The sequence below is a fragment of the Cryptomeria japonica genome, chromosome 9, assembly GCF_030272615.1.
Source record: "Cryptomeria japonica chromosome 9, Sugi_1.0, whole genome shotgun sequence".
Taxonomy (NCBI): domain Eukaryota; kingdom Viridiplantae; phylum Streptophyta; class Pinopsida; order Cupressales; family Cupressaceae; genus Cryptomeria; species Cryptomeria japonica.
The window spans coordinates 641961079-642105257 of NC_081413.1; the positions used below are offsets into that span (position 1 = coordinate 641961079).

General features: G+C 36.3%; 1 protein-coding gene across 1 annotated transcript; it reads left to right on the forward strand.

The window, feature by feature from the left end:
• Positions 1 to 99570: 99570 nt before the first annotated feature.
• Positions 99571 to 100158, forward strand: LOC131858577 (uncharacterized). The gene has a single exon (XM_059211863.1). It carries the CDS (start codon positions 99571 to 99573, stop codon positions 100156 to 100158), a length of 588 nt encoding a protein of 195 aa, XP_059067846.1.
• The last annotated feature ends 44021 nt before the right edge of the window (positions 100159 to 144179 follow it).

The window sequence follows — 144179 nt, forward strand, 5'->3', positions numbered from 1 at the left end:
CTATGAAAGTCTGGGAATAGGTGAAACATTTGGTACAATACAATCTTAAGGAATGTAAATAGGGACAGTTCACTAGTGATAGATCTATCTGGTGGAATCTAATTTATCATGGAAAACCATTGGCAGCCCTTCAAGGTTGCTCTGCTCTTAAATGGAACAATATGGGAATTAGGCACTTTGAACAGATTCTGGAGAATGGCCAACTAAGAACATGGGAGGATCTGCAACTTGCCTTCGCTATTCCGGTATCCCAAAGCAGAACCTATAACATGCTTAGGTCTGCCTTATCCAACGCTCTTCCCCAACCGCTCCTTTCTCATTCCCTCTTCTCCTCCTCTGCAATCAGCTGGGTTGATGGCACACCTCTTTCCTCTCTAAAAGCCAAAAACATTTATGCATCACTCACTGAGGCATATACCATTTTTCTTCACCTAAATAATTGCTGGGAGCTAAATTGGGAACCTAGGGTATGGAAAGACAGATTAGGTAGATTTTGGATGACTCCAAATGAACCAAAAAAATAGTTCTTTGGCTGGGGACTGCTGTTAAATAAGCCCCCTCTTAAGTATAAGGAAGGCAACCAACTAAACTGCAAAATTTGTAGAACTCCTGAGATTGTGAAACATATCTTTTTTGACTGTCATTTTGCAAAGGAGATCTGGAACTTGTTCGGTCTAAATCTGGATGCTAATTGTGTTGAAATCATTAATGTTGTTTTAGGTTACATTAAGGGCTATAGGAAAACTGCAAATATCTTCTGGTTTTGTTTATCTTTAGAAGTTCTTTGGGTCATTTGAAAATACCGTAATGATGATGTCTTTAATAACAACACTAGGCACCTCACTGAGTCTCTTAGGAGACTCATTTTTCATACTGTCTCATTGCAGGTCACTATGGTCATAAAGCTAGACTTAAGTTTGACAAATGCATCAAGGAAGGAGCTACCACTGCATACATCAGAGAGCTATCCCACGGCTTCACATGGGAGAGAGATGAACCAGGAAAGGCAGCATTTGAGCAAGCACTCATGGCCTTCATGAGACAGATTGACCGTAGATACCTACATATGGAAATTTCTCGGGAGGAAGCTAACCAGATTCACCAGAGCACCTTACACCCTCACAGGCAGGACATTCTTGATGGCCGTATGGAAGTATGGCAAGATGGAGAGATGGGCTGGGTGGCTTGGATACCACCAGTGGGAGTCAACTCTTCTCCAGACTCTGAAATTTCTTTCATATAGGCTATTACTACTTTTTAGTTTATCTGTTCTGTTCATATAATATGATGTAATTGTGGTTATCATCTCCCCATATGTGGTGATATTCGTAGAATATTAATTTTTTTGATGACTGCACCTTCCTATGGTGCCTTGATGTGGTTATACCCAGATAGTTCTGGTGATTTGTAATGACTTTTTCATATATAATCCAAAAAAAAATTAAAATTACAAATAAAAATCGGATATCTGATTTGCATAGGTAATTACCATGCCAAGGTGTACTGACACCCAGGCCAAGCAAAAAGTCAACGCGGATTTTTCGCATTTTTAGGCGAGTGGAGAAGGCTATTTTTTTTTTCACATCGCCACTTTTTGGCCCCCCATGATCCTGCACTAACTCGTAATAACAAGATAAAACCACAAAAGGTGGAATTTCTCCTACATGCATCATCCCTATGTGCACACTTCCCTAAGTGTCTCATATCCAAACTACTATGAGATGCATTATCCTAATTCAACTTAAGTAAAGTGTAATTATGAGACATAATTTACACCAACAAATACTGATATTAATAATTAATCATACAATTAATATATTAATGATTTCCTATTAATCATTAGTTAACAATCATTTAGCTAGCTACTATTTTAAACAATCAATCACCCAATTTTTTTATCGATTAGTGATATATTAGCCCAACTATTACTTAATACAATTAATATGTTCCATTCATATCAGATCGAGCTTACATATAGATAGAATATTATTATTACAGTATGGGAAATTCACTATACTTAGTCAAAAGGGGGCATAGGGCATGACAATCTGCCCTTGCTGAATTTTCTTTTCCTCAAGCAACTTGACAAATTCTTGTCTTTACCATGTATTGTCTTCCTCTGGTAGATTTCTCCATTTGATCAAGAACTTCAAAATAGTTATATTCCTTAACTTTCTTTTTCGCATATCTAAGATGGTTTTTAGCTCCAAAACTAGTTTACCCTCGTCATCGACAAGTGGTAATTTCATACATGGGACAACTTGTTGTCCGATAACCTTCTTGAGTCTAGATACATTGAAGATGTTGTTGATTCTACTACTCTCCGACAACTCCAACTCATAGGCCACTTCTCCTATCTGCCAGAGGACTTTGTATGGCCCATAGAAATGAGGCTTAAGCTTTTCCACTCTACTTGTTTTGATGGAAGATTGTTTGTAAGGTTGTAGTCTTAAGAAGACCAAATCTCCAATTTCAAATGTTCTCTCTACATGATTTCTGTTAGCATAGATCTTCTATTGGTTTTGGGCTTGGTGAAGATTATTATTGAGTATTCATGATGTCTATGCTTTGTTGTGTGAAATCCCTGGCCTGTAGTACTTTAATATCTTGTATGGCTAAGCTCCCAAAGGAGGTGACATCATATCCATATAAATCCTTAAATGGGCTCATTTCAATTGACATACAATGAGTAGTATCATAGAAATACTCCCCTAGGTGCAACCATTTGAGCTATGCATTTTATTGGCTTGTAACATAGTTCCTTAAATAACCTTCAATCCATTTGTTGACTATTTTTCTTTGCACGTTGTCTATGTGTGGTAGCTTGTGTTGGGTGGTAGTCCAATCCCTTTTAACTAGAAAAGCTCTTGCGAGAATTGGCTAAGGAAACAAATATCTCTGTTGTTGACTATGTTCTTTGGTAAACTGTGTAACTTGAATACTTCCTTAAAGAATGCTTTGGCTATCTTATGTGCCTTATACTATGTAGATATTGCAAATTGTAGATCAGGAAATTGAAAATCATCAAAACAATAGCAATTAGGACAACCACAAAACCTAAAGCTGCTATGAAAGCAATCCTAATCCAATCAATGAAGACATAAAGACAAGATATTCAAATCAAATGAAATCGAAGCAAACTGACATAGATATCTCCTTCATGTGGCTCCATTGTTCTTCTTTCACCTTCAAATTTGATGTGGATCTCACCTACAAGTGCAAAATGCAAGTGGAAAGCAAGTTGTTGAGAGATGAAATTCACAGCATAAGGTTACTCGAAAATGTGATTGATTCCCCCTTTCATTGAAGAAAATCATCCAATTTATAGACAAATTGGAGAGAGGACAAGATTATCATGAAGAGATTTGAAAGGAAATTCAAATCAAGAATGGCAAAATTATGACAAATGTGTGACACTTTCTATGCAAGGTGTAGGACAAATTATGCACAAATTGTGACAAGTTGCTATGCAAGATGTATGACAAATTATGACAAGATTGAAATGCCATTCCCATGACAAAAGGGAAGAGAGAAAATAGCCTCCATGATTGCAACAAATGGAAGCATAAACATAGGAGAAAATGAGTGAATGAAATTAGGGGAAATATTAGAAAAATTAAAGAAAATAGGAGAAATAGAAATTAGGAATTAGGAGAAATTAGCAAATTAGAAAATTGAGGAAAAAGATGAAATAGAAATTAGGTGAATTAATTAATATGTTTTCATCCATTAATTAATTCATGAAAGAGACCTAGGACTAAATAAATAGATTTATTTAACCCACAAAGAAGAAGAAAAGGATTAAATGAACAAATCATAAAACCCTAGAAATAAGAGGACAAGGAATTAGGTCAAGACAACAAGAAATTAATGTAGGTTCGATCATGATTCTAATTGAAAAAGGACCAATGTTGATAAATGATTGAGATTGATTGACAAAAATCAATGACAAATTAACCAAGATTGACAAGGAGATCAAATTGATAGGCGCCAATTGACGAGGAACAATGACTAATCGATCCAAATTGACATGATTGAAAAGGACAAGGATCGATGATGAATCGATCGCAAAATGACGAGATTTACAAGGACAAGGATCGATGACGAATCGATCGCAAAATGACAAGGCTGACAAGGACAAGGATCGATGACGAATCGATCGCAAAATGACGAGATTGACAAGTTGATAATCACAAATGATTACTAACAAGCTAAAGATGATTGAAAGATTGACAAGAGGAAAAAACCCTAATTATATCATCGATTAGGATTGACGATGTCCAAAATGATGATAAATGGGCACGCACCATGATGCGACAGGATAAGATCGACCAAAATCATGACTGAAGATTGCTATCGACAAGACCTAATTCGAAAGCAATAAAAATGAGGAATGCAGAAGAAGGACTCGATGCTCGCAAATGATAAAGACCAAGTGCGCAACATAGAAGAAATGTTAATGTGACGAAAGAACCCTAAAATAAGGCAATGCACAAATGTTAAAGTATGACTCCACAAGCATTGACCATTTTTAGACGTCTACACAAATAACTGAGCATACTTGGTAATTTGGTTTACTACCACATAGATACAATCCTTCCCTTGTACTTTGGGTAATCCAGTTATGAAATTCATGGATACGCTTTCCCACTTTTGGTTAGGGATGGGTAATGGCTGAAGGAGGCTTGTAGGGTGGCTTTGTTCTACTTTGTTCTTTTGGCAAGTCAAGCATTCTTGTACATACTTTAGGGCATCCTTTTTGAGGCATTTCCATGAATACTTTTCCTGTATCTATTTATATGTTTTGAACTATCCTTGGTGATCTCCTAATGGGTTATCATGGTACTCCTTCAAGATTTTATTCTTCATCTTTGAGTTAGGTATGAGGAATATCCTTCCCTTATATAGAATGATTTCTTCAACAACTTTGTATTCATCATTTGGTATGTTTCCCTCTAGGATTTCATTGGCTTCGGGGTCTTTTGCATATTTGGCAGTGATGTAACTTTTCCAATCCCCTGTGAATCTTGTTATGGTGTTCAAGTGAGGCCATCTAGACAAGGCATCGACTACTACATTATTAGTCCTTTTCATATATTAGATATTAAAATGGCAAGCTTGGATCTTGCTTACCCATTTTTGTAGGGGGTCATTCAATTCATTCTAGTTCATGAAGAATCTTAGGCTATTGTGATCTATTTTGACATGGAATTTTTTGCAAACTAAGTATTGCCTGAATTTGGCCAAGGCATGCACAATGACCAACATTTCCTTATCATAGATGGAATAGTGTTTCTTAGTTTTTGTAAGCTTGCGGCTCTCAAATGCTATGGGGTGTTTACTTTGCATGAGGACTACCCCAATCCCTTCTCCGAAAGCATCACACTATAACTCAAAAGGTAGTGTAAAGTCGGGGATGGCTAAGACTCTAGGCATGAACTCATTACCTCTTTTAGTCTTTCAAAGGGTTGTTGTGCTATTTCACTCCATAAAAAGGCTCCTTTTTTGGTGAAGTGTGTGAGAGGAGTGACTATCTTGGAAAAGCCTTTTACAAAGTGTCTGTAATAGCTATATAGTCCCACAAAGCCTCTAAGTTGGGTTAAAGTTTTAGGTTTTGACCATTCTTGGATGGCTTTAATCTTTTCCTCATCTACACTCACCCCCTTTGCATTGATTTTATGGCCTAAGTAAAGAATTTCCTCTAGGCCAAACTCACATTTTGAAGCTTTAGCAAACAATAATTCTATTTCCAAGATACTTAAGGCTTCTTCAATATGCCAAAGGTGGTCCTCCCAGGTTCTGCTATAGATAAGAATATCATCAAAGAATATAAGTATAAAATTTCCTAGTTGCTTGTAAAAGACATGATTCATGTAATACTGAAAGGTGGTCGGGGCATTGGTGAGACCAAATGGTAGGACCAAGAACTCAAAATGCCCATAGTGACATCTAAATGCAGTTTTTGGTACATCTTCCTCTCTCATCTAGATTTGGTGGTATCTTTATCATAGATCAATCTTGGAAAAATACTTGGCTTCATGAAGCTCATCAATCCTTGGTATGGGGTATTGATTTTTTATCATCTTCTTGTTTAGGGCTCTATAGTCTATATGTATATTCACATATTGCCATCTTTCTTTTTGACAAGTACTATCGAAGATGCAAAAGGAATAGAACTTGGCTAAAGATGTTTGTACCTAGGAAAGTGCGGTGATCAAAACGAATAAATCAAGATCAAAAGACCCACATACCAATGAGACTCTTGGTGCAAGTATATAAACTAATTGAACTAGTTTAACTTCCCAAGGGGTGTCCCATTGTTCTCTATCTCACAGGATCCCTAAAGCCATTGTTTTGCTCTCAGATCATTGAGCAAGTGACTTAGGAATGACAAATCCAAGAATGAGTGATATTTGATCTACATGCATGAATGCATCCTAAGATCTATATGTTGTGTTAAAACTATGATGATTAAGTTAAGATGAAGATAGTGATATGACAAAGATATTGCTAAATTATCCTAATCATGATATATACTAGTGTACTAAGGCAATAAATAGGCATAAATTGCATAATTAGATTATCAAAGAACAAATCACAACTCTAAATCTAATTAGTATTACTCTTAAATAACATTAGAATAAAGCTAATATCAATTGAATTGAAATGAAACTAATTAAAAGATCCCTCAATTGAAACAACAAGGCTTCCATTTCTCTTCTCCATTGTTGTTGATGTAGGTGGCTCTCAGGTATTGCACTTGATTTCCTGCATAAAATAGCCAACAATATTGAAGACTGTGATTCTCAAAAAGCTAGATTGAAATGATTAAAAGAGGTTGAATTTATAGTTTTTCAACACAAAGGGGGCGAGAAATAGAACTCAAGTGTTGATTGATAGATAACTGATTTAGATTGATCAGTGAACTCAATTGATTGATTTGTTAACTCATTTGATTGAGTGTTTAACTGGATTGATTGAAGAGTGAACTCCATTGATTGATTAGTAGACTGAATAGATGGATTAGTTGACTGGATTGATTGGAGAGATAAGTGGATTGATTTTGAGTTAAAAAGGATGATTGATGAGTTAACCGAGTTAACTGATTAGACAACTGATTTGATCATTCAATTCTGATTTTAGCATGTGTTGTAGGAGTTTGAAATTGAATTTGATTCTCATTTTCAATTCGGATTTGAATTTGGTCATTCGAATGCTGAAATGCACATGAAATTAATTGAAATTCAGATTTGGTGAAATGTGAATTTAGAAATATGAAATTAGATGAAATGATATGAAATTCAAATTTGGGGAAATATGAGATGAAATTAGATGGAATTACAATATGGGGAATTGGAGGAATAAGTTAATTAATTTAAATAATTTAAATGAAATTATTTAAACTTAGGAAATAGAATTAATTAAATAATAAAGATTATTTAACTAAGGAATAAATTGTAATTAATTAAATAATTAATATTTAATTAATAATTGAGATATGGTTAACTGATTAAAATGATTTGAGAATAGAAATAGAATAATTAGAAGTGTTGAAGGGCGATGATTAAAAGAAATAGTTAATTTAATCAAATAATTAAAGAATTACTTAATTAAAAATAGATGAATAATTAGTGTAGAATTAATGAGACATTTTTAGGTGTGTACATTTTCCCCTCTTTGAGACAATGTCAGAACGACGTTGTTTCACAGAAAACAAAAAAAATTATGCCCCAGTATGCCCTGGTGACACTAGGGTATAATGCCCCTTTGAGAGATTGTTTGTGCATTGAAGACATGAATGATCTCTCAAAAGAAGAAGAATGTTAGATGAGAGATGGAAGAATGGTTAACTTGATGACAAAAATGAGTTTGATTATAGAAAAGAAATGGTTGAAGTGATTTATAGATTGATTGATAGGATTGATAAGATAAAGATAAAGAGAAAGTCTAGTTTCAGGAAGGACACATCCTGTGTAAGACAAAAAATGATCAAAACGTTTGGTTTCAGGAAGGATACATCCTGTATAAGACTGATCTATTTGGTTTTAGGAAGGATACATCCTGTATAAGACAAAGATAGATCAAAATGATGAAAGTGCAAAATAATTGATCCATAGATAGAATAGTTGATATGAGAAAATGATAGAATTATAGATGAAAATATTGAAATTAAGTGATGAGAGAGATCATGTTAGATGAAAGAATGATTAGAAAGAATGATCAAGTAGAAAAATACTTGATGAGAGAATGATATGAAGAGACAATAAACATGATGAGATTAGAAAAATGAAATGATATGATTGATGATGAATAGTCTTCTTGTATTTATTCATAGCACAATACATTTTCATCATTGAGCCTTATTATGTAACAATGAAGCTCTATACACTAGGGTATAAGGAACCAAGATGCATAGATATCTCATTGCAAAGAAACAAACACATAGCAGACAAGGAATGAACCCTCCATTTTGGGAATTATGCTAGGGGTCGAGGTATGTGTGGCATTCACAAGCTGAATGCTCCTATCACAGACACCCACTAGAGCAAATGCCCCAGAACTTCATTGGTTCAAACCACAAACAACAAACAAAGAAAAGGATAATGCCCATCATGGCTCCTCTAGTCACTTTTTGGACATCCTTGAGTAGCTAGAAATATGATCTTTGCCAATTTGATAAAAGATAAAACCAACTAGAACAAAATGCAACAACCATACTGATTTCTGTCTTCGTGTGATTGCTTGATGTGATTTTGATAATGTTTGGTTTTAGAAGTTTTGGACCTCGTTTAAGACTGGCCTGTTTGGTTTTGAGTGTACCGATTTTGTTTAAGACAAGATGTTGATCACGTTGATAGTTTGATAGTGTTTCGATAGATTAGACAATTGATTGGCTTGATTGTAGTTGTTTTGACAAGATACTTGTATCCTTTGTTTAACTTTGTGCGAAGTGTTTGCTAGATAGCTACTAGGATATTCAATTCTTGCGAGACATGTTTATTGTAAGTTTTTGATGGTTTTGGATTTTTAGTTTGTTTTTTATTGATTTTTTTGATATTTGATGTTTTTTGTGTTGATTTTTTCAGGACTTTTTCTGAATGTTTTTGGTATTTTTATGGTTTTCAAATGTTTTTGTTATTGATGAAATATGACCTGCCATTAATTGATAAAGATAAGACCAACTTGGATAAAATCCAACAGTCATACTAATCTATGTCATTATTTTGATTTGTGTGATCATTGATAGGAATGTCTGGTTTCAAAGAATGTGTACCCCGTATAAGACCAATCTGTCTGGTTTCGAGTATACCCTTCCTTGTATAAGACATGTTGATGTTTGATAAAGTTTGATCGATAGATTGATTAACAAGATATGTGATCAGTTTGATTGTAGACTTTGAGAGTTTTCTTGTTGTTGATTTGATTTGATGGATGGCCCATGCTTTCTTGCTTTGATTTTTTTAAAATTTTTTTTTTTCATGACATTTTGTAAATGTTTTTTATTTTTTCATGACATTTTGTGAATGTTTTTGATTGTTTTTTTCATGACTTTATCTGATTTTTTTAATTATTTTTTCCAGGACTTTATCTGAATGTTTTTGATTGATTTTTTTAGGACTTTTTATGATTTTTAGAATTTCTTCACTTATGCCCCCAAGTATGCAGACCTATGGTGATAACATGATGATGCATAATATGGTGGAGACAATGAATTTTTGATATGAGTTATGTTAATGCAGGATGCATGACAAAAATGCAGTTCCTATTCGAACAAGGATGACTGTGTGTGTCTTTCATTTTGAAATGCATTAATTGGATTGAAGGTGCGAAACATTTCAGAGATAGGAGTTCAATCCATTCTCAAAAGACTTAGACAATCCAACCTAACACACCATGTAACCAAGATTTATGAATGGAGGAACGAAAAACTTCTACATCAATTCTTGAAATTTTGATCTTCTTTTGCCTATGTGTGTGCATTTGAGTTTATTCTGACTCTTATAACCATCAAATACCCTTGGAATCCTATGTGGATGGCTACATGAGTTATTTTGACTTCAAAAGAAACTTGGATAGAGCCTCGCTACCAGCAAGCTTTTAGGGCTCCGATGAGGTTATGCACTATAATCTCTCAAATATTGCTCCATTGCCAACAAGCGTCCATAGCCCCGATGGAGGTACTTGCATGTTCCCATAGTCAAGCTTTTATTGCACATGATGATTTAGTTATATATCATTTCTTTTTTTCTTTGAGATGAATATTGACATAACACTTTTTTTTATTTTCTTGCTTTGAATTGTAAGTAATGAAACCTACTTGGGTATGACAATTACAGTGACACTGAAGAAGAATATTGGATTTTTCACTAGCCACATGATCAACTAGGTATGTGTAATGACTTAGATATTTTGATTAATGTGTGAGATATATAAATTGATAGATTTTTGGTAACAAGACTTGGTAAGGAAACTTCTACCCAACCAAGGATAAAGCTTAATCACAATGTGACGTTGAAGATGAATGACTAAAGACCTCCTAAAGACTTCAAGAATAGGTATCTAGGAAATGAGACAACCTTCGTTCTTTTTTAGTGCATATAGGTGAATAACTCAGACAATCATTAGGTTTTATTGATGCAACTATATGATATGTAGCTATATGCTGTGCAATGGTGATATGCAAGCAACTATGATGCACTCTAAAATGGGGTTATGTAATGCAGTAAAGAAATATGCAAATACAGTACTGAAAAATTGAAATGAACCCACCCTTAGATGTAATATCTTTTTAGGTGCATGTTGTTATTGAGTTGGTATGAACTTTATGTAGATAATTCATTGGTCTTTGTTTGAAGAGTTGGATGAACCTATCTTTTTCAATAGGATATGTGGCTAGGAGTCTTTCATGTACAGTGTCTGCTATAGCCTCCTTATTTTCAAACCAATTCAGCCGTGATAAATCTTCTTGCCCCCAATATTTCAAGTGTGGGTGTATGAATAAAATGGATTTTGGCTTCAAAGTTATGACATGAGTGGGTGCTATACCTGTTTTTATTGATGCACTTGAAGAGTATGATGAAGCCAACCAGGTGTTGATCTCATTAGTTGGTGTTATGCTTGATTTCCTCACTACATTTGCATTTGATAATGGCACACATACAATTGTTGACAAGTTGCTTCATGTAGTATGATGCCCTCCTAAATGGTACAAGGTTAGTAAATGATCAACAACACAAATTGACACAAAACCGTTAGATTGTTAGTGTTGGTCAATCAAAAACCAATCTAAAAAGGCATACCAAGAGAGATACTAAAAACATGCTAATATATCTAACTAAAGAAGCAAAGATAATGAGGCATCTCCAAATGCCTCTTAGCATGCTTTTGGTTCCTTTCTCCCTTGTTCCTCTCCTCTCCAAGTTCCAAAATAGTGTAGCTCTTAGCAGCTTTTTGCACTATGGATGCTTATGGAGGATTGAGATTGTAGTATTGAGCTTTGAATGTGAAATAAAAAGCTAATGCTATGCTATTGATGCTAAACTGATAAATTTTAACCAAAATAACAAGATATTAGATGATTATGCTAAAATGCTCTCTAAAAATGACTATAGCTTAAATGCATGCAAGTTTTCAGGATCTGGATTATGAAGAAATGGGCTCTATTTATAGGGAAAATGGAGCAATGGATGGTTGAGATTGAGTAATCTCAACAAAGGTCAGAATTGAATAATTTCAAATCCATGTGAGGGCTTTCAACCCAATCCCAGGATGACAAGTGTCAATGTGAGATAGGTTGAGAGGGGAGGGAATAAACATTAAATGCCTGATATGACTTTGGGAGTTAGAGTCAAGGTTGGTTGAATGAATAAACTCTTTATTCAAAGAATAAAGCTTTTATCCAATGGATAAACTCTTGTGCAAATGTGAAATGGATAAATATGGTCAAGACAATAAATGTTTGGGGGGACAAGTTTGAAATAACCATAAATGGTTATGTAAGAGCCATAAATGGTCATGTAAAAACCTTTAGTGGTCTTTGAAGACTTTGAGGGTTAATTTGTTGAACACACAAAGCATTAAATGCTTTTCAAAGACTTTGGAGTCTTTGAGAAGTGACTCCATTTTGCTTAGGAATGTGACAATAATTAGGGGATGGATTAGGCTAATTAGGAAGGGGTTAGAAGAATCTAGAAGGGGATTAGATTTTTGCAAGTGGATTTGGTGGGTGAGGGAAAATAGGATTTTATTAAAAATAAATTCATTTATTTCAATAAATGTGTGCAAGTTGCATTTGTAGGAAAATGCAAGTGGGGGGGAGATAATGATTTAAATAAATGTTTTATTTTAATTTATTTAAAAGAGGAAAAGGGGATTTAATTAAATAAATAGATTTTATTTATTTAATTGATTTGTGAATTTGATTCAATGAATTAATTAAAATAAATTGAATAATTTATTTAATTAATAGAAGAATATTTGGGGATGAATTAATTAAATATTAATTTAATTAATTGATGGCTAGTGGATTTTTAATCAAATAAATAGCGAATATTTATTTAATTAAGCTGGACAGATTTGTGTGACTACATTTGCCCCTCTTTGAGATGGTGCGGTTTATCGCATCGTTTCAAAGAAAGAAAAATAGGTGTGAAGAAATGCCCCATAAAATGTGAATTTAATGGGTGGTATGCCCCCTCGAGAGATGGGCCGAAAAATTTTGAAAAATCGGGCGATCTCTCGAAAAAGAACGAAAATTGGCAGGGTGGTAGAAGAGAAGAAGTTATTCATACGGTTGAAAAATAGAAGAAAACGGGGGAAACATGGAGAAATAGGGGGGCTCGGGAAGTTCATGGGGACCACGGCGATGAGTAGGGGGAAGTTACGGTGACCAGGAAGGGTATAAATGGGGTGAAAGGGGTGAAACCAGGATCATTTGTGACCGCGACCAGTTGAAAACGAGAGCTCTGATAGTGACGTTTGGAGGAGCAAGTAGGAGCTACGATGCCGATTCCGATCACTGAGCATAGATTCGAGCGAGTTCGACGGTTCCAGCGCCCAGATGACTACGGACCAACGGTATGCAAATTTGAAAACTCAATTTTTGTGCATTTTTGATAGGGTTTTAGCCGAGTCAAAGTCAAGTCGGAGCAAGAGCGCTGGAACTATTGTTTTGGCGCTTTTGCTCCATAAAATAGCGTTATTGTGCCGTAATGGCGCTATTGGCCCCTTGTTTGAGCGCTGTTGCCATGCATTAGCGCTATTGTGTGTAAGTTTTAGCGCTATTGGTTAAGTAGCACTATTGCGGGGTTAATTGAGCGCTATTGAGTTAAAATAGCGCTATTGTAGTGGGGTTTTAGCGGCGTTGTAGTTGTAGCGCTTTGGTATAGCTGATTGAGCGCCTTTGCTATAGTTGTAGCGCTATTGTTGAAATCTAGCGCTTTTGTTGGTGAAATAGCGCTTTTGTCTTAATATAAAAAGATGCCCCAGTTTGGGTGAAGAAAATCTCCTGATGCCAATGATTGATGGATGGCGAGGTGAAGTGGGAGTTGTTTCGAACCATAGCAGCCTGATGAGACTTAGGTCATTTGTTAGAATAAATGCCCGTTGAAGTCTAGGTGACCATGATTGCTTACCTGTTGAGACCCGAAGATACTTGATCAAAGTATCTGATGATAGTCTAGGTTTAAACTTAAGAAAGTTTGAAAACAAAACAACTGATGGTGATTGATGAATGTCTATGTGCAGGAGGATCTGCGCGTGTTGCAGTTACATGAGCGCCATTCAGCGACACAGGGGTTGCGGGACCGATTGTCACAGGAGGAGATTGATTATATTGCAGCGACGGGTCTTTATGAGGTGATGCATATGCCCGTGATTCGTATGAATCACGGTTTTATCCTAGCACTGGCAAAGCGGTGGCACAGCGAGACGTGCACCTTTCATTTGGCACAGGGGGAGATGACCGTGACATTGGAGGATGTGTAGCGCATCCTACGGATTCCGATTCGAGGAGAGCTGGTCACGTATGATAGATCCTGGGGGACTGTGGCAGTGCAGAGGATTTTTGATGAGGATGTATTTATTGATGATGGCTCCATTGCTTGGGAGGATATAAGGGCACTATATGAGCCTCTTCTAGTAGTTTTGTCAAGGATTGTGGGAGGACTGCTGTGTCCAGACAGGCGGTCACATGGGTTGGCGGTGGGATGGGGACAGGTTATCGAGATGATGATGACCGAGGGGACCCGATTTGCATGGGGGCCGTGCGTGCTGGCGCACATGTATCAGGAGCTCCATGAGGTATTGTACCAAGGGAGGGGTTCCTTAGCAGTGGGCATGACGCTGCTACATATTTGGGCTTGGGAGCACCTACCAGTGACTCGACCGGTGAGTTTGAGATTCTGTGCGGTGGATCAGTCGTACATGTTTATGTACAGTGGTATGATGAGTCAGCCCCACTTAGGGAAGTTAGAGTGGTGGCGGCGGGCATTGGATGACTTGGATGCAGTGATATGGCGGCCATACTTGGAGTGTGAGCCATGGGATGATGACGCAAAGACACTGCCCTATGTTTTCATGACCCGATTCCTCATTGGGAGGACCTCCTACCATGTGGAGAGACAGGTGCCTGGGAGAGTGATGAGGCAGTTTGGACGGCAGTAGGGACTGCCTAGTGGATCCGGAGAGTATGCACGGGTGATTCGGGAGAGGTATGCATGGGGTCCAGTGCTACCTTATGATCAGGCACTGGTAGAGTTTCAGACACTGCAGGCGAGGCCATGGAACCTACGACAGAGGGCCGTTGATGCAGGGGTTACAGATGATTACACGCAGTATCGAGCAGCGCACCCGATCCTACGGATATCGGATCCTGTAGAGCCGATCCCAGCGTTTGAGGATGAGAGGGGACGGAGATGGAGGAGGGCAGGAGTTCGAGGAGATGGAGGAGGTGGTGGAGGAGGAGATAGAGGAGGTGGAGGAGGTGGAGGATTGGGGATGCGGAGCCAACGGAGAGGGAGAGGTGGACTGCCTCTACAGATCTCACAGGGACCATTGACTCCGAGAGTAGTGCAGCTGAGTGGGAGGGGGATGGAGAGGGAGATCCCGATGGACAGAGGGGAGGGGACTTCTAGAGAGGGAGGTGTAGGGGAGGTAGCTATGGACACCGGGGAGGGAGCCACTGGAGATCTGTGGGACCACATTATAGTACGCTTGCAGACGCGGATAGAGGATTTGGAGGCAGAGGTGGCAGCTAGGGATGTGCAGCTATTTGCACGGGAGTCAGAGCTGACGGTGGTGCTGCGGGAGAGAGATACTACAGTGGAGAGATTGGCGGAGCTGCAGGAGAGAGTGCGGATTGGAGCACAAGGGCCTTCAGGGGAGGTGATGAGGGAGATGCGGCGAGCTCAGGCTGAGATAGAGTACTGGCGGGGGTTATATGAGCAGGTGGTGCCAGTGAGTCAGCGAGCTCTCAGCTATTCACAGATGCGGCAGGCGAGATCAGAGCGATCGCAGAGGGTGCAGAGCAGTGGGGGAGTGATGGGTCCTTTGAGGAGGGAGAGATCAGGGGATGCAGGAGGGAGTGGTGGTTCGATGAGGCCTCCACGGAGAGATGGATCAGGTGGTGCAGGCACCAGTGGTGGAGCAGGGGGAGGTGTTAGGACAACATCTGGCCAGAGCGGCATTTGAGAGAGCATTCATGCATATATGTATTTGTATCATTGTTTATTTTTTGGACTGTATCTTGGATGGCTCTTGGTAGCCGATTTTGTAGACTTCATTGTACTCTGATATATGAGATGAGATATATGAGGAGATCCCATATTTTGATGATATGCATTTGATTATGTATGGATGTTTATGCAGGATGATGAGTTTATTGCTTAGATAGATATATGAATATGTATGCATTGATGAGATGTTCCTTATATGCATGTTTTGATGATGATATTGACATATGAATGCAGGTTTATATATGTATGATTTGTTTGATTTTGGGATGTAATGCGTTTATGTATGTAATGTCATGATGATGATGTATGCTTATGATGATTTATGTGATGGTGTTAATGCAATGGTCGAATGAATGATGTTATGCATCTAGATGTTTTTAGATGAATGTAAGATGGATAAACAAAATGTAAAGTACAAATGTTTATATGATAATGTTTTAAATGAATGTATTTGGAAAAGGGATATATAAAATGGTATGGTACTAATGTTTATAGGATAATGTGTTAAATGAATGCATTTGGAAAATGGATATATAAAATGGTGTGGTACTAATGTTTATAGGATAATGTGTTAAATGAATGCAATATGGATAAACAAAATGTAAAGTACAAATGTTTATATGATAATGCCTAAATGAATGCGTATGTAAAGTGAATATATATATATATATATATATATATATATATATATATATATATATATATATATATATATATATATATATTGTATGAACCAATGTTTAATAAACAAATGGATTTTATGATTTCTAAATGCTTTAAATATGATTTAAATACAAATGATAATGTGATGATACGATAACTAATGTTTTAATAACTGCACCTTAATGCAATTAAAAAAGAGGATAAATGAATGCAATGCGAATGAATCCTAAAATGAGCATAATAAGATACTTATTAATGAAGGAATGAATGCACTTTTTAACTATAAATGAATGTGTGCAATAATAAATGATAAAAGTTGATAAGATGATAATGGATAATTGACACTAAATGAATTCCTAATAAGTGATTTAAAACAATCAAAGACAATTTGATCCCATGAATGAATCGAATTATTGATGATTGATGTAATGATGCAAATGGTTTAATGAAAACTAAATGTCAAGAAAATGAACTATATGTTAAGTTTTTTTTTTAAAAAATGACATGAATTTTTAATGCAAAATGCAACTAAATGTTTAATGCAAGATGCAACTAAATGTGAGGATGATATGATCATGAAGAATGCAAGGTTCGTAAGACTTTGCATGATGCATTGATGATGTATCAGAGTACTCGATCGTGATTGTTATCCAAGACCAGCTTAACTTTCACAGTTTTGCATATAAAACCTACATATGAATGAATGAATGGGTGATATGTAACGGAATGCAAGATATAAACGGATGAGATGAAATGACGATCCATAGTGCTCTATTTTCATCATTGAGCTTTAAAATGTTGGAAGAGAATACAAGCATCTTGACATAATGATTCAAGATGACCTAAGTATTTCTTACATGGATTTTAATATAGCAAGTTAATATAAGCAACTTGATATAATGGATCAAGTCGACCAGAGTATTGCTTGTGGAATAGACAAGGATTATCTCCTTTCATGCATGACTTGGATCGTCCTCCTTGATCTTAGGCTGATCATATCCTGAGACAAGTGCATACCGTACTAAGAGATAAAACCTTTATCCAGTTTGGATGAGGTAGGAGGAACCAAAGGAAGAGCATTGTACCTGCAAACAAATAGTATATACATAAAGAATAAAGAATAAGGATCCTTGGTAATGGTTCATGCTCATATGGTCGAGGGATACGCTGTAGTTAGCAAGCCGTAATGATCTATGACTGCATTTGGCATAAGATCATAGAGCTTAGTGAACTTCCCACGTAGACACCATTAGTACATGCCCCAGAACTTCATCGGAAATAATGCACAAACAAAACAAAACAATGCTGAAAGATCCCGATACAGATAAACAAATGATTGTACTCACAAATCAACCAAGTATTTGATAGCTTAACCTAATTTTCTTGTCAAAGAAAACATCATTTTGTCTTTGTTTTGGTAAGGAAGGATGCATCCTTGTTGAAGACAATTTTTTTGAGTGTTGATGTTGATTGTGTGGTTTGATTGGTAAATGGTCATTGTGTGAGTATTTTGTCAATGTTTGTCTTGGTATCTGCACGAATGAGTATGTACAAGGTGTTGCCATGTTTTTGTGTGATTTTCGATGTTTTTCAATGTTTTTGGATTTTTGTGAGATATTTTCCAATGTTTTTGGTATTTTTGATGATTGCTTGAATGAAGAATTTAATGAATCATAAGACAATGTAGAATCCACTTCCATCAATAGGTTAAGGGCATTGCCCCCAGTTTTTAGACATGACTATGAACAAGCGGGATGCTTTAGATGCATGAAGTATGTATCATATTTGCAGAAAAATAACAAGCCATGGTTTTGGACGGATGGATGTATATATGAAGTAGACGTGATTGCAACAAGTCTGAAAGACAATGGAGCCATAGCCTTTACGAGTGGTGCCTGTTTGCCAGGTTTTCACCATCGCACTTACCCAAGGTGCCATCGGAGTGGTTGTTCACCGTTTGGATGCATGATTTTTCTTTACTTTTTTTGAATGTTTTTGTATTTCTTCAAGACATTTTTCTGAATGTTTTTGGTATTTTCTAGTATGCAGGGGAGCCTGATGCTCTGTACAGCTTAGGTATAAAACCGTTTTAGGTGCATGCTGTTGATTGGATCTGCAAGCAGTTCTCCTTCTGATGTAGCCAACTAATATGCCCCAGACCCAAATACAGCAGTGACAACATATGGGCCCAGCCAGTTTGATTCAAACTTGCCCTGATGTTCTCTATTTGGTTGATTACGAGGATTCTCTCGTAGAACAAGATCACCTACCTCAAATGTACGAGGTCTAACTCGGTGATTGTAGCTTCTGCTCATGCACTGCTGATAGGCTTTGAGATGGTTGTATGCAGCTTGTCGCTTCTCATCAAGTAACTCTAAGTCCTGAAGATGTGAGACTCTGTAAGCTTCATCATCAATGAGATTGTGCAAGGAAACCCGTAGTGATGGTATCTCGACCTCAATAGGCAAGATAGCTTCTGCACCATAGACCAATGAATAAGGAGTTGCACCTGTAGGGGTTCGAATGCTAGTTCAATATGCCCATAGCGCTAGATTCAATTGAACGTGCCAATCACGACCGACATCATTGACTGTCTTCTTGAGGATTCTTAATATGTTTTTATTTGATGCTTCGGCCTGACCATTGCCTTGTGGGTAATAGGGGGTGGAAAAGCGGTGTTGGATATGAAATTTCTCACAAAGTTCACGGACATCCTGATTTTTGAAAGGAAGACCGTTATCTGTGACGATGGACATGGGCACACCATACCAGCAGATGATGTAGTTGAGGATGAATGAGGCGATCTGCTTGCCAGTGACTTGGGTAAGTGGAACAGCTTCGATCCACTTTGTGAAATATTCGGTGGCGGTAATAATGAATTTATGGCCATTGGATGAAGATGGATGAATCTTACCCACAAGGTCAAGGCCCCATTGACAGAAAGGCCACGGTGTCGTGATTGGTTGTAGTTCCTGGGTGGGTGCATGTATCAGGTCGCCATGAACTTGGCATTTCTTGCACTTCCTGACAAAGTAGTAGGAATCTTTTTCCATAGATGGCCAATAATATCTAGCTCGTAGGAGTTTCTTGGCTAGTGATGGACCACTTGAATGAGTCCCGCAAATTCCTTCATGTACCTCTTCCAAAGCCTTTGTTATCTCATCTTGTTCCAGACATCGAAAGAGAGTACCATCAAGACCACGTTGGTATAGGGTTTCGGCAATAATGGTATATCGAGCAGTTTGGCGAATGGAGGTTTTTCGTTGGTTATTCGATTGGTTGGGAGGAAGGGTGTGATTGTGGAGATAGGTGTAGAACTCCCCATACCATGGGGATTCAAAACTGACAAGATGACATATCATCTCGGATTCAAGGATATCATAAGCAGGAATCCATAGCTGTTTGACCAAGAACTCATAGCGTGTTGAATTCTATGGAAGATCTAGGAGAGATGCGATGGTAGCCATAGCGTCAGGAGCTCGATTCTGATCTCTCGGTATCTGCTCAAAAGTGATAGTAGTAAATGATGTCTTTAGTTTGTCCACCATTTGCTTATATGGCATGAGTTTATCATCCTTGGTCTGATACTCATCTGTTGCTTGTCGAATGACTAGTTGGGAATCGCCATATACTTGCAGTTCTTGTAATTTCCATTGTATGGCTAACCTGAGTCCTGTGATCAAGGCCTCATACTCGGCTATATTGTTTGTGCATGGAAATGTGAGCCTGTAAGACTTCGGGATGCTATCACCTTGAGATGTGATAAACAGAATGCCTGCCCCCGAGCCGTGCCTAGTGTATGAACCATCAAAATATAGTTTCCACGGTTGTGCTGTTGTGATCATGAATATCTCCTCATCTGGAAAATTGGAAATAAGAGGATGATTTCCTGTGAGTGGTGCATCGGCCAACTGATCTGCAATAACTTGAACTTTTATAGCTTTACGGTCTACGTACTCGATGTCAGATTCACTTAGAATCATCACCCATTTGTCCAAGCGACCTGTCAATGCTGCTTTGCTGAGTAAATACTTGAGTGGATCAATCTTTGCAATGAGCTGTACCTTATGTGTCAACAAATAGTGCCTCAATTTGGTAGCTGCTAGGATTACTGCTAGGCAAGCTCACTCAATAGGTGTGTAATTGAGTTCATAGCCCACTAGTGTGCGAGAGATGTAGTATACAACACACTCTTTGCCTTCTGCATTATGTTGTGCCAGTAGTACACCCAATGTTGTACTTGTTGCTGAGATATAAAGTAACAACGGTCTACTTGGATCTGGTGGCATTAGCAATGGTGGATTCATGAGATAGTCTTTAAGCATCTGAAATGCTTGTTGGCATCGGGCATCCCACTGAAAGCGGATGTTCTTGTGTAGAAGATGTGTGAATGGGTGACACTTATCAGCCAATTGTGCAATGAATCTTCGGATGGATTGAAGGCGTCCTTGTAATGTCCTTAGCTGACTGATATTATTTGGTGGTGGCATATCCATGATTGCTATAACCTTTGCTGGATCGACCTCAATGCCTTTGCTTGAGACAATGTATCCTAGAAGTTTCCCAAAGGTTACTCCAAAGACACATTTCTTTGGGTTGAGTCGAACATGGTATTGTTCCATTCTATCAAAGATTTTATCTAAGATGTGGAGATGTTCTTCTCTGGTGAGTGATTTTGCTAGTAAGTCATCCACATAATCTTCCATCATGGTATGCATCATGTCATGAAAGATAGTAGTCATTGCTCGTTGATAGGTCGCTCCTGCATTCTTTAGACCAAAAGGCATTGCATTCCAACAGTATGTGCCCCATGGACATGTGAAGGCTGTCTTATGTTGATCTTTTGGTGCGATCTTTATCTGATTGTATCCTGAAAAGCCATCCATGAGTGAAAGCATGGCATGTCCTGCTGTCAGATCCACTATGATGTCGATATTTGGAAGGGGGAAGTCATCCTTAGGACATGCCTTATTCAGATCTCTAAAGTCAGTACAAATGCGGATGCCCCCTTTTGGTTTGCCAACAGGCACAATATTGGAGATCCATTCTGCATAATCAATTGGTCTAATGAAACCAACGTCTAGGAGTTTCTTGACTTCTGTTTTGACTAGCACTGCAATCTGAGGATGCATCTTATGAAGCTTTTGCTTGACAGGTTTGGCTCCTTCTGCTACGGTGAGGTGATGCATGACTAAATCAGGATCAAGCCCAGGCATGTCTGCATATGACCATGCAAAGTTGATCTGATGCTTCTGGAAGAACTTTATAAATTTAGGCTGTTCCTCTGGAGTGAGAAGAGATGCCAGATGTATGATATGAGGATTTTTAGGAGTCCCCACATTGTATTCTTTGGTTTCCTCTATGAGAATCGTTGATCGTTCCTGTTGTGTACTAGCAGGGAGAATGTCAAACCCTTCATCCTCAGGCGCCTCAGAGAGGTTTTCACCGTTGGATACGCTCTTTCTTTTTACTTTTGTCGGATCAAACAGTGCCACAGTGTGGTTTTCACTGGAAGATCCATGTTTTATTGTTATATTTTTGCAGCTGAAAGGTTTGGCATCCGCCCCGAAGTATGCTACGCTATTAAGTTCAATGGCGAATCCAACTTTGTGATCCCCGCTTGGTAGGTTATCCCTTAATTCCAAAAAGTCAATGATAGCCTCATCATTTTGGAAGAAGTCAAGACATGGGGGATTTGGTTGGTTCCATTCAATGAGTTCAGGGTGGACAATGGGCATTACTTCATCGACTAGGTTAAGTTCGTTAGAGGTATCAGTGAGGGTTAAGACATTATGGTGAAGGTCGTTGATGGTACTCTCCCTATCAGAATCAGGCGTAGGATGAGACGTAGGGTCTGTGGAAGATGTTTCCAGTTTAGGAACCCAAGTGGTTTTTATCTGTGCTTCTCTGTAAACAGGGATGTCTTTGCGTGGTGGAGGTGGTGATGTGTCTTCCTCATCTAAAGTGTTAAGCTGTACAGAATCAAATTCCCACTCATGTGAGTCGGTCTCTGAATCACTTTCTAGCATCCGATGGCTATACCATACTGGGATGTCTTTTGAGTTAAACACTGCAGGTGTGATTGGTTGATGTACCTTTGTAGTGATTGGTGCTATAGGAAGTTTGATGGGGATAAAAGAATCTGGCATAGGAAGTATCAGCAGTGTTGACTCAGTGGCTTCTGCGGGAACTGCTGGTGCCATAGATGCTGCTGCAGGTTTTGATACAGTTGTTGCTGCTAATGGTGTTGCTGATGGGATTACTGGTTCGTTTGGTGGGATGAGTGGCATTGGTGATGGTTGTGTTGGGGTTTTGAGCCTCAGTGGGGCAGTTGGGATGGTGCTTGAGGCTGCTTTAATGATAAAAGGCATCTTTTTTGCTGTAGGTGGACAAAATTATTTGCTGAGTTTTCCTTTGAATCTGAGTTTAGGAAAGATCTCTTTTTCAAAGTCTAGGTCTGTATTACCTTTGGGCTTGAATTCCGGCAACAGGGGTTCATGTTGTCCTTGTTTGTAATATCCCAAAGCACTCTGACCATCATACCCCATTCGTTGCATAATGAGGAGACCTTTGCCATACTGTTCCGTAGGAAGTGTAACTCGCGGTATATCAGTGGTGATGGGATCTTTATAGATCCATTCCGCTAGGTCCTCATCTTGTGTTTCTTCCTCTTGACTCTTTCCAAGAACGAAGGGCGTCAAAGCACATGCTGGTATGTTTAGTGGTTGCTGGAGTACCTGTTGTGGTTTACCATGTGTTCTAGGAGAAGTGGGCTCTTGTCCTACACAAAAGAGTTGACTCAAGTTGTACTCTCCAGGACCCTCCTCTGCGATCTTCATCTTAAGCTTTTCTTGCTTGGGTATAGTGGTGTTTGAATGGGCAAGAGAGGCAGGACTGATATATGATGTGGAAGAAATGGCTTCTCTATTATTAGGAACGGTAATCTCTGGTTGATGGCTGATATTATGGCAATATGCAAAGGGATTTGCATCACCCAGAATTGTGATCTCTACACCATTATGTGGGAACTTGATACATTGATGGTAGGTAGATGGAACGGCTTGCATGGCATGTATCCAAGGTCTTCCTAACAATAGATTATATGGCAGAGGAAGGTCCAGAACTTGACAAATGATGTGTTTTACCACGGGGCCCACTCGGATTGGTAATACCACAGCTCCTTTGGATGAATGCTCTGCATCGTCATAGGCTTTGATTATGATCTTCTGACAAGGATCCACTAATTCTACTGCATATCCCAGTGCTGTGACCAACTGTAGTGTGCAAATATTTAGGCCTGCTCCATTATCGATCAAGACTCGCTTGATCCTATGCTGGTTAATAAATCCTTCGATGTGGAGTGAGGCATTATGTGGTTGTTGGAAGGAAGAGTTATCACTTTCAGAAAAAGTGAGACAAGGTGATGACTTTAGACTTCCAACCATGGCTTGAAATTGGTCCGTATTCAGATTTGTAGGGACTGACGCCTCTTGGAGTGCTTGATCCAAGATAGTTTTATGAGATGGCGATAGACGCAAAAGTTCTAAAATGGATATAAGCGCAGGGGTTTTGTCTAATTGTTCCACAAGGTTATACTGCTTTGGGATGGAGGTGATGCCTTGTGGAGCTGCCTTTATGGTGACCTTGCCATGATGTGTAACAACATTGCAATTTGAGTTGGGATTTTTGAAGGTTATGGTTGCAACTTGTTCATTGGCATCATACAGATGATTTACAGTGTAATTATATGCAGCCTGTGTATAATCAGTGGTATCAGTGCCTCGTCTAGAAGTGGAAGGATCCCTTTGATCTTGTGATGGAAGTGTATTTTTGAACATCAAATGATCATTATTGGTTGTTTTTGGGTTATGTCCTTCAATTTCAATTTCTCCTCTATCAATAAGATCCTGAATAAGATCTTTCAATCGGTGACAATTACTTCTCTTGTGCCCTCTTCCTTGATGGAATTCACAGTGTTCAGTATCTCTCCACCATGCTGGTTTGACCTAAGGATCATAGTTTGATAGTTTAGGTAGAGTGACCAAATTTTGAGAGAGGAGTTGTCGCAACACTGTTTCAATGGGTTCCCCTAAGGGAGTGTATGTTCGTTTTTGTTTTTGCTGATGAGGTCTTGGTTCATCGTGAGATGTGATGCGATTTTAATTGGAAGGAATGTTTGTGTTATTCTGAGGTGGAGGATTTTGTCCTGCAAACCGAACCACAGGTTGTGCGTTTTGGATAGTCTTGGCATCCACAACCCCATCATTGACAATATTCTTGTTTTTATTCCAGAAGTTTGGTTTATCGCTGTTGAAGCGTGGGCGAGGAACATCTTTTGGTTCATTAAAGATTTTGATAAGTCCTTTCTTGATAAGTGCCCTTTCACACTTCAAAGCCTTGGTGATCATATCATTAAAAGAGTCTGTGTCTTTGACATCCAGGTGAAATACCATTTCTTCGTTTAAGTTGGAAATGAATATTTCCACTAGTTCTCGTTCAGGTAACTGAAGAGAACGTCTGCTAGACATTTGACACCATCGTTGCAGGAATACTGAGAATTGTTCACCTGGTTTTTGTTTGGTGTTGCACAGATCAACCATGGTGATGTCGCGTTCAATGTTATGAGAGTAATGAGCTAGGAACTTCTGGATGAGTTCCTCAAATGTTCTAATGCCACCTGGTAGTCGGGAAAACCATGATGTGGTTGTTCCTCCCAAGCTTTGGGGAAAAAGGCACATTAGGTAGGTGTCTTCATATGCCACTTCAAGACAAGCGGAATGAAATTCTCTGACATGATCACGAGGATCTCCCTTTCCTCTATATTTTTCAAATTTGGGTGTTTCGAATCCGCGTGGAAATGGTGGCATGTAAAGATTCCTATCAAAAGGATAGGGACAGATGTCATTGAGTGAGAATTGGTTAATCTTGACACCATTATGAAGTTGTTGGGCGAGATTCTCGACTTGTTGCCGCAACATCTCCATTTCATTTGGAGGAGGAGGTGGTGGGTTACCTCGAGGAATGTTATATCTGATGGGATCTCTACCTCTTTCCTCTTCATGGTGACTTTGTCTTTCTGATGCTTGTCTTAATTGGGCAAGATCAAAGTCTCAGGGGAGTTTGGCTCCTTCTTGAGCAGGTTTTAAGAAGTGAGCATCCGCATTGCTCCTGAGTATTTCGTCAAACAATATGTTAAAGAGAGGGTTATGCTGAGCCCTTTCTATTGTTGCAGGAGTAGGAGTACTTGGGTTTTCGTCATTCGCATTTCCTCCAAGTGCCTCTTGGAATTCATTGAGATTTTCCTCTTCTTCTTCTTCTATTTCTATTTCTCGTTGCCGTGACTGTGATCGGGTTTGAGCCATTTTGTTTATGAGTCTTTGTTGAAATTGCATGAAAATGATGATGAGTGTTTGATGAAATGAGAGATTGATGATTGGTGATTTGTGTTGCATGTGGATCTCTAGCACTTTTAAGGTAGATGTAACTGAAATTCCTTCTTTGAATTGCTTGCTTGTTTGATAAGATTTGATGTGATAAGGTGTAGAGAAATCTGAGATGTGTTACAGATTTAACTACCTAGTAATGAGAGGATTCACTCATGAACTAGTTTTAACCTGCGTAGATGTGTCTCTTAGGATGAGCTTATCCTAGATGTAGAAACAATCTAAAAAGTGATGTGTTTGATTTCAAGCAATATCTAAAAGAGAACTTGGGAGAAGAACCTCTTAATGTTTTGAGAGTTGGGACGGATTGATGATGAAGTGATGATGTATGAGTGAGATGATGGATGAAAATGTTTTCAACTTCAATAAAAACTCTATGTCACAAATGGGACAAACTCTACCTCTTCCCTTTCAGGTGTTGGAGGTATTTCTCGAGCTGTGTTGTAGGTGATGCAGACGTTTGGGAAGAAATTGGGATTAATCTTTCCTCCTTGATTTTTGTGATAACTTAGAGCTCTATATTGCATAAAAGCTCTGCGGTTCAATGATTCAGAATCAAATTCGTTTGTTTTGCCTTGAAGGTATAGGCACATGCGATGTAGAAAGACTCTATGGGAGACAAAGATTTGTCGATTGAGATAGAAGAATTTCCTCTTTTTGATCAAAGCCTTTGAGCTCAATGGTCTTCTTTTCAAGTTGATATTCTAATGACACTTCTTCTTTCGCAAGATGTGAAGAATGGTCATAAAGTTTTTGCCCCTTTGTTTGCACTTTGTTTTTGATGTTTTTGGTTGTGTTGACAGATGTTTGGTTGGATGAATACTTTGTTTTGGGAAGTGATTTTCGGATTTTTCTTTGACAAGAAAACAAAGCGAGCACACAAACACAAGAATGTTGCCTAAAAGGCACAAATGAGTATGGGTCTACATCAACCCAATCCTTGGACTTGTATATGACCCTTCCTTTAGATGTATTTTAAGGTGTATTTCCAAAGCCTGAAGTTGGCTCAATTTGCACTTGGTCTTTAAAACGAACACACTTCAAACACTTTTTATCCCTAAGGTCAAATGGCCAGTTGTGATAAATTTAGCCCACATCTTGATATTTCTTCGACTTTGGTACTACATACCTTATGAATCCTGCCGTGGCAGGTAAGGATGTGATATACTAAGTCTTGCGTGAGCATAACAAATAGATGATCCCTATGATGGGGGAGTCACCACTTTTATCAAGCCACAAGTGACTTTTCAAAAAGCTATGTTTCTACTCAAGGAAATATGTATGGTGAGTATCTTGGGAGCAAAACCATCTATGCTCTTGCACTAAATTATATCGCAAATATCCTTAATCAATAGAACGGGTGGGCTATTACTTAAAGGTGTTTAGTCATGTTCGATGTTTTTGGACATAAGTTCATTCTGCAGTGACTCACTTAAGAGCCTTGTAACTGGTGGTGGGGCCCATTTGTCCTTTCGGCCAGTTACACTATAGGAACAGCTATACCCAAGGCTACAGCTTTCGCTCTCACCTGATTTCTATAGCAGCTCGAAGGATTTACTACTCGAGGTCGTTCCCAAGAGTATCGATCCCTTGGCAGGCCTCTCTTAAAAAGATAAAAATTTTGAGTGTTACTAACACTTTTCTCTTGCACCTAGGACCACGAAAGCCAAGGGAGAGGATAGTGTGTGTTAGAGGTAGGACCACTCGACTAAATTTTTGCACAAACGTGCCAAACACGTAAAACACTTATTCTTTTTAATCCATCATTTCAAAATGTGGTCTAACTATTTGGAGATGTTGCTCCAACAGCCATGGTGTTCTTTTTAATCTTTCAAAGGCAATGTGTTTTGTAATCTAGAATTTGGAAATCCTAGTCAACTTAATGAAATACACGTTTGCTTGAAGTAAAATTTGTTTTGCAAAATTGAGACAAGTTGATTGTTCTTTTTATTTTCTCAAAAATTGAAGTGTGGCTTGTGATTTTTAAGTTTGATGCAATAAAAACAAATTTGTGTGTTGATTTTAAGCACCAAAATGAAGATGAATCCTAACTTGCAATGGAAGTAAATGTTTGTTTTAAAGTGTTTTAAGAGCACCAAAGGAAAATTTGTGATTTTAGTGATGAGTTTTTAAACCTGCAAAAACAATGAATAGTTAATAAAATCTACGTCCAAGGGAGGGCTTCCACAAGCCTAAGATTTTCAATTTTTCGGTTACAAGGTGAGTTTTACAACATTCTGTTGCAATAGCGCTAGTCTGCATTTAAACAGAAGCGCTATTTCACACAGAAGCGCTGAAAGAAGGATAAAGCCCGAGAGGCAAAAGCGCTGAAAGAGTTTCAATAGCGCCAAAAGAACATCAAAAGTGCCAAAACAAATACAACAGTGCTGAAAGTTTAACAATAGCGCTATTGTAGTGACAATAGCGCTAAAATGGAAACTGTCGGTAGCGCTAGAATGTGTTCAATAGCGCTATAACGTGTTCAATAGTGCTGAAGCGCAACCTGTGTGACAATTTCAACAATCAGACATGTTAGTTTGCAAAAAAAAATGGTATTTTTGGGTGTTCGATTCACGTCGGGTTCACCAAATGATGCCCTCCTAAATGGCACAAGGTTAGTAAATGATCAACAACACAAAAAGACACAAAACCGTTAGATTGTTAGTGTTGGTCAATCAATAACCAATCTAAAAAGGCATACCAAGAGAGATACTAAAAACATGCTAATATATCTAACTAAAGAAGCAAAGATAATGAGGCATCTCCAAATGCCTCTTAGCATGCTTTTGGTTCCTTTCTCCCTTGTTCCTCTCCTCTCCAAGTTCCAAAATAGTGTAGCTCTTAGCAGCTTTTTGCACTATGGATGCTTATGGAGGATTGAGATTGTAGTATTGAGCTTTGAATGTGAAATAAAAAGCTAATGCTATGCTATTGATGCTAAACTGATAAATTTTAACCAAAATAACAAGATATTAGATGATTATGCTAAAATGCTCTCTAAAAATGACTATAGCTTAAATGCATGCAAGTTTTCAGGATCTGGATTATGAAGAAATGGGCTCTATTTATAGGGAAAATGGAGCAATGGATGGTTGAGATTGAGTAATCTCAACAAGGGTCAGGATTGAATGATTTCAAATCCATGTGAGGGCTTTCAACCCAATCCCAGGATGACAAGTGTCAATGTGAGATAGGTTGAGAGGGGAGGGAATAAGCATTAAATGCCTGATATGACTTTGGGAGTTAGAGTCAAGGTTAGTTGAATGAATAAACTCTTTATTCAAAGAATAAAGCTTTTATCCAATGGATAAACTCTTGTGCAAATGTGAAATGGATAAATATGGTCAAGACAATAAATGTTTGGGGGGACAAGTTTGAAATAACCATAAATGGTTATGTAAGAGCCATAAATGGTCATGTAAGAGCCTTTAGTGGTCTTTGAAGACTTTGAGGGTTAATTTGTTGAACACACAAAACATTAAATGCTTTTCAAAGACTTTGGAGTCTTTGAGAAGTGACTTCATTTTGCTTAGGAATGTGACAATAATTAGGGGATGGATTAGGCTAATTAGGAAGGGATTAGAAGAATCTAGAAGGGGATTAGATTTTTGCAAGTGGATTTGGTGGGTGAGGGAAAATAGGATTTTATTAAAAATAAATTCATTTATTTCAATAAATGTGTGCAAGTTGCATTTGTAGGAAAATGCAAGTGGGGGGGGAGATAATGATTTAAATAAATGTTTTATTTTAATTTATTTAAAAGAGGAAAAGGGGATTTAATTAAATAAATAGATTTTATTTATTTAATTGATTTGTGAATTTGATTTAATGAATTAATTAAAATAAATTGAATAATTTATTTAATTAATAGAAGAATGTTTGGGGATGAATTAATTAAATATTAATTTAATTAATTGATGGCTAGTGGATTTTTAATCAAATAAATAGCGAATATTTATTTAATTAAGCTGGACAGATTTGTGTGACTACATAGTATTATTTCGATTGTTGATTTTATTGATAAGGGGTTCATGAACAACTTGTGTATTGGAATCATGAGATAGACTAGGAGAAATGATAATGGGATCTTGTTTAGGAGGTGGATGTTGGATGGTACTTGAAAGAACATCTTTCTCTTGAGAAACAAGGGTTTTATTATGAGTGGAATAGAAAAGAATTAGGGGATAATCATAAGATTCTTGATAGGTGGAGTCTTCATAAAAAACTGGGTAGGATGAAAAGGTTTGTTCTTGATCTTGATTTATTTCATGACTGATTTCTTCTAATTTTGGATTGTCCTCCTGACATAGGGAAGGAGTTTGGATATTCATGGGATATTCTTGGAAGGTTTCAACCTTTTGACTTGATGAGAAAGGATCTTGAACGAGACTCTTTGAATCATGACTTGGATTAGATTGGATTTGTGCTATGGATAACCCTTGGGAGATTGTGCTATTGGATGAAGAAAGCGAGGATTGGTCTTGTGTAACCTTAGAGGATGATGAAATGGTGGATAGATGTGGTTGATTTGGACTTTGGTTGAAAGGGATTTGATTTTGGTTGAAAGGAGTATGATTTTGGTTGAAAGAGGTTTGATTTTGGTTGAAAGAGGTACTTTGAATGCTAGGTTGATATGATTGGTATGATAGATATGTTTGGTTGAAAGAAGGTTGACATGACTCTAATGTTGTTTGAACTGAGGTAGGAATGATTTTTTTGAAGAATGAAGTTTGGCATGTTTGAATGGTCTCACAAGAAGAAGAAGGTTGGCTTGATAATGATTCCCTCGTGGTTATCACCTCCCTCATCATATTTTCTAACCAACCCCTATGATTGCTAGGACTAGTCATGTTTCTCATTTGTTGTTGCAAAGTATTGATTTGTTGAGCTAATGTTTCTATGGATGGTGATGGAATAGGAATGGAAGAGATGAATTCTTCACCTTCCCCACGAACTGCATAACACTAATCCATGATGTTTGTTTGCTTGGTTTGAACCTATGATCACAACATGTAAGATGTTTTCTTCATTTCTAGAATGTTGCAAAAGTTTGATTTGATTTGATTTCATGTCGGGTTCACATTATTGAAGACTGTGAATCTCAAAAAGCTAGATTGAAATGATGAAAAGAGGTTGAATTTATAGATTTTCAACACAAAGGGGGTGAGAAATAGAACTAAAGTGTTGATTGATAGATAACTGATTTAGATTGATCAGTGAACTCAATTGATTGATTTGTTAACTCAATTGATTGATTTGTTAACTCATTTGATTGAGTAGTCAACTGGATCGATTGAAGAGTGAACTCCATTGATTGATCAATAGACTAAATAGATGGATTAGTTGACTAGATTGATTGGAGAGATAAGTGGATTGATTTTGAGTTAAAAAAGACGATTGATGAGTTAACTGATTAGACAACTGATTTGATCATTCAGTTATGATTTTAGCATGTGTTGTAGGAATTGTAGGACTAGTCATGTCTCTCATTTGTTGTTGCAAAGTATTGATTTGTTGAGCTAATGTTTCTATGGATGGTGATGGAATAGGAATGGAAGAGATGAATTCTTCACCTTCCTTACAAATGCATAACACCAATCCATGATGTTTGTTTGATTGGTTTGAACCTAAGATCACAACATGTAAGATGTTTTCTTCATTTCTAGAATGTTGCAAAAGTTTGACTTGATTTGATTTCACGTCGGGTTCACAATATTGAAGACTGTGATTCTCAAAAAGCTAGATTGAAATGATGAAAAGAGGTTGAATTTATAGATTTTCAACACAAAGGGGGTGAGAAATAGAACTCAAGTGTTGATTGATAGATAACTGATTTAGATTGATCAGTGAACTCAATTGATTGATTTGTTAACTCATTTGATTGAGTAGTCAACTAGATCGATTGAAGAGTGAACTCCATTGATTGATCAATAGATTGAATAGATGGATTAGTTGACTAGATTGATTGGAGAGATAAGTGGATTGATTTTGAGTTAACTGATTAGACAACTGATTTGATCATTCAGTTCTGATTTTAGCATGTGTTGTAGGAATTTGAAATTGAATTTGATTCTCATTTTCAATTCGGATTTGAATTTGGTCATTTGAATGCTGAAATGCACATGAAATTAATTGAAATTCAGATTTGGTGAAATGTGAAGTTAGAAATATGAAATTAAATGAAATGATATGAAATTCAAATTTGGGGAAATATGAGATGAAATTAGGTGGAATTAAAATTTGGGGAATTTGAGGATTAAGTTAATTAATTTAAATAATTTAAATGAAATCATTTAAACATAGGAAATAGAATTAATTAAATAATAAAGATTATTTAACTAAGGAATAAATTGTAATTAATTAAATAGCTGGCATTTAATTAATAATTGAGATATGGTTAACTGATTAAAATGATTTGAGAATAGAAATAGAATATTTAGAAGTGTTGAAGGGCGGTGATTAGAAGAAATAGTTAATTTAATCAAATAATTAAAAGAATTACTTAATTAAAAATAGATGAATAATTAGTGTAAAATTAATGAGACATTTTTAGGTGTCTACAATGAGCATGGATATATTATTGATATGAAATGAAATGCTTCTAAATGTTTATGATGATATTTTAACAAAGAGAGGCTAAAATGCTTAGTAAATTAGACTATAATGTAGATGCATGAAACTTGGATATCTGGAGAATGAAGAATGAGAGCTCTATTTATAGGAAAAATAGGGCAATGGATGGTTAAGATTTAATAATCTTAGCAAGGTCTAGGATTGAAAGTTAATCAATCCATGTTTACAATTCTCACCAATGAAATGGTAACAATCGTCAATAAGAGGTTGCTTGAGAGGAGATGCAAGAAGCATTAAATGCCTGAGAAGACATGAAGGTTACCTTAGGAGGCAAGGGTTAAGGTTAGGTTAGGGTTATCTAATGGATAAAGCTTTTATCCAAGGGGTAAACTCTTGTGCAAGGGTTAAATGGATAAATATGGTCAAAGTCATAAGTGTTTGATGAGACCCTTGAGTCAAAAGGATGGTTAAGTTAGAGAGAAAGTCTCTAACCAAAGGTCAAAGGTGAGTTAACAATAAATGGTTATGTAAGAGCCTTTAATGGTTTGGAAGACTTTAGAGGTTAACCATTTGAAGACACAAAGACTTTAATGGTTATTGAAGACTTTGGAGGCTTTGAGAAGTGACTTCCTTTTACTTAGGAATGTGATAATAATTAGGAGCTGAATTAGGCTAAATTGGAAGTGATTAGAAGAATCTATAAGGGGTTTAGGAGGCAAGTGGGAGATGTAGGAAAATACAAGTGGGGGGATTTTATAAATAAATTAGACTTATTTATTTACAAGGATCAATTTAATTAAATGTAAATTTAATTAAAAAGGGAGAAAGGAGGAATTAATTAAATAAAGTGATTTATTTAATTGAAGGCTAGAAAAGGTTTATATGAATTTAATTAAATAAATTGAGTAATTTATTTAATCAAATAGATGAATGTGAAGAAATCAATTAAATAGATTTAACTAATAGGAGGAATGGGGTTAAAATAAATATTAAATATTTATTTAGGAAGGTGGTCAAATTTATACGTCTACAATGCCCATTTCTAGCAACTCCTTAATAGTCTTTTCAATTTATTTCTTAAATCTGAGGGGATTTTTGTAGGGGGAGATGATCACAGGCTTGACCCCTTCTTCTAGTTCTATAGTGTGCTCAAATGCTCTTTTTAGTGGAATACCTGGGGGAATATCTTCAAAGATTTCTTGTGTATCCTTAAAAAAGGATGGATATCTATGTGGAAGGCTTGGTCTTGGGGGGTAGATTTGTTTATTTTCATAGAACGTGAAATCCATTCTCCTCGACCATGCCTAAGGATTTTCTCTACTCTTTTACATGAAACCATCTTTGTAGAACCATTTGGTAGTCCCTTTTGTTGGTATTTTGGTTATGTTGATATGGTTTTGTCATTGATGTCAACATCTATTAACACTTATCAACTCTGGCACTTTGGAGAATTGGCAATGTTCACTGGCAAGCAAGTGACTTTATGCACAGTCACCGGTATTTGGTTCACCGACAAGATATATTGTTCACTGGCACTTGGAATGACATGGAAAACACTTGGTTATGTCGAAGACATCGTTTGGACACCTTGTCTTGGAGATTTGTTCATTGGTATATTCGTATTTGCATATTTGTTGTTACCAACAAATAGGTCCAGAATAAGCACCAACATGCTTATCTATTCCAGATCAACATGGCATGCTTTGGAGATGATTTATTATTGTTGTAAATGCATTAAGCTGACATGTTGTATCAGTTATTGCATTGGTCATTGATTTATTTGTAAAATGTTTTATTGTAATATCTTTTAGAGCTGACCTACTAAAATTGGTCTTAGGTTATGGTATATATGTAAGATCTTATTTGTAAGATCGATATGCGATTGGGAAAAGAAATCATAATAAGGTATATGCGAGAATAAGTAGAGCTATACACACAGACATCATTTGAAGGTTGAAGGAAGGTTTTGTAAAGGCATATCAGAACTACACCGATACTGAATCTAGCATATGAAGATGCTATTTTGAGTAGTACATCATTATTGGATTTAACCATCCAATTGTAGTCAGTGTAACTCCTATTTGTGTTTGAGCAGTGAGCTCTAGGCACTTGGCCTTTCTGCATGTGCATACCCCATTTGTATACACATACTATCTGCAGTAGTATCATCTAATTGTGGGTAAGGTTTCCCACCATGGTTTTTTTCCCTTACAGGGTTTCCACATACAAATATTGGTGTTATGTGTTGTGGATGTTATTGTCTTTCTGTTTCATGCATTAATCTTTACCAGTACTGCAATTAACTGATAAACTGTCTACCGCTATAAAGTTTGGTTTACCGGTATTAAGCATTAAGATTGGTTAAGTTATTTTGGTTTGAATTTATTTGACAACTGATTCACCCCCCCTCTCAGTTGTCTCCGGGACCTAACAATTGGTATTAGAGCCTAGTCCTCTTTTTGCAGAAGTTTAACAACTTAAGGAGATCCAATGTCTACTAACTATTTTAGGAAGGACAGTCCTAAACTTGATGGAACCAACTATGGGATATGGAAGATTAGAATGGAGACACATTTGAATTGTATTGGAAAGGACATCTGGGATGTTACAAAGAATGGCTATATTGCTCCTACTCAAAGTCAGCCTAATCCACCTAATCTGATCAAAGATGAAGAAAATGATTGCAAGGCAAGAGAAGGACTTTTGAGCGCATTATCAGATCAACAAATCATGGGATTATCAGATAGATCTACTACTAAAGCTATTTAGGATCATTTGGAAACACTGAATGAAGGAGATTCCACAGTCAAAATTGCAAAACTTGAAAGCTTCTGAGTTAGGTATGAAAATCTGAAAATGGAAGAAGATGAAAGGATTTATGCTTTTATGGAAAGAGTAAATGAAATTGTTTTGGGTATTAAATGTTGTGGAGGAACCTTAAATGAAGATGTAATTGTTTCAAAAGTTTTAAGAGGATTGCCACCGACATACAAAATGAAAGTTACTACTATAAACGAGTTAAGAACAATGCCTAATACATTAGTAACTAGGGATACATTGATTGGAAAACTTTCAGCTTTTGAAATTGAGGAATTTGGCCTTGTTGCTACTATAAAGACAAATTTAGCTTTTAAGGCATCAACATCATCTACACCATCATTTGAAAAATCTGATTGGAAAGCCTTTTATGCAAGAGAACTTGAAGAAAGCAGGAGAGAAAATGAAGAACTTGAAGAACTTGAAGCACTATTTGCAAGGAAAATGCCTAAAGGTCCAGTTGGAAGTAAGTATGAAGGTAAAGCACCCTTTAAATGTTTTAATTGTAATAAGATTGGTCATATGGCTTCAAGATGCCCTGATAGACATGCTAGATTAAGAGAAGAAGCTAGAAGAACATACAAGCCTAACCTTGAATATCAGAGATACATATTTAAGAAGAATAAAGATAAATCTTGTTATCCATCTGATGAAGGAGTCATTGATGATTCTGATGAGGATCCGACAGAAAATGGATGGGTTTTTGTTGCTATAACAGAAGATCAACTGACACCTACTATTCAACCAGTAGAGCAGGCCTTGGTAGCTAAAGTGGAAGTTAAGGATGAATGGATCATTGATTCAGGATGTTCACATCATATGACTGGTGATAAAGGTAAATTCTTGAACTTTTAGGAATATAATGGAGGTCTAGTAAGATTTGGAGATGATAAAGCTTGTTTGGTAAAAGGAAAAGGAACTATATCTCTTGATGGTAAGCATAATACTGACAATGTTTACCATGTAGAAGGTTTGAAGAATTATCTTTTGAGTGATGGTCAATTAGTTGAGAAAGGATTCCGGTTACAATTCAAGAATGGTAAATGCAAAATTATGAACAAAACTGGTTTGGAAATAGCAACCGGTAATCAAACTAGAGGTAATATCTTTCATTTGAATAACAATGAAAAGACATGCTTGATTGCACATATTGATGAAAGTTGGCTATGGCATAAGAGACTCTGTCATGTAAATTTTGATTGCATGGTAAAAATTAGTACTACTAAGGTATTTAGAGATTTACCTAAGATTGTTAAACCTCACAATTTCGGTATGTAAGGAATGTCGATTTGGAAAACAAGTTAGAGCATTTTAAAAAAGTATTCCAGAAAAATACAATAATGCTCTTGACTTAATTCACACTGATTTATGTGGTCCAGCTAGAACTAAAAGCTTACAAGGTGATAGATAATTCATGCTAATCATTGATGACTATTCTAGAATGTGTTGGGTTACTTTTCTCAGAGAAAAATCAGAAGCACTTGGGAAGTTCAAACTATTCAAAGCAATGGTAGAAAACGAAACTGGTAAGAAAATCAAATGTCTAAGATCAAATCAAGGAGGTGAATTTACATCTAAGGAATTTAATGCATTTTGTGAAGTAAATGGAATCAGAAGACAATTATCAACACCCCGTACACCACAACAGAATGGAGTTGTAGAAAGGAAAAATAGAACTATCTTGGATGTAGCTAGAAGTATGTTATTTGAAGAAAATCTATCACATGTATATTGGAGAGAGGCAGTAAACACAATGATCTATACATTCAATAAAGTTCACATCAAAGGTGAAACTGGTAAGACCCCTCATGAACTATGGTTTGGCATCACTCCTACTCTTAAATATTTCAGAATATTTGGAAGTAAATGCTATATTAGAAGAGATGCGTATATTGACAAATTTGATCCTAGAAGTGATGAAGGAATATTTCTTGGTTATTCATCTAAGAGCAAAGCATATAGATGTTTTAACAAAAGATTGCAGAAAATTGTTGAGAGTACAAATGTGAAGATTGATGAACAGTTTAGAGGAACTTCAAGGTATATAGACTTTGAACCGGCAACAGAGATACTGACAAATGAACCTACATTGAACCCACCGGTACAAAATGAAGATCCAATTACACTGGTATCATCTGAAAATTCCACTTTAATTGAGGAACCACATCAAACGAAGACACCCCGATATGTAAGATTGAACCACTCTGAGAATCAGATAATTGGGAACAAGTATCAAGGAGTTATGACAAGAGGAAGATTGACAAATGAAGAGGTATGTCTTATTTCTGAAATTGGACCATCATCAATTAATGAGGCATGTGAAGATAAGCACTAGATTAAAGCTATGGAAGAAGAATTAGAACAAATTGAAAAGAATAACACATGGACATTAGTTCCCCGACCTAAAGACAAAAATGTAATTGGAAAAAAATGGGTATTCAGAAACAAAATTAATGAAGATAGTAAGGTAATAAAAAATAAAGCAAGACTAGTGTGTAAGGGATATTCTTAGAAAGAAGGAATTGATTATAATGAAACCTTTGCACTGGTAGCTAGAATTGAGGCAGTTAGATTATTCTTGGCTTTTGCAGCACACAAGAACTACAAAATATATCAAATGAATATTAAATGTGCATTTCTGAATGGAGATCTTGAAGAAGAAGTTTACATTGAGCAACCTGATGGATTTTCTTTGACAGATAATAAGGATATGGTTTGCAGGTTAAGGAAAGCTTTGTATGGGTTGAAGCAAGCTCCAAGAGCTTGGTATGCAAGATTGGATAAGTATCTTTTGAAGATTGGTTTTTCTAAAGGTAATGCTGACAACAACTTATACTATAAAGTGACTAATGATGACATCTTTGTTATAGAAGTTTTTGTTGATGATATAATCTTTGGAGGAGAAGATGGATTATGTAAAGACTTTTCTATTGAAATACAACAAGAATTTGAAATGTCTATGATTAGAGAGATAAAATTCTTTTTAGGATTGCAGATTTCACAAACTGATAAAGGTATATTCTTGAGTCAATCCAAGTATTTGAAGGAGTTACTAAAGAAATCTGGGATGGAAAAATCTAAACCGGTAAGCACCTGTTAATCCGACTAGGTACAAATCTATGATAGGAGGTTTACTGTATTTGACATAAACAAGACCTGATATTATGAATGCAGTATGTATTGTTTCAAGATTTCAGAGTAATCCTAGAGAAAATCATGAATCAACAATAAAAAGGATTTTCTGGTACTTACAAGGCACTACTAATCTTGGCTTATGGTATCCTAGAGATGAAAACTTTGAATTATGTGCATACACAAATGCAAATTGGGCAGGAGATGTGGATGACAGAAAAAGCACCACCAGTGGAGCATTTTTTCTTGGAAGCATGTTAATTTCTTGGTTGAGTAAGAAACAAAGTTGCACATCTTTATCAACAACAGAATCAAAATATGTTGCATCAACAACTAATTGTACACAGGTATTATGGCTTAAGCAAATGTTGAAGGACATAAAGGTAAAATGCAAGGAACCTATAACCATCTATTGTGATAACACTGCATCAATTGATATATCTAAGAATCCGGTACTACATTCTAAAACTAAACATGTTTCTATTAAATTGAATTTTCTAAAGGAGAATGTTGAAGCAAATGAAGTAAAACTGGTTTATGTGAATACTAAAGAGCAGATTGCAGATATTTTCACTAAGCCTTTGCCTAAGGAAACTTTTGAATATCTCAGAGATCAGCTTGGGGCCATACCCCTACCGGTAGAGACTTAGACAGTTGATGTTTGTCATCAACCAACAGAATTAACAGAGGAATCTTTTACTCCGGCTTTTGATGATGAGAGCTACTTCTCAAGGGGAGTAGTTGGTATACTGAATTGGTTGGTATTTTGTACTTGAACCTGGTTTTGTAGTAACTTTGGCATTTGATGTCAAAGGGGGAGATATTGATATGGAAAAACACAAGGAAAACACATGTTACTCTCAGGGGGAGAGATTGTTATTTTGGGAGAGATTAATTATTCTCTGTATCTGAATTTTGATTTCTGGTTATAATCTCTTTTGGGAGATTGTTGGTTTTTGGTATTTGGCATTTCTGTTTTGGCACTTTGATGGTTTTTCCATCTTGTGTTGCCATCAATGCCAAAGGGGGAGATTGTTTGTATTTTGGTTATGTTGATATGGTTTTGTCATTGATGTCAACACCTATTAACACTTATCAACTCTGGCACTATGGAGAACTGACAATGTTCACCGGCAAGCAAGTGACTTTATGCACAATCACTAGTATCTGGTTCACCGACAAGATATATTGTTCATTGGCACTTGGAATGACATGGAAAACACTTGGTTATGTCAAAGACATCATTTGGACACTTTGTCTTGGAGATTTGTTCATTGGTATATTCGTATTTGCATATTTGCTGTTACTGGCAAATAGGTCCAGAATAAGCACCGACATGCTTATCTATTCTAGATCAGCATGACACACTTTGGAGATGATTTATTATTGTTGTAAATACATTAAGCTGACATGGTGTATCAGTTATTGCATCGGTCATTGATTTATTTGTAAAATGTTTTATTGTAATATCTTTAAGAGCCTACCTACTAAAATTGGCCTTAGGTTATGGTATATATGTAAGATCTTATTTGTAAGATCGATATGCGATTGGGAAAAGAAATCATAATAAGGTATATGCGAGAATAAGAAGAGCTATACACGCATACATCATTTGAAGGTTGAAGGAAGGTTTTGTAAAGGAATATCAAAACTACATTGGTACTGAATCCAACATATGAAGATGCTATTTTGAGCAGTACAACATTATTGGATTTAACCATCCAATTGTAGTCAGTGTGACTCCTATTTGTGTTTGAGCAGTGAGCTCTAGGCGCTTGGCCTTTCTGCATGTGCAGACCCCATTTGTATACACATACTATCTGTAGTAATATCATTTGATTGTGGGTAAGGTTTCCAACCATGGTTTTTCCCCTTATAGGGTTTCCATGTACAAATATTGGTGTTATGTGTTGTGGATGTTATTGTCTTTCTGTTTCATGCATTAATCTTTACCGGTACTGCAATTAATTGATAAATTATCTACCGGCATAAAGTTTGGTTTACCGGTATTAAGAATTAAGATTGGTTAAGTTGTTTTGGTTTGAATTTATTTGACAACTGATTCACCCCCCTCTCTTAGTTGTCTCTGGGACCTAACACCTTTAATGCAACTCTTGCCCATTGTGTTGAATCAAATTTCTAAATTTGGGAAGTCCAAGGTGAAACGGCCTAAAGAGTGGATCTAAGGTGGTTCCAATATTATATCATATTCTAATGCAATTACATAGAAGTCCCCCTTGATGGTGTGATCTCCCACCTTGATCTCTAGTTGAGGAATGATTTTGGTGTATTGATCAATGGATACATTGGCTAAGGCTACTTTTAACCCTTTAAACTCTTTGGCTTCTAATTTTCTTTTTGACACTAGGTTTTTGTTGATGAAATTGTGGGAAGCCCTACTATCAACTAAAGTAATTACTTTATACCCTTTTAGAGCACATTTAAGTATAAGAGGTCTATGTTCAAAGATTTGAGAAATGACTGCTAAATTTTTGGGTTCATCATTATCCAATCTTGTCCTTTTTCTAGGGTTCTTATTTGTTTCCTCATTAGGTGTTTCTTCTATTTTGTGCACTTGTCCTCTTTTGTATTGGTGATCTCGTCGCCATGGTTCTTTACACTTAAGCATAAATTCTTCCTTCTTAAATCATTACATTGTTTTTTGAGTTCCACTTCTTTGCACATATGACCATGCTCTCATGTTTCATTGCAATGATAGCATGGTTTTTCTCTTTGGGATTCTCTCTTATACTTGTCTTCCTTATGGGTATTTTGGAGTGTGTATTTGATTTAAGTTTTTCAAACTTATCTTTGGATGGGTGAGTATCAAATTTCATTTCCTAAGGATTGCTTCTTCTAAGTTTGTGGGTTCCATGGTATTTACTACATTGAAGACTGATTCCTTTAATCCTTCCAATTAGAGGTAAGTGAGACTTTCTTGAGAGATCTTTAGTACCATGACGACCAATTTTGGAAGTCTATGGAAAACTCTTCTAATAACCCTTGTTGCTTTAGTTGAATTAATTCTTTAAATTACCATTATGGATGCTTTTGATCAAATATCTTGATGATTTTTTATGTAATCTCATCATAAGTGGTTATATATTGATGGCCTTGGGTGATAAGACCATGGTGCCACCATTTGTGGGTTATTCTTGTGAAGTGCAACACTAAAATTTTGATTGTATTTTCCTCTATCACGTGACTTAGTGATATGTGAGTGTCTATCTTTTGAACCCATGAACATGCTAAAAATTTTCCAGATCCATCAAATCTAGGAAGAGTTATCTTACTTACTCTTTCTTTAAGGTCTTTGTGAAATTGTCTCTTTCTTTTCATATTCAAGATAGCCTTTATTTAAGCATCACAGTAATCTCTGAAAAATACTTTTCTCTTGAATTTGGGGTCTAGTCTAGAATATGCTTCTAGGATTTCATCTATATTATCCAAAGGTGGGGTGTTCTCTTCTTCTCCTTCTTCCCCATGGTCCTCTCTAGGTAGGAAAGAGGGTCTTGTTGGTCTAGGGTTAGATTTTATTAGGGAGATGTTATCATTATTATTCTTAGAATGATTGGAATTTATATCCCTTCCATTGAATTGGTTGGATCTAGAATGACTATTACTTATGTTTTAAGTGTCTTGAAGGAGGATTTGGTTGGTTCTCTCATTTTATTGCATGAGGGCTTGGGTGGTTTTATTAGTTTTCTCCATGAAGGCCCTCAAATCATTGCTCAATTGTTCACTCATTTTGTTTCCCTTCCTTTGGTAGGTTTGGATTAACTATATTTCATAGGATGGTAGGAAAGACGATCTAATACCAATTCCAATGTCCCCTTCTATATTTTCCCTAGATGAAACCCTACATTCATAATTACAATAAATTAGGGTAAGAGAAATGACTTACACATACTTATTTCTTCATCATGTTCTTGAATATATCCTTGCAACCATCAAATGTAAAACACAAGTGCATACTTACATACATATAAAACTAATGATATTTTTAGAGTTAATAAATATATCTTATATTATTATCATTATCAAACACAATGTGAGCATAGAGATGGGGACATGATAGGTTTGACCAAGCTAACCCATAATAAGCGAAAGAGAAAATATTTGGCCCTCTTGGCTCGGGTGGCAGGAATTAGACATCTACTCGAGATATCCTACTTATTAGGTTACTTGTCTTGCTTCCCTATCCTTGCATCATCCCTTATAGTTAATATCTCATCATGGTAGGAATGGCATGGAGACCATAGTGGGGTTCTCAACTTGTCCAATCTAAGCCCAGGAGCGAGACTTTGACCCTCTTGGCCTTGGTGGCAAGAATTTCATATCCACCCAAGGTATCCTACTTAGATGGAAACCTTCTACCCTCTTACCTACCTCTCCCCCTTTCATCCATGATGAGGCTTAACATTGGCCTACATCTAAAATGTACTAAAGATTATTGTTCTATCTAACATTTTCATTCATACAAATAATAGGTTATTAATAATGCAAAGAAAGGTATTTAATACATTAACATCATTATAAGAACTAGGTTAACTTGTATATATATGTGAGAAATACTAATATTTCATCTCTCTCTCTCTCTCTGTGTGTCTATATATATATATATAACTTATAAGAATGAGAGGACCATGTATCAATGTTATGCATCTATATATGATAAACACTATGACAACCTTTACATCTGTTTAAGGGATAGGACAATTATCTATATCTGATAAGAGTTTTGATGATATCTTTATTTGATGGGAATTAGGATGAAATCTTATGATCTTTTATAAACATTAATAGCTTATTTCTTGTAACAGTAAATAAAAGTTTGATACAACATACCCAACACAACTCTAGGATGAAATTTTCTTCTTTGCTCTTCCAATGTTCTTCTTGGATTCAATTATTTATTCATGTATAATTATTTCCTTTTTTCGGCTTCCCACCTCGAAGAAGGTCGTCTGATCTACTTATAACCATGTTCTTGAGTGAGAGGTCACTTGTGATGGGACATGACTTAGTGCCTCTTTGTCTATCCATCCTTGGTATGCACGCTTTCAGATCACACTAACTAATCATGAGGTTTATTACTAGAAATCATAGTCATATTAACAATTAATGTATTATTAATTTCCTATTAATATTTAGTTAACAATCATTTAATAGGTTACTATTTCAAATAATCAATCAATCAATTTTGTTACTGATTAGGGATCTATTAGCCCAACTATTACTTAATACAATTAATATATTCCATTCATAGTAGATCGAGGTTGCATAGAGATAGCTTATTATTATTATGCTATTCAAAAGAGGGCATGGGGCATGACATGTAAATATGTATTGGATCCTCTTCTTGGATTTAATAGCTTGACTATTAGATGTTATTGTTTAGATGTTAAACCTGTCATGTGAGTATGGGCATTTGCAAAATGGTGCCCTTGCTTCAATTTTGCTACTACTATTATGAATGCTCCTTCTAATTCTGTTCCTATGGCGAATAAAGGGAATGCTCCTATGTCTAAAGAGGCTATAGACAAGGAAGGTTTTATTTCTATGAAGACTTGTAACAAGGGGAGAGGCTAGCAGAGAACTTTGAAGGACAAACAAAATGATGAGACTTTTAATTAGTTTGATGCTCTAGATGGCTTACTTAAGGAAGAAGGAATTCTAATTGATCTCCCCTCTATTTTTGAGTCATTAGGTGTGGCCTTACCTAGAGGGAATGATAATTAAAATTTTCCCTTGGAGGATCAACAAGATGGGCAGATGGATATAGATTTACTTTCTTGGATTCCAGACATGTTTGAAACAAGTGGGGCTTTAATCTTGAAGGAGGTTGAAGCCTTGGCAACTCTAGTTTCTACTTCAGTGAAAAAAGTTATAGTCTGGGAAAAATAGTGGGGCTTCTCATTCTTTGGACATGTAGAAAAAACCCTTAAAAAGGGACCTTCAAAGAAGCCTTTGAGGGTGGGCCACAAGGAAGACTAGGAGAAGGTGAAGGTAATCGGTGAACTTTAGTCGATCTGGGTTAGTGAAGATCATTGAATTACATTTCTCCCAGTCTTAGAATTGATTGTTTTATCATGGAATGTGAGGGGTATGAATAGAATCCCTAGACAAAAGGTTATTCATATTTGATTAATTCCCATTTTCCTAGTCTTGTGTTTATTCAAGGAACTAAATTGACAATGGATGGTTTGTTAAATAAGACTCCTAGGATCTAGTCTTATGTCTCTTGTTAGTGTGTGGGAGCCCATGGCAATTTAGGTGGAGTGACTTGTTTTTGGGACCCAAAGAAGGTTACCCCTCTCTAGTGGATTTTGAGATGTTTTTCTATCTCTATGGCTGCCTCTATCTTGGACTTAGGTGAAATCTCTCTATTTACTAATGTCTAATCTCCTATAGATCTCTTAGGAAAATTGCAGCTATGAGACCACGTTAGATTTGTCAAATCTTTTGTGCCCTTTCTCCCTTGGATTATGGCTAGTGACTTTAATGTAGTGTGTAGATTGGAGGAGAAAACAAAGGGCATATTTAGGATTTATCCAGTTGCTAACCTCTTTCAGAATAGTATTGATTGCTTGAATGTAACGTTAGAAATAATGTACCACTGAGAGGGGGAGGGGGTGAATCAATGGTTCTCATCTTTTTTACCTTAGCTCTCCTTTATGAGCACAATGGTTGAAGGGTCCAACTTAATGCAGACTTACCGATTATACAAGAGACTAACTTAAATGCAAAACATACTCATAAGAGAATATCACATAACACCAGTATATACGAGGAAAATCAAATATGGGAAAAACCTCAGTGAGCAATGTTGTTAGAGTCTAATGCTCCAATCCAACCCCACAATAAAACACAGTTACAAAGTTTAGGGCACCAACCAAAGCCGCAACAACCCTTGACTTTAGGGAACCAACCCAAGGAGCTACAAACCCTATCATATTTATGGGCTACAACCCAAAGGAGCACCAACCCCTGCCCCTCGCTACAACTTAGTGTTCACAATGTAAATTTCAAATACATAAATTGTTATCATGTTACAAGTGAATCTTGCAACCTTATCAAATGTCTTACTCTGTCGGTGAAGTACCTTCTCTCCTTGACCAACTCATCTTCTTCCTACTCTGCACCTACTTCTTCTCTGTTGGATCTACACCTCACTTTTTGCACATCATCGGTATCCCACCCTGCTGGTATAAGAACTACTGGTTCTTCTCTCCAACCGGTTGAAAGCTTCAACTGGGTTCACTCTCACTCCCACTCTCTTCTTAGATGCTCCTTGAGCACTTGGTTGATCTTGTTCTTATTTGCTGAAGTCTTCCACTTTGCAAAAACACAATATTCTCCTATTCAGCAACATCAAACAATCTCTTTGGCATTTTTACTTATAGCTTAGATTTCCTGCCAAAAGCCAATTCAAAATCTAGGTGGTTAGGGTTTTCACACCATCCTCAAGGGAAATAAAATCCAATAAGATTTTGCACGATCTTATCTTTCTGACATCTGAATCCACATCTTTGCCATAGTCACATCTCCTCGATCATGCCTTTCATTCCTGGCGAATTCTTTTTACCCTCATAGCTAATCCTTTGGTCAATCATGAAAGATCTATCGGGTTGTTTCCTTCATTGCCTCGATCTTCTCAATTTCTCTTAGATGGCTCGTAGTTGTCTTCCAGACCTTGAGCCTTAAACCCCTGCAATCTCTCTACAGCAAGTCCCATGATTTGTATGATCTTTTATTAAAGCTGACCAACCCTGCAGCAACCCTATCGATGTACATTCTATATTTATCCAAACTTAGGTTTTCCATGTTGACTCCATGTTGACTGTCTGCCAGCTTGGCACTTCAAGTCGGTCCAAGTAGGATCACCGACCAACCACCCTAATGGTTTCTTACTTCTTTCAGTTTGCTAACCCTACCGGTCTCAACCGTTCTACCAGTTACCTTGTCATATCTGCTCTCATCTTGAAGTATCGATGGAACTCTCAAACCGGTCGCCAAACTGGTAAGTCCTAAGTATACTCATTCCCACAATGGGGATGTCTTCTACAACTGCACCTTGCTTATATAACCGGTAGACTTACATACCAGTTACCACTCTTGATGTCACCATGTCATCATTATTCTCAAGGCTCCATCTTCTTTCAGTCAGGTCAGATTCCTCTGTTTGCATGTAGTCAGCCTTGCCTTTTCCCTGATTAGCTTTGACCACATCACAATTGGTTTGTCAAGATGACAAACACTTCATACTTCCTCTATACTGGCATCATGCCTTCTCTTTTGTTTTGGTGCATAACCCTGATCTCATGCACTTAGGGCATTCCTTCAATTCATCGGTAGATTCAGTGTAATCCTTCAAGTGTTTGCCTTTACCTCTTCACTCTTATCTATCCAAACTATGATGCACTCAATGTATAATAGGAGATAAGATCCACTTACTTGATGAAGTAACACCTTGTCTTCTGCATCCTGGAATGCTCTTCATGTGGTCTGATGTGATCACATTTACCGTCAGTCATTTATTCTCATGATGAATGCTTCTTCATCACATGGGAGTCCTATTGTTCTACAACCTTACAACGTACCGGTTCATTCTTCTCTTCCAGTGTTGATGTGATTGAGGTAACATTCTGCTTCTTCATCACAAACAATCGCTCAAAACACCTCTTTATCTCAACACACAAGTCAGGTACTAACTTGTGTACTGATGACCTCTAAGATCATCTTCTTTACCTTTACCGGTGTTCTGCAACACAAGGTGATGTCCAAGATATCACATCCTGTACTCCTTCATAACATTGTTTCACCTACATCTCATCTACCGGTGGTCATCCCATACCGGTTGACATCAATGACAACACAATGCCAACAATCTCCCCCTTTGGGATTGATGTCAACACATGTAGTATCTGACATACTACAAAATTCTTCTCCCCCTTTGAGACAATGACAAAGGGCACTATCAAGATATTATTTCTCTTGGTATGTACCGGTCACTGACATAATACTTTCTCCCCCTTTGTCTTTATTGAATGTAACACTTCCTTTGATGCCACTTATTATCTTATCACCGGTTGTTACATCTTCTTAATTCATAGCACTTGAGGTGGGGAACATAACCATCATCTAACACCAGTATGCAAGTCTGATGCTATTGGAACTCAATTTGCAAAAAGACTGATACCAATTGTTGATGTGTAAGTGAATGCTACTCACCTGTCAGTCAACCTGCAACACTTCTATAATTTCGATCTCCTGCAGTTTAGGTAGTCAGTATCCTTCCAAGTTCAAACAAATCAGCTCTTCATGATGAGAACTTGAACTCCCCCTGAGTCATACATCTCAGGTCCTCATCTCTAGTTAGGTACAATACCAGAACTCCATTCTTCACCATATACAAGTTGAGATGTGTATGTGTGATCATTAGATGATCCTTCAACTACATTGTATCTACCACAACTTATGACATGATCCTGGAATTACACAATGCCAGAGAATGTTATCATCATGCCAAGAATAAAAAATGGTTAGCCCAAAAGCATGCAAGCCTACATGATCAACCACGGGGCAAACATATGTCATTTCGGATGTTTCCAATACCTCTCGAGACATAAACTCAACATTCCCTACTACTGGGGTTATTGCAACAATTTCCAACTTCATTGTCTTACATAGCCTATTTTGTATTCATGTCGGTAACATCCTACACATACCAGTTAACACCTGATACCAGTTGTTAACCTTTACTCATTGATTCATGCAGTGGTGATCCAACACTGATCAGTAGGTGTGTAGACAGGGCAACTTCGACACACACTTATCATCTTCTTCCTTCATACTGGCAACACCATGGTTTTCCATGTTGCCTTCATTTCAGAGGGGGTGAGTGATAAATTTGATGTGATACTCCCCCTATGATCTTGCATCTCCTTTATACCTTAGGAGATATCACCTCTGCATTAACTGCACAAAGCTGGTCCATTGCCTTCTTCCTCCATACCTTCTTAATCTCATACTCCTCTCCATTTTCGGACTTGGGAGTAGGATTTGCCATCTTCTACTGATGGGCCCTTTCTCTTCTGGTCTCTGCATTACAACCAGAAATAGTGTTGTACTAGCACATAACATCCATCCCAACTTCATGTTTGGGGAAACTCTTGACATAACGGTTTGACCATCTTCTCCTGGTCATGCTGCTTTGACTAACAACAGGAACCGGTGAACCTCTTACTCCTGCAGGGACATATCTCTTTTGGTTCCATGCAGGCATCTGCCTTCCATATGCTATGTTTTCACTTTTTTGCAGAGCATGGCCATTTTGTCAATGTCTATGTGATAATAGGTTCCTCTTTCTGCATTCAAACTTTCCATGACCAGATCCATTGTAGTTATGACAAACAATCTTTGCATAATTGGGAAAAGGAACATGCATGTATCTACTTCTGGATACATCCTTCCCATAAGCATAATTTCTATGAGATCCTACATTATCCTTTCTAGATCTCATTCTACACTCCCTTTCCTTGTGCCCATAAACATTACATGTAATTAGTAACTGGTAAAAGATGACATATGACTCACATATTTGTTTTCCCATGCATGAGAGGATCTTGCCAATTTTGCATCCCCATCTTTTCTTTTTTGAGAATGGACCCTTGGTTGTCCATTCTAAGCAGCTCTTCCATCTGATCTCTTTTTTTTCTCCCATACTTTCTTCCCCTAGTGGGTGGTAGCATTTCTTTGCCCTCTGCCAGTGGAGGGTCTCCTTTGCTGCTTCCTCATCTTTCTGCTTTTGGTGAGGTTTTCTTCTCCCATCTTCCCCTTACATTTGGGATCTCTATGAAGATACCTTCTTGCAACATTGATCTTCACTTTTGTTTGCAAGTCCACACCGGTTGTGGTAAGGTCAATCTCTTTTAGAGGATCACTCCTAACTGGAGAGGTCCAACCTTTGTTTTCTTTAAGCAGCCATTCAATTTTTTTGTCCTTTATCTCTAGCTGAGAGGCTAGATCATCACACCGGCGTTTCTTGGTGTCTTTTGCCTGAGTCTTCAACTCTGAGATGCATTTCTCCGATTCTTCAAGGCATTTGACTAACTGGTTTTATTCCACAATAGAAGCATTCTTGAATATCTTGTATTCTCTTTTAACTCTATTGAGTTCTTCAATTGTATTGACAAGCTCTCCTTCAAGGTCAACCTCTCCTGCTTCTTCATCATCAGAGGGATCTTGATGGATAGAACTATCTACCATGTCTTCCTCTTCATCATCATCACTGCTCAACACATCTTGTTGAGGAGAGGTGATTTCCCAACCATTTTTAGATTCTTGGGCCACAAGAAGTTGAGCTCCTTCTTCTTCACTGCGGTGGCTGCTGGAAGATCTATCTTCCTTGTCTAGATAAATATGAGATGTATTTCTCATATTTCCTTCAAATGTAGGATCTACTATTGAGGGTTCATTTCCATAGAGCTTATTCAATCTATCCCATAAGCTCTTTGCTGTTTTACACCTGTCCACCTATGAAGAGACATCACCGGTGAGTCCATTGAAAATAGGCTTCATGGCTTCTTTATTGCACTGGTTTCTTCTTTCTTCTACAAATCAGGTAGGAAGACTAACCTTTATAGGGAGACCATCAACTACTGACATCCATACATAAAATCCTAAAGAGGATAGGAAAAATTCCATTCTGTGACTCCAAATAGAAAAATTTGAGGCATCAAAAACTGGAGTAGAGATAGATGCTAAACAAACCATTGTGTCCTTAGGCCGGAATCTACCCAAGTTGGAGAACACTCTTCCAACTGGGAAACTAGGCTCTGATACCAATTGTTAGACACAATGTACCACTGAGAGGGGGAGGGGGTGAATAAGTGGTTCTCATCTTTTTTCCCTTATCTCTCCTTTATGAGCACAATGGTTGAAGGGTCTAAATTAATGTAGACTTACCGATTATACAAGAGACTAACTTAAATGCAAAACATACTCATAAGAGAATATCACATAACACTAGTGTATACGAGGAAAACTCGATATGGGAAGAACCTCGGTGAGCAATGTTGCTGGAGTCTACTGCTCCAATCCAACCCCATAATAAAACACAGTTACAAAGTTTAGGGCACCAACCCAAGGAGCACCAACCCTTGACTTTGGGGCACCAACCCAAGGAGCTACGACCCCTATCAGATTTATGGGCTACAACCCAAAGTAGCACCAACCCTTGCACCGAGCTACAACTCCTTGTTCATAATGTAAAATTCAAATACATAAGTTGTTATAATGTTACAAGTGAATCTTGCAACCTTATCAAATGTCTTACTCTATCGGTGAAGTACCTTCTCTCCTTTATCGACTCACTCTTCTTCCTACTCTGCACCTGCTACTTCTTTGTTGGATCTACACCTCACTTTCTGCACATCACCAGTATTACACCCTGTCGGTATAAGAACTACCAGTTCTTCTCTCCAACCGGTTGAAAGCTTCAACTAGGTTCACTCTCATTCCCACTCTCTTCTTAGATGCTCATTGAGAACTTGGCTAATCTTGTTCTTATTTTTAGAAGTCTTCCACTTCGCAACAACACAATATTCTCCTATTTAGCAGCATCAAACAATCTCTTTGGCATTTTTACTTATAGCCCAGATTTCCTGCCAAAAGCCAATTCAAAATCCCGGCGGTTAGGGTTTTCACATCATCCTCGAGGCAAATCAAATCCAATCAGATCTTGCATGATCTGATCTTTCTAACATCTGAATGCACATCTCTGCCATAGTCACATCTCCTTGATGATGCCTTTCATTCCTGCCGACTTGCTTTTTACCCTCATAGCTAATCCTTCGGCCAATCATGAAGGATATGTCAGGTTGTTTCCTTCATTGCCTCGATCTTCTCAATTTCTCTTAGCTGGCTCTTAGTTGTCTTCCATACCTCAAGCCTCAAATCCCTGCAATCGCTCTGCAACAAGTCTCGTGATTTGTGTGATCTCTAATTAAAGCTGACCAACCCTGCAGCAACCCTGTCGATGTACATTCTATCTTTATCCAAACTTGGGTTTTCCATGTCGACTCGATGTCGACTATCTGCCAGCTTGGCACTTCAAGTCGGTCCAAGTAGGATCGCCGACCAACCACCCTAACAGTTTCTTACTTCTTCCAGTTTGCTAACCCTTCCGGTCTCAACCATTCTATCAATTACCTTGTCATATCTGCTCTCATCTTGAACTGTCAATGGAACTCTCAAACCAGTCTCCAGACTGGTAAGTCCTAAGTATGGTCATTCCCACAACAGGGAGGTCTTCTACAACTGCACCTTGCTTATATAACTGATAGAGTTACATACTTTTACCACTCTTGATGACATCATGTCATCATTCTTCTCAAGGCTCCATATTTTTTCAGTCAGGTCAGATTCCTCTGTTTTCTTCTACTTAGCCTTGCCTTTTCCCTGATTAGCTTTGACCATATCACAACTGGTATGTCAAGATGACAAACACTTCATACTTCCTCTATACTGGCATCATGCCTTCTCTTCTGGTCTGGTGCATAACCCTAATCTCATGCACTTAGGTCATTCCTTCAATTCACAGGTAGATTCGGTGTAATACTTCAAGTGTTTGCCTTTACCTCTTCACTCTTATCTCTCCAAACTATGATGCACTCAATGTATAATAGGAGATAAGCTCCACTTACTTGATGAAGTAACACCTTATCTTCTGCATCCTGCAATGCTCTTCATGTGGTCTGATGTGAGCACATTTACTATTAGTCATTGCTTCTCATGATGACTGCTTCTTCATCCGGTGGGAGTCCTACTATTCTGCAACCTTATAGCATACCGGTTCATTATGCTCTTCCAGTGTTGATGTGATTCAGGTAACATTCTGCTTCTTCATCACAAACAATTGCTCAAAACACCTCTTTATCTCAACACACAAGTCAAGTACTAACTTGTGTACTGATGACCTCTGAGATCATCTTCTTTACCTTTACCAGTGTTCTGCAACACAAGGTGATGTCCAAGATATCACATCATGTATTCCTTCATAACAGTGTTGCACCTACATCTCATCTACCAGTGGTCATCCCATACTGGTTGACATCAATGACAACACAATGCTGACATGTTATTGATGTGAAATCCTAGTAATGGTATCTTCACTTGGAACAATAGGAGATGTAGAGAAAATTCTATTTCAGAGTGGCTTGATAGATTTCTTGTCTGATGTTGTTGCATAGGGGATATATGAACTACTAGTTTAGAGATATTGGATTGCAAAGGGTTTTATTATATGTCAATCAAACTCTTAGTGGTTACTTTTAGAGCTTCAAAAAAACCCTCTTTTAAGTTTCAACTTATGTGGTTGTGGGACCTTTCTCTCCAAGACTTAATGGCTAACTGGTGATATGAAGTGAAGCCTACTCATGGTAGGGCTATGCATTCCTTTGTTAAAAGATAGCAATATGTAAAATATAAGCTCAAGAAGTAGAATAAGAAATTATTTGGAAACCTTCACTTTAACAAAATGAAGGCTCAAGATTGATTAAATATTATCATTCACTTGATTCGAGACCGAGGTTTTACTTTAGATCTGAGTAGAGAGGAGGCTCTGGCTATTAAGGATTTGAAGGAATGGGAGCTTCATGAGGATTTTTTTGGAAGTAGAAGTCTTGTATTGATTAGCTTCAGGAAGGGGATACGCCTACATATACCCAACAACAAGATGATACCTGAGGTCCTAATCATGACAATGCATATGCTAGATGTGCATTAGATTTGATGAACATGCCCAAGAACATACTTCCAATACCGATTATACACATGGTCATGATACTTATACTCATCCAAGGCCTAGTGCACCCCATCAAAATCACATGCAAGGTGGCTCATATAAAAATTACATACCTCCACCCCCACCACCTGAAGATACATATGATCAATATCACTCTTACATGCAATATATTCCTCCTCCTCCTGATGGCTTAAGTAGAAGGATAACTCAAATAAATAGGGTACCACCTAGTGGTGATTTGCAACAACAAATTAAGGAATTGCAACAAAAAATGGCAAGTATGTGAACGCATGTGAATAGTTACATGACTCGGGACATTTGTCCTTATCCTTTTGATAGAAGCATACCCATGACACCTTTTCCTCCACATTTGTGGTACCTAAAGTTGACAAATATAAAGGAAAGGGAGATTCTAAAGCACATATTAGAGAATTCTTCATGGCTTGCATAAAGTTTTCTCAAGAGGACTCTTAATGTGTTTATTTCCACAAAGTTTAGGTGGACAAGCCATGGAATGGTTTTCATAGTTACTACTTGGATTTAAGTCATGGGGTGAATTGGAAGAAGCATTTATCCAACTTTTTTTATAAAAAAATGAATTTGATGTTTCTATGAGAACATTATGCAATACCAAACAATGAAATGGGGGATCTGTTGCGTCATTTTTGCTAAGATGGATAAGTTTATCTAGTCGATGCCCTTGCCACATTCCACAAAATAAAATGGTTGAAATGTTCACACAAAATATAAATCTAGATATTGGATATGACCTTTGTAAAGAATGTTTATCTACAGTTCAAGAAGTCATTGAAAATGGTTTGTCTATTGAAAAAGTTCTCATTGAGCAAGGCACTATCAAGATCTTTAAAGAAAACAAAGATGAAACTAATGCAAAAGAAAAATGCCAATTTTGGAACAAGAATAAGAAAATAGCGATTGATGGGGTTGATGATGCAAACATGGTTAAACCTATGGTAAATTTATTTGGTGGTAGCTCATCTAATAATCAAGTTAATACACAAAGGGCACCAAGGCCCCAAAGGAAGTACACACCTTTGGGAGAACCAATCGAATTGGTATTGAAGAAACTCATTGCTAATAAGCTCATTATATTACTCAATAATCGATCATTTGAACCAAGAGTAAAATCTTTATGGTGAAATGATAATGGATTTTGTGAATATCATAAGAGCAAGGGTCATAATACTAGTAATTGCCATAAATTGGAAAATCTCTTTCAAGACATCATTGATAATGGAGCAATTGAAGTTGAATGTCATTCTTCCAATGAAGAATAAGCGATGTTTAATGATCCATTTCTAGAACATGATAAGGGAAAATCCCCTAAAACATATAATAAATTCTAATTATACCAATGTAGCTTATGACTACACCATGAATCACATCATTGAAGTGGACCATCACGTGTCTATCATAACAATAAAAGAAAAATCTCCTTATCGTAATGCCACTACTAGGTGGGGTAAAGTCACTCTATAAGGTGATACATCCAAAAAAAATTCAACATCCAATAACCAGTATGACCTTTTAGACCAATTGGGAAAGACACCCACCCTCGTATCAATTCTTTAACTCTTGCGCATTTCACCTTCACGCAAAGCAGATCTAGACAAGACCTTTCAAGAGACAATCATGCCTACTGATCTAAAATTTGACTAGTTTCAAGACATGGTGGGACACCTCTCTACCCCTCATAGTCTTATGTTCACTAAAGAAGATAATGTATTTCCACAAAAACCACACAATGCACCACTTCATATTGAATATTTTCTCTATAACCGAATAAAGTGAGTCTTGATAGATGGAGGAGAAGGTCTCAATATTTGTACCTTAAAAGTTGTCTTAGCACTAGAATTCTCTACAAAGGCTATGGATTATAGAAAGAAGATCACCATAAAAGAATATGATGATAAATAATGCTCTTCTAAAGGAACAATCAACTTACCACTTAGAGTGGGGCCAATAGTGATAGATGTGGTTTGCCAAGTTCTTGACCTTGATCTTACATATAACATACTTTTGGGGAAAACATGGATACATGCTATGAAAGTAGTTCCTTCAACCTACCATCAATGCATAAAATTCTCCAACAATGGAACATAAGTCATAGTTCAAGGTGATCCAAATCCATACTTGTATTGCAAAAATATTTGCCCCTAGACTTGAAGCGACAATCCCTATTAATCAGGAAGATAATTCATCTTCAACATATATTGACCCCATCACTAAAGGCTTTCACTTCGAAACAAGCTGAGTTCAAGAACAAGTTTAAATACAAAGGATTGGGTGAGTATAACTTAAATCAAACTATGTATCTTCATCAATTAATGTATTCTCCTAAATCTTAAGGCATACGACAATCATCAAAGTAGATATTAGAAATAATCATTAAATGAGATCCCATTACTTTCACTAAATGGGGTGAAATGGAAGAAGAATACCTTTACAAGATTATATACAAATACCCAAAAGAATATCTTAATCAGGATCATATTATAATACCAGTTGAAACTTATTTTTGTATCTTTCCCCAAGGGAAAAATACCAGTTTTCTTGGTAATCTCTCCTGATTCTCGACCCCCATACAAGATTCATGTTGAACCAACATACTTTTCATGAAGACAAGGTAGTTGATCTTGCCATTCCAGGTCTTCCCATCTCATCTCAAGCCTAAAAAAACACCCAATCAATGAGTGGGGAATTACCATTATCTTCATTAATGTGAAATGATACCCAACCCCCTATGTTCATTAATTGAGGTTATCACTTATTAAAACAACTCTCCCGATGGGTTGTCTTGGCAATCACTTAGGATCCCGATCTCCATCGAGAGCCACTCTCCCTTATGACACTACCTACTTAAATCCAATTCAAAGCATAAGATGAAAAATATAACATTATCAAATATACATCATAACATTATTCAATTAAGTCTCATAATAGAAATATGAAACAACGTTGCTTCCATAAAGCATCAATATCAATATCTCAACAATAGAGCACATAGGCCTCAATCGAATAGAGGAATACCATGAGATAACACCAAAAGATAGTAAAGAAACCATAAAACTCCAAAAAAAAAAAGGCAATATAAACCATCTAATTATAATTTTATTATTAATTAGAACAAAAACCCATTACCCAACCTCTAGGAGACCCCAAAAATCACTGAAATGACTCAAACCCCAACACCTGCGCACTTGCAGGCTTGACTTTCGCTATTTTAGGAATTATTTTCACCCTAATAATAATTTAATTTGCCCTTATAAGCCTGACTTGCACCCGTGTAGGCCTGTTTTGTGCCCTTGTGCAAAAACCAGGGTTTCCAGAAAACCTAAACTTTGACCAATCAATAGGCATAAAAGATGACTCAATTTTCAAAATCTAATCAAGACCCATTTGATAAGTTTGAGTCTAATTTCCAAAAAATAATATAATATATAAAATAAAAAACATTTTTTAAGTACAACCTGAGTTGGCCTAGTGGTGAACTTGTGCTCTTGAAATAGAGGTTACAAGTTCAAATCCCACAAAGGGGGCAGGGTATGTACACCTTATCATCTTCGGCCCATTACCTATCAAAAAAAAATAATAATAAAATAGATTTTTTTTGACAATACAAGAATCTAATTCCTAAAAATAGGTTGTTTAAAACTATGCAATGGTGAGGGGAAAATCACTTTTTCAAACAACCAAACACACAGTCATAAAACCTCATTTCCAGAATTGAACATAGAATTATTTAACACATCAATTTTTTTTATTGAAATTATTTCTTTCATTTTCATTTCAAATAAACAAGAGAGACGTATAAAAAAAACCTTACCTAAAAATGAAAGAAATTAGGAATGAAATTGAAGAAGACAAAGTTGCAGAAAACTCGAGCCAAAGCAATCCAATTTCCAATAAATTCTAGCATTTCAAAAGCCTTCCAAAATCCAATCCAAGCCATTTTCTCAATGCTCAAATTATCCCTCACAAATACCCTAAAAAAATCTAATTCAAATCCTTCACAAAACTCTCCAAAATTTCCAACCAAATCCTCTGAAATTTACAACCAATTTCCTTTTCAAAAAAAAAAACTCCCTAAAATAAAACACAATGAAAAACAAATAAACCTCTCAACCATCTCATAGGAAAAACCAACTCCCAACTCTCAAAAAGATTAATTAAAAATCATTAAACCTGAATACCCACTTCAACCAATCAAAACACAAGAAAATAACATTCATAAAATACTAAATCAAATTTTGGTTTGTGGGATTAGGGTTTCCCACCAAACATAACTCAAAATATAAAAATATAAATGGAAATATAATTATACTTTCCTTAAAAACAACCACCACAAGAAATGCATTCTAAAATATTAATAAAAAGGGAATAATACATTATACATATAAATATAAGCACCTGTAATAAATATATTATTAATACTCATTAATAAAAATACAAACCATAGGATTAATAATAAATAACAATTAATACCAAGGACAATGATAAATAATCACTTGCACATATACATACATACACAACTACGGTGACCAGATATTGCCTTAATGACATTCCGATAAGGTAAATACATGACTAGGATTATTTCCCTTGTGTAGAGAAAAGGTTATAGGTTAGGTCAATTGAGCCAATATGTTGTCTCCCACAACCACCATCGAGATTATTGAGGTACACTCAGACTTGTGGGACTAGGTGGAATCGATGCCCTATACCTGCAACCCTGCATCACAAATATAATATATGCAGTATGTACACCCACATCAGTGAAGGGGAATCATGACATCATATGTCTCTCCTAAAAGAATGATAAGACATCATCCCCTCTCACCACAATTAGGAACATACACATAATACATGAATCAAATCTCAATACATTTCAGCTATCATAATCAATCATATCTTATTAACTAAATCCATTAGTACATGGGTTAGTAATTATATAATAATACGTATCACCTAACAAAATTTGTTCATAGAAACATAATCACAATTCATTATAATATGAATATTAACATGGCATATATCTAACTCTATCATCATAACAGAGTTCCATAAAGATAATCCATCATAAAATGTAGCATCATCAAAACCACATATAAAACCAAGAAGTCACCATCAATCCATCCGAATAGATTTAATGTCTAATCATGGAAAGGGTATCAAACAGAAACCTAACTTCAACAATTATTTCAGAACTTAGAATCAACATCATCAACGTAATCATAATGAATCTACCAATATCAAAGAGAATATTAATATAAAGAATAAAACAAGAGCACAAACAAACCCATAAATTCCATCACAAAGGATGGATCATGGAGGGGCACTACATGATTTAGTTGTGTGGATGAAAGAGTGTGTGGTGTGGACATGGACAACGGAGTCTAGTGAAGAACAGCGAGGAAGAGTTGTGTTCAAATGATATGCAAGCTATTTGAGGCTATGGAAGAAATATGAGATAGTGTGTTGACAAATGATGTCTGAATTGTGTGTGTTGATCTTGGTCACTTCAAGTTGAGTTTAAGGACAACTTCATGATTAGGAGATCCTTATTTTCAAATCAATTTTTTGTATCTTGCCTTGTTGTAGTTAGCATCAAGTTTGCAAGTCATTTTTGTATCTTGCCCCAAGAGCAGATAGCCTTGGCCAACAAATCCGGAGTAGTGAGCTCTTTCATTATAATCTAATATACATAGCAGATATATTTTTGTAAGTTGGTGCTCACCATGGTTTTTCCCAGTTTGGGTTTTCCATGTACACAATTTTGGTGTTGATGTGTTGATTATGTTTTTTGTTTTGTTATATTACTGCATTAATTTTGATTTGAACTGATTCACCCCCGTCTCAGTCCTGCTTTGGGTTCAAAAATTGGTATCAGAGAAAGGTTCCTCTTGAGTAAGCTTAACCACTTGAGGTAGATATGATATGGCACATGACTTGCATTTCAAAGCTTCAATATTTGATGACACAAACTTTCTGTATTGGAAGGAGAAAATGGAAGCATATTTGGAGACATTACAAAATGGAATATGGGACATCGTCTAAACTAGATATACACCCTTGCAGGTTGGTCCCTAGGCTTGAGATGAGATAAAGTTACATGAGACTAATGCAAAAGATAGAGCTATAATTTTCAGTTGTTTAAGTGATTTAGTGTTTGGAAGAATATGAGGATTAAAAGAAGTTGAAGATGTATGGAAAAATATGTGTTTGACATTTGAAGGAGATTCAGAGACAAATTAGGCTAGGCTGGTGAATCTAAAGAAAAAATATGAATATTTGAGAATGCTTGAAGATGGTGTTAAGAGCTATATACATAGAGTGGCCGAACTTGTTGATGGCATTAGATTAACCAATGGATATTTGGAAGAAGGTGATGTTGTTAAAAAGATCTTGTTGACCCTGCCCAAATCCTACAAAGAAAAGAGTTGTGCTATAGAGGAAAGAAATGATTTCAGCAAATATACTATCGACCAACTTATCGGTACCTTGTCAGCTTCTGATATTTTAAAAATAGAAAATGATAAAAGAGAAAAGAAAGAGGAATCATTTAATGTTTCAAGACATGATGGTATGAAATGTAGTGGAGACATGGATAAAGTTGAGGCAAACTTTGTGTGAAGATTGGAGCAAGGCACTGGAAAATACAAAGCTAAGTTACCTCTAAAATGTTTTTCTTGTGGTAGAATTGGAAATTATGCTTCTCATTACACTTACAGAAAGGACTATAAGAAACCATATGATAATGAGAAGAAAATTAATCCTAGAAGACAAAAATTTAACATAAGAGAGAAAAAGAGCTTATGTTCAATAGAGGAACACTCATTTGGAGATGAACTTGATGATGACTCAAATGAAGAATCCTTGTTTTTGACAATTGAAGAAAAGATGAATGCATCATATAAACCAGAAGAAGAGGAAATAGTCAAGACTGCATTGCATGCAAAAAGTAGAATTAAATACATGGATTATTGATTTTGGATGTTCAAATCATGACTGATGACAAAGACAGGTTTTTTAATCTCAAGAGATACGATGGTGGATCAATGAAATTTTCCAAAGAAGATGGTGCAACTATTTGAGATATTGGAAGTATTTCTATTGATGGTAAGCATAAAACTAGTGATGTTTATTATGTTGAAGGATTAAGAAATAGTATGTTAAATTTTTGTTAGATGTGTAGAAAAGGTTATGAAGTTTTGTTTAGTAGTAGCAGATGTGTGATCAGAAAAGAAAAGACTGGTAAAAGGCTTGCAGAAGGGGTTAAAACAAGTAGAAAATTGTAAGGAAACTTGTAACCAACTTTATGACAGTTTCCACATAACCCAATTTATATTTCAATGAAATAAACACATGGAATCCACCTGCAAAGAATAGAAAACATACCGATCAAAGATGACACAAGATATATCCTAGGTAAACCCTAATGAGGGAAAAACCTAGCCTCCAAAAGCATTCATCACCATGTATTATTTAATAATGCAACATTACAATACAAATGTGAAAGCTTCTAAAACCTAGCCATCAACAAGCCATCAACAAGCACTCCATGTAGAAAAGCATGTAACCACACATCTCATGCCATGCTTCCAACCTCCACAAATGCTAACCTATCTAACTGAACAACCCAAACAACTACCCTTGTGGTTTCTTTTATAGACATAAGCTCCCACAAAACTATCAAGTGGTATTACATCAAAACCATGTGATAATAAAATATAATATTTTTCCTACCTACCCTTGACCCACATTTAATATTTGGTACTTCATCACAATTAAATTCCCCAATATTAAATAAATATAATATAATAATACCAATGTGTAAATACAACCCATCAAGTGGTTATAAGAATATTCCAAGGGAATCTCTACATGTTGGAAGCCCATCTAGGTGCTCTTAGGTGCAATAATACAATATAATATTACAATATAATTCCATGTCCACCTCACACAATAATAAAATAATACAATAATGAAATATTATTATGCAAGGTGTACAAAACCATTTTCCCAACAAAAAGTGCACTATATCAAGGATAAAAGAGAGAAAATATTTTCTAACATAGAGTAATGAATGTTGGTTATGGCACAAAAGGATGGGGCCTACCAATTTTGATAATATGATTAAGATTTATAGATCTGAAGCAGTTCGAGAGTTACCTAGACTTGTGAAGCCTATTGATACAGTTTGCGAAGAATGGAATCAAATTGAACCTAACATTGAAACCAAGGTTGAGATTGTTCCAACAATTACAAAGAAGACAAGTGATTCAGAAGAGAACAAGGAGAAGGAAAAAAAATGAAGAAGAAGAAAAGGAAGACACAACAAAAATTCTTACTAAGTATGTCCGGAAGCATCATTCAAAAAACTAGATGATTATAGATAAGGCAAAAGGTGTTCAGACAAGAAGGAAAATTGCAGAAGCACAAGAACAAGACAACTACTATTTTCTATTGATTATTGAGACAAAGGCTTATGAGGAAGCAAGTAAAGATAAAAGTTGGGTAAAAGCAATGGAAGAAGAACTAAACTAGATACATAAGAACAAGACTTGGGAGATGGTACCCAGATCAGTGGACAAGAATGTGATAGGAAGTAAATGGGTATTTAGGAACAAACTAAATGAGAAAGGACAAATCACAAGAAGAAATAAATATTAGTATGTAAAGGATATTCACAAGTGGAAGACACATATTTTGAAGAAACGTTTTCTCTGGTAGCAAGAATAGAAACTATATGTATGTTTCTTGATTTTCTACCAACAAGAACTTTAAAGTTTATTAGATGGATGTTAAGTCAACATTTTTTAATGAAGACCTAGAAGAAGAAGTATACATTGGGCAACCACATGGGTTTAGAATGTCAAAAGATCTGGCTGTGGTGTGCAAATTGAAGAAAGCATTGTATGGGCTCAAATAGGCACCCAAGGCCTAGTATGTAAGATGAGACAAATATTTGCTACAACAAAATTTTAAGAAAGTTACGACAGATAGTAATCTTTATTTCAAGATTGATAGAGATAAATTACTAATTGTTATAGTTTATGTTGATGACATTATATTCAGAGGAAATGATAAATTATGTAAGGAATTTTCTAAAGAGATGCAAAAAGAATTTGAAATATCAAGGATTGCTGATTTATCTTTCTTTATTGGATTGCAAGTTATTCAATCTGAAAATGGAATTTTTATCTCACAAAGAAAACATTTGAAAAAAATGTTGAAGAAACATGAGTTGGATGGTTGTAAACTTGTTACAACTTTGACTGTTGGATGCAAGATGAGAAAATATGACGAGTCTTCGAAGGTTGATCAGAAGAAGTACATATCAATGGTTAGTTGGTTGTTGTATTTGACCATGTATAGACTAGATGTCATGCACATTTTTTGTTTGGTGGTTGGGTTTCAGGCTAATCTGAAGGTGAGACATGAGTAGGTTGTGAAAAGAATTTTCAGATATCACTTCTTAAGGGAGACGGTTGCTAAGAAGGGAGTTCAGTTGGAATATATTTCTACAAAAGAACAAGTTGCTGATATTTTCACTAAGGCATCGAGAAAGGATATATTTGAATTTCTTTGGGAGAAACTTGGGATTATTGCCCCTCCTTCTTCTAACTAGGTGCATTATGAAGGTGTGTCTTTCCAGGGGGAACTTTCATGACTATTTCTTTTTCTAGATTGAAGTTGTGGCTGCTCTTAGGGAGAGAAGTGGTGTGTGTGATGGTATTGTGGCCTTTGTCTTTGATGGAAAAGTGGGAGAGAAAGAGAAAAATACTTTGGAGTGAAAGTGAAAGCAATTTTTGATAGAGCAATATGTTTTGTAGTTTGGTTATATTTTGTAGTTTGGTCAAGTGCTGCCATCAATGACAAAGGGGGGGATTGTTGGAAGTATGTGTTGCTATTGTTGTCATTGATATCAAACTTGCTGTTCTAGATAGATGTTGGTCCACAAGTCTATGGTGCAGAGATATCTTTTTGTATTGGTGTTGCAATTATTCTATTTTTTGTTCTAGAATTGTTCGGGTCCGTTAATTGTCATTGATGTTGTTTGGTGTTGTTATCTTCATTGGCTATGTTTGTGTTCTTCAGATGTTGTGGTATGTTTGATATGTAGATGTGATATTGTGTGTTAATCCTACCTTTTGGTTCAGATATGATTTGTAGAAGGCAATTCAATGTGCTATGGGTCTCACCATAGCTTGTGAAGATCCGAATAAGAGTAATTTGCATTGGAGAATATGCTTTGGCCCATTGATTGTCTATATGGACACGTTATGATGTGGGTAATGTTCTAATGTTTGTGGATTGATGGATTGGACTTAGGAAGACGTGTTTTGGTCCCCTCTCTCTCTTGGAGTGGATCAACGTGTGTACTTTTGGTCTAGAAGATTTATTTTTGCTTTTGACTGACGTGGTTTAAGCCTTGATGATCTATCTTGTATATGAAGAATGTATGTGTTTGAGTTGTGTGGATGATAGAGTGTGTAGTGTAGACATAAATAGCGAAATTCAGTGAAAAACATAGAGGAAGAGTTGTGTTCGAATGATATGCACTGTTGGATTTGGTTGTTCATTGATGCTGCTAGGATATGTCATTTTCATTGATGATAACATTGTGAGTTGAACAAGGGCGAGCATGAAGAGAGCTGCTATGGCCTTTTCTTAGGAAATCCCTAAACTTAGGTATAATATTAAAGAATTGCATGGGATTAGCGGAAATATGGCTGATGCCTCGAAAAACATTAAGTAGTTCCTTTTCTGTGTTTTTTGTCTGTTTTGGCTGGTCGTTGCTGGTTCTGTGGGGCTTTTTTGTTGGATTTTGCTAGTATCTATGCTGGTTTTTTAGCTGTTTGTTCCTTCTTGTTTCTTAATGCTCTATTTTATTAAGGATCATTTGTAAAGGGTTTCAGGGCCCCTTCAAAACCCGTAATCAAAAACATATTCTTGTGAGTTATTCTAGTGAGTTTGGAAAAAGGTTTTTGGTCCGGTTTTGTAGTTTGGTTTTGCTGATCACTGTTTTGTAGAATATGGTATTCTCTCTACTATATTTCAGTGTGATCAGATCTTGTAGTGAGATTTTGGATTATTGTTTGGAATGATCTTGGGTATCTTTATTTTAGATGGTTCGTGATTTGGTGCTTCACAAGTTATCTTTCTTCATGATAGTTGTTGATTGGTTGTGTTCTTAAGCTTTGAGACGTTGACAGATGAAGATTTGAAAAGAGATGTTGGTGTAACTATTTTGGATGATTCTAACATGCTTTCTAGTGTTTCCTAGTCACGTCCCACTTGTTTTGGCAATTTGCATTGATTGTTGAGCGATTTTTTGGTGATTTCTTTGAACCGGTGATAATTTGTGTGTTATGCAGTATTTCTGGTGGTGTAGCATGTTGCGGTTGATCTTGGTGGGATTTCCGATGGATGTAATCATTTGGGAATTTGAATTAGGTCCATCCTATGTAATGTAATTCATAATATTGGTCTGGTGGTCAATCCATGTATCACGTAATGCAATTATGAGTTGAGGGTTGAGGGTTTAGTTGACCTTGTTATCACGGTTGATGATTTGTAGATATAGTTGATATACTTATGTAATTCAAGTGTCAGTACTATGTCTACATTATCAGAGAGAGGTAAATGTGAGAACAAAGGATATATCATTCAGTAAAGTGTTTTGGTGAGTTTTGTGTTGCAGGGCAGACAACTGTGCTTAACCAGAATTGTCATTAGGCATTTGTAGATGCTATTAATGCAGTTCATTCCTTCCGGATTGTAGTCTGAATCATATTGCAAGTCAGTGAGACTTTCCTGAGGGTTGTAGCCTTCCAAACATATATATTTTGAGTAGTGAGCTCTAGGCAGTGTGCCTGAATGCATGTGCATTTCCCATTGTAATATTTTTACATACTACTACAAAATATCATCTTATTGTGGGTAGGTTCCCACCGTGGTTTTTCCTTAATCGGGTTTTCCACGTCAAAATATTGGTGTTGTGTGTAGTGCTATTAATTTTCTTATCTGTTATTGTTGTGGTTTATCAGTTTATATTTTGGTAGTTTAATTTGATATGAGATCTGGTGAAGACTAACTCACCCCCCCTCTCAGTCTTCCCTCTTGATTGCTGCTAACAATGCCTATTGTTTGAGACTATGGCAAAAATATAAGATAGTGTGTTGATAGATGAGGTCTGAATTGTGTGTGTTGATGTTGGTTGCTTGATGCCAATTTCAAGGACAACTTCATGATCAAGAGATCCTTCTTTTCAAATCAATTTGTTGTATCTTGCCCTATTGTAGTTAGCATTAGGTTTGCAAGTTATTTTTTGTATCTTGGCCCAAGGACAGTTAGCCTTGGTCAACAAGTCCAGAGCAGTGAGCTCTTTCATTGTAACCTGATATACATAATGGATATATTTTCATGAGTTGGTGCTCATAGTTTTTTTTCCCAGTTTGGGTTTTCCACGTACAAAATTTTGGTGTTGACGTGTTGATTGTGTTTTTCTATTGTGTTACTACATTAATTTTGAATTGAACTAATTCACCCCCCCTCTTAGTCTTGCCTTAGGTTCAACAAAATTTTCTTATAAAAAGGTAGCATTATGTCATAGTGGGAATTAAATTTTGAGCTATGCTAATAGTAATTTTGTTGTAGGAAAGACATTGTTGGGCAAAGTTGTTCTTTTAGTTAGTTGTATAGTATTTTTATAGAAGTAGGTAGTATTCACATAATATATAGTCATTAGCCTAGCTTCTCAAATGATTATTTTTGTGGTAGATCAAGTGGATGATAAGTGTTTGGAATAAATTGATTCAAAGATAGGTGAAGCAAGGTGAACTCACAATATTGGTTCCCACTTTTTGGCCAACTTTGACACTTAGATGAACATTTTGAATTTTTTTTTCACTTTTCGACACCTATAACTTTTAAACTATTAAGAATTTGAAGATGATGTAAACTAGTGATTTGTAACATCTTGTCTGTAGATTCTAAATATAATTTTTTCAATTTTTTGAATAAAATTGTATTGATTTTTCCATCTCCCTTGAAAAGTAGTTTTTTACAGCAAACATCATTTTTTAAGAGTGATTTGTATCCTGAGACACATAACTTTTTTTTTTTATATAAATGATAAAAACTCAATTCTTTTGAATTTTGGTTTGTAACATCAATACCCAGTACATGCAATTGGTTTGATAGTGATATATTGAATATTTTTCATTTTATTAAGTTTTGAAGTCGAACTAATTATAATTTAAACATAGGTGTACATTTGAACACATAACTTGTTCTATATAATCAAAATTCTTTTTTTTTTGTTAGAAAGAAGACATCAATGCCTAGTGCATATATATTTTTTAATTTTTTTTTGAATTAGCTTACTATTTTTCCCAATGCGTTGAACAGAGAAGTTCATGTTCAATGAAAAACCTATATTTGGTAAAATTTAAAAACCAAGATCATAATAAACTCACAATGTAATAAAATTATAGTCATTAGAAACCATCCTACAATTTGGGTTATCAAGATCGTTCCAAAATTCTACATAAATTTGTAGAAAGTTTTGAAGAAGTGCAAAAAAGGGGGTTCAAACTAACCCCCTAAATACCTTCAAACGAAGGGGGGTTCGAATAAAGGGAGTTTGAGTGAACCCCCCCAAAATAACTAAAAATCAACAAAAAATGGTTAAAGGGGGTTCACTCGAAGGGGGTGGGGGGCTTTGAGTGAAGTGAGGGTTCGATCGAACCCCAAAGGGTAGTTCATTCGAACACCCTTCAAATTTTTTTTCCACCACCGCATTTTTCCTTTGTGGGTGAAAGTGAAAACTATTATTTTGATCTCACCTAGTATAATAATTCATTATTATTATTTTAGAGTAGAAAACATATATTGCAACTAGCCATGTTATAATATAATTTTATGCTTGATTATTGTGTTAATATAGCACTTGTACATAATTCTCTTACTATTCTTATATTCTAATACTATTGCTTTGGATATTTATTCTCACGCGTGCATTAAGTGTGTAAGGATGTATATAGGCCAATGGGAGAATGAGAGAACAACTAAGAACATTGATCATCCCTTGAACCTTTCACTTTATGAAAAATAAAAAAATTGAACCTTATCTAACTAGCCATGACTCATCCAATGTAATTTTATTCCCTTATATGTGGTTTAAATTATATTTAATTTCAATATCTTTAAGTTGTAAGGCACACCATTTTAAATAGAAACTTGAAATTAAATTTTGTAGATGATTTTGAAGAATGATAAGATAATATTTTCATATTTATTAATGAGAAAATGACCCCTCAACAATGTAGCTATGAGATAGGTAACTTTTCAGAAAAAAATTATTGTATTGGAGGGAAAAACCTTCCCAAATTTGTCTTAATTCTTTAATATATTTGAGAAGGGATTTTAAAAAAAATGGAAACAAACAAAAGATATTATTTTTAACTTGGGGAGCCAACTATGAGTTAGGTGCCTCCAACATTACAACAAATATACAAATTATTATAATTGAGGAAAATAATCTGATTTAGAGGATGAAACCTTAGATTCCATGACCATTTGTGTATATAGTTGTTCCATTTGAATCCTATTTTATGAGCTACAAGTATGAATGTTCATGTTGTGATAGGAATATTCACTATTTTTTCCTTGTTTTTCTCTCTTTAATTGTATTAAAATCTATGGTTTCTTAGTGAATGTGAGCTTGATAGTCTTGGATTTACTTGTGAGTGCATATCTAATCCTTGGTTGGTCTCTTGGCTTGAGGGAACGATAAAATTTATCATGAGTTGATGATCACACTTCCTTTAGTTGATTGGTTAACATAAAATAAAAGGGTTAAAAGGGTTATAGTTGAAAGCTTCTTACTTAATTATTCCTTATAGGTTTGGCATTTTGTAGTTCTATAAAGAATATAACAAAGAAAGAAATTATTTCTTCTTATTATACAATAAATATGTAAGATATGTTTGGTAAAAGGTTAAATGTGTATGTAAAAGTGTTTGTCCATTATTAATAGGTTTAGAACATTTGAAGTTATTCCTTGTGAGATGGTGGATTCAATTATAATTTTGGAAACTCCTTCATCAAGTAATTTTGTATAATTTAATTCTATAAATAAGAAAAGATCTTGTGGTGTTTTTTTATTTGTCACTGCATTTGAATAAATAAATGAAAATAAATATAAATTGAGATTATGACATTTGTGATAATAATGATTACAAGTTAATTCCAGAGTATTAGGACATGTAGTCTTAATCATTAAGCATGCAAATCTTCTATGATTCTTTGCATGCAAGTAATTTCTTTAAAATAAGGTTCCTTAACTGATTTGATATGTTTCATTGGAACAAACAAAAGTTATGGTAAGCTTAGAACCTAGAAAATAGAAGGGGATTTGATCTAGCACACATATCAATGAATCCTCTTTCTTGTAAGATGATCAATTTTTTTTACTTAGAAAATGTACTTTCTTTTAATTGTTGTTATCTTTACCACTGTGAGATATTGACCATAACTTTAGAGAGAAAAAAGCCAAATGTCTACCAATAAACCCCAATGTCACCCCTGTATTTATATGTATACCAAATATGAACAACAAAATCATATGACTTTGCACAAATTTTATACCATTGGCAAAAAGTCACCCAGATGCATACAAGCATGGTGGCCCATTCCTAATACTAGCTTTTTCTACATCAAATTCTTCATGAGATGATATTGAAAATTGAAATGTAATGAAACAAACCCTAAGTACATTAGGGAAGAATAAAAGTAAAGGTATGTTTTATCTTCTTTCAATTTCCCTAGGCATCCGTTTTGGTTTTAAGTTTTGGATGACTCCTTATTTATTTAGGACCAATTAATACTTTGTTTTGTACATATTACATTGAAATTACTAAGATTTGTTTACACATACACATATGCATAGATATACATACATATATACATATATACATATATACATATATACATATAAACACACACACACACATGTATGTGTGTAATCTAGAACATTCAAAGCAAGTTCCAACATGATAGAATATTTATTTATATATATTGAATGGTGTAAGAAAATGTATTTGATATAATATTACTATTTTTCGATGTGTGTGATCTCAAAGTAAATAATAAAATTGACAAGTTAGTAAAAAATATTAGAAATGGACGAGTTTAATAATTTTTGATCAATTGTTTTTCTAGACACCTAAAATTGTCCTAGCCTAATTAAACAAATATTATTATTTATTTAATTATCCCTTTTCCTTCTATTAATTAAATGAATCTTAATTTATTTAATTAATTCACTAAACCTATTCTAAGCCCTTTTTCTATCCTATTTTAAATAAATATTTTTATTTATTTAAATTCCCTTTTCCCAAATTAAATAAATAAAATTTAATTTATGTGGTCCCACCTCTTCTATAAATTAAAATAATCTTACTCATTTAATTAATTCATTATATTTTTCCCACCATGACACTTGTCATTCATCTCTTAATTTACCTTTAACCACCTCTCTAATATTTTTCAATTTCCTATACCTACTCTCTAATTTGTGCCGACGATTTATCCCTCCACCTCTTAATCCTATCCATCCATTTTTAGGGTGCTGTCTGTAAAAGAGACCTCTTCCTCTCTCTTTTCATATAGAATTCAAGAATAAGCACCTACACTCTACCGAATTACATACACAACCACAATCCATTCTCTATTGAGTGTTAGACTTGTGTGAATATTGTTGTCATTGATGTCAAACTAGTAATCTGATCTAGACGAGACAACATATGTAGTTCATTATTGTCAATCCTATTATCCAAATTGGTTCAGATGTTGTATGTAGTAAGTATGTGTAGTTTTTGTTATGAGTAGGTGTTATGCATTTTTCGTATGGCTATGTGTTGTGATGCAGTAAGATGGAGTTGATATAATGGAGTGATTTTCAAAAGATCCCTTCCTTTGGAATCCTATGTTGTGTTTACACTGGTCCTAATATTAGTTATGTGTTCTGATATCAACTATTTTGGTATGTCTCATGGTTTGGAAATCTTGGTATGTTTGGAATCTGTATTTTGGAGTTTGGAGATGTTATGGGTGAGTATCTATGGGTCTGGATGACCCTGTCCCATTTTGATAATTAAGGTATATGCATTGGTGAATGAATTATGTGAAAGCAATCATGTAGATCTTGTGGAGGCCGACTTGTTTATGTTCAAGGATTTGTTTGATAACATGTTGAGCTTGGTCGACACACTATCCCATGTATGTGTCCTCAAATATATATATATATGTGTGTGTGTGTGTGTGTGTGTGTGTGTGTGTGTGTGTGTGTGTGTGTGTGTGTGTGTGTGTGTGTGTGTGTGTGTGTGTGTGTGCGTGCGCGTGCGTGTGTGTGTATACATACATACATAATATATATATACATACATACATATATATACATACATACATACATATATATATATATACATACATATATATATATCTATATATATATACATACATACATAATATATATATATATATATATATTATGTATGTATGTGTATATATATATATATATTATGTATATATATATACATACATAATATACATACATACATACACACACACATATATATATACACACACACACACATACATATACATATACATATACATTTACACATACATACATACATACATACATACATATGTATGTATGTATGTATGTATGTATGCATATGTATATGCATGTATATACATGTCTAGATATGTATATATATGTATATATACATATGTATATGTGATGTGGAAAAAAGTGATGAGGGGAGATCAAGTGGAAAGCTTTACTCCCCTCAAGCGAGGGATGAAAAGTTTCACAAAGGATTCCCTTCAAATTATCACACAAATTACAATTAAAAGGGGGGGTTTGAATTCATTAGATCCAATCTCAAATGAAAAGAGTTTGAATGCTAAATGAATTGACAATGATTTGGAAAGTAAAGTAATCCTCTTTTTAAATAGACAAGTTGAATTAAGTGAATTGAAGCTAAGCATGAAGATGACAAAGAAATGATTATAACTTGAGATAGAGATGCGGGATGAAGTTGTGCAAATGGAATTAGCAGTAAAATGTCGAGACAAAGATACCCTATAAATTTGAGCGAAAGTTACTAGGACCGGGTTGAAAGTGTACTTGGTCCTCTAAAAAATCCGTGCGTCGAAAAAGGGTTTTTCCATCTCTGAAATTGAAGCCCAAACCCGCAATTACAACTGCGCACCTACAATCTACACACAGAAAAGAGAGGAAATATTGTTGGGATTGGGGGATTTCCTTCAGGTGAAACCCCATTTTGGAATTAACCAAATGATGAAAAATACTTGCAAGTAAATGAAAGGAAGTTCCTGAAGTATAATTAACCTCAAGAGAGGATGCAATTGAAATGTAGATAGAGTTGTTTGAAAGGATATGTGGAATTGAATGTCTTGAATGTGGGTAGGGATCTCCTCTTCAATGGTTTAATCCTTGACTTGAATGAAACACCTAGCCTTGAAAGGAGACTTGAGATTCTCAATGGATGCTTGAATGCTTGAATGATTTATGATCAACTTGTTGTCTCTTATAGTCGCTTATTGAACTTATTGAACTCATGCCAATAGGAGGGGAAAACACTCCTTATATACTTGCCAATTAGGTTTTAACTGATTTTTTGTCTTAGGCTGACATCTAGGAAAACCTTTTCCTACTCGCAATTGACAAGCCCAATGCAAGATAGGACCAAGGGGGGCCCAAAATAGGGCATGGAAAAGGGCGCCACACCCATGTCCAGCCCTGATTCAAGACAGGTAGTGAGAACAGGCAGTGCAAGGTGCAAGAAAATGCAAGTTTATGATGGTATGAGCATGTCTCGGGTGCAAGAAAATGAAAGTTTTTGATGGTATGAGCATGTATCGGGTCTCCAGTCAGGCTCAGGGATTCATCCACCAATGTGAAGACCCAAATGCGGTCGAAATTTGCAGGGTCACAATTTTATGATGCTACATTTATCCCCCACTTTAGTGGGACTATAATCGTTCACCAATACTATCGGTAAAGTACAAGGAAACAAGATTGAAAGACTTTCACCACATCAAGGAGGAAAGATACACCAAGCCCCTAGTGGATTAAGGATCTCACGACTTCGATTGACAAAGTAAAAGGGAAGATCAAGAGGGGGAGAACCATGACTGCAAGTAGTAAAGTTCCCCTCACTATGAGTCATGAAAAGAAAGGATACCGAAAATTACAAAGAAAAGACAAGTTCACTAAGTACCTCAAACTATCAAGAAGGAAAATATGAGTAGAGTGTATTCCCCCACATTAAAGTGATCGTGCACGCCTTATCGAGAGTGATTGATTTAAGGTAGGATACACCAAAGAGAGAGAAAGAGAGGGAGCACGTTATTGCAAGGATTTAGCCCCCAATTGATGAATAAACCCAAGGATAATGAACACAAAACACAAAGCATGAGGTGGCTTCACTTTCCTCGAGGTCAGTTTGTTGTATGATAGCTCATGTATATCATGTATATATGCATAGAATAGTCCTGATTCCCCAAAGAAAGGAAACCAACTTGGAAGAAAGGGAACACATGTGTCTTTTTGAGTCAACATGAAAGAGATCAAAAGAGATCTCAATGCTTTACATCATCCTCAAGTAGACATCACTAGGGACATCAAATAGAAGAATAGGGATGCATATAGAAGAATGGGCCCAAAAGAGTGAGAAATGAGAGAGGTAGAGGATGTACGGTGCTAATGCAGCTAGTCTAGCACGACATCCACTTCCCAATCTTGTTGATCACTATTTTGGGAAGGCAGGAAACACAATAGATGAGCGACATTGAGCACAACAGATGGAGCTATCACAAGATCCAAATAAGGACTATGCTCATGTGCTAAGTTACTTTTTTATTTCTAGGAGCTAGGATCAAGGATTTTGAAAATTCTATAGATAAATGTTTGTCAACATCAACATATCCGTATTCACTATCATAAGCATTATGAGTTGTATTTCCATCATGAATAACATTTTCACCTATTTATTCATCAATATTTATAGAAAGAGGATCTCGAACATGAATATAAGTAAAACCATCACATGTTTTTTGCAACTTATGATTTGGAGATTTAGGTTCAACATCTTGCTTATGAGAAAATGGAATCATGTCAATTGTTGGTGTTTTGGGAGATTGAGTAGTCTGAGAAACAACTTCATGAGCTCTAGCATGACGTTTTCATTGGCGATCTCTCGCACAATGATTCCGTCGAGTCTTAGCTGAAGGCTGAGAAGGAGGAGGAATATTTGTTGAAGGAGAAATATTCTCATCTTTGGTAGTCGAAGGCTTAGGTTGAACAAGAGGAGAGGCATGCCTCTTCTCTTTATAAGAGCAAGGAGGTGGAACTGCACCTTATAAAGGAGGAATGTTCGGTGTAGAAAGGAGACCAAGTCCATCATGAGGAGGAGGTATAGGTCTAACCTTAGAATGAATATTATTGTTCTTCTTAGGAAAAGACATAGTTTCATCCACAGGAATAAGCTAGGAATATTCCTGAGGAGGAAGATTAGTTCTATCCGTTAGAGGAAGAACTTCATCTTCAAGAATAGTGAGGATATCAAGTGTTGGAGTTCTAGGTTTTCTTAAGGAGAAGATCATATCTTTCTTCCATTTTTGATAAAATTGAAAGAGAGCATCACTTCTTGTTGGAAGAGATTGAAATTGTTGAGGCCAAAAGTAATCAATAGGAACACTAGGGATTTTTCAATTGGTCAAAATAGGTTGTGGTTAACAGTTATGATTTCTCCATTGTGGGAAAATTTCAAACACTTATGGATTGGAGAGGCAATATCCTTCATGGAAGATAGCCAAGGGTAACCTAACTTCATATGGAATTGTTCAGATGAAGGAATGACAACAAAGTTGACATCTATAGATTTAGTGTGAACCTCAATAGGGAGTGTGATAGAACCAATGGTAGGTGAAGAAAATCCATCAAATAACTTAATGGCCACATTAGTATCATCATAGATTGCTTTATGCAAATATAAAGTATAAAGATATTCTTCAGTGATGACATTAACCATGCAAGAGGGATCAATAAGCACACCACGACAAGGTTTGTCTTGGATTTTCACAACTATGTATAAAGGGCCATCGAGTGCTCTAATGGTCTCTCTTGGGTCAAATGTGATACATGTATTCTTAGGTGTTTCTTGTTTCTTTACCATATTCACTAAATTTGGAGCTGTGGTAGTGAGATCAGAAGGAGAGAAAGAGGTATGTTCAGTTTCAATCACGTTAGAGGTATGAGAGGGTAAAGGATCAGTAAAAATATTAAGATTTTGATTAGGAGGAGCTACTGATTTGTTTCCCTTATCATTCACACCTGCCATAGATATAGTATTATTATCAATCAGGTCTTGAATCTTACTTTTTAATGCAATTTTTTTTTTAGTATCATGACCAGGTTGACGATGAAATTGACAATTGTTATCAAAGTAAGGTGAGGCTGCCTTAGAAGGGTCAACTGATTTTATTAGAGGGAGTTTGATAACATTTATTTGTAACAACTGAGACTTGATGTTATGCAAAGATTCATTCAAAGGAGTAAATTGTCTTTCTCTTCTGAAAAATTTAGGAATAGAAGGCACACTTGTTGTAGCATTCACATTATTTTTGTTGAAGGTTTCATTGAATTTGATGAAGCCTTTATTCGGTTTGAACTTTGCAAATAGTTGTTGAGCACTCTCACCCTTATCACTCAGAGCCATAGGAGTAGAATTATCCAGTTGACTCACAGTCAGTTGATAATTGTGAAGTGTTGTGCACAACTGCATAAAGGAAGTAAACTCAGAAAGGAGAAGTTTGTCCCTAATGTCTTTTTGTAAACAAGAAATGAAAATTCTTTGAATATCATTATCAGGCACTGGAATAGAAATTTCATAACACAAATGCTTATATCTACCAATGAAATCAGTCACTTTTTCTTTAACACATTGTTTACAATGCATTAATTTAGTCAGAGTGATTTTATGACCTATGTTGTTTTGAGATTGTTGAAAAAAAGTAATAGAATAAGAAGGCAAAGAGCAATACCATTGTAAAGCCTTATCTCTTAATGTTCTAGTAAACAATTTGGCAAGCAATCTTTGATCATAAGCAAAGTCAGTACATAAAGTTTGGAATGTTTTGACATGTGTTAAAGGATCACCTTTTCCATTATAGAGTTCCAATTGAGGTAATTCAACATGTTTAGGAGGGACAACTCTAACAATATCAAGAGAAAGTGGGCTCGTGACATCAAATGTGGGCACACTAAACTTGGATTGACTCATAGAAGCAATTTGTTGTTGCAATGATGACACAGTTTGGGCAAGGCTATTAATGGTTGCTTTGGTTGAAGAATTTATGTTAGACATGTTTGAGTGAGAAGGTGGTTTGATGTTATTAAAAGAAGGCACTATTTGAGAATAAGGTGGTTGAACACTATGGTAAGTAGGCATAGGTGGTGATTGAGTAGGAAATGGGACACTAAAAGGAGGAATAGAATGATTGGATGAATTGCCCCCTCGTGTCACATTAATTGGTTGAGATATAATAGAAATACTCTTTGAAGGCATATATAAAGATGGAGGATTGATTGAGGAAGAGGGATTTCCCCCATGAATAATAGTTGTAGGTATGGCATTTTGAGTTGATGTAGCCATGATGTTTGAAGTGAAAGTAGGAATTCTAGTCATTGAAATGGTCAAAGGAATAGAATGATTAATTTGTGTAGAAGGTTGTGAATAACCTATTTTCAGCACAATTCTTTATAGGCATGCCATTAGATTCAACAATGTGACCAATACCATGCAATTTATCAATTCCATTCTTATCACTTTGAATCATGTGTTTTAGACCTTCAATTAATGGAAGAGCTTCACTATTAAGATATTCTTGGGACATCCATTGTTGAAAGTTGTCAAATTGATTGTCCACTTTTAAAAGTTGATCTATAGAAACTCTAGACAAAGCTTCTTCTTCATCATTGGAATCATCAATTGGGTAGATAGGAATGTTATTAGGATGAGAAGAATTAGCATTATCCTCATTAAAAAGTCACCCAAATTAGGCTCCATCTCCTCGACAGTTAAACCTTGGGAAGACTTAATTCTAATGCTTTGTCTAACAGGGATAGTATAGCTAGGACTACTAGTTGTAGAACTCATGAACTATAGGGGAAATTTTAATATTGAATTTGAATTTTGTATTTTGGGAAGAAAGTTTGCAAAATTGAATAATGCAATATTCAAGAAAATGATGATTATACAATTTGAACTTTGTGGAAAGAGGAAATGAAACAATTTCCAAAATAATTTATGATGAATGAATTGAAATTGAAAATTAGGGCCAGTGAGATACCACTTAATTTTGACAAAATTAGGATTTTTGAAATCAGGGCAAATTATAATCAACCACTGAATTTTAAATGTTTTCTTGAAATTTGTAATGTTGAAATTGGGAAGTATTTTTTATTCTAGAGTGATCAAAATTCGACAAAATCAGCCAATTTTCTAGATGTAAGCAATTAAATACAGTCATAACAGTCTCCCGAAATTTCGGGAAAAAAGTCAAGGACCTGGTTGAAAGTGCACCTAGTTTGCCCAACTTTGAAATTTTTAGGGATGAAAGCTACGATGATTTGAGAGTGAACCCCAAAAAATTGGTTGATTTTATGAAGTTTAGATAGATGAAATTGAGGTTTGAATGTCAAAATAGGACCCTATTAGGGTTTTGAAAAAGGTGAGAAATTGAATTGCAAATTTGAAAAATGTCAAACCTAATGGATAGGGCCACCTTGAATAATATTTAAAAAACTAAAATTGACCGAAATTTGCACAAAATCCTAGTATATTTGAAAATTAGGGTTTTAGGACCTAACCACTGAATTTTGAAAATTTGAATTTTGGAAAAAGGAGGGAAACTGAAAAATTTGAATTTAAGGTAAGAAAACAAGTCTAAAAATAGTCCTAAATCTGAAAATTCAATGTTAATCCTTGCACAAATTCAAGTTGATTTTCAAAAATTAAGGTTTTGATAATTAACCTCTTAATTTTGTAAATTTAAATTGAAGAAGACAATGAAAGAATTGAATTTGACAAGCAAAGTAATTTTTAGATCTAAGACAATAAACAAATTTTGTGAAACACAAGCTCAATTTCAATTTAACGACTAGGGTTTGACTGAATTAACCACTAAGTTTTGCAACAAAATTAAACTTGTAAATGAAAAATATGCAATGATTTTTAATGTAAAGCATGTAAGACGTTGGGTTCACCAAAATGTGATGGGATAAAAAGTGATGAGGGGAGATCAAGTGGAAAGCTTTAATCCCCTCAAGTGAGGGATGAAAAGTTTCACAAAGGATTCCCTTCAACTTCTCATGCACATTACATTTAAAAGAGGGGGGTTGAATTTATTAGATCCAATCTCAAATGAAAAGAGTTTGAATGCTAAATGAATTGACAAGGATTTGCAAAAGTAAAGTAACCCTCTTTTAAAATAGACAAGTTGAATTAAGTGAATTGAAGCTAAGCATGGAGATGACAAAGAAATGATTATTACTTGAGATAGATATGCAGGATGAAGCTGTGCAACTGGAATTAGTAGTAAAATGTCAAGACGAAGCTCCCTTGTAAATTTGAATGAAAGTTGTCAGAACCGGGTTGAAAGTGTACTTGGTCCTTCAAAAAATCCTCACACCCAAAAGGGTTTTTCCATCTCTAAAAATGAATCCCAAACTTGATATTACAGCTACACACCTGCAACCTACACACAAAAAAGAGAGGAAATGTTGTTGGGATTGGGGGTTTGTCTTCAGGTCAAACCCCATTTTGGAATTAACCAAATGATGAAAAATACTTGCAAGTATATGGAAGGAAATGTCTGAAGTAGAATTAACCTTAAGAGGGGATGCAATTGAAATGTAGATAGAGTTATTTGAAAAGATATGTGGAATTGAGTGTCTTGAATGTGGGTAGGGATCTCCTCTTCAATGGTTTAATCCTTGACTTGAATGAAACACCTATCCTTGAAAGGAGAATTGAGATGCTCAATGGATGCTTGAATGCTTTATGATCAACTTGTTGTCTCTTATCGTCGCTTATTGAACTTATTGAGCTCATGCCAATAGGAGGGGAAAACGCTCCTTATATACTTGCCAATTAGGGTTTTTAACTGATTTTTTGTCTTAGGCCGACATAGGAAAGCCTTTTCCCACTCGCAATTGACAAGCCCAATGAAAGATGGGACCAAGGGGGGCCCAAAACAGGGTAGGGACAAGGGGGCCGCACCTTTTTCTAGCCCTAATTCAGGATAGTAAGTGAGAATAGGCAGTGCAAGGTGCAAGAAAATGCAAGTTTCTGATGGTATGAGCATGTCTTGAGTCTCCAATCAGGCTTAGGGATTCATCCACAAATGCAAAGATGTAAATGCGGTCGAAAAAATTGTAGGGTTGCAATATTATGACGCTACAATATATATATGTATATATGTGTATATATGTGTATTTATGTGTGTATATATGTGTATATATGTGTTTATATATGTATAATGTGTATATATGTGTATATATGTGAATATATGTATATATGTGTATGTATATATATAGAAGAATGATGAATGTGTGTATGAAGTATGAAGGTGCGCGTGTATGAAAAAGAGTCATAGAAGCAAAGATAGTAGAGAAGTAGAGTGTGAAATGTGAGTTGCAAATAGTGAAGGCAATTGGTGCAGAGTCAAAGTGTAGTTAGTGTTGCAGTAGTCCTTCAGCAGACCTGTTGCAGGATAGTTGTATAGAGATCTTTCACTGGATCTACTATAGAGTTTGTGAATTGCGATTTGAGCTTAATCTTGGAACTAATGTCATGAATTTGGAGATGCAATCCTCTTCAGTTCAATTCTACCTATTGTAGTGAGGATTTTGATAGTAAGCCATCTTTTGTATCTTTGCAATGAGTAGTCAGACAATGAGCCATTCTTGTAATTTGGCAGTGAGCCACCCTTTTGTAAAACACCATATAACTAGTTACATTCTATTGAGAGTTAATACTCTCTGTATTTTTTCCCATATTGGGTTTTTCCATGTATAAAATCCAGTGTTTCTCTTGTGGCTATGTTTTTCATGTTTATTCTACATTTGGTGTTTTATATAGATGTTAAGCATAATTGATGAAGTTTGATATTTCAACAAAAGAGTAAAGTTTGGTAAAAGTTTTAATATCTGTGGGAATACTGATTGACCCCCCCTCTCAGTATTCTAGTCCTTTCAAACAAGTCAACAATTGGTATCAGAGCTTTGGTCCCTTGTCTGAAAGCTTAACCGCTTGAGGGAGATCCGTGTTGGTTGAATCATGACACTTATGTGCATGACCATAATTTTTCAGTTGCATGAATATTTGAAGACAACTCTTGAAGATTTGGAAAGTGTTGAATCAAAGAATGAGGAACTGAAAGAGAATGTGAAGGTAGAAGATGAATGTGTGCAAAAGTTGAGAGAGCAAATCCAAAAATTCAAACTAAAGCATAAAGAGGTTAACAATTAGTTGAAATAGGCGAATGAGACTATTAAAAATCTAATGTAGCAGATTGAGGAGAAAGACAAGATAGAGAAATCCTTGAAAGAAACAATAAAGTTGAAGTCCAAGGAATGTGAGAAGTTGGAGCAAGAAGTGAAGAACCTAAAGACAAAAAATAAGGTCCTTGATTGTAGCAAGCTCCTATAAGATTTGATCAGCATGTAGAAAGATCATTTGGACAAGAGTAGACTTGGTTTTCAACCCGATATATGTTTGGATCAAAATGATAAATACAAAAGAAAAGAGGTCAAAGCTGAAGTTGACAAGAAATCAGAAGAGCAGGAAAAACCTAGAATCATAATACTAATGCAAAAGACCATAAGTTCGACAACCTAGTGCACAAAGGTACCCATCTTTTATTGGTTATTATTTTCAATGCAATAAATTTGTATATAAGGCTACAAATTGTAGAAGCATTCAGTGTTATAGTTGCAAGAGGTTTGGTCATAAAGAAAATCACTATAGAAATCATATTGTGAGTCACAATCATAATCCGGTTGAAGCAAACAAGATGAATTACAACTTTCATGGACATTCTTATACTTGCAATGGCTATGGTCATAAGGATAATCAATGTAGATAAAGATCTCATCTGATAAAGAAGGTTATCAGTTGTTTCAAGTGCAAACAATTTGGAGATTATGATGATCAATGTGTAAATGGAAATATGGAGAGATTTGCTAAGAAGAATGTGATGAAGAATGATGAATCAAAGAAGAAAGAAAAGTTTTTCTTGGAAAAGAGGGAAGTAAACAAAGGAAGCAAGCTAATGTACCTGAATTTGGTGCATGCACCTTGTCTACCCCAACTATAATGACAATAATAATAGCTCTAATTGAAATCTCAATCCGAAGTTTGGACATTCTTATGGTAGAGTTTACTATTTTCATGGCTGGTGTTCATTTAGTTGTCAATCTAGGAACGTAAAACTTGAAATGGGTCTGCAATATATATGCACTAAGCTCCTTGAATGATTATTCTGCATTACTGCAATGACTAACATTATGCAGAAAGGAAAGGCAGGAATGGAAATCACAAAAGGCTACATGAAAGCTTCACAAAACACTGCTGAAATGATATAATGAAAATAACAGAAATCACACCGTTCTATCTTGGCTACAGGAACAATCAACGGATCTATTTCCAGTGGCTGCAGGAACAATCCAGTCATGAACTTCTACTACAACTAAGTAAAAACTAACTTCAATAATAATAAACATAGGATCACTCACCAAGTGGGCCCCCTTGGATGAGTGATATCAAACTCTCAGCAAAGAACTATTAATAGATCAGAATAACATATTCTTATTCATTTCTTCCTGAAAGATGATTGCATATTCTAAAAGAGAAAATTCAGAATGCTTGACAAAAACTCTGCTCAATCCCTTTCCATTCTGTCTAACTCTCAGAAAAGAAGGAAGAGCTTATTATAAAGAAAAGATCAACTACAATGGACAACTCAAGTTACGCCCAGAAGAAGAGGCGGATAATTGTCAGATGAAGGAGATAACTGAGAGCTTGGCTGCAGGAACTATGGATCTGAAATTGAACCACAGTCTTTACACGCTAAAGCGATATTTTATGAATTCAATATGCACCAGAGTTAAACTCCCATGGTGAAGTACAACTACTCCGATTATGCCATACATTGCACTCGCTTGAATCTCCTTCAGTTTGACCTCCAGCTATCTGAACGTGATTCTCTAGTCCTTAGGTGCGAAAGAAAATCCTCCACTGCAACATCAATTATTATCTGCACTAAAATAGAAACAACATACAAGGATAAGCATATGTATCTTACTTAACTAATACATTCATTAACTCACATATGAAATCATCCTAAATAATCCACATATCATAGGGACAAATCATTTGGCTGCAGGAATAAATTGGCATGGCTGCAGGAATTAACTGACAAATTTCAAACATGATTTCTTAAGTTCAGTTTTAAAACATGGATTGCATATAGTCAATTCACAATACTTTACTATCACAATGCAACCCAGAAGATACCAAAAACCTAAGAGTCCTAATAGAAAACATGTCAAAACATCGACTTGTCATGCCCCCCAACTTTAAGGGTTTGCTGCTCTTGCAGCAAAAGGAAAATTTCTGATTTTTGCTGAAACTCTGAAATCACCAATAGTGTCCTGTCTGGTTCCCTTGGAAGGAAAATTCCAATAAAATCCTTTCATTTTCTCCAACTTGGACCATCTAGCTGTTTCTCCCACAACTGCATCATAGTTCTGTTCTGTTGGTTGGCATGCCAAAAGTGGCCACATAAGGATCAGAGGCTGAAAGATTAATGGCAACCAATTATTGGATTTCTCCCCGCCTAGCTGTATGTACCTAGAGGCTCTCTGTATAGCTGCATGAAAATTCTGTAATGAGTAGGGTTCTCCCAGTTTTAAATGAGTAGGGTTCTCCCAGTTTTAGATGATTCCAGCGTTGAGTTAGCCCTTCTAGTGTGGTTGTCCTATGGGTCTGAACCAATTGCTCATACGCTTGATAGACTTCCTCTCTCATTGGAAGTACTATCTTACTAACATCATCTCTTATCAACAACTTTTGCCAATCATAATATAGAACCCTGGGTGCTTCTGATTCCCTCCTCAATGGCAATGGATAGTCAAGTTCCAATTTTTCAAACTCCCCGTCTTGTGGTCCTATAATCATGTCATTTTGGATCCAAGACATTAGAGCTCTGAGATGGATATCCCCAATGTACAACAAAGGATTCCATTCTCTGTCTTGGGGTACAACATAGTTATGTAAATATAATTCACATAACAAATTCCTTACAGCATGTGGGGAGGTTTGATAAGCATGATAGAATTCCTCAGGTGTTTCCAAGGATGGATTAAGGTCCCTTACAATGCGGTTTAGTATGAAATTCAGATACCGTTCTTTCAAATGCACTGCATAAATTCTTGGGGGAGCCCTACACTGCATTATCTCAGGAACCATACCATAAATCTCTTCTAGCTTAGCCTCCAATTCTTTAATTCTATTATCTTTCTTCTCAATCTCTTTTTGCTGCTTATTAATTATCCCTTGCAACCTATCCTTCTCTATTTCCCATTGCCTAAAAAATGTTAAAGTAGTTGATAAACTAGTTAGGGATGAAGGAGTTCTAATAGGTCCTACCTTAGACTGTGTTTTTAATGTTTGTTCTACATTTACTATTTGTAATTCCCACCAAAATACCTTAGAGAAAATAACTAAACTAACTAACAAATAGAAATATTTTTTTTATAAACATCTACTAATGCGGCATACTAAACTATCATCACTTCAAGACATAAATTAACATAACATGAATGTATGAAATATCATGAAGGTAACCATAACTATGTACAACATATAACGCAAGCGACAATAACATCTTAAACATTATCATTTCAAAGCATACAAATTTATATTCATTCTTTCCCTAGGGTATCTTAATGTCACTACTTACTAGCAACATCATAATGACACGTCTATAGCATGGAACCATAAAAATTCATTTCACTTAAGTTCTAGTCAAATACTTTCTTTCTAACATCAGATTATGGGTTATCCAATACATTTATCCATAGCCCCATTAACCATCTAAGTTTATTTTATATCATTAATTCCATGTGTTCCTAGTTTTCGTATTTCTTCATTGCCCATCTAACTCAATATGAATCCAAATAGCACTATCAACATATAATGAAATCCAATTCTTCCCTTTTCTAATTTCATCATACATCCTGGGATCAAGATAACATATACACAACCATAAACAATTCTATACAACTACTGCTAGTTACTTTCGAAATGAGATTATTTATAACAAGATTATCTAATAGCACTATTTCTACAATAAGGGCACACATAGCATAACAATTCAAATCTTATTCCATATGGTTCTCTATCTCTTTCTACCTTATGAACATTCCTAACACATGTATCATACAATTAATACAACATCTTACTTCATTACAAGATCATAACCTCAACTACCTCATCATCACGTCCTATCACATAAGAATACAAGGTACATGTGCATGATCTCTTTTACATTTTCAATGTCATCATGAAACAATATACTACCTTCAAATACATAGAAATTATCTCTACATTAAAAAAAATCATAGAGTACATACAAATCTACAACTACTCATTCTTTTCCATATTCCAAGATAACTAACATTAAGGATCAATATCTTTCAAATCAAGGCATACATGCTCATCAACATATCCACTACCATCCACAAGATATACACAAGATAATCCAATCATACCACTAAATCATTTAATTACTTTCTAATCTAGATTATCATACACATTGAATATCCATTCATAGTGATCTTATCCAATACATCTCATTCTAAAATCAACCTACTACAAGTCCTAATACATATGTTCACATGATACTAACTACATAGTCTTCTTTACTATTACATCTTTCTCAAGATACTTAACACATGATATCAATTCCAATTAGATGAATTATGCTCCAAGGATCCATCCACACGATGAAATAATATAAATCCATGTCCACACATTCAAGCATCCGAGAAGAACATCCCAATAGAAGAAGGCATCAAACCACCCGGCCATGTGGAACCAAATAGGAACCACCACCTTGTTCTAGGAGATGATATGGTGGTCCAACTCACACTCAAGACCTAGGCTGACAGCTAACAACCAAGGGATATAATATGACAACCTTAAGATGATATAAGGAATCAAAGATAAAATCACATCACACAACTAAACATAATGTAGCGTCGTAAATTGTACGCACTCGCTAGGGTGGTACAATTTCACACCTAGTTTAGCACCCGCCTTAGTGCATTTTACATTCTGCATTGCATTTCTCCTTAAGCACTTAATTAATCAAATTAATTAGGTCTAAGGTCCTATTTCATCATTCTCTACATCATAAAGTTGGGCCCTTTTCACTAAAGCGCGCCCTTCGCATTTTATTCCTTCAATACATCACTCAATCAAAAACCCTAATTAGGTCCTATTCCGAACTTGGGGGCTTGGTTTCGGGGTCAAAACATCTCGAAATCACCTATAACTTCGGGATTCTCTCTAAAATCATCATATCCGACGGCCTTGAAAATTTGGTGAAAAGTTGCCGAGACCGTGGCGCCCGGTGCACATGGTCCTGGACATTTTTCCCGAAATTTTAGGAGCGCAATCCAATCATAAAATAAAGCTTAACCCCAAGAAATTGGCGGGATATTCAATCTCTAGGTCGGCCAAAATACGAATTTACGACCTAGGGTTTCATACATAAAAGCTAAATTTCCTCATTTGAAGGGATGGGATTTTTGTTTCCAGGAACTTCATATGCAGCGAAAGAGCAGATCTTTGAAGACTTCAACATCTTACAACATCTTTCTATCAAGCATCTATCAAATTCATTCATCCACTTAGGGCTTGGAAGACATTGAAGAACAATAGGAGATTACCGACTAAAGATTGGCTTGTACTCCTCCCTTGAGGGTTGGGTATGATTTCGTATTGTTTTCATGTCTTTGCATAAGCTTTGATACGTCATTTATTCACGCTTTAGATCACATTGCATCTTGATTTAGAGCATTTACATTATCATTTGCAAGCAATTAGGGTTTACTTTCTAGGTTGCTCTAGTTTGCTTTCTTGCATTTTGGACCTTGCACACACACTAGGTCTGCACACACAATACAGTTTACAAAACAACTTGGCTATTCGTGGAGGTGGAAATCACCGAAGCAGGGGTTTGACTAAGGCAAAACCCTATATAGCCGCCCCTCCCCCTTTTCAGATATTATTGCAGGTTTCGGGATTCGGACGACGCCGCGGGATACAGATCCGAAGAGAGAAGGTTGGAACAGCACTCTGTGTGAAATTGCAGAGCAGGAGACCAGGACAGGGGCACTGGGTGCCCTGGTCCCTGGGACAGAGGCGCTAGGCACATTAATTTCTTCTCCCAAAACATTCTTTCAATAGACACAATCATAGATAATATTTTCCAGAAAAGAGAATGCATAAAATGGAGTTTAAAGCACCAACTTGAAATCATAATCCAAACAAGAAATGATTCGATGAAGAACAATCCAATCCAGCAAAAAAATATTCAATCCAAGCTGCAATGAAATTGAAATTGAAATTGCAATCCAAAATCTCCCAGAAGCTAACCCAACAACATACACAAAAAACTCTATAAATAAAAATTAATCTCCAACTAGCCCACACGAGTAGCAGAGTTGGTTTGGGGCATGGGTTTGCTCCCCATTGGTCTCGGATTGAACTTTGAGGCTTGGGTTCGCCCGATGCATGTGGCTTGCGGGTAGTTGCGTACATCCCTAAAGGACTAGTCTCACCTCAGTTTGTCCCTTCCTCATCCCAACTTGGTAGTAAGTAAGACCAAGGTAAGGCGAGTTGGGTGCTGGGCTGGGTCACGGGGATAACTCTAGAGTAAAAAAAAAAACTCCAACTATAGAAATCCATCGGCCAATCTAAAAAATTGAATAAACTATATATTATACCTACCTTGCATAGTACCAAGGTAATTATTATTTAATAGTATTATCTTCTTACCTCAATTAAATCAACTGATCAATTAAGAGGGTAAGTAAACTTTATATTATATCCAGTTATGCAAATAATATTAATGTAGCAATATAAATATGAATGGGATAAAATAATAAATTAAATCCCATTAATAAATAAATAACAAAAGGGCTTGTATAAATAGAAATTAATAAATAAATATAAAAATCATTTCAATAATAAAACATAAACATTAAATAATTAATAATAAATAATGAAAACAATAAATAATTAATACAAATCAATTAAACAATAAATCAAATAAATTAATCTCAACAATAAATAAATATCAAATATTCAATTAAACACTACATAAACTAAATAAATAATTAACCAACATTAGAAACAACAAATAAAAAAAATGGCGAGTGAATTTCTGCATGCTGCATGCAAAAAGCAGAAAGGAGAAGAAGCGAACGTGGGTCAAAGAAAGCCTGTTAAGTGGTGAATACTTGAAGTTGATTGGAATAATCATGGATTGCCATGCGATGAGAAAGAAAAGTCAGAAGGAAGCATTGACAACATTGGAGGAAATTTAAATCATCAGCATTATCTAGGAAAGGATGCCTCATCATGCAGTATTGAAATTGACCTAATCGAAAACATCGAAAATGAAAAACTATCTTTGAACGACATGCGATTATCACAAAAATTATAGGGCCAAAGTTATCAAGAAAAGATATCCTCACCTGGGTAGAGGTCAATTGGGGGAAGCACATAATGATAAAACTAGTTTTTGGACGATCACCCGTTGTATATTCAACCTTGGTCTCTGAACTTTGACCCTACATCGCTGGCAGTTTATGATAAACCAGTATGGATCCGATTGTACAATCTACCAATTGAGTATTGGAGTGAGGCATGTTTGGAAATGATCAGAAGATCCCTTGGTACTTTATTGGAAATTTATGAAGATATCATTGAGGGAAATTTATACACATATGCCAGACTCAAAATAGCAGCTGTGAAGACAATTCCCTCTTCAGTTATGCTACTCAATGCGAATGGTGAATGCTAACAACACATAAAAGTAGAAAAACAAATTTGCACTTGCTCGAGATGTGGAAGTAAACTTCATAGTGTCGACAAATGCAGACTGTTTGTGAGAAGGGCCTTTAACTTCCCTCATAGAAAACCAAAATAGGTATGGAAGGTAAAAGATAAAAATTTGGAACCTAAAACCCTGCTTTTAGAAGGCCCTAAATCCATCAACATCGATTCAAAACAAGATGTAAGCAAGAATATTCCTACATAAGACATCCTATTGGATAGCAACATCATCCCAAATAATGACATAATGATGAATCCAATTATATACCCCACAGCTGAGGAGGTACTGTAGGCATTTGATTCAGATTCATCTGAGTCGGATTGTGATGGTGATGAACTGAATATAGTGGATCCAAGATGTATCAGCCAGTCTGCAAATATTGTCCTTGGAAGAGCGAAAGACACAAGAGGAAGGAAAAGCCACAAGATGGTTAGGGAGCAGAGGGCAAATGAGAAGGGCATTGTAAGTATGTTGAAATTTTTGAATCCTAGCCCTCCCTTGGGGGAAGATAAGGATCACCTCATGGAATGTCAGGGGCCTTTCGGCCCCTAACAAAAAAATGCTTGGTCAAAAGGACTTTGGCCAAGCTTGATTCAGAAGTATATATTCTACAGGAAACAAAGCTAAGTAAGGAAAAGGTGGTTGAATTCATCAAATATTGTTTTAAGTGGGAAGGAATTTTTCAAGATGCTAGAGGTTCGGCTGGGGGCTTGGGAATCATGTGGAACCCCTCCAAAATTGAAGTGCATCCTATAGCTTCGTTTGATCACTGGATGGCGTGCATCATTATTTGCAAGCAAACCAATGTCTCCTATCCATTATTTAATATTTATGGACCTGTTAAGACTGAGGAAAAACTAAAAGTTTGGAATGAGGTCTCCATCCAAGCTAGTCTGTTGGAAAAAGGCAAGGTCATAACTGTTGGTGACTTCAATGCTCTTTTGGACATTGATGAGAAGTTGGGTGGTCTTTGGAAATCTTTGAAAGTTATGGATGATTTTAGAGAATTTGTATCCAATTGCAAGTTGATCAATATCATACCTAAGAATGGTAGATTCACTTGGACTAATAGGAGGCTAAAATTTGCCAATATATCTGAAAGACTGGATCATTTCTTGGTTGGCGAATGGTGGATAAGTGGCAACTATTCATTAGAAACTAAAATTCTGCCTCAAATTGGATCGGATTATCTACCACTATCACTATCCATTGCTCAGGATACTCGCAGACATAAGAACTACTTCAAACTCTTTAGCATGTGGTGGCGGGATGAGAAGTTCCTTGACAATCTGAAAAACTGGTGGCAAGAAGGCAACATCTACTCTGGCTCCCCTAGCTTTAGATTTGTCAAAAGAATTCAGTTCCTGAAAAATAAAATTAAAGATTGGAACAAGTTGTCCTTCAAAAATATTTTTGTAGAGAAAAGTAGAATTGAGGAAAAACTAGAATAAATTGGCAATCGGATTATACGATTTGGCATGACCAATGTGGAGTTCGAATTGGAGAAAACACTCAAAGCCTAGTATATGGAAATTTTGAAGCACGAGGAACTATATTTGAAAGATAAATCTAGGGAACTTTTGATAGCTGAGGGGGATCTCAACACTAAATTTTTCCACATGCTTCGTCTAAGGCTAGAAGGATCAATAATAAGATATGCTCAATTAAGGATGAGAATGGGGTTTTGAAAACTTCGGCTGCAGATATTGAGCTAATTGCCCTTAATTACTCTATGAATATATTGGGTAGATTTGAGGTAGATAATTCAAGTTCAATACCAATAATTGAGGAAGTCATTAACCCCCTAATTACTAGCTCTGATTGCGATATGCTACTTGCTCCTTACTCCTTGGAGGAAATTAAACTTGCCACATTTTCACTTCATGCCGATAAGGCGCCTGGACTAGATGGCATAACGACAGAGATTTTTCAAAAATGTTGGGATTTCATGAGCAAGGATATTTTGAATGTGGTTCAAGAATTCTGAAAAAACACAGGTTTTGTTACTACTTATCAGATTGCCATTAGTTTTATGTCAAAGTTATACTATATACTCTAGTCAGTTATCTATTACCGAAATATTCAGTCGGTATGAACAGTCTAGTCGGTTACAGAAGAAAGCAGTCACAGAACGCAGTATACACCGAGTTGTCTACCGAGTATCTTTACATGTCTACCGAGCAACAAAGATGACACACCGAGTGAAACGTGTTACCAGATTCATTGAACCTAGACATGCATATGAAAACGTGTTACAAGATCGAGGCACATCTAACCGTTATCACATTGGAAATTGCACTTAAAGATTGTGTATGATTTTGAGGTTATCTAACCAATGAATTATTTTGCATGGTTATTCATTCAATAAATCGTGTTTGTAAGATCGAAGCAATGAATTGGATCACTGTCATAAGAGATCTATTTATACAACATGAGTTAAGAGTTAAAGGTGTGTGTGCATGAGTATGAGAAGACTGTTACAGAGACACAGAGGTCACTGAGAAGGTTTTCAGAGAATAGTCGAAGAACAAAGTAAACAGAAGGGTTTACCGAGTTACTATATGGGTTACCAAGGTATGCTATAAGCAAGGTAACTTATTCTGAGCACATAGAATCTGCTATAACATTCCAGATGTAAAGTTGCAGATATTTGTAATGATTTTATTGTAATATTTTGAAGTTGTAAGAGAAACCTTTAACAGGGTAAAAGACTCTAATCAAGTCTATAAATTGTAAAGCCTCTAACCAGGTGCAACATTTAGATGAAGTGTTGTAAAATCCTTTAGCAAGGTAGATCTAATGCTATCAGAAATAGCTAAACATGTAGCTCTAACTGATCACTCTTTATTATTGCAGTAGTGAAGTTGTGGGTGCCATCCCCACCGCAGTTTTTCTCTCTAACCAAGAGTTTCTGCGTAACCAAAATATATGTGTTATGGAGTGAATCATGTATGATTGTTATCTATCTATTTTAGTTTTATATTATGTTATTGCACTATTTGGTTTATGCATAATAGTAAAGATATGGTTGAAGAAATGTTTTGAAGTACTGATTCACCCCTCCCCTCTCAGTACATTATCTTTCCATATTGGGCCTAACAATTGGTATCAGAGCTTGAATCTTGGAAAAAGGTTTAACTACCTAAAGAGAAAGATCTTATCAATGGAAGGCTATAAACAATCTCGGAGGATTGTGTATCTGCAAGAAGAACTGGATCATGCTAATCAAGTGATTGCAGACATGCAAAGGCAAATGCAAAAATCTTTGAAAGTGAGAAGAAGATTATCCGATGATTTGCAGGACTCTCAAGAGTTAGTGGAACAAATCGAGACATCATTTGAGAATAGTATATCTGAAGAGACTGAAGAAATGATGGGAGTATTGAAAGAAAAGAACAAAGCACTGGCTGATCAACTAAAAGCAATGAAAAGAGAACATGAACATTTCAGCACATAGATGACTAAAAATATAGATGCATTGAGAATAGCTGAGGATAAAGTAAGAGATCTAGAAAGAGAGAAAAAACAACTTGAAGTCTTAGTATCTGATAAGAATGAAGAAATCACAAGGTTAACTAGAATTCAACAAAACCTATCAGATCAACTAGGTTATGCACATCATGAAGCAATTCTGAAAAATGATGAGAATCAAGCATTGAAACTTGAAGTATCAAGGCTGACCGATGAACTTGAAACAGAGAAGAAATCCAAAGAAACACTGAAGAAGAGTTATGAAGCATCAAAGATGTTGGATGAGCAAATGAATACAAGATGATCCAACAAAGATGCAGGACTCGGTTACAAAGGAAAAGACTCTACCGAGAAAGTAATTCATACTATCGAGAGAGGAGAATCATCAAAGCAAGCTGCAAACAAGAATAACATCAAAAGAAAGAAGCCTATTTGCAACTACTATGGTAATCAAGGTCACACTGCCAACATGTGTCAAATCAGAAAAGGTAAGCAACCAAATGTCACTAAGTCCAAACATTATTGTTACTATTGCAATAAATATGGTCACACATCTAATCAATGTAGGACAAAGTCTGTTAACAATTATCAGAAGGCAAAATTCAAAGGGTTTTGTAAAAACTGCAATAGATATGGACATAATATTGAGAAGTGCTGGCTTAAGCAAAAGAACTATATGTGGTCTGCACATTGAGCAAATGCTAGAGGTTACCGAACTCACACAGATCCTTACCGATAGTATTCTGCAGTACCATGGGATTACAATACAAGGATATGGTGTGAATATTGTGGAAGATATGGACATATAAGTGGCAACTGTTTTATAAGGTTTGGGTTGTACAACCGAAGATCATGAAGAAATCATGATATGGGATGTTTTCATTGTCACAAAGCTGGACACTTAGCTGGAGATTGTAGAGATCAACCTAGAAAAGACACTGAAGAAATAAAAGAAAAATTAAAGATGATTTGGAAAAAGAAGGAAATTGTGTGAAATGAAGAAAGCACCTTACCTGCTGAGTTAGGTGCATCTATTCCAAATTAATCGGTAAAGGTATGAAGGGACTGCATTCTCTAAAGGATAAAATCTTAACAGTTCCTATTCTATTATGCAGTTAATTCAAATCTGCATAATTAAGATGTATTAGTAACTTTGAAATTCTATCAAAGTCTTTTGAAGCACTTTATAGGAAGTCTGTCAAGTCGGTGAATACAGGAAGCCTGTCAAGTCGGTAAATGAAGGAAGTTGGTTACTCGGTTAAAATGAAAAAAAAAGGAGAGTAAATCGGTTAAAGGAGAATCGAGTGCATTTAATGTTTTGACCTAACCCACACGGAGCCCGATAAGGTATTTTGTGTACTTAAAAGCATTTTTGTGGTCATTTACACTTACCAAGTTTTCGAGAAAGCAGAGCAAGCGAATCAAAGGTGATCAAAGCCTCCTACAAAGCAAATTCAAGGTATTTACATCAAATCTCAACACATTGTTAATTGGTTTATCAATCTTATCTAGTTGCCATTAACTGCTAAGTATAAAGCATCTGTCATTTGAAATTGTGAAACCCTAAGGACTCTTTGTTAAGTTTTTTTATCTGAAATCTTCAAATGGTGCCCAAGATCCAAGATCCTATAGTTGTCAAGAATGTAGAGAAGCCCTCACTAAAATACTCTTTGATGCCCAAAGTCGCTTCTGAACCGGATGACAAAACCGCCTTTTCACTGATCTCAGACAGAGTGTTACTAGTTGAAGATGTGAGATTCTTCACCAAATGTCGTGTTGAAGAACTCTGTCATGTTGAAATCAGAGACACCTATGATGAGCTATGTACCGATGGTATATTGAACAACAAGTATGAGCACATCAAATTCAAGGGATTAACTGAAGCCCTAACCTATCCTCGTGTGTTCAAACCCCAGTGGGTCAAGTTTGTTCTGAGCAGAGTTCACGATGATTTCATGTGGCTAGAAGAACAACCATTTAAGATTACCAAGGAAATCATTCATCTGATTACCATTTACCCTATCTATGATCATGCCCGAGCCCAAAAGATGATATCACAGAAGGAATTGATTAGTTTAATCAGAGTGGAATCTGATTGCAGAGGATTGAAATTGAATAATGTCATAGATGAAGAACTAAAGTTTGCCATTAGAGTAATGGGCTACTATTTCTTTCAATCGGCAAGGGAAAATAGTGTTCCCTATGCAGTAGTAGACTTGGCTTACAAAATTGTGAAAAAGGGAATGAAAATTGACCTATGTGAGGTATTGTTGAAGAGCCTATTTGAAAATCTGAACACCATCAGGAAGCCGAAGAAGAATAACTCGGCTAATGCTCTAAAGTTTGGATCACTACTGGTATGCATGTTTTTCTACTTTGAAAAATTCTTTCCATTAGTCAGTAAAGTTGTTTGGGAGCTTCACCGACCAATCACCCATCAGATAAATGACTTCATTAAGAAGTTAGGTGATAATTTTAATGATATCATGGATGATTACTTCAGTAAATTTCAAGAGAAAATGCATAACAGATATAGGATTCCACCCCAGCTAGTAGAGAAATACAAAAATGCTATATGTTTTGAAGTTGACACCGATTACTGTTATGTGAATGCTGTGGAACCAAGGACTCAATCTTTGTCACCAATGGGTTACGAGATTGATTTTGACATCACAAAACAACAAATTGATGCATTTCTTATATTGCCCAGACATGCTACTGAGCTGAGGTATGGTACCTATGAGGAAGTATAGGAAAAGGTAAAGATGAGTATTGTAGTACCCAAAGCTACAAGAAAGGCAACAAAGATGATTAAGGCATTGTCAGAGAAATTCAGAGAAGACTCTTCCTCTACACCTGTCAAAGGCACCATTTCCATTACCGAAGAGGAATCTGAAGCCCAAGAGGCAGCTATAACACTAAGCACTGAATTGCCTAAGGGTAAAGTGTTAAAGAGAAAGAAACAGGACACATCAAAAGTCTCACTAACTCCACCTCCAGTAAAGCGACCTAACACTAGAGCATCTGCAACCTCACCGAGTAAGAAGATGAAGAGTGTTAGTGTTCCCAAGGTAACAAAGACATACAAGAAATCTACTCGGAGACTCATTTTGGTAAAAGAGTGTAGTGATACCGAATCAGAAGATGCAAGCAAATTTCAGATTGTGAAGAGCAAGAAGGTAAATATACATAGTGTTGAAAACTTTTGTGCTAATTTGAAAGAATATGGTGGATTTGGAGGATTTAGATATGTCAAGTATGAAACCAGGAACAATGATGAAAAGAGACAAATTGAAGAAGCTATCATCTGCACACTTCTAAAGTTCCGGTTAGCTCCATTGGAACTAGCTAAGTCACTTCCAAATGAACTGTATCTGTATATTGATAATAGGTGGAAGTATGCAATGGACTCAGAGAAACAAATTAAAGAGAGAAGTCTGGTTCATTTATTCCCTGATATGTCAGTAGCAGAAATACAAGAACATCCGACAACCTACAATTCTAAGTTTCTTGTCAAGCAGAGAGCCTTAAAATTGATGAATGGGCTATATATTGAAGTAGAAAATGAGACTAAAGCAAAGTGGTAGGAAATATTCAAAATCAAGGATGCCAATGAGCAAGCTATAGTTGAAATCGTTGATGTCACCGAGCACGATCCTGATATCACCGAGCAAGGTCTTGATGCTACCGAACAAGACCCTGCTGACACCATTCAAATAGATGAAGATGTCATGGATTCAGAGGCACCGGAATAGGAAATGATAGAAGGCACTGCATATGGAAAACTTGTATCTAGTGAATCCATTTTGGAACAAGTTCAGCCTTATCCACCGGTCAAACAACCTGTCTCAACCGAAACTCCTTAGGATACAGATCAAGGCATTGAAGGTCACAAGTCTGCAACAGGTGAAGGTACTACTCAAGAATAGACATCTCAAGCACCAAGTACCGAGACACCGAAGGACTCTACAGAGGCTAAAGGAACTGATCAAAGTGTTTCCTCTACCGAGCAACCTATCGAGGGTCATCAAGCCTCACAAGCCATTATCTTAGTTCCATCGATGAAAGGTAAAGAAAAGAAAGTGAGGAAGCATAGTTTTAAAGTTGATTTGTCAAAACCAATAGTGTTGCCCAATGTAGACATAGCAAAATTAAAGGGGCAAGTACTCATTGATTTTGGTGAACAGTGCAAAGCAAAGGCCGAACAAGAGAAGCAAATGGCCATTCAAAACAAAAATAAAGTACTTCAAAAGGTAAAAGCACTTTCACTAGATATGCTACCTAAAGCTACAGTATCAATTGATGCAGCCATCCACATTCAATTGGATGAACTCCTAACAAAGATAGAGACATCTGGAGTAGATGCATCAAAGTATTTGACCAAGCTGAAAGACAAAGAGCTCACTGCCAAGATGATAGAAGAGGTACAAAAAGCTATAGCTATTGGCAAAGTTAAACTTGTCAAATTTATTGCTGAGTTGACTCCTCAACTCAAGCACATTCATTATTTATTTCAGAAACTCTGCACATTTTCTTTATTCATTAAAGACATTAAGAATAAAAAAGAGGCAATTGAGAAAGAGATCACCGATCTCTCAAGCAAGTTGACCACCGAGCCAAATTCAGTTCAGAATTTTTATACAAAGCTTCAACAGCTCATGGCTCAACAATTGGACTTACAAAATGAAGAACACAAGATCTGGATGGACATAATGACCCTTCAGACATTATTCCTTCCACATCTTTCATCAGTTCAAGAACAGATCAACCGAGCGACATACTTATCTACTACTCAAGAGGGAAGCACTCTAGATGGCTTAATATCACTATTGGCTGATATTCAAGCACATAATTCTTTAATGGACAGTGTAAAGGATGCACTCTCTATCACTCTCACTGACACCCAGACCAAGTACAAATCCATTTTTGATCAGTTATCACCCCTGAATGGAAATTAAGTTTTTGATGTTTGTCAAAAAGGGGGAGTTATACTATATTTGTGGAGTAATATGTTACAGTACTAAGGGATTGATACAGTATTGAGAGAATGGTATAGTATTCAAGTATAGTATACAGGGGGAGTATATCGAGCAGAGTATGCAGAATATCCAAGAACAGATCACCAAGCATGCAAAATCAGAGTTATGTACAACATATTGACAAGGGGAGTATATTTGATATATTATTTTATTGACTATTGTATATACTGTCAGTATAGTCAAATTTTGCAAGTATATAGATTATTGAGTTATAACTTTGAAAGTGGTTTTTGTCAAACATCTCAACTAATGTCAAAAGGGGAGATTGTTACTACTTATCAGATTACCATTAGTTTTATGTCAAAGTTATACTATATACTCTAGTCGATTATCTATTACCGAAATATTCAGTCGGTATGAACAATCTAGTCGGTTACAGAAGAAAGCGGTCACAGAACGTAGTATACACCGAGCTGTCTACCGAGTATCTTTACATGTCTACCAAGCAGCAAAGATGACACACCGAGTTGATATACACTGAGTGAAATGTGTTACCAGATTCATTGAACCTGGACATGCATATGAAAACGTGTTACAAGATCGAGGCACATCTAACCATTATCACATTGGAAATTGCACTTAAAGATTGTGTATGATTTTGAGGTTATCTAACCAATGAATTATTTTGCATGGTTATTCATTCAATAAATCGTGTTTGAAAGATCGAAGCAATGAATTAGATCACCATCATAAGAGATTTATTTATACAACATGAGTTAAGAGTTAAAGGTGTGTGTGCATGAGTATGAGAAGACTGTTATAGAGACACAGAGGTCACTGAGAAGGTTTTTAGAGAACAGTTGAAGAACAGAGTAAACAGAAGGGTTTACTGAGTTACTATATGGGTTATCGAGGTATGCTATAAGCAAGGTAACTTATTCTGAGCACATAGAATTTGCTATAACATTCCAGATGTAAAGTTACAGATATTTGTAATGATTTTATTGTAATATTTTGAAGTTGTAAGAGAAACCTTTAACAGGGTAAAAGACTCTAATCAAGTCTATAAATTGTAAAGCCTCTAACCAGGTGCAACATTTAGATGAAGTGTTGTAAAATCCTTTAGCAAGGTAGATCTAATAGATCTTGTTACTCCTAACAGGGTATGCTATCAGAAATAGCTAAACATGTAGCTCTAACCGAGCACTCTTTATTATTGCAGTAGTGAAGTTGTGGGTGCCATCCCCATCACAGTTTTTCTCTCTAACCAAGAGTTTTTGCGTAACCAAAATATGTGTTATGGAGTGAATCATGTATGATTGTTATCTATCTATTTTAGTTTTATATTATGTTACTGCACTATTCGGTTTATGCATAACAGTAAAGATATGGTTGAAGAAATGTTTTGAAGTACTGATTCACCCCTCCCCTCTTAGTACATTAGCTTTCCATATTGGGCCTAACAGATTTGTGAAAGAGATCAACCACACCATTATCAATCTTATTCCTAAGAAACAGGATTGTGATTCCATGTCTGATTTTCACCCAATATCCTTACGCAACACTATCTATAAAATAATATCAAAGGCAATGGCCGAAAGATTGAAGAAGCTGCTACCAAAACTAGTATCTAAAAATCAGAAAGGATTTACTCCGGGTCGAGAAATTGTAGACATCATCATCCTGGTATAGGAAGTCATACACTCACTCCATAAAGAAAAATTGAAAGGTATGATTATTAAACTAGATGTTGCCAAAGCCTATGATAAGGTGATTTGGAATTTTCTTATGCATGTCCTTGCCAGATTTGGTTTCCCAGTTAACTGGCTTGAATGTATAAAATTTTGCATTGGCACAGTGAACTTTTCTATTCTTGTCAATGGTAATTTGAGTGGGTTTTTTGGAACCACAAATGGTCTATGACAAGGAGATCCATTATCACCTTTACTCTTTGTTTTTATGGTGGAATTTTTAGGGAGGCTAATAAAAAAGAGGCATAGTGAAGGCATTTGGAAAGGAGTCAAAGCTCATGAACAATTTGAGGCAATCACACATTCCCAAATTGCCGATGATACCATCATATTTGGTGATGCATCCATCCGGGAAGCTATAGGCATTAAGAACACACTAGAGGAGTACACAGTGGCTTCGGGTCAAGTTATGAATAAAGAAAAATATTAGTTGTTCTTGTTTAATACTAATAAGATGGCACATGGCAGAATTGCACAACACTTGGATATAAAAATTGTAGAGCTCCCAATCAAATACTTAGGGATACGTATTAACAAAGGATGCAAACAATCCCAAATTTGGGATGATGTTATTAACTCATGTTAGACTAAATCAGAAAATTGGAAAAATAGGTGACTGACCCAAGCAAGTAGACTTACCATGATCAAATCAGTTTTATCTGCCATTCCAATATACAACATGTCCAGTTTCAAAATGTCGTTCGATGTAGGAAAAAGTCTGAACAATCTGCTCAAAAAATTTGTTTGGTATGGTGCTAAAGATAACATGAAAATTTTGCTTATCAACTGGGATACATTGTGCCTAATGAAGGAAGAAGGGGGAGTTGGCTTAAGGAAAATGGAGTTGCAAAATTCTGGCCTTGGTGCTAAGCTCTCTTGGAAGATGTTCAAAGAACCTCAAAAACTTTGGTGCAAATTGTTCCAAAAGAAATATCTTGACTTGGAAGACCCTAACCGAATTCTCACAGTGGCCAATTCAGAAAGGGGCTCGGCTACGTGGAATTTCTTATGGGATAGCAAACACATTATCACATAGCCTATATCATGGAAGATTGGTAATGGTAGAACAACATTATTTTGGAGAGACTCATGGGATGGGTTTTCGTCTCTCTCAGAATCATTTGAAGATAAGGAGTGGATAGATCTGGTTGAGAACTGCATAGGGCAACATGTATGAAATTAAATGGAAAACCGCAAGGACATAAATGGTCTGAGAATATGGAAGAAAATTAATATTGGTAACCCTTCATTATTTGAGAAACTTTGGGATGCAATAAAAGACAGGAAAATACCGGCCTCTAGTGAAGATGACAATATTTTTTGGTGTGCCTCGAAATCTGGGGAGTATAGTTCCAAACTTGGGTAGGAAGTTCAAAGAGAAAGGGGTACCTGAGGCCGCATAGATTATGTTGGAATAATAAATTACTACCAAAAGCTGGGGAATTCTTGTGGATTGCTTTACATGGTGGAATCCTCACTGGTGATAGACTTAAAATTATTGGCATCTTGGGTCCCAATCGCTGTGTTATATGCTGTGCTGACGAAGAAACAACCAACCACCTACTCTTTAGTTGTCCAGTGGCAGGATTATGTTGGAACTGGTTCCTAGACCAGATCAATTAGACTACAGTTAAAAACAAAAGTCTTTTGGACTTCCTACTTTCTTGGGCAATCAGACGGAAGTCAAAATGGAGTGATCTATGGATGATTGGTCCATCTATGATTGTATGGCACATCTAGAAGGAGAGAAATAGAAGAAGTTTTAAAGAAACATCACTGTCAAATATAATGCTGGTTGACAAAATAAAAGTTGCAATCGAGGAAGTGATAAATGGCAAGATACTAAAAGGCGGCCCTAAAATATACAATAACTGAGATGTCCTAATGGAAAATCATTGGCCTCTTAAAGATTCAGGTATTTATGTCCCCCCCTCAAAGTGTGTTAATATAAATTCTGTCAAATGGAAGGCCCCTCCAAAGGATTGGACAAAACTCAATTTCGATGGTGCTAGTAAGGGGAACCCTGGGGAGTCCGGTATTGGTGCCATAATCGAAAATGAACATGGTAATATTATATATGGATTGTATGGAGGCATTGGATTTGCCACGAATAACGAAGCCGAGATTCGTGCACTAGAGGTAGGATTATGCCTCTATACTCTGCATGGGATCTCTCGAATCATTATCGAAGGAGATTTGCAGATCATCATAAATGGGGTTACTAAGTCAAATTTTCATAGCTGGAAACTAAACAAGTGGCTGCCTCAGATAAATGATCACCTTAAATCAATTGATTGCTTCGAAATTGTGCATGTTTATAGAGAAGGCAATCAAATGGTGGACTATCTAGCAAATCTTGGGGTTGGAAGGAATGATGATCCTGTCTCTTTCAGTCATGTCTTAGCAATGGATGATATTACAAGAAAATGCTTGAAGGACTACCGTGAATCCCCATGCCAAGGTGTTGGGTAATAAGCCAACTTTATATGGATTAGCACCCGATCTTGGGCTGTTGGTGGCAATGAAATATGCCTCAGAAGTTTGAAGATTAGTACGACTCTAATAGTTGGGAAGGATGGTGTCACTGTTTTGGTCTCAATGTCTAAAACTTGGTGGTAGAAAGAATCATCGCATGGAAGAGTCTCGGCCAGACCCCTTGGGAAGTACCATCTGTAGTTAGGGACACCTCATCACTTCGGTAGTGCTTCAGTGCAGAATTAGATTTTGTAGATATTGGCAGAGCAAAAATGATTGGGATCTGTAACATGCTTCTCTCTATAAATGCTATCCCGAAGATATGTAACCTAGTTATTGAAAGTGCTATGTTCAGTGTGAGGTACATAGAGGAAAAAGTGTTGCAGATGGCTCACTTCGGAGATGTTAGCTATGTCAATTGTGAAAATGCGCTGGGAACCCAACTAAGAAACGCATTTATCACAGAAGATTACATTTATGACGCTATCTGAGGGCTAATGGGAATCACTCTCAATTAAGACACTGGAGTGATGCAGCCATGCTGGAGGCAGTCCTTATGCCCATTGTTGATATCATTGATTCTGGGGAATGTGTGATCGAACTCTTTGATGGATTCGTGAAGCCATTCTTTGCAGACACTGTTGCTAATGCCATATTAAGTCTAGAAGAGGGAGTCAAAGTAAGCATTTTTAAGGTGTATTTCCATTTCAAAAATTACTTATCCTCAGATTTAGAGGATGAAATTGAGGAGACTAATGAGGTGAATAGTGGTGGCTCCGTTGACAGTGATACCATACGTGAGATGGCCAGACGGGAGGTGTGGAAGGAGGAGCACGAGCGAATAAAGGCATTTGGAGAGAATGCATGGGAAGTGTTTAGATGTGCCGTGTTTAACAGGAATATGACGCCTTTCAAAAGACTAACTGAATCCGTGGATTGGTGGCTTCCTGAGCAATCCACCCGCAATGCCATCAATATAGGTGAATATGTAGTTGTGATATACCAAGCAATTGGTGGACACCTGTAACTGAATTGTTGGCTATTTAACTCTGTTTTAATTTTGTGAAGTGCCTGGATATAAGGTAGTCTAGCTTAGGTGTCTAAAGTCATGGCTAGCAGGCACAGGCTAGTCTAGTCTAATGCTTGAAACTATATGTAATCTTCTTTTTCCAGCAATATAGGGAGCTATCTCCATTAATGATAACACTTAAACCTCAAAAAAAAAAGAAAAAAAAGAAACAACAAATAAATAAATAAATAATCAACTAAAAAATAAATCACTTAACCAATTAAATAAATATCAAAGCACCAATAAATCAATAACGTATCGATTAAATAAATTAAGCTCAATAATCATTAATTAGACCAATTAAAATAAATATTAAATAATCATCCAAATAATCGACTATCAATAAAGCAACCATAGTATTTGAAGTCACATAAATCTGTCCACTTAATTAAATGAATATTTACTATTTATTTGATTATTTAACACTCAATAATCAGTTAATTAAATTAATATTTAATTAATTTCATTCTCAAACTCTTCTCCTATTAATTAAATAAATTATTCAATTTATTTAAATTAATTCATTAAGCCACACTCAAAATCAATTAAATGAATAAGCACATTTATTTAATTTAACCCCCCTTTCCTCTTTTAAATAAATAATAAAAAATTTATGTTAGGATTGATGATAGTCCCAAAGATACTGAGAGGCGGGGGGGGTGAATCAGTATCTAACCGGTTTACAGAATATTTGACCTTATTAAGTATTTTGCATTCCAAAATAGTGTACCGGTAAACAAGAATTAATGCAGTAAATAAGAAAAGTAAAGACAACATAGAAAGCACACCATAACACAAGATGTTTAATGAGGAAACCCAGTGTGGGAAAAACCTCGGCGGGAAAAACCTCGGTGGGATTTGTGATCCACAATATTCACTCACTGGCCAATGAATGGATATTACTTACAAGAGGGGCCTGCACATGTAGGAAGGCCAACTGCCTAGAGCTCACTGCTCAATTACAAAAGGAAGTCTCACTAACTTACAACAATGGATTATGAGAATCCAATATAATGTACTGCTACAAAAAGCATTTTCTATGCCAGGTTCAGTACCGGTTTAAGCTCATACAATAACCATAAACCTTTCTACAAAATCTACCTTAATATTCGCTCTACATATCCATCATATCTATCCTCTATCATATATGTCTCACAAATGATCTACAAGATCTCATACTTATATATGTGTCTTATTACAACATACCATGTCGGCTTACAAAAAGATATTACAATTAAATACAAAATACTATAATCAAAATCCTGTCGGCTAGGATGTCGGTAAACATTAATGTCGTTGCCGATGAACTATCTACCGGTGTAGAATTTGCTGGTGCCAATGCCATAAGATTGCAAGGTTGCCATCAATGACAACACCTTCAATCACCTTTAACTACCATTAGAGTGTGCAATGCCAACAATCTCCCCCTTTGGCATTGATGGCAACACTCATGAGAAAAATTCAAAATTGTATCAAAAAATTGAAATCCAAAAATCTTACCAAAACTATGTGCTCCCCCTGAGCAGATGATCTCTTCTGAAAGTCATTAGATTTTTCTCTTCTCTACTACTCCCCCTTTGACATCAATGACAAAGGTTGTCAAAATTTCAATGAGTGCAGTGCTCATCTGGTACCATGTAACCGGTTGGTTACAATCTGGAATAGGTCTGCTAATACCAAATTTAGGCTCTGAGTGAACTTGTTGCCGTCCTTTAATGCTGCCTCTGTTCTCTGAATAGTACCAGTGAGGTGATGCATGTTCTCTTTCGGTGTCTTTTGTCCCTGAATATGTGCCTCTGAGATCTCTTTCCTCAAAGAGATGAGGTTATCCAAGTTAGGACTGAGTCTACATTTAAGTTCTTTTGCCTTGCCTTTTATTCTTTCCTTCTCTTTCTCCAATTTTCCAAGTTTATCCTCAAATCCATCTATCTCCTGTTCTATAACTGATATTGGTTCAGATGAACCAATGATATTGTCAGCTATATCATCAATTTCTTTTTGCACTTTTCTAATTTCCTTATCAATATTCATTGTCAAAAGATTAGTCTTGCAGGTGTCTCTATACAGTTCCTTGAACTCTGTAATTGTTTTGTTCAGTGCTGGTAAGAGGGTATCAATATGTTCCGTGCACTTCTTTATTGTTTCATCAAAGAATTTCTCTTTTTCCTTGCCCATTTTCTCCTTAAATGTCTCTTCATTTATTTGGTCCACAGTCAGTATATTGCCGATGATGTATTTAGACAATGTGTCTAACTGACTCAAAGAATCCTTATTATTTACATTACACTTGGGTGCAATCAATTTAAGAATAGGAATGGTATCATCTAAAGCCTTATATGCCAATACATTACAATCTGTAATTTTCTTAATATAATCCAAAAGCACTTCAGTCACATTTGTGGGTCTGAATTCAGTCATGGAAGTACCAGATGACTGTCCAACTACCTTAACAATCTCCATGCTACTGGTGGTAGTAACAACTTTTCTTGTCTCGACCTTTGGTAGGTTAGTTTGTGTTTGCATTTCAACTAGCAAAGGTTTAGGCTTCTCAGCATTTTCCAGTGGCATTGTCTCCGTATAAACTTGTTTCTCAACCTGTGTCTCAGCTTGTGTCTCGGTCTATTTCACTATGCTCTCTTCTGTCAGTTTTTCTGATTGTTCTTTAGTGTTATCAACCATTTTTTCTGATGGTTTTTCAGTTGTATCCACTATTGGTTTCTCTGTCTGTACCTCTGCACTGTCCACTACCAGTGACTCAGTTGGTTTCACTGTATTCTTTGTAGGTTTTTCAATATTTGCATCAACAGTACTGTCAGTAACCATTTTACTAACCCTAATCTCAATGTTATCAGCCGGTGTTTCAACTTAAACATTTTCAGCTTGTGTTCCAACATTGTCAGCCGGTTGCTCAGTAGCAACATCTTTCTTCTTTTCCTAAGTACTTTCTATATCAACTACAATATTGACCTCCTGAGTGTCTATGTTCATTGTGTACAAAATTTCAGACTCAAGATTTGTATCCTCATGTGGAGTCTCCACATTCTCAGTAGCCGGTGTGTTGTCAGTTAGTACCAGTGGAGTAACTAAAGGTGGTGGAAGGTTATCTATCACTTTTATATTAGGTAGTTCACCTACCTTGCCTTTTACTTTGTCCTTATCCTTTTGGTATACCTTGAATGTTTTTGGTCTTTTAAGTTCTTCTTGTTTTTCTTTCTCCACAAAGAAGATGTCCCATTTATCTGTTGTCTCTTCTGAGATCTCATTTACTTTGCTGGCCATTAGACTTACATGTCAGTCTCCACTAGAAAAGACTGTTCTATTAGCTTCACTGATCAACTCATCTATTTCTTCAACTGATTTCACAGGGTGAACAACTAGCAGTTTCTCAATCTTGATTTTCTTGTCTAGCTCCATAATAGCTAACCTTTTAGCATCTAGTCGCCTATACAAATCACTAGGCAAATCATCTACAACCTCTATCAAAACTTTCTTATAAATATCAAGGTGTAAAATGATACTATTTTCTATGCTTTCTTTCTCCTCATTTGTAAAAGTATCATACAATTTACTTACATTTGATAAGTTACCATCATCTGTTATCTCATTTAATAGGTTGTCGAGTGGAGGAATGACCTGTTTTCCCTTTCTCTTTCTAGGTGTCATCTTCTTAGTTGATGGCCTTACTACCTGTTGTTTCTTTCTTGCCTTCTTAGGTGTAGGAGAGGGTGCCGGTGAAGGTTTTCTCTACCTATCTACTCTTTTAAATTCTGTAGGGATTTCACTTTCTGATGAAGTTCCAATCGGTGAGAGATGAGCTTCTGATTGTAAACCTTCCAAGTCACTTTCCTGGATACTAGTGATATTCATTATGTTTTCCTTTATTTCTTTAACCTACTTGGTTGCACTCCTTATATATTTCTCTCTTCTCTTCCTTTGTTTAAGTGTTTGAACACCACTTTCTATTGTCTCAGCATTACCAAACACTTTTTCTTCTAGTTCTCTAGGGGCTTCAAGTAGGACTTTGGCATATGTTTCAATTATGATTACATCATCCTCATATCCAAACAGTTCTAGGAAGAACTGCCTCCATCCAAATTTCATCCTTCTTAATCACAAAACAAATTTCTTTCTCATACTTGTCGACAATACTTTGAGGTAACCTTTCCCTAGTCTTCATTTTTGCTTTAAATGCTTGGAAATACTTTGTTATTTTGTTTTCCTTGTCTGTCCCCATGCCAGTGAAGATATCTAACAATTTCTTCCCTACCGGTATATCATAACCAAAGTCTTTCTTTCCTATATCGGGAACCTCTTTTGTAAGAAATAGCATTAAGCATACAAGAAGATTGCCAAAACAAAAAGTACCTTTCTTATCTCCTTTTATTTTCTTCAAATTGTCAATCAATTCATCTTTCAACCACTCACATACATCTATCTTGGCATCATTGTTAACCATATCATATGCACTTTTGATACATAGACTGGAAATTGAGTTCAGTCGGTTAGCATGTGTGGTTTTGTATCCTAATATCATGCTAATGAATCTAACATTTTAATCTTTTACATCATTAACTCTTAGGGATCTACTGTCATAGGTTGCACTAGTTAAAGTCATCACTATGTTATTAGGAACCTTCTTAGTTTTATTTGACCTGCTACCGGTGGATGGTAAGCAAGTCACTACCCTAACTGCTTCCTTAGTGATTTTATGAATAGAGTCAAGCCAAAATAATTCACCATGAACTCTGCTAAGCATAATCCTTACAAATTCCTTAGGAAATTTTGGGATGTCAAGGATTTCCACAAAACCTAGGGTCTCTATAACCTTATGATCGGGTTTTATAGTTCCATTCTCATCACCATTAAAATTATTATACATTTTCATGATTTCTTTAGAACCTAATTCCTCAATATGGCAATGTATGTAAATTCTAGGGTCTTTTGCATATGCAACTCCTTTAGGGATTTTTGAAAAAGCACCTAGGGTATCATCCTTCTTTTCTACTTCGGGGATAATCTTGAATACGGGCCTAGGGCATTTAACCACTTCTATAATAGTAGAGTTTGCAATGAATTATGGAGCAGAGGAGGAAGCCATTGATAAATACCTTAACCTACCTGATCGGTTTGGATGCTTGACAGATCTTGCTTCACTTCTCACTAAGGATGCCTTCGCTCGGTTTTTTTGTGCTCTTTGAAAGTTTGAATGCTCGGTGAATGAAAAGAGGGAAAAACACTGATTTATAATGTCTTTCCCTTCAACAACCACAATAAATGCCTGCCGGTTAAGTGAAACTTAACACATTTGCCAGTAAAGAAGAAGTTCATCTTCTCACCATCAACCGAGGGTAAACTTGCATGATTTTCAAATTGTTTCCATACCCCCAATAGATTCTTTGTTAGTTGGATGAAGAATGTCCTTCCAGTGGAGTAATACTCTGCTCTACCGATGAAGGAATAGTCTCATCAACATTCTGATCTCTCTTTCTAATCCATTGTTTTGAAAATTATTGCTTTACCTCATCTACCTTCTCTTTGCCTTTCAAACTAGGTCCTTTGTTATTTGCTGGTGAAGTCTTGCTTCTACAAAATTTTGCAATATGTCCAATCTTGTTACAAGCATAACAAGTCACATTGTTTTTGTGAATAGCCTTTCCATATCCTATGTCGGTTTGTGTTCTGTATTGATTAGATAAGTGTCCAAATCTTCCACAAACATAACATCTTACATTCATTCTGCAATTTTCTGAATTGTGACCAATTTTGTTGCATTTGGAACATTGACCAGTGGGTGCATTAGTGTTCTGATAGTTTCTAGATCTACATTGATTTTCTCTATGACCATACTTGTTATAGTTAAAGCATTTCCCATTAAATTTGTAGGCATTAGGTTGTCTTAACAGTTTACTGTGATCATGATTGTTTGCAGTACCGAAGCTTTCACCAACTTCAAAGCCAAGTCCATTAGTGTCTCCATTAGGTTTCTGATTTTTCAGCATGTTATCAAGTTCTTCTGAACTTTTCTTGAATTTCTCTTTATGTTGATTTGCAGTAGCCAACTCATTTTCCAAAAATTCCTTCTGTCTCATAAGTTCAGTTTTATCATGTTCCATGTGAATCAGATCTGTCTTTAACATATCATTTTCATGACCGAATCTTAGATTTTCATTTCCAACATCATTGAGTCTCCTAGTCAAGTCATCTTCATTCTTCTTTCTGTCTTCAATGTCTTTACAAAATCTCAATGTCATGTCTTGCATTTCACTCCTCAAGGTCATGTTTTCTTGCCTCATCTTGCTTACAAGCTCATTAAGAGTTTCCTTTTCATCATCATCATTATGTATCTTCTCACGAAGTTATCTTCTTTTGTTTCTAGCAATAGTGAGATTCTCTTGAAGTCCTTGAATGAATTCCAGTGCAGTCCTTAGATCATCTTCAAGTTTGATATTCTTCAGCTTTTCTGCATCAAAGTTTGCAAGAGTTGTTTCCAATTGCTTTCTCAAGTTTTTCATCTGTACCGGTTTCAGAATCTTCCTCAAGCTTTTAGGCTTTTGAAAATAGAGGACCAGGCTCTGATACCAATTGTTAGGATTGATGATAGTCCCAAAGATACTGAGAGGGGAGGAGGGGTGAATCAATATCTAACCGGTTTACAGATTATTTGACCTTATTAAGTATTTTGCAATCCAAAACAGTGTACCGGTAAACAAGAATTAATGCAGTAAATAAGAATAGTAAAAACAACATAGAAAACACACCATAGCACAAGATGTTTAATGAGGAAACTCGGAGTGGGAAAAATCTCGGTGGGATTTGTGACCCACAATATTCACTCACTGGCCAATGAATGGATATTACTTACAAGAGGGGCCTGCACATGCAGGAAGGCCAACTGCCTAGAGCTCACTGCTCCATTACAAAAGGAAGTCTCACTGACTTACAATAATAGATTATGAGAATCCAATATAATGTATTGCTACAAAAAGCATTTGCTATGCCAGGTTTAGTACCGGTTTAAGCTCATACAATAACCATAAACCTTTCTACAAAATCTGCCTTAATATTCGCTCTACATATCCATCATATCTATCCTCTATCATATATGTCTCACAAATGATCAACAAGATCTCAAATACTTATATATGAGTCTTATTACAAAATGGCATGTTGGCTTACAAAAAGATATTACAATTAAATACAAAATACAATAATCAAAATCCCGTCGGCTAGGATGTCAGTAAACATTATTGTTGTTGCCGGTGAACTATTTGCCAATGTAGAGTCTGTCGGTGCCAATGCATGCCGGTGCCATAAGATTGCAAGGTTGCCATCAATGACAAAAACTTCAATCACCTTTAATTACCATTAGAGTGTGCAATGCCAACAATTTATTTAAATCCCTAAACTACCCCCCCACTTGCATTTTGCTACAAATGCAAGTTGCACCTATTTTGTTGAAATAAAGTAATTTTATTTTAATTAAAAACCTATTTTCTCTCACCCACCAAACCCACTTGCTCTTTTAACCCATTCTAGATTCTTCTAAACCATTCCTAATTAGCCTAATCACTCTCCCTAATTATTGTCACATTCCTAAGCAACTTGAAGTCACTTCTCAAAGCCTCAAAGTCTTTAAAAAATATTAAAGGCTTTATGTCTTCAACAAGTTAACCCCTAAAGTCTTCCAAACCATTAATGGTTCTTACATAGCCATTTATGGCTCTTACATAACCATTCATGGTTAAACTCAACTCACGCACATGGTTAGAGACTTTCCCAGTAACTCAACCCTCATTTAACTCATGGGTCTCTTCAAGCATTCATTGCTTTGACCATGGTTATCCCCACTAATTCGTGCACAAGAGTTTATCCATTGGATAAAGGCATTCTTCATTGGATAATGACTTTATTCATTCAACTCAAGCCTAACCTTAACTCCTATGCTAACCTTCATGTCATTTCAAGCATTTAATGCTTCTTCCCTCTCCTCTCAAGCCATCTCATGTTGACATTTGTCATCCTGGGATTGGGTTGAAAGCCCTCACATGGATCATAAATCTTTCAATCTTGACCCTTGTTGAGATTACTCAATCTCAACCATTCATTTCTCTATTTTTCCTATAAATCCAACACATTCCTTCATAATCCAGATCCAAAAATCTTGTATGCATCTAAGCTATACTAAATTTGAGAGAGCATTTTTGGAGTAAATTATAATCTACATTGTTATTTTGGTTAAAATCAATATAACTTAATTAGGCTTTCTCATATTTATCTTGGATTTGCATAATCTTTTGATCATTTTCATAAATCTTGAATCTCCATAAGACTTCCATAGTAGTGCAAAAAGATGAGGGCTAAACTCATGTGGAATTTGGAGAGGAGAGGAACAAGGGAGGAGCAGTTATGAGCATGTTTGAGAGCATTTGAGAGTGTTTTGTTTCCTTTATCCATTTTTGTATGCTTTCCATTTTATGTTTGATATCTCTCTTTATATGCTTGCTTAGGATTGTAGTTTCCTTCGTATTTCGTTTGTGATTGAAACTAACACTAATGTTTGATTTTTGAGTCTTGTGTTTGTGTTTCCTAACATTCTTTTTGCAGAGCTTCCATATTAATACTATTTTAATCAAATATTAATTACCTATAAATCACACTCACAACACCTTTGTTGGTCCCTACCGATGACTGAGAAGGGGGGTGAAATAGTCACCTACCGGCTTCACAGAATTAAAACCCTTTTACTCAAGTCTGCACTAATTTAATATTCATCAATACAAACAATTATTGCAGGAGAAGATGCATGCATGAAAAGATACACAATAACAACAAGAATTATCTTGTGGAAACCCAAATAGGAGAAAACCATGATGTGAGTTGATGCTCACAAAATTTGTACTCTTCTGGAGCATTCCCTATAAGGAGCCATCCCTATTAGGATATTTATAGTGACACTGCTAAGTGTCACCTGGTTAGGGGATTTGAATCTAGGCCCGCTAAAACCTTTACCCTATTAAAGGTAGCTTGATTAAAGGAATTAAATCATCAATAAAGATGATAACTGATTAAGGGATTTAAATAACAGGACCTATTAGAGTCCACTCAGTTAAGGGATTTTGAGTTGCAATGGTTAGAAAGCAACAAGAAGTTGATTTGCTAGTATAGCTACTGATAGCTTGATCAGATCATAATGAATCTCACACTCTGTTTGCACCAGTTGTGTCTGCTCTGCACTATGTCGGTTCTCTATTCATACCCTTGGCTCTACACTCTACCGGCCTACTTCACACACACTTTGCTCTTCTAAATCACTTAGCACTTCCTCACTCTTCACTCTGCACTTTGGATCGCCTCTCACAAGATTTGCACTTTGTAAATTTATCGATCAAAAATGTTTTGCATGAACTCAAAACACTTTATACTCCCTCTGTCATCACCTTTAGATGTTCCCTTAATCAATGCAATCACAAATCTTGGTAGATTTCAAATTCAAATCTTCCTGCTCTTTCTCTGTGCGTCTTGCAACAATTTTTCTAACTGTTCATCCAAATCTTCCACCACATCTCCCAAAAATAGCAACTTCTAGGTCGAGTTCAGTCTTTTAAATGCGAATCGACAAATCACCACAATATCGCCTTAACTGAATATTAACTATTGTAAACTCTACCATCAGATTGATTGGCAATATCTCTCTCTAACTGACTCACCTTCACTCATTGCATCCATCATACCGATCACCGCTCTAAGATTCTTGGTGGATAGTATCCTTCAACTCGTATCATTGGTTCTTCAACCTGTATCACCAGTTTACCAATGTATCTCTTTATCTTCAACCACCGGTCACTGATCACTAAGAAGACTGATCACTTGTCTGTCCAGAGAGCTCCAGTCATGCATAAGACTACTAAACTTCAATCTGAGTCAACTCCTGTGACCGCATCATCATGTCAACTACTTCATATGGTGACTGCTTCTTTATCGGGTGGGAGTCCTGTTGTTTCTTATCCAAACATCCTACAACATACCGGTTGCCGGTTGACACTTCTACACTAACTCACTTGTCAGTTGAAAATAATGTACTGCCAACATATCACTTACTGGTTTGCAGTCCTTGCACAAGTCAACACTAACTTGTGTATCGGTGACTCCAAAGGTCTTTGTGCTGAAAGACATTTCCTCACTTACCGATGAATATCAAAGACATCTCATTAGGTATGCAACAATAACAGTATTGCAGAAACATCTCTTACACCGATAACCATCCTATATCGGTTGAAATCAATGACAATCACAATGCCAACAACCTCAAGCAACCCGACATAGGGTCGAACATCGACACAAGAATCTAACTACCAAATTGTGCCACAACACAATAGACAAGGTGGACAAATTAAGCCTAGAGTGTAAGAGGGAAGAGGGAAACAAGTGCCATCTCCGACAACTTGCCATTGGGATAAAGACATGCTCAGACCCGTGAGACCAAGTGGAGTAAATGTCTGATACCTGCAAACCCACAACCACCGATAACACAATATATGCAATAATATATATACATATACAGGCAAGTGATAGAGAATCACAATGCCATATCATGTTCACGATGAGTGGTATGACATCGTTTCTAATCACAAAGACACTAGAAGACAATCACAAACATCATAGAATCAATTCAAACATCACAATCAAAGAGTAGGGTTAGTGTAATAATAATATCATCAAAATCCTGTAAGTAATATGATCCAACATGAATAATAATAAATGTGAATTTTTTGAATGGGGATTTTGAGTGAGAACTTGGGCGGGTGATCTGCTCCTCCAATCATGACAAATTTGTAGGGAATGTTGCGGGTGCAGGACAAGAAGGACAACAGGCGTGACAAGGTGGTGAAAAGACAGAGGATGGTTAGGAAGAAGGAACAATTTTTGAAGAAGGGGACCTACAAAATGGGGGGATCCTAGCAGGCCTAAGGTTTCTTGTGATAATGGGGGTTTAGTTGCTGATAGACCTTGGTCCTCCCTTTTTGGTGTTGAACCAATTGGTAAGTCAACATTCCCTCCTGTTAGCAATATTTCGAAGCTAGCTTCTGGTTGTTTTGCGATTTCTATCCCTGATAAGGTGATAGATCATAACATCTTTGTTATGGCTCTATAGTTAGTTGGAAAGTTTATGGGCCCTAGGCCTGACATTGATTTGGCTGGAGCTTTTTCCAAGAAGAAATGAAGCTTGAAAGGTCAGATCAAAATAACGGCTATGCCAAAAGGCTTTTTCTCCTTTGCCTTTTCTTGTGAAGAATATTTGTTTGATGTTTTTTATGGAGGTCCTTGGGTTATTGGGAAGACCTATTTGGCTTTGACGTGTTGGTCTTCCAATCTGGATCTAAATGATGGTATTTTTGCCTCTACCCCTATCTGGGTCAGATTGTCTGGCTTTCCCTTAGAATTTTGGCATGAGGATGTGTTTAAGGGTCTGGCCAGCTTCTTTGGAAACCCTTATGTGTTGAATTTATGATGAAGACCAAGAAAATAATGGTTTACGCTAGGATCTGTGTTTGTATTAGTCAGGACACTAATATTCCGTCCTTGGTGGATATCATTTCTAAGTTGGGAAAATGGACTCAACCAGTGGAATTTGAGACTATGTCGTTTATCTACTTACATTGTAAAAAATATGGGCACTGGGATAAGAAATGTCCTCTACAAACCAACAAGAATGTTGCCCCCAAGAGTGGCCCTAAGTAGCAGATATGGAGAGAGAAAAAAGCTAAGGATTTTCAAGGCGATGTTGGTGCGGTTGATACTTGTCCTAAATCTTTTGCTGGGGTTCAGATTGGAGGTGGCGTCCCTGTTTGTAAGGATAATGATGTTCATGGGGGTTTAGACGGTTTTGCTACAAATGTTCCGATTCAATTAGAGTAAGGCAACGTTAATGATAATCCGAAGACGAAGACTTTAGACCAACATAAACAGGATAGATAAATGGAAAAAGGAAATAATGATGATGGTACTGATAAATTGGAGCAATGTATTGCTAGAGATTGTCCGAAGCCTAATACTTCTAACTAGCAGCTTGAGGATGGAGAGATAGAAGAAGGAAACATTGTTGGAGGTGTTTCTTTACCTAGTCCTTAGCGTATGGAAATGGAGGGTCTGAAGGTTGTCCCGCCGACCTTGAATTGTTCGAGTTCTCAATTCATGGAGTGTGTGACATCCACTTACCGCAAGGTGGAGAGGTCTCCCCTTTCTCAAACCTCATTGGAGATTAATTGAAAGGAGCATGTTAGTGGGATTGGTCCCCTAAATTGGGGAAAGAAAATAATGTGCCGACTCAGGCAATTTTGGGGGGTGAAGTTCTATTTACTCAAGTGGAGAAGAAGATGTCCAAGAAATCAGGCTACAGTGCTGGGGCTTCACAAGTTGGTGTTTCAACAAGGCAGAAGTTTAAAGCTGATACTAACACCCCTAATTCCCCTCTTGGTAGGAGATATACTAAATGGATTAGAGAAAAAGAATGCCAACGTAATATAGAGGATGGTAGTCAGAGGACCATCTATGAGCTATGTTCTCCTAGTAAAAAATGAAACATTTCCTAGAACATAAGGGGAATCAATGCGCCCCATAAACAAGATATTATTTGTAACATGGTTAGGGATCATAAGCCGGATGTTATCCTTATTCAGGAAACTAAAATGGTTAAAGAAAAGGTGGAAAATCTAAAGTTTTTAAAGCATTGTGGGGTGGTTGGGAGTAGTTCTGAAGGTGCCTCGGGTGAGACTTCTATTTTTTTAGATTCTTAGCTATATTAAGGGTGAAATTTTAGACGTGGATACCAATTTGATCTCTACCAGGTTTCATCATATTAGGGATGACTTTACCCGGGTTATTTCTAATATCTATGCTCCCAATTCTAAAGTGGCTAGGAATAAGTTTTGGAAGAAGTTGGAGGTTCATTGTTCCAAGCACTGTAATGACAATTGGATTATTATGGGATATTTTAACAATCCCCTTCATAATTCATAAAAATTTGGAAGCTCTCAAATTCAAGTGGATAGTCGGTTGGACAAGATAACTTTTATTGATGCTCATTCTTTACATGATGTTGATATTCAAGGCACCTCTTTTACTTGGACCAATAGGAGAGCAGGTGCTGATTTGATCCAAGTGCCTCTGGACCCCACTCTTATCTCTAATAATTGGCTGGTGAAGAATGTCTGCTCTCTTACGACCCTCCCCAGGGTTGGATCTAATCACTTCTTCGTTTCTTTTGTTCTTAAGTCTATTGATGGTAAGAGGAACTCTCCCTTTAGGTTTGAAAAGATGTGGTTGTGCCACCCATTGCTGGAAGATAGTATTATGCAGTGGTGGAGTATTGCGGTGGATGGTTCTACTATGTCCAGGGTCGCCAAAAAAATCAGATTTGTGAAAGATAATATTAGAAGATGGAATAAAGATGTGTTTGGTAACCTTTTTGCTTCTAAATCTGCTACTCAGTGTGAGCTTAAAGATATATAGGACAAGATTTAGGTTGAAGATCATTCTTTTGGTTCTTTGGAAAGGGAGAATGATATTATGAAGAAATACCTTGAAATTATTGCAAGGGAAGAGGTTTTTTGGAAGCAGAAGACCAAGGCATTATGGCTGTCTGCTGGGGACAAAAATACTATATTTTTCCATTTGACTGCCCTTAAACATAAAGTGGCCTACAAGATTTCTAAGCTGGTGGTGGGTGATAAGATGCTATTGAAAGATGATGAAATTTGTGGGGAAGCTTCTAGTTTTTTTGCCTCCATTCTTTCGGCTGAAGATAATTTGGATGTTGAAGCTCATAATTCTCTTTTAGAAGTTGTTCCCTCTATTTTCAATGAGGTGCATGACAAGTTTTTGACTGCTATTCCTTCTAAGGATGAAATTAAAGTTGTTGTTTTTTCCTTTGAAGGTAATAAAGCCCCGGGGCCAAACGACTTTCTGATTTTTTTCTTCCAAACTTTTTGGCATATTGTAGAGAAGGATGTCTCTGATGGGGCGAAAGAGTTTTTTGGGGCCAGGAATTTGCTAAAGGAGCTTAGCTCTAATTTTAATGTGCCGATCCCTAAGTTTAGTGGGGCAGAGGCTATGGACTGTTTCTGCCCTATTAGCCTCTTTAACTCTTTTTACAAGATTATTTCAAAGGTTCTCACTTTGAGACTTCTGTCTATTTTTCCTACTATCATTTCCCCGCAACAGAACGACTTTGTTCCAGGAAGGCAGATTCTTGACGCTATCATCATGATGCATGAGAACATCCATTCCTTGGATGTGTTGCGCAAAGAGGGATTTCTTATGAAGCTGGATCTTTCTAAAGCTTATGATTGAGTTGATTGGTCTTTTCTTTCCATAATTCTTCAAGCCTTTGGGTTTTGTGGCAGTTATTAAGCTTATTTGACAGCTAGTCTCTACCCCCTCCTTTGTTGTCCTTATTAATGGTTCCCCTTCTTGATTCTTCAAGTCCTTGAGAGGTATAAGACAGGGGGATCTGATATCTCCAATCCTCTTCACCATAATGGCGGAAGCTATTGGCAGATACTTGCTGAAACTAGTTTCAGAATGTTCTTTTCAGGGTTTGAAGCCTTCTTTGTCTAATCTTGTGTGCTCCCACCAACAGTTTGTTGATGATACTATCCTTTTGGGGAGTTCTACTATTAGGGAAGCAATAAATTTGAATAATTCTCTTAATCTTTATAGTAAGGCTTCTGGTTAGATGATTAATTGGAATAAGAGTTCCCTTTTCTTTTTCAACACTCTTGAGATAAGGCAGAGAAGGATTATGGACATTCTTGGCTGTGATATTGGTTATTTTCCTTCTACCTATCTTGGCCTTTCTGTCTGTCTGAAACCGCCTGATTCCTTTTGGTTGTCTTTGATTGATAAATTCAATAAAAAGATGGTGGGTTGGAAAGGTCTTTGTTGAGTTATACTGGGAAATTACTTCTGAAGTCTACTCTTCAAAATCTCCCAGTCTTTGCTTTAAGTCTCTTTAACATTCCTTCCAAATTTGCTGAAATTATTGAAAGGATCCAAAAGTGGTTTCTTTGGTCTGGGGTGGAGGAGAAAAAATGTATGCCTTTTCTTTCTTGGGAGAATGTTTGTAAACCTATAGTGTGAGGTGGTTTGGGTATCGAAGTGGCTATTATGGGAGGGGCTTGGAGGGTGGGAAATGGTAAGGTTGTTAGATTCTGGGAAGATTTGTCAGTCTCTCTTGGCCCTCTATGTGACAATCCTAATTTTGCTCCTTTTATGGAGGATTGTAAAGCTACTTTTGGTTTTTTTGTGGTAGACTACTGGAAGGACTCTGGGTGGGTTAATTTTTCTGATGTCTTTCCTTCATTTCTTCGTATCCAACTATCTCTTCTCGCTTGCCTCCCTTGTTTGGACTCTTAGGATTCTTTGATTTGGAAAGGAACGTTTTCAGGTTGGTTCTTGGTGGCCTCTGCTATTTCTTTGATGTCTCCTGCTTCCTCTTCTCCCCTACTGGGTGAAAGCATGGGTGAAGAGTGTTATCCCTTAACTTAACATCTTTTTTTGGCTTATGCTTCAGAATAAAATTCTCACTATTGATAATCTTTGTAGAAGGGGATTTTTGCTCCCCAAAAAATATTTTTTATGCTTGCAGGAGGAGGAATCAATTTCCCATATTGTTCTCCATTGTTCTTTTGCTTTTGATATTTGGAGCAAGGTCCTTCAGAAGTGGAACCTATGTTGGGTCTTCCCTTAGGATGTTTTGGATTTTTTTAAGTAGTGGTGGTGTCCTTCTAATTCTACTTTAAAGATGTTGTGGCCTTTAATTTTCCCTCATGTATCTTGGGGGCTATGGAAGGAGAGGAATAATCATTTTTTCAGGGATTCTTCTCTTCATCTTGATGTGGTTGCTAAAAATATTTGCAGGGCCATTTCTAAGAATATTAATTTGGTGTTCAGTGATGTTTCTTCATCTTCTTCTGTTATGAGTAGTGATTATGATAGTGCTTCCTCTAAGAAGTAGAGAGTTGTAATGCCTAGATTTCAAAGACAAGTGAAGAAGACTAGAGATGGTTGTGTGTGGAGCTTTCCTCCTTTAGGATGGGTTAAGAATAACCTTTATGGGGTGGCTAAGGGCAATCTGGGGCTGACTAGGTATGGGGGAGTGATAAGGGATGAGAATGGTAGGTGTATTGCAATGGTGGCACTCCCCATGGGTACCCAGACCAACCACCTTGTTGAAGCCATGGATTCCTTCCAAACATTGCAAATTGTTAAACAATTACGATGCAAGAAGGTGTGGATTGAGGGTGACTCAAATAACATTATTCATCACCTAAGGGAGAAAAGTAAGCCTTCTTGGACTATTGAGAATATCATTAAGGCCTCTATGGATATAATCAAAACTTTTGATGAAACCTACATTTCCCATAACAATAGGGAAGTTCATTGTGTAACGGATTATTTTCCTAATATGGGGTTTAGGCTTGATTTGAGGAAGACTTGGTTTAAGGAAGATACCCCGGAGGTTGAGGTTCAGTCCTTTCTCATGCTTGATCAAACACATGGCAGATTTGATGGGATTCCTACTTAATTTGATGATGAAAGTAATTAATATTGCCATCATTTTTTGGCTTGTTTTTGGTTTGAATGCCTTCACTTATAATTATTATCTCCAAACCTCGCACATTTTATGGGTGATACTTGTTTTGGAATTTGTTCCTGGTTTTTTTGTTACTAACTCGGTTTCTGTGAAGAGTGTTGTTTCTTTGTCAAGATTTGAGACTATGGGGGGTAAGAGGCGCAAAGTTTAGTTGACTAATTGTGATAACTTAAAGAAGAACCCTACCATTTGGCACAAGCTGCAAAAGGGGGGTGTGATGCGATTCCTGGAGAAGCTACATGGGCGCAACCAGAGTATTACCAGACAGTTCGTGAACAGGTGGAAGAATGGTAAGTTGAACTTGTTCGGTAGGGTTACGAATATTAGTGAAGAGATTATGGATGAAGTGACCAACATGTCTATGGAGGGGATAAAATTTTACAGAGATAGAAAGATCTCTGATGCTGACATGAAGATATTCCCCAAGAAAGACAAGGAGCGTGAGCACCTGGTGAAAGCAAACATGACCCATTTTGAGCCACATCGGATTAAGGCCATTTGGAGGGGGCTCTTGAGGGCGATTATGAAATTATTCACTTTGGATGGTAGATTCACCAAAATCTACGGGTGTCATTTTGTGCTCCTTAACCATTTTCGCCACAATGAGAAAATTTCTTTTCCATTCTATTTGTTGTCTTCTTTGAGCACTATTATTTCAGATTTTAAGGAGAATCCCCATGTTAATCCGGTTTTGCACCAATAATTAATATCTCTTATCTACGAGCATTTGAAGGTTAGGGCTTCTGAAAACCCTAGCAAGCCCCCTCCCATTTTTTCAGAAGAGATTGATGATAGTGAGGATTTAGAGTCGAAGGGTTGGGATACTGATAGTACTGATGGGGATTTCCTCCCGCACACCAACAAAAGGGATAAAACTTGGCTTAAGATGGTTGCCTTAGGTGTTAGTAAGGGGTCCCCTAATGTTGATGGAGAGGGTTTGATTAAACCACCTAAGGGGAAATCTCAAAATACCACCTTGATGGTTTCAGACAGCTCTGGTGAACAGGACTCCCTAGATCAGGCACAAAATGTTGAGGTGTCTTCTTCCTCCCATGGTTCAGAACACAATTCCAAGGATTCAATGGATTTTGCTTCACAAGACTTTCATCCTAAATAGGAGATCCTGTTTGATGTGCTGAAAATTGCCAAGAATAACTCTCTGGAAGTTTTTTGATTTTTCAGGTGGGTGTTTTATGAGATTAAGAATATTAATCTCAAACACCAGTCTTTATCTTCCAAAATGGAAGTTGGGCAGGATAATGTGAGTGCTGGGGAAAAGTCGCAAGCTGTTGATGTTGCTCATCCTATTAGTACTGGTAAGGAGGTGGTTGAGGGGGCTTCAATGAGTGCTCTCTAGACTGAAAGTGAAAAGAATGTCATGACTGATTGTATGGCCAAAAACATGGAAGCCACCCAAAAATTTAGGGAGATTTATGATAAAAAATTTGTGGATGTTGAGGCTGGGATTGCTAAATGTGAGGATACCCTCTGGGGCATTATGGAAAGAAATCATAATATTGTTAAGTCCTTTGTTGAGACTATGTCCACCATGGTTATCAAGTTGAAGAAATTTAATATGGAAAGGACTGCTATGGATGTGGATAAGGAAGTGGCTACTAGTGCTGAGGAGTCGAGTCCTCCAGGTAGAAGCACTCGAGCGAGCTTGAAAAATAGAGTCACTGAAGTGCCCTAGGACATTCTAGATTTGAAGAATGCTGCCAAGAAGATGCATCAGATGAGTGCTAATGTTGCTGATAATTTAAAAAATCTGGGTTGATTTTTTGTTTCTATTGTCATGTCTGTGATGGCTTTTTCATGTCTAGGTGGGCTGGGTGGTCATTTTAGTTTGTTTATGTTGTCTCTCAGTCTTGTGGGGTTTTTTCTAATGGTTTTGTTCTGTTATGGGCATTAAATGATATATCTTATGTAGTTTTGATGTAAAGGGTTTCAGGTCCCTTCAAAACCTATTTTTCCATAATAAAAACATGAATAATAATCACCTGTAAATCATCAAATATAGATCTATCTTCATATCCAATTCAATCATGAAATAGGGTTAGTACATAGCATGATACCAACAAATCATCATAAAATAGACTAAGCTAGATCAATATAATCCTCTGATGTACAAAAAGACAAGATGAATCAGGGAGGGGCACTACACTGTTTTATATAGATGTTAAGCATAATTGATGAAGTTTGACATTTCAACATAAGATTAAAGTTTGGTAAAAGTATTAATATATGTGGGAATACTTATTCACCCCCCCTCTCAGTATTCTGATCCTTTCAACCAAGTCAACATTGAGCTCTCGTGTACAATAAAAATCTGAGAGAAAACTTAATCAAGCAAGCAAGATCAATGGAGATAGAAAACTATAGAGATCAAACCCTACGAAGATGTGAAGGTATAACATTTCTATATTTATTGTTTGCATGGTTTTAGGTTCTTCATTGGTGTATGTTGGATTCATTGTAGAACTAGGTTTATGTGGCTTAATGCTTTAGGTTTTACAATATTTTAGTTTCCAATTCTAGCATATATAGGTTTATACAAAGAATTTAAGTCTATAATAATAAGTTATGAACAAAATAGTATTCTATATCAAGTTTCAAAATCTATTATTATTATAAAATAAATGTTCAATCCATCGTGTATGAGACTTATTTTTTTTATATAGAAACGTCAAAGAATTATTAATTCATAGTTTGAAACTAAATCCTTGTAACTCTCCTATATTTTATGTTTGCATGTTTGTTTCATGTGTGAGTGGTAAGTTAGATCGACTTAGTTTCATATCATTCTTGGATTAATGAACCTTGTGCATATAATAATTGATTATAATCCAATACTCGGTGATCGCTCAAAAGACATCAAGCATAGTTACCATAAGCAATGACCACCTATTCAATACATAGTGGGAAATTTAATTGGTTGGACTAGCTAAGAAATATAAGAATAATGCTCTAGCAATCTACCTTGCATATCTTTATACTTTTGGTTTGAACCAAACACTCTTCTTTTTTGGTTTGAGGCACTCCAAACTTCCATAAAAAAATGATTGATTGTATTGAGTTTTTTTGGAGCGTAATTACACATAGCCTCAACTCTCCTATGAGCTATTCAAATCTCTTCTATTGAATTCTCTAATCTTGATATATTTGGATGCTTTAATACCAAAAGTGATGCAAACTACTTTTGTGGTTGTAAATTCACACGCTAATTTACTAATGTAGGCCACCAGCTATCGCTATAAAAGTTGCATACTTTGAAACTAATACAAACTACCTCTATGACTATAGATTACAAGTTATGTTCTAAAAGACAAAGAACCAAAACAAAACATAATAGTGAATAAGACAAATCTCCAATATATTACTATTTTTATTTAATTTCCTAGCTTGTATATAGCATACATGCATTCTTCCTAAACCTACTATCCAAAAAAAATTTAAAAAACATTTTATATCCTAGTTTGAATATAACATGCATTCCTTCTTATGGCTTCCCAAACTCTTTGCAAAAAAAAAAACCAAAAAAAAGAAATATTTTTAAATTCTAAAAATAAAAATAAAATACATAAATGACCATTACAATGGTAAAGAATGAAAACAATAAAAAATTACAAAATTTTAAAAATCCATAATAAAAAATCATTAGATCATCAAATTAAATGTCATTTCCTCCTCGCCTTTCATAATTTAATATTTGACAACTAAATCATTAAGAGAAATAACTCATCATTTAATTTAAATTAGTTTTTGCTAAGTTACATTTCATTCATATTAGGTTGTGACATATTGAGAAAATAGTCATGAATGTCTAAACTATCATTTATAAAAATTGTATTACACATAGTTAAAAATGTTAGGTAAATAAAATTCACACTTTTGAAAAATATCAATAAATTAGTCGATAGGCTTTAAGTGGAAAGTTTTTAAGTCTAAAAATTGTCAGCCTATTGAAAAAAATTAAACTGACAGTCACACAAAAATTATCTCATTTTAGAGAAAGCATTTTATAGATTATCTGAAATTTTTTAATATCCATTTAGAAATTTAAGATTTATGTTTTGTGTGCAAATTTTATAATTTATAATGTATCTCATTTTAGAGAAATCAATACTAATTTATATTATTATACAAGATAATAATGATTTTTCTAATTAAAATTGAATTGTATGTTTTCAATTCTCCTATTTCAAATTGCTTCGTTGTTTGAATTTAAAATGTTGGATCTCATTATGAAAATAACTTTGCCTTACAATTCTATTACAATGTTAGTTAAGAGTTTTATAACGTTGTGAGGGTGTTGTGATTCACATGCTTGTTGAAAATGCAAGAGTTCAATCCTTATTAGAAAGGGAAAAGACATTTCCATTTGTGATCTTGGTATTAAATGTTTCAATTATAGAAATGCCGACATTTTGTTGCATGAAAAAAACATGCAACTGATAGTTTTATTAACTTCTTTCGTTACATAAGTGGTATCGATTATTTACTAAAGATGATAAAAAATATTCTTTTGGGATTGCCTTTAAAACAATGAGTCTTGTCAATGGACTTTTGATCTATTGATGAAGTTGAATGGTTCTAAACGAATTTGGATCAAGTCTTGCTACATATAAAACATAGATATCATAATAATTGAAATTGAGATTGTGACTTGACCAATTTGATACAGAAAGAAGTTTAAGCATAAATACACATGATAACTAAAAATTCTTTGTGCATTATATAAAATATTCTATTAAAATAAACGAGTCTTCATTTCCGATGCAGCCTTATCTATTCACTAATTAAAACAATTTCTTAAAAAGATTCTCCCTAGTGACGACTTTTAATTTTCTAATACTGTGAAGTGTGATTGGCTCCTTCGGCAGTCTTATCCAAGCGTAATAAAAAATAACCCTGCCAAATAATTTAGTCGGTGAGAAGCATACAGAACAATTTTAGATTATTATTATGTATGCTGCAGATGCATCTGATTCACTCGGCTCTCTATCCAATACCTGTAGATTACTTTATATGGGAAATCGCCCAAAATTATCGACTACGGTAATTACCTCTTTATGATCATGTGACTCAGAATTTAAAATCCAATTTATCATTTTTCTGAGATTTACAGTGTGCTATATGATAAAAGATCATCAACCGAAAGGCACAAAGCCAGCCATTGGCCTGAAATGTGGTCTCATTGAATGCTCTAATTATTGGATATGCACAAAATGTGTCTGTTGAAAAGTATTCAGAATTGTGAAGGTTCTTGCTGGGTTGGAAGCTCGCTGGTTTCATGTTCTTGCTGGGTTGTCTTGCTGGCAGGTCTGGACCTCCATCCAAAAAAAAAAATAATTTTTTTTAGAAACTCTCAACCAAATGTACAGGTGTAAAGCTACACTCCACAACCTTTGCCAGCATCTTCCCAACCAGTACCAAAATAAGATCTTCGGAACAGGGTATATACATCTGTCATAAGATAAACAATGGAAGAATTTCATCAATTGCTGTACCTGCAACTGCCCTGGTAGACGTGCATGGAAAAAAGTAAACCCAGCATTTTAAACCAAAAAAAATATTCACACAATTTAGATCAGACTCTACTTGTCATTCAGAATAATTTCAGGGAGAGAAATTTCAATATACAATGACATTTTTTCATAGTTTTCAGTATATAATAGCATTTTTTTCAAAGTCAAAATCGGAAAATTGTTAACCTTCATAATTTGTAAATTTGCAAAGATGCTAAGTTCATTTGACATTATAAAATTATTAAATTGGGTATGATAATTGTATGTATTAATTAAAAAAGCTACAATTTCTAGATAATCTAATCTCCCTTTAAGCTTGTGAATGGGATTTTAAAGTTACAAACTATTCAAGTTTGTGTTTTCTATAGTTATTTATTGTGTATTTAAACATAACAAATTTAGTTTATTGTTTCTATAATGATGTTTTTTATTAAAGGAAGGCCCCCAACCTATTATAGAACTGAAAAAGATCAATTGAAACACATGCTATTGAAGAACAAAATGACAAGGTTACTGAAAAACTAATCACAACACAACACAACCAAGCCGAATTGAACCAAAACAATTAAAACAAGTTATTGAAGATCAAAATTGGGACCTAGGAGTGAGTCTAACAAGATAATCTCATTTTTTTGCGGTCAAGAGGGATTGATTCTTCTTGCTACAAACAACAGTCTAATAATAAACATCTTTTTTAAAAAATACAAAAGAAGTGTTGAAAGAGCCATCAAAGGCAATAGACAAGTTTAACAAGCAGGCCATCGAGCCCAATGGGAACCTGACAGCCCAGAGATAGAGAGTTAAGAACCATGAAAAAGATGAGGCCATAACTAGGAGCACTAGGAGCCAAAGGAGCAATACCATCACAATTTGACAAAATAGGGGCCAAAATAGTAGGGGTTATCCTATTTTAGTTTACCCTCATTTGAATAGTTCACAACACTTTAAATATTTTCAATTTCATTGTGATATTATATGTCATTAAATGTGCTTGATGTATGTAGAGTAGTAGGTAGACCTTTTGTAATCTTGACATTCTACTTGTGGAGTGGACTCCACTTATTCTTTTCAAATATTTTAATTTTTCTTTGTGACCCATTTGGAAGTACTCTCTTTAAATAAGGTGGCATTGGGATTGTGTAAAGTTGCTTCCTTATTCTTCTCTGGAGCATAAAGATGAAATCTTCCATGTTTTCATGTATATGGAGGAATGAAATCACTCTTTCTTTATTGGTAGTGAACAAGGGTTATAAGTTGGCTTTCGTGCTTAGGAGCATTGGGAAGTAAAGGAGAGCCTTTTTATTAGCTTTCTATTGGTTTTTTATTGTAGATTCGTTTGGTTTGACTAATAAATTGTATCTTTGTGTTCATAAGAAGCAACAATTTAATGTTCCCCGCTCTTACAATCATAACAAATGTTCTTGATAGTGTCCAACATAATCTTCAAGTTTGGATCGAATTGACTCTAAAACATAATCATAATTATTTGAATCATTTGAAATATCTTAGAAATATTGTAATCATCATGAGAAAGAATATCTTAGTAACATGTAATAAAAATGCTAAATGTAATCATCATATAAAAAAGTATTGAAGTTTTTTTTTATCAATATATAGTAGGGTACTAGAAAATGCTAAAAGATATGCCTTCCAATTTAAGTACACATACATGTATATGTAGAGTACGAAAGCTCATAATATCAACCAATAATATTAGATACATTATCATCTAATAGATTGTTCTCATCTTATTTGTGTGGTATGCACAACTTTTATTGTTTTAAAATTTAACATGTATGATGCCATCAAATATGCTTGATATATTCTAAGAGGAGAAAGACTTGTGCAATATTTTTATTGTATTTGTGGAGTTAGACTCACTTGTTCTTTTTGAATATTTTAGTTTTTCTTTTGAACCCATATTTAAGTAACACCTTTAAAAGAGATGACAATTGGATTGTTAAAACTTTCTTTGTTATTCTTCTTTAAAGCATACAGAGGAAATTATCATTGCTTTGGTACATATGAAGGAATGAAACTATGACATTATTTCTTTATTGGTGGAGTACAAGAGTTATAATTTCATTGTTGTGCTAGAGGAGTATTAAGAGGCAATGAAGAGGGCTTCATTTCCTCCTTATTTCCCCTTTTAAATTTGTCTTGATTGTTTTGTTGCACGCGTTTGTTATAATTAATGAATTATATCTTTCATTTTTATAAGGAGTTTCTATTTTTCATACCTTTCCTTTACAGACATAACAAATGTCCTTGAGAGTGACAATATAATTTTCAAGTATGAAGTAGTTCACCGGAAAATAGGTACATATGCATCTCCTCATAAAATGAGGTAATTGAAGGCATACAAGGAAGTGAAATTTTATGAGTATATTTAACAATAAATTATTTTGTAGAAGTGCGGGAAGAGGAGAAAACATGCTTTGTATCCATGTGATCTTTATTCATACGTGTAAACATCATAGAACTAGTAGGATGCTTGAATACTTATTAGTTGCTCAATATTATTAGATTTTGTATGTAATAGAAAATTATTACCATAAAAATTTTCAATTTTTTTCTAATTGAGCAACCAAATTTTTTTGCCTCATCATTCACAAGTTTATTTATGGCGTCCATTAACTTAATAAGAATTGTAGAAGGTTTATTCATTATCACTATTAGATAATCTTATAAAGGAATCCAATCAGTTAATGAAATTAAGGCTGGCCAAATTATTAGGAAGGTTTGATGAACATTATTCAATGATTTGCTAAACTTTGTAAATTCCCTAGGTCCTTAATGTTTGAATGACACAATTAAATGGTGTAGACATTTTGATTGGAAATCGATTTAAATTATTTCTTTTCATTTTCCTTTTGAAATTTATTGATTTTGACATTTTTTATGGTTGGAACAAGTAGGGGAGATCCCACAATTCAATGATTTGCTAAACTTTGTAAATTCCTTAGGTCCTTAATGTTTGAATGACACAATTAAATGTTGTAGACATTTTGATTGGAACTAGATTTAAATTATTTCTTGTCATTTTCCTTTTGAAATTAATTATTATTTTGACATTTTATATGGTTGGAAGAAGTAAGGGATATCCCACAATTCCAACCATTAGATTAATATAATATATATTAATATTATATTATATATATATGCATCATATTTTCAAAAATGTCAAAAAGAAAAAGTTATCAGATATCCAATATATTGGATATTCGATACCTATAGGTACTTTATATACTCGACTGTAGCCGCCCTCTTACAAAGATTATATACATGTCTACATAGATGGATAGTTTCACATACTTATCATTTTTATATACAAGAAATTGTTGGCTTCACATCCATGTTGACTGCACAACCACAATACCTTAAGAAACAAAAGAAGAGATGCCTTAGGTAAATGTGTTTATTTTATTTTGTGTTTAGTAGATATGTTACTAACACAAACAATTATATGCTAACTTGTATCAATGATATGTTTGTGAAAATATATAGGTTGTCTACGAAAAATATTGATAACATCCCTTCTCCACCACAGGCATATTCTATGACTCTCGATCCTCCTAAGTGAAGATGTGGACTTGGTAATGAAGAATTCAATTTTAGAGTTCAATATAAAGTTAAATGTATATTGATTTTGATGTTAACTTTTTGAATGTAAATCATATAATATAACTAATCTCAATTGTGGTTCAGATTTTTCTTGTGCAGGATCCTTCAGAGCCAGGGAGTGCTTCGAAGAGGATTGAATTTGATGATCCATCAGTAGTTTAGGATGTGATAGAGAAATTTTGGGATACATATGTGTTTAATTGGTATTTATATGTTGTATATGGATATACACTTAGATATATGGACATACACTTGTAATTATTCGACAATTTGATATATAGAAGGTGATATTCGACAAAACTTGAGATTTGATATATTATTCAACAATTATATTATCTATAAATACAACCATATTATGTCCGAGGTAAATGTGGCCTACATTGGGCTTAAAATGGCTAGCCACAAAGGATTTAAGAAGGTCTAGTTGGAGAGCACAAATAGTTAAATATAATAAATTGTGTGAACAAAAAATCTCCTCCTAGCTAGACGATTAACTATTTAATATAGTTGTGTTTTGAAATGATGACCGAATTCGTGGCTATTAAAATCTCGCACGTTTTGACGGAGGGTAATAGGCCTATAGACCACGTGGATAATCTCGGTGTGGCTAGAGATGATGAAAAGTGGTGGCAAGAAGGGGATTCTTGCCCAATCTAGTTGTGTGAGTTGGCGAGGAAGGACACCAGAAATCTCTCTTCGGTTGAGCACTAATGATGACATATCACATGTGTAGGACTTCTCTTAGAAAGAAGATAAGGTGAATTTCTAGATTGTTCATATGGATTTGTTTATTTTGTGCCTGTCTGTTGCCTGGTTTTGGTGTGGCCGAAAAGAATTACGGAGGCAATAACCTAATGGTGGGAGACAAGAACAGAGTGGAGCCATCCTCATGTGAGATTTGGGAGAAAAATGAGGAGGTTTCGAGGGAAGTCGTAGATGGGGGAATGGAGCCCTTTGTTCAAAAACTTCATGGAGAGAACCATAAGCTCATAAATTTGTTTGTGAGCAATTGGGATAATGGGGTGTTGCATGTGTGTGAGGTAGAGTTTAGAATTGACGAACCCTTTATTGTTGAGTTTTCTGGGCTCAGTATGGAGGGTAGGAAATTTTTCATGGAAAGGAAGAATTCAGAAGAAGCCCTCTCAATTTTCTATGAAAAATAGAGTGAAAGAAGAAGGGTTAGGAAGAACCTGGATGGCGGCTATAATAGGTTGGACCTTTAGAGTCTCTGGGTGGACATGGCGGAGTTCATAATGAGGTACATAACCCTCGATGACCACTTTGCTAGCATCTTTTCTTACCATTTCACGATTCTGAATCATTTTAGGCATGACAAAAGAATTTCTATTATGTTTTATTTGTTATCTTCTCTAGAGATATCCATTCGAAATAATTTTAAGAATGAGGATAATCCAGTTCTGCATGAGAATTTAATCCTCCTAATCATGGAGTATGCTAAAGCTCATTAGGTTAAACCCTCCCCTATTCTGAAAAACCCTAAGTCTTTAGCCAGCTAGGAGGTGCACAATGTTTCAGATACGAAGTTTGACGATGCAGAGGGAAGAATGGCTATGGAGTGGAATGATGTCCATGTGTCAGACACATTATATTATAAACCCTCGGAGGATGAGGGTCCCTTGCAGAAGACTAGTCCTGGTACTAGTAGCAGTAGAAAAAACCCACCTAGATGGGCTGCAAAAAGAAATCCCCTGTTTTGTAGTTGCACATGTGAGGCCCGCATAATCTAAAAAAATAGAAGAGTAGGAAAAAGGTAAAGATCCTTGAAAAGGAGGATAATAAAATTAAACTTGACATCCCCCTCAATGTGGACCCCAATGAGAATAAAGATGATGAAATGGATGTTGACAATCTCTTGGGGAATTCGCCGACGAACCAGGAGAAGTGCTAAAAAGTAAACTTAAGGGTTTGGTCGAGGTTAGCGAGGAATCCATGTATAACAGTGCAGAGGGCCTCAAAGAGTTAATGAGGGAATTTGTATTCAGAAGGAGCAGATGACCAAAGCAGAGGGTAAAAGTACAAACTTGTGTCTCAATTTTATAAAGGAAAAGGCTAACAACAACAAAACAGTTCAACTTCAATGGCACAAAAGTGATATTTATATTTGGTTTTTGAAGATGATGTAAATTTATGAAATGTGTAAAACTATATGAAGTTTATGCCTATTATTTTTAAAAATAAATTGGAACAAGAATTGATATGTTTTTTTAATTATTGAAGTCATTTTTTTAATTATTGAAAAATACTGCAAATCAGGGGTTTCACCTCCCACCACAAAACTATATGTAAATAATCATGTTTTCCTCTGATTTTTAAATATGTTTTAGATGACATCTATAGCCAGTGTAGAAAAAAAATAAATCTGATTTCGATGTATATTTTCATCGTTATAACAATTCAAAGTCGAAGTTTTCCCGAAATTGACAGTTTTCGTCTCCCACGAAATTTCCCCTATCAAAACTTATATATTCTTGAAGAAGACTCTCTCCTCTAGTGTTATATATAACTTCTAAATTTTTATGATATGATTTACTATTTTTTTTGTTTTTCCGAATCAGAGTCTTCTCGAATGTTAATATACCTACCTGTAGTATTTTATAATTTTAATATACTAATTCTAATTGAAATTCTATAAAAAGTAAATGTCAACGTTCCTCACTCCGAGTTCTCGAAAAGGGTATTTTTAGTTTTTAAAATAAAATAAAATTTTATGGTCAAATTCTTAGCAGAACTTGAAAGTTCTGCAAATTGGCGGGGGGGGGGGGGGGGGGTTGATGAGTAGGCTACCATGTGGGATGCTACATAGGCAGCCTCGACCGAGTCCCCCAAGTAGCGGGACCCTCCATGAGGGGTCGCGTGGGGAAGCGACCGCTTGCTTCCCCACTCTTCCCCTCATATATTATTGAGGTAATTTCTTAAATTTTTTAATAACAAAAAACAAAAAACAATTCATAAAATCTTCATTTTTTTTCTAGGAAGTTGATTTTTTTCAAGGAGACAATTTTTTGAAGGAGGTGATTTTTTGCAAAGGAGTTGATGTTTTTCTTAAGGAGTATTCACTTGTGATTCTAGGAAAGCAAATTTCAATACTTTGTGTAATGGGGAATAAAAGAAATAGACAAAAAAATATGATTGTATAAGGGATGATTCAAAGAAAGGTCATACAAAACGTAATCAAGAGCAACCTGTTGTTGTTGAGGAAGATCCTGTTGATTTTGAAGATGATGCAACTGAAGTAGTGGAAGAAATTAGTACTAGTCAAGGTACGAATTTTTCTTCTGTCATAAGAAATTTGATGGAGATGAATGAGGATTCTCTTTTCAGTCAAATTTCATTTGAACACACGGTACCTGAGAGCACAATTAAATTGCATTACAAAAACATGTGGGAGGAATATTTTGAAAAAAAATCTATGGTCGGGAGAGCACAATTATTTGTAAAGTTATTCAGGAAAAGAGAAATGACTCCTTTTTTGGAGTTGTTGGGTGTCGATAATAGCAAAAGCTCAAGAGGTCATATAAAAGAAACAATAGTTGAAAATTTTCAAGATGCATTGAACCTTATTGATACCACAAGTCGAGGAGCCGATTCAAGTGTTGCATGTAGAGCGTTGATGACTATGATTTCTAGTAAGAGGTTGTCACTTAAAATACAAGTTACAACAATTTCTGAATTACTGCATATATCTAGAAAAACTATTCAAAGATATATTAGGAGGAGAAATATGTTAGATGAAAATATGGAAATGAATTGGGTAAAGGGTAAGTGCACCAAGATGGTGAACAAAAAGGGGGGCATAAGTGGCCACTTTTTTTCTTTTTCTTTTCTGAAATCAGGTAAACCTGAACTTCAAAGAGCTATTTGAAGGTCATGCAGTCAAAACTAGGAGTTGAAAAAAGAATAAGAATTGTAGTACTCTGAATCTAGTTTCTATACAACTATTTTTTTTAAAAACTGGATAAGATTAAGAGGGTCAAACCTTTCATGCACGAAAAACTGTTCTTGATTTTTTAAGAAAAATATACATAGCTATTTTTGTGCGTTGCACAAAATATATAGTTAGATTTAGTATTTTGCAAAACCCTTTAGTAGGATGATAGGTAAGAGTGAGATATAGAAGTTGTGTATTTTTTTGTAATTTTTTGTTGAGTATTTTATTTTTTATGATTTTTGGAAGTGACCGCATCTTTAAAATTTGGTACCTGTTCGTGCGTTGGGCATAACTTGCATCAAAATAATAAAAAATGCAATTTTTTTTTAAAAAGTTTATAGAATCTAGTGTAGAACAATAATATATAATTTATTTTGAATTTGGTCAAGTATATCAAAAGGTATTAAAAATATGGTAGGCATATGTCTGTGAGGACTGTCAAGGCACTGATAAAGAAAAGTAAAGTTTACTATGCTAATGTTGTCCAAAAATTAAAAAATTTATATGGTCAGAAAACTAAGAAGATGTGTGAGATTATGGTGGTAATTTTAGAGATACCCACTTCATCATTTGTAAACCTCATGACGATGAAGTCAAGAAATCATGGTGGAGGATGAAAAAACGTGTAAAGGAACCAAACAGGGAAAAATGGGCTTGCAAGACTTAGGGTTGTTTTCCAACCCTCTTACCAAGCCAAAACCTGCACGGGTTTTGAAGAACCAAAAGTACTATTCGCAATTCTTCATAACCCGTACGAGTTATGAAGAACTAGAAATATTTTTTTTTGTTTCACAAAACCTGTATGGGTTATGAAGAACTAAAAACATTTTTTTTGGTTTCCCAAAACCTGTACGGGTTATGAAGACATAATAATGTATTCTTGTAAACTTAGCATTTACTACACATGTTTTAGACATACCTAGATAATATGTGTTTATGTATGTATATATGCATATCTATAGTTATATATACATATATTTATATAGATATATGTATATATGTTTGTATACATGCATGTACCTCTTCTTTTCCTCTCTCTCTCTCTCTCTCGTCTTACTTCCCCCATCATTGTTTTTGTCTATTTTGAGCCCTAATTATCTTCCTTGAGTTCTATCTCATCTCTCTCCCCCTCACACTTCTCTATTTTTTGATTCTCTCACCCTTTTCTCCTTCTTGTTCTCTCTCTACCTCATGTCTCTCACCCTCTCCTCCTACTCTCTCTCTCTCTCTCACACACACACACACACACACACACACACACACACACACACACATTATCCTATCCTATTCTCACCCACTCCCCCTTCTCTCTCTTTCTCTCCCCCTCCCTCTCCCTCTCCCCCCTCTCCCTCCCCCTTCGTTATCTTAAATCTCTCTTTCTCTCCCTCTCTCCCTCTCCCTCTCTTTATCCTATTCTCCCCTTCTCTGCCCTCCCTCTCCCTTCCTCTCACCCTCTCCCTCTCTCCTTTTCCCAATCTCCATCTCTCTCCCTCTCCCTTCCTCTCTCCCTCTCCCCCTCTCCTTTTCTCAATCTCCCTCTCTCTCCCTCTCCCCCTCTCCTTTCCCCAATCTCCCTCTCTCCCTCTCCTTTTCCCAATCTCCTTCTCTCTCCCTCTCTCTCTCCCCCTCTCCTTTTCCCAATCTCCCCCTCTCTCCCCTCCCTCCGTCTCTCCCTCTCCCTCCCTCTCTGTTGGCATTTTTGATGTTTATGTTGTGATTGTCATTGATGGACACACACTTGTATTGAGATCCCCTTTATATGTATGAGCTCATGCTCAACCAGTATTTGTTCCAACCGGTATGTTGTATTCTAGTCTTTAGACTAGTAGTGATTTTGCAGAATGTGTTTCCCGGTCTGAAGCAGCATGTCGACCCCAAGCGGTTCGCAGATCACAAGTGGTACAAGGAAGCAAAGCGGCACAACACATTCTTACCAGTCTTCATTTTTGTCAAACCGGCAACCGACATTTTGTATAAACTGGTAATACTTTGTGATGAGTTACCAACCGACATTTTGTGATGAGTTACCAATCCACCGATTGTTTGACGGTGCCGACACATTGACGGTGATTCTTGTGTTGTGTTATTGAGTATGTCTAGTTTCACTAAACCTAGGAAATTGTAATGTAATCCTATTGGACCGACATGAAATCAGATTCCTTTAAAAGGACATCATGTCTAGGGTTTTTGAGTTGTTGAAGAAGTTGCGAATAGGGTTTATGTTGAGCTAGGGTTTAAGGTGGAAGTGGAGAGCGATCTTATCAGAGAAGATCAAGTTGTAACTGAGAGAGAGATAGAGGAGACTGAAGTAATGCTAGAATGCATTAGCTGTGAGCAATACTGGATCTAAATAGGCAATTTGTGCTAGTAGATAGATCAAACACTTGTTGATTACTCATATCTTTAACAAGTCAGTAGCCCTTAACCGGGTAGGCCTCAAAGCCTTTGTAAAATCCTCTAACAAGGTGGTTCACACATGTGAATCTAAAATCCTCTAACAAGGTAGTCTTTAATCGAACTTATCTCCTAACAGAGATTGAGATTCCTAACAGGATCTGTTCTGGTGAAGAACATTGTAAGACCTTAACCGGTCTGACCTTAACCGGTCTAACCTTAATCGGTCTGGTTTCTATTCTACAAATAGTGACTTGTGAGTTCCATCTCACCGTGGTTTTTCCCAGTTGGGTTTCCACATCAAATATCTTGTGTTATGGTTGTATTACTTTTGTGGGTGAATGTTTTATTCGCATTTGTGTTGGTATGTGTGGTAACCGGTTTGATTGTTAGACAGCTTTGCCGGTTTATCTTTAGACTGTGTAAGTGTTTTAGTGCAAAGATTTTTGGCATACTAATTCACCCCCCTCTCTTAGTATTCATCAATTGGTATCAAAGCCAACCTTTCTATAAGTTTAACCACTTGGAAAGAGATATGGGGGAATACACCTTGAGGGAACTTACTCAACGACTCACTAAGTCTGAGCAAGCCTATGATGATCTTATGGTCAAATACAAGGCATCTCAAGCAAAAAGAAGAGAACATGCAGAGAGGTTGATGGAAATATCTGAAAGTAGTTCAGAAGATGAAGCTAACATGGAAGCTATGATTGCTAAAGTGAATAAGCTGAATGATTCAAACTCCAATTTGAGAAAGGAGTTGGAAGGACTGACTATTCAGTTTAGCCAAGAGCTTGAGAATCGAAGAAAAGTTGAAGATCTGGTAAAAGATAGAGATCATGAGATCTCAAAGTTGAAACATGAGATTAGTGCACTAACTGCTCACCTCCATGAGAGTAGAATGGAAAAAGAAGACATGCAAGGAGAACTGAACGTTGCCATTTCTGAAAATGCAAGTCTTATGGAGACAAACCCTGCTATTTCCAAAGAACTCTTTGAGTCAAAGGAAATACTTGCTAAGTTTGGCAAAAGTACAGTTAGGCTAGAGCAAAAGCTTGAGTCATCTAGACCGACAAAGAATACCAATGGTCTTGGTTTTTCTGGACATGAGGAAGGAGAATCCTCAGGAACAAATGCTGAAGCATCAAAGAAGAAACTGACACTCAAAGGAAAAGGTAAGCAAAAATTCAAACCTGTTTGCTTTAACTGTCTTAAAGGACACACTGCCAATGTATGTAGGAGCAAAGCCTACAATAATTTTCCTTATTTTATTAACAATGTACCTAGATCCAATAATTTCAATGGTCATTGTTATGCACATGCAACAAGTTTGGGCATAGAGCATTTGAATGCAGGTCTATAATGGATAACACTGGAAGATATCCTTGGAGGACCCAAGGAACTGGTCCTGAATCTTTTATGAACCGGAACCACAACCAGTTTAATGTGTTCAATCATCAGTCAAGAAGCGGTGGTCATCAAGCAGCAAACAGATGGAGAGAAAGTTGTATGATCTGTCATGGTCATAGTCACACTATTGCAACATGCAGAAGGAAGAATGGAAACATGTACAATGGACCTTGGAGAGCACCTGGACTTGTTTGCTATCACTGCAACAAACCGGGTCACATTGCAAGATTCTGCAGAAGCAGAAAAAGTATATCTGATGATATATTGGTCACTCAGGAAGGAGAAATAGATGTTGAAAAATTTCAAGGAGACATGAAGAAAACATGGAAGAAGAAACCAATATTATTGGAGGAGGAACCGGTTTCTGCACCTAGTGTGGAAATATTGGAACCGACAAACTAAGCCTCAAAGGCTTAGGGGGAGCAAATGGCAAAATCCTTTCGAACCCCTGGTTAACACTGGTAAAAGACCTTAATGGGTATGCTACACCTGTTGCTTGGCAGAAGACCGAAAATGGTAAAAAGGCAAATTAGGGTTTACGCCCTAATATAGGAGCATTAATGATGGTAGGTGAGAGACATGTATAAATGCATTTTTCAAATCATTTCTCACTATCTGTTTTTGAGCGAAGAAATTTTTCAAGTGCAGAGCGAAGAAAAGGCATTTTGAGCTTAGATTTCGAGAAATTGGAGAGCTTTGAAAGAGATTCAAATATAATTTGCAAGCGGTAGTGGAGAACTCAAAGCGGTGATTTGGCATCCAACGGAGAGTGAAGTAGAGCAGAATCAAGAAGCCCTAATTTTGTGTTAGAAAGGTATTTTTTGTGTTCTTGAAATACTCTTCAATGGCTTCCGCATCTCATACTAGTTCAAGCACATCTATTGAGTCAGAAAGTTTTATTCAAAGGAAGGGCAAATATAATGCTTTGTCACAAGCTCCAGCTGGAGTCATAGTCGAAGAAGGAATTTCAAACTATATTGATTGCAAGATAGAAGACCTAGGGTCCTTAGCCATTCATACTCAATTAGGTCTATTTTGCAGAAAGGACAAAAGGATCAAGCCGGAGTTCAGTATCTTAGAGAAGAAGAAACTCTATAATGCAGTGTATTTTCTGGAAGACTTCACAGAGGATCACATTAGGATCATCTTGAGCAGAGTCCATGGTGACAAGATGTACTTGGAGAGAATGCATGATATCATGCCTGAGGCAATTCATGCAGTCACCAGTTTCTGCAACATAGGGGAAGTGCCAGCCCTGAGAATGGTAAGCAGAATGGAAATGACCAAGCTCACTAGTTCGACAAGTGATTCACGAGGTATGATAGTTAATCCTATCAAGGATGAATTGGTAAAATACGCCTGCATGGTGATGACTACAGAACATTCTCAGCCAACAGGATTAATTCTGTATCTGCTGCAGCGGTAAATGCTGCTTACCGGATGATTATAAAGGATAAATCATTTGACTTATGCACCGACATGCAGAGGCAACTCCTGTCAAACCTTAAGGCAATCAAAAAGGACAATTCACTGAAATTTAAGTTTGGACAACTACTGGTAGGGTTGTTTTTCTATTTCCAAGGCTACTTTCCGGGTGTAGGAGATGTCCAGTGGTCCCCTGACCAACCGGTAACCAAGCAGATAAAGGAAAGTGTGCAAGCCATTGGAACCGGCTACCCTGAGGTACTGAACAAATACTTTGATGAGTTCAGAAGAAAGATGAGTCAGAGGGTATGAATCTCAGGTGACATAGTGAAGAAGTATGAAGATGACATTTGTTTCACTATTCAGGTGGACAAATGTCTAATGGAGGCTATTGAGCCTAGAGTGAAGGAAGTGGAGCCTATGGGCTATGAGGTCATGTTTGACATGCTGGAAGGGTATGCTTCAACCCTTATTGCCTTGCCTCTTGATCCAAAGGCGAAGCGAACCAGAACCTACTTGGAGAGGATTGCACCGGTTGAAGAACCATCGGTAAAGAAGGGAAAAGAACCAGCAGCTAAGAAAGCTAAGGCAGTGCCTGCAGCATCGGCACCGGCTACCACTGCGACTCCAAGAGTGACCAATCGGTCACCGGCAAAGAAGAAACCGGAGGTAACACCGGAAAAAGTCTTCAAAAGAAAGAGGAAGACTAAGGCAAATGAACCGGACTCCAAAGAAATTGAGTCTGATGAACAGCCAAAGAAGGCTAGACAAACCAAGAAGGTGAAAAAGAATGAATCGACAACATCCGCACCGGTAAATATAGATATCTCCTCTTACAAACGTTTGACACATTGTCAAAGAACAGTAAAGAATATTAGGAGAAAGTTACTTCATGATTTAATTGATTTTTATGATGAATTCAATAGTGAAGAAAAAGATGAAGTACTACAGGAAATCATTCTTTATTTATGCAAAAGTGACCGGTCACCATCAGAGATTAAATCTCAGACACCGGATTCATTGTTTAAAGCATTGGATAACAAATGGCGCATTGCCATTGAAAAGGAACAAGAGATTAGGGAGAAATTTTTTGCACATTACTTCCCCAAACTCTCAAATTTAGAATTATTTGATGTATTAGATCAAAATAATGGTCTCTTCTTCACAAGGAGAAGAAGACTCTGGTTGTTGGAAGGGAGAGTTGATGATGTAGAAAAGGATACACATCAACACATGGCCTATTCTATCAGCTCTCACAAAGCTCGAATGGCCAACCTCCAAGAGGAAAAGGAACCGGTTATTTCCCAATGGGATGAAGTTTTTAATGAGGAAGGAAACCTGGTGGAGGAACCAATCGACACCATAGATGTCGATGCCCTAGATATAGAAGATGTCACTCAGGACATACCTTCTGAGGGAACTGAACATGGGCAGTAGGCTGATTAGGGTGGTGAACAAGCTGTGGACACACAACAAGCGACAAAAGACAAGGAAGAAGAGAAAAAGAAGAAGGATGAAGATGAGAAATAGGAAAAAGAGGAAGAGAAGAGAAAAGAGGAAGAGGAGAAAAGAAAAGATGAAGAGAAGAAGAAGCAAGAAGAAGAAAGGAAGAAGAAAGAAGAAGAGGAGAAGGCAGAAAAGAGAAAGAAGGAAGAGGAAGAAAAGAAGAAGAAAGAAGAGGAGAAGAAGAAGGAAGAGGAAGAGAAGAAAAAGGAAGAGGAAGAGAAGAAGAAGAGGGAAGAAGAAGAAAAGGAAGAGCAGAAGAGGAGAGTAGAGGAGAAGAAAAAGGTAGAAGAAGACAAGGAAGAAGAGAAGAGAAGAGAAGCAGAAAAGAAGAAAGTTGAAGATGCCAAGGAACAAGAAGCAGCCAAAAGCTCTCAGTTGGAGACTCCGAAGGCAACCAGAAGTCAACCCTCACTGGTTGATCTTTCTAGTCCTATCAATCTCCAATCTGCAAGTGAGTCGGAGCTTATGCAGAGCATCAAGGTTTCTCAAGAGCGCCTTGAGATCATTCGCAGGAAAAAGGAACAAGACATCATCCAGGCAGCTGTAGACACACTTATCGGTTTAATCCCCGGTACTAATCTTCCTGACACTGATTCATCACTAGCACAACTCAAACTTCTGTGTACTGTAGTGGATGATCAAGTGCAGAGCCTAGAAGAAGCAGTTGAGGCCAATGTAAAGAAAGAGCACCAAAAGGCTCTTAATGTTGCTCTGGTGAAGAAACTGAATGAGCTTAGGACTGATCTGCTAAAGGATCAAAATGTCATAAGGAGTGCCTTGGATGAGGGAAACTTGCTGCTCAGCAAAATCTGTCAACCTCATCTGTTCTATGATGATGTGCTAGCCAAGAAGCAACAGCTTCAAACGGACTTACATTCCTACTTGAGCACATTCAAAACTCCTTACGACTCCTTTGCAACATATGGGCAAACCATTCACCGGTTCCAGATCCAGTCAGCCAAGATAGAGCAAGAGATCATCACAAGGTCTAGGGATTTGCAGGAGCTTCAACTGGTATTACTTCCACAACTGCAAATTCTCCAGAAATGCTATCTGAACCTGGATGCCCTGATAGTCACTCAAGAACTGAGCATAATAGATGCCATGGAGGAACAGGTATCACAAATGCAGACAGAGAAGGAAGTGGTGACCTCCCTACTTGAGTCCTAGTCTCTTTCCATGAAATAATTTTTGTAGGACTACAAAGCGGTTTTTGACAAGTATTATTCATTATTGTCATAAACTTTTCTTATATATACATGGAAACAGTTTTTTTTTCAGCATTACTTTGTCATTGCTGGCACAGGGGGAGAAGTCTATGGTTTTAAAATTTTGATGGTTTTAAAATTTTGGTATATCAGGGGGAGAAGTATATCAGAGGGAGAAGTATCTGTTTTCAAATTTTGATATATGCTGTGATATATGCTATATGCTTTGATGATTATGCTCTGAATGCAAAATTGCTATACACTCTGTTGATTAAGGGATAGTGTATATGCGTAGGGGGAGCAATTTTGTTAATGGCAAGTTCTTGTTGTAAAACACTTAGATGTCAAAATTTTATTTTCTTAAGTGTTGCCATCAATGCCAAAGGGGGAGATTGTTGGCATTTTTGATGTTTATGTTGTGATTGTCATTGATGGACACACACTTGTATTGAGATCCCATTTATATGTATGAGCTCATGCTCAACTGGTATTTGTTCCAACCGGTATGTTGTATTCTAGTCTTTAGACTAGTAGTGATTTTGCAGAATGTGTTTCCCGGTCTGAAGCGACATGTCGACCCCAAGTGGTTCGCAGATCACAAGCGGTACAAGGAAGCAAAGTGGCACAACACATTCTTACCAGTCTTCATTTTTGTCAAACCGGCAACCGACATTTTGTATAAACCGGTAATACTCTATGATGAGTTACCAATCCACCGATTGTTTGACGGTGCCGACACATTAATGGTGATTCTTGTGTCGTGTTACTTGTTGAAATGTGGTGACTGATCAGAAAAGTACTGTACACTCAGCACGTATCCTCGTCAGGGTCTGGGGCCGGGCCGGGCCCCGGGCAGGGGTTCGGGGGCAGCAGCCCTTGAGAAAAGCGGGGGTTCGGGGGCGGTAGCACCCGAGAAATTTTTTTTGCCATTTTTTGTTGATGAAAACCGACATTGTAATAAAACCCTAAAAAAGGCCGACTTTGTTTGTTGCCCTAAAAATGCATGTTATAAGCGGCTGGGATGCTTAAGGCATTGTAAGGTTGATGTACTGTTTTGCTGGATAATAAGAAAGATTGGACGACTGTGTATGGTGGACGTAACCCATTCTGGGTGAACCACATTAAATCTCTGTGTTATCTGTGTCCTGTTTTATTTCTTTATCTTTTGTATTTAAATCTGCATATAATTGTTAGTTCATATTTGATTCGGATCTGCTTGAAACCCTAACAATTGGTATCAGAGCGAGGTTTTCTGTAAATTGGCAGGGCTTTCAGATTTGAGTGGGAGCAATGGAGGATTCCAAATTCAAGGTCGAAAAGTTTAATGGCTAGAATTATCAGTTATGGAAAATGCAGATGGAGGATTACCTGTATCAAAAGGATTTGTGGCGGCCATTGGAAGGAAAGGCAAAGAAACCGACCACAATATCAGATGAAGAGTGGGACATCTTAGATAGAAAGGCACTGGGATCCATTCGATTGTGCCTTGCGTCGTCTGTAGCATTCAATATAACAGAAGCAAAAATGACTGTAGATTTGATGGCAACATTGGCTAAGTTGTATGAGAAACCCTCGGCTTCGAATAAGGTATTTCTTATGAAGCGTCTGTTTAATTTGAAAATGAGTGAGGGAGGATCTGTAGCGGAGCACTTAAATGAATTTAATACAATTACCAGTCAATTGTCTTCGGTAAAAATTACCTTTGCATAAGAGGTTAGGGCTCTCTTGATTTTATGTTCTTTGCCAGAAAGTTGGAATAGCTCGGTTATGGCTGTAAGTAACTCTGTCTCTGGTAAAAATACTTTGGTATTTGATGATATTGTTGGTGTTATCCTAAGCGAGGAAATACGAAGGAAAAGCACAGGTGAGACTCCAACATCATCGGGTAGTGTTTTGAATGTGGAGAACATAGGAAGATCAAAGGAAAGAGGAAAAGGCCCTGGGAATGAGAAGTCATGAGGGAAGTCAAAGAAAGGACGCTCTCAATCTAGAGGAAAGAAAGATTGCTGGTATTGTGGAAAGCCTGGTCATCTAAAGAAAGACTGTTGGTCTCAGAAAAACAAAGAAGGAGACAAAAATGAAAATGACAGTAAGGAAGCTAATATTGCAAGTAATACTTTACAAGATGCTTTAATCTTATGTTTGGATAATGTTAATGATTCCTGGGTAATAGATTCTGGGGCTTCATTTCATGCTACACCCCATAGAAAATATTTTCTAGATTATGTTCAAGGTGATTTTGGACAGGTATATTTGGGTGATGATGAGCCCTGTCAAATTATTGGAAAAGGAAAGATAAAGATCAAGTTGCAGAATGGTAATGACTGGTTTTTGCAGGAGGTAAGACATGTTCCTAATTTAAGAAGAAATTTAATTTCTACAGGGCAACTAGGTAGTGAAGGTTGCATAGTTACCTTCTCAGACAGTATGTGGAAGGTCACTAAAGGATCATTAGTAGTAGCTAAAGGTGTGAAGGTAGGCACATTATATCTGTGTACTGGTAACACTTACTCTACCTTAGCTGCTACAGATAAAGTTACTGCAGGGACAACAACAATAAATGTTGCAAGAATAGATTCGATAATGTGGCACCATAGGCTTGGGCACATGAGTGAGAAAGGGATGAAAATCCTTCACTCCAAAAATCTATTGCCAGGACTAAAGAAGATTGATTTAGAGTTCTATGAAAATTGTGTTTATGGTAAACAAAAAAGAGTCAGATTTCTCAAGGTTGGGAAAGAGAAGAAGAGTGAGAAGTTAGAGCTTGTACATTCAGATGTATGGGGACCGACTCAGGTATCATCTCTTGGTGGCTCTTGTTATTATGTTATTTTTATTGATGACTCAACCAGAAAAAAATGGGTATATTTCTTAAAACAAAAATCAAATGTTTTTGAAACTTTTAAGAAATGGAAAGCTTTGGTTGAGAATGAGACAGGAAAAAAGTTGAAGTGTCTCAGATCGGATAATGGAGGTGAGTATTGCAACAAAGTGTAGTGTCCTAAAATTGTTACACTTGCAATTTCGACTGCATTTCGGTCTTCACGATGGTGACGCAACACGGAACCTGAATGGAGACACTGAAACCTGTTTATGACACCAAAAACTGCATTTTCAAGCACCCTGGCCTGAACCTCCTTTGCACCCTGCTGTCCCGGGAGGTGGGACCAGAGCGCCCAGCGCCCTGGTCCCCTAGAACCATGGCGCCCAGCGCCCTGGTCCCTGTCCCTATTTTGGGCCCGGTCTCCTTTGGGACTTCGGGTCTTTTTGTTTGCAATTTGGAAAATAACATTTCCTGGTCGGCCTAAGGTCGGAAAAATCAGTCTATCAACCCTAATTGGCAAGTATATAAACTACATTTTCCTCTCCCATTTGGCAAGATGAATGGATGGAAAAAAGGCGAAAACGATACTCAAACATTCAAGCATTCAAGCATTCAAGCATTCCCTCTAAGTCTCCATTCAAGGCTAAGTGTTGCATTCAAGACAAGGATTCAACCATTGAAGAGGAGATCACTTACTACATGCTACATACAACAAACAACAACATCTATACCTTCGCACATAAGGATACAAACATCCTTACAACAAGGTATTAGTACTTGTTTTACATTACAGACATTTACATTTACAACATTTCTCATTTCTTGGTTAATTCCAAAACCGGGGTTTGACCTAAAGGCAAACCCCTAATCCCTAGCCCCCCAATCATCTTCGCTTTTCTGTGTGTAGGTTGCAGGTATGCGGCTGAAATTGAAGATCTGAAATCCTTGTGCAGAGACGAATAGATCCCCCTTCGTTTCGCGGATTTTTCGGAGGACCGTGTGCACGCCGGGTGCCATCGTCCCGTCAAATTTTGCTCAAATTTGCAGGATAGCGCCGTATCGACATTTTACTGCTAATTCTAGGTCCGCAGCTTCATCCTATATCCCTATCTCAGTTTATAAGCGAATCTTTCTCACTTTCTATGCATTCCTAGCTTAATTCTCTTATCAACATTCTTTACAAAAGAGGGTAGCCTTGCTGTCTTAACCCTTGAAACTCATTTAGCATCCAATCTTGCATTGTGTGGGATTGGATCTTGTGGGTTTCAACCCCTCTTTTGAATGTAAAGTCTCCCTAAGTGAAAACCATCAACCCTAGCAACCTCCCTTCTCTCTCCTTGGAGTTGGAAGAGGGGAGAGCAACTAGGGTTCGATCGATTTTCTGCTTTACATTTTGGTGAACCCGACGTGAACATCCTTTCTGAGTATTCATGGTTAGATCTGAAAATTGGATTCCTTGATTACATTTTCGTGTTTGATCTTTTGCAAATTTTAGAGGTTGATTGCATAAAACCCCTAAAATTTTCTTTTTAGTAATTAAGCTTGTGAAATGTTTAATTATTAATGCTTGTTTCAGATCTGCCCTTATATTACAAATTATCAATTCATATTTGTGCTTCAATTTTGAAAATTAAGTGGTTAAGTGTCAAAACCCTAATTTTTGAAACCCTCTTGATTCAACCTTTGTCCGACAATTTCACTGATCAAAACATCTCCAAATCAGCTGTAACTTTGGATTCCACAATAAAATCACAATATCTTCCATCCCTGAAAATTTTGAAAAAAGTTGCCGGGACCGTGTGCACTCCGAGCGCCATCGTCTTTGACATTTTTTCCGAAATTTCGGGAGCAAGATCTTTCTGTATTTTCCTGCTAAAATCCAGAATTTTGGCTGATTTTATCAATTATAACACTTTCAAAATTACAGTCAAAGTTGGTCTTGTGATTGCTTGGTTTAGGGCTTCTAATCATTCAAAAATTGTTGAAATTGAAATTTTGTGTCAAAATTGTGTTCTTACTGTCCTAAATCTGAAAAGTGTGTTTGCATTCATTCAAAATTTCAGTGCTTTATTCAAATTCTTGCAATTTGTGACTTTTGAAATTAAGTGCTTAATTACAACAACTTTGATTTCCGTTTTCAAAATTGAATTTTGCGTGAAATTGAGACAACTTTTAAATTTCAAAACTTGCATTGCTTTTGGTATTCCCTCTAAAATCATAAAATTCAAAATTTCAGTTTACCTCTCTTTTTCAAAATTCAAATTTTGCATTTTTCGACAATCTTGGTAATGTTCAATTTCGAGATTGCAACTGTAATTTGGCCTATCTACAGATCGTAAAATCACTCAATTTTTTCAGATTAGCTCTAAAATCATCATACCTTTCATCCCTACAAATTTCGAAAAAAGTTGCGAGGACCGTGTGCAC

Excerpts from the sequence above, each read along its gene's own strand:
- LOC131858577 (XM_059211863.1), top strand. The coding sequence starts at position 99,571 with ATGGAAAATCATTGGCCTCTTAAAGATTCAGGTATTTATGTCCCCCCC.